Genomic DNA, 114,184 nt, shown 5'->3' with positions numbered 1-114,184 from the left:
AGGGATGGAAATTAGGACTTTGTGCTTTCGAGGCCACGGCGCCAGTGAACTAAATCCCCGGCCCTATCTCATTTTGTTCTTTTTTTTTGGGGTTTGGGGGTTGAACTCAGGACCTTGCGCTTTTGAGGCAGGCGGCAGCACCGCTGAGCTAAATCCCCAGCTCTAATTTTATTCTTAAATAACTATTTAGATTGAGAGGTGATGCGAGTACCACAAAGCAGTAACCATCAGAATTAGGATTTGAACCCAACATATTTTGAGAATGCAGTAAGGAACCAGGCACCAGGCACTTGCTGATGGTGAGCACAAGGGGATGCATTTTTTAAATTAAATATTTAGACTGTTACAGCTCTGTCAGGATCGTCTGTTGTCACTTAGTAGTTAACATCTTTAGTCAGCTGTCCAGAAGCAGCTGCTTTGTCACGCCAACCTGGATCCCATCAAAGGCAGATGACAGCACATGTTTATTTTTCCTCTATCATCTCTAGCTTGTTTTCACACTTCCAAGAAAGTATCATTTCTTAGGTGACTTTGCATAGTGCAAGCCTCCCAAAAGGCCAAGGAAGTTTACATCTTGATTCTTCCAATTTTTTTGCAGCAGTGTCTTGCCATGTGGGTCAGGCTTGATTGAACTATGTAGTCTAGGTTGGCCTCAAACTCGACATGATCCTCCTGCCTCAGCCTCCCCAGTGCTGGGATTACAGGTGTGCACTACCATACCTGGTTAGATTCTTCCAATTCTTAGGCACCCACCAAGACAAAATAATATTGGGTCTTCATACTTCGTCTAATTAATTTTAAGTGCTTTCGTGTTAGGGTGCCAGAAGATAAAAGCGGGGAAAGCGATGCTGTCAAGTTCAGGGGTCGCTCAAGGAAGGATGCACACGAATTCCTTATTTGTTTATAATCTCATTCCTGGTGTTGAGAAGAGAGTAGGCAAAAACTAGGAAGGGTGTGTATGTGTGTATTTCGCACTCAAATTACTGGAAGTAAACAAAGGGGGCATCTTTTGGGGTCCCCATACCCTGAGGCTCCCGATCTCGGGACTGCCGCCGTCTCTTCTCCATGCACCAGAGGATGGGAGCAGGGGCTGGATCGCACCTCTTTCCCAAACCTCCTTGCGGCCAGTTCTCCGGGATTTAGTCGCGATCAAGAGTCGGAGGGCTGGGAGAGCGGGGGCCGGGTCTCCGGGTGGGTCGGGGCGCGGGATCCCGGTGCCCCGGGTCGTATTGTCCGGATCCCGTGGGAGGTGCCGAAGCCAGGTGCACAGCCCTCCAGCGAAGTGCGTCCTGGGCTCCTTCTCTGCTGGCTTCGGGTTCGCCCTGCTCTCCTCGAGTGGCGCCGCCTGGTCCGGTCCGTCCGCGGGTTCCGCCTGGTGCCAGAACCCCGAAAGCAGCCAGCCTCTAATCCCTGCAAGCGAACCTAGGGCGACCCTGGCTCCCTCCGCCCTGCGCCGACGCGGTCGCAGCCAAAGACTGGCGCGCTGGATCTGGCGAGGACTGGACGGCGACGCGAGAGGCTGCGGGCCGGGCATGCGCAGTGCACGGCCGGTGGAGCGGCCCCAGCGGCGCGGAGAGCTGCGCGGTGGGGGCGACGACGACGACGACGACGTGAGCGCGCAGGGGGGCGGCGGCCTCACCTTGTCTGGCTCTCTCTGCCTGGGTCCGGGTGACGCCGAGCGCCACAGAGATGTCGGATTTTGACAGTAATCCGTTTGCGGACCCGGATCTCAACAACCCGTTCAAGGTGAGCCTGGGCCGCGGAGTCTCGGCGCCCACAGGCGAGTCCCAGGCCCGCCACAGTTGCCCCGGGCCGCGCTTCCGGTCTTGGGCTCGAGTCGGATCTTCGTCCGCCTCACCTGCCGAGGAGGTGGCCGGAGGTCGCGCCCACTCGAGGGGGCCGCGCCGTGCCGCGCCCAGGGTCCTGCCGGGGGAGGCGACCGGGCTCTAGCGACCGCGGCGGGCTGCTCGGGAGGCGGGGTTGTCATGGGGACCCGCGGCGGCTGCGGAGGAGGAAAGGTGAGGGCGCCAGGTGGGTTGTGAACGAGAAAAGGTAGTGTTTTTATTATTGAAAGTTGTGTTGCGCGCAGAGGCCACGGCGGCATTGCCGTTGCCCCTCCCCGTTCGGCTGAGGGGACTGATATCAAAGCTTAAGTTAAAAATAATAAACATACGTGGAAACCAATAGTGCACGTGGACGACATCTTCCCACCTGGCTGCTCCTTCGGAGGGAAAGGAGGGAGATTTTCCAAGCTCCTGGTGCGTCACTGGCGCTCTGGGCTGCTCAGGGATACCATTTCCCGCAGGAGCTGCTTGGCTTCCTGGATCTACCTTATCCTCAGTTTGGAAAGGGCTTGGCGCAGAAATCGGCGAAGGAAGGCGACTGAAAGGTTCCTTATCTGCCCTTAAATTAACGCACCAAGCTGTCTTTTCAAAGGTTCTCTGGGTTTATTAATGAGTGTAGCTGCTTAACAAGTGTAATTTGCTTCCAACTGTTGGTTAAGTTAGTCCTTTCTTAATCTCCTTTGGCCATCTGCAATAGTGGCTTTAATTTGTAGTACACAAAATGAAATGGTAGCTCTCATTTGTGGTCACACCAGTGTCACTTCTGGTGTGTTAGGTTTACATACTTTTTTTACTCCTGGTTTTCTTTCTTATCGAGAATCCTGGAAGAGATCTGATAATTTCGTAGTGGGTTGTCTTAATGCAATGAACCTGGTTATACTTGACAACTCACTTTGTAAAAATACAGAGTAGACTCAATCACCATTCCCTTGCCCCAATACACTTTGAAAAATGCAGTACAACTGGCCTGTAATATTCAGATAGATGTTTTACAGGTGATTTGGTTGCATTTTAAAGAATTTTTTCCCCCTAGAAGTTCTTAGTGTTGGAGTCACTTTCATAGTGTGAGAAATTGAGTTACTCCTAAATCATAGATGTCTCATAATTTGCCAAATAAATGTTATTTGAAATATTATTAAGATATAACAGTAAGAAACCATTAGCTTTTTCTAACTCAGATAGTTGATTGATGCTGTTATTTCAGCATCTGACAATACTGTGGTTTATTTTTCTATTTGATCATGCATTTTTCTGGCCCACTTTATACTAGGTTCTCTTGGTAGGGCAAGTAGGTTATTGTCCTGTTAGCCTAGACTGCTATTTTGTGACATCTGGTGTTGCCATGAATTTTCCTCTCCTAACACTTGTACTAAGGTTGCTGTACTAATTCTGAGCCCAAAAGTTTTAAGTATTCATTCATTGTGGTATAAAAATACAAATCTTTTTTATATTTCGTAAGTGGTTGCACTCAAGGAACAATGATTGTTTAAGTCCATAAAAATGCTTTGAGGGTCTAAAGAGTCAGTTGTACACATATCCTTTATGATTGTTCATTTTACATACAGCATGTCTATGTACCTAAGTCTTGCCATTTGTATCCAGCTTTCTTCTTCTCAAAGTAAAGTTTACATTGTAGTACCATCTTTTTTTCTTTTTTTTTTCCTTGTGTGTATGGTACTAGAGATGGAACCTAGACCCTGACACTGAGCCACATCTGCAGCCCTTTTTAAATTTAATTTTTTAAATTTTGAGACAAGGTCTTGGTAAGTTGCTAAATTGATGAGGCTGGCCTCAAATTTGAGATCCTTTTGCCTCCGCTTCCTAGAGCGCTGGGATTACAGATGTCTTAGTTACTTTCCTTGTTGCTGAGACAAAATACCCAACACCCAAAGTTAAAGGAGGAAAGGTTTATTTAGCTCACAGTTTCTAGAGGTTTCATTCCATAGTTGGATGACTCCAAGGCAGGGAAGCGCAACAGAGGGGCATCACAGAAGAGACACACCTCATGGTGGGGAGAAGGCAACAAAACAGCAAAGTAGGGAAGAACCAGCAAGGGACAAACAACAACAACAGCCCTCTTTTCTGTCTCTTATATTCTATCCAGGCTACCCACCCTTAAGGCGGATAGCACTCACACCCAGGGTGGGGTACCCTTAATCCTAGCATTGAATCAATCCCAGCATCACATCCTTAATCCCAGCATCACACACACACATCTTCATTTGAACCATGTCATGAAAATAATTTCTGAATATAGTCTCCTTAGGTGATATAACCACAGTGTTTACTTGATTCTGTTAGCTGTTATATAATTATTTGCTGGAATCAATTCATGTTTTTAGCACCTGCTTTATTATGGTGGTTGTGTTAGGCATAGTGAATGGCTTTAAGTAATTTGAATGGTTTTTATTATGCATCAGGAAACATCAGGAGTAACTGAAGATCTGCAGAAATCCAACAGAAAATAGATTACTGATATTGCAAAGGTTTGAGAAAATCCACTTTGAGTTGTTAAAATGTGGTTATTTTTCTACATAGAAAACATATATTTATTGAACAATTGCTGTATGCTCTTGATTCTTCTATTTAGTTGTTCATTCACTCAACAGATATTGAAATGTCTCTGATTTTCTGGATAATAGTCCAATTTGGAAACAACCATGCATGTTCAGTGAATAAAAGGAGAGTTCAATAAGCAGGAGAGGTCTGGCTCTTGTAAATCAGCATGAAAAGAGACAGATAAGTGAAGTTTGTTCATAGGGAGAAATTAATAAGTGGTCAGAATATCTTCATGCCTTCTCATATCCATCTGCATATTGACACAGTTGTTTGAATTAGAAAAATCATGGAATTAATGTTTAAATTAATGCAGTTTTTAAAATACGAGGAGAATCAGAATTTGAGAGTTGAAGATGTTTGTAAAAGTTTTATCAACATGACCAGTGAAGCAAATAAAACCTTAAAGAACGGGGAAAGCAATGAAAGTGACTTAAGAAGTTAGATGGAGAGTAAATGTGAAATAGCAAACAAGATGTGAAAAGAAAGATGATCATGAGGTAAACAAAAATGAATCCAAGAACTTTTTGAGTATCAAAACTGTTAATTTAAAAAAATCACTTTTACATAAAAGGAGTCAAAAATAGAAGAAAATAGGGCATTAGTGGTGCATGCCTGTTGTTATAGCTTGTGTCTAGATGTGCCCCCAAAGCCTTATGTGGTCATAGATGGAGGTTTTCAGAGGTGGCTGGACCCTCTCTAATATAATAAACTGCCTTCTATAGAATTGTTGATAGGATTTGGTCAACACACACTTATCATGCAGAAAGTGTTCAATGTGTGGTGGCTTTCATTAGATGCTAATATTTGGCATTAATATTAGTTTGGTGAAGTTCCTGTGTTCCTTTTAGATCTTTTGGAATGCCAGTAGTAGCTGTTGGACAGATCAGAATCAAGGAATTGAGGTTAAAAAATAAGTGCTTTCTGTAGGTCACTCTGCTAGACTAGGCCAAGGTTGTCTAATGCTTTGTCATTAAACATGAATCCCCCCATAGAAGAATTTAATATTAAGGATGAGTACAATGTCCCATTTTGTTTTGGCTTCAGAATTAATTTTACTTTTAAAATATTTTAATCCCCTTTTATCCATGGTTTTTCTTCCTGCTGTTTCACTTACCCACAGTCAATTGCTTATGGAAAATATTAAATGGAAAATTCCACAAGTGAATAGTAAGTTATAATTAAATTATATCACATTGTATCGTTATAATTATTCTATTTTTAGTTGCTAATCTCTTACAGTGTATAATTTATAAATTAAACTTTATCATAGGTAAGTATAGGAAAAAATTACAGTATACATAGAGCTTGATTTCAGGCGTTCATGGAGTGTCTTGGGACTTACACTCTGACGATGGGCGAGGTGACTATTATCTTTTAAAAATAGCCTACAGTTTAGCATTCTCTCTTATATTTTAAGTTGTAGGAATATCTGTGGCAACGTGAGTTTAATTGAAATTAAAAACCTTGTCATTGAAACGTGACCCATAAATCAAGATTACTAATGATTTGTCTTAATCTGTTTAGGCTGCTATAATAAAACACATTACATGGGGTAATTTATAACCAACAGAAATGAATGGTGGCTAGAAGTCCAAGATCACGGTGCCAGCAGGTTTGATGTTGGTAGGGGCCTGCCCCTCAGAGACAGTGCCTTCTGTGTGTCTTCCCAGAGCAAAGGAGAAGACAACTCTTTCAGACCCTTTTATAAGGGCATTCATGTCATTCTCAGAGGGCTTGATCGTTTCCCAAAGGGCTACCTTCTAATATCACCTTGGTGATTAGGGTTTAACTTGTGAATTTTGGGAGGACAGAAGCATGCAGACCATAGCACCACACTTGTTTTCCTTTTCTAATGTCAAAGATGTCAACCTTCTTATTTCACTTACATTTATAATTAGTTAATTGTGTTCCTTTATCTATTTAAATTTTTCAGTCTGGAGATTGGATAGCCATAGGAAAGTATTCTGAGGATTTCCTCTATAGTAATCACATTTTGAAAACTTTATTTTTCGACAGTAATTTAGGACATAGTGAATATAATAAATAGTCTGATTGTTTACATTCATGTCAACTACATAAATTCTTGCTGTCTTTTCTTCAGGTTAATACTTTTAAAAAGCATATATGAGTTTCTGATTATATTTAATCAAATTATAATGTTGTTCATTTTAAGATGCACTATTATTTATCCCTGTCTCACCTATTGGTATGGAACAATTTATAGTGTCTTGAGCTGGGGATTTAGCTCAGTGGTTCTGCTGCCTGCCTCACAAGCGCAGGGTCCTAAGTTTGATCCCCATTACCCCCCCCAAAAAAAGAAACTAAAAAAAAAAAATGTAGTGGCTTAAAACAGTTATTTGTGATTTTGTTACTTGAGCTAGACTTAGCTGGCAGGTCTCTCCCAACCCCCCCTTACAGTGCTCTTGCCCAGAGCCAGTCATTTGCCTTCTGTCATTTGACAGTTTAACTGCACTGTTTAATGACCTCACTCAAGTGCTGGTGCCTCCGATCCCTACTTATGACCCAGAGCAGTCAGTGGAGGCAGCAGTGGGTTCTTTTTCTTGAGGCATCTACCAAGAAGAGCCTGGGCTTTTTAGAGAATGGCATCAGTGTTCCAAGAGGGTGAAGCCGAAGCTACAAGGCTTCTTGAGTTACGTGTCACTTCGGCTGCATTCTGTTCGTCAAAACTAGTCACAGGGTCATCTCAGATTCAAAAAAAAGAGGGGTGGCATGGATTAGACTCTGTGTCTTACCAAGAGAGACTGTGCCCCTCTTGACAAAGACCTGTGAGCTGAGAAGAAACACCAGCATAAAATCGGGAGACAGGTACCGGAGAACCCCAGCAGATAGTCTCATTAAAATGGAGGAGGATGGGTGGCATTTCACAGTTGCTGGTCCTGAACAGTTCTGAAATCTAGCCAGGCACATAGTGTTAGGCTTCTCTACTTTGAGGGCAGTGAAGTTCTTTGATTAGAACCTGCTTCTGATACCTGGAAATGATTTCATCGGATATTTTTTTCTGCTTTTGTCTCCATTCTTTTGAGAGCCCCTTACCCCAAGAAATGACCTTTATTTGCAGCTGGGTAGCATCTTCATCTCCTGCCCATTGAAGTCTCTCTTCATTTTGAAATAACAGTTCCTTTCAGTCCAGGCTGATACGAGTCTATTTACAATTCTTGTTAATCTCATCAGGATCAAACCATGCCTTAAAACCTCTATCTGTGATTCTTTTTGAGGCAGTCTTCTTAGGGTACTAAATGCTTAGTGTCAGGTGCAGTGCATCAACACCTCTAAGAACCTTGTTTTTGGTCTAGGTTGGGCATTCCCTATGGTCATTGGAGACTCTGAGGGAGATACAAAGGGTGGCTGCTGTACCACTAACAAAATTAGTATATGAATACATCTTTAAGTTTCATAGCTTTAACAGTCATGCTTGACATGATGGCAATTGTAAAAAAAGTTAAATTTGCTCTCGTACTGATATTACCAAAAAAGTACAATTCATATTCAGTGGTACTGAATGCAAATCCAAGAAAATTTTGGGTTTTTTCTTTATGTGAACCACCAGTGTGATACTGTTGCTTAAAAACATCTATTGGATGGATTAATGAGATCAGTAGCCAGTTTCTACACTTTCAATTTCTCACGCGAGAGAAAACACGATATTTACACATGTGTCAAATTTATTTCACTTAAGAGTATGATCTCATGATCCATCCATTGACCTAGAAATGTCTCAAGTTTATCCTTTTTCTTCCCCACCCCCCGCCCCCGGTACCGGGAAGTTTATCCTTCTTTATGGCTGAGTAGTACTCCATTGTAGTTAAAAAAAAAAAAAACCACATCTTTTTTGTCCACTCATCGGTTGATAGGCATTTGGGTTGTTTCCAAGATTTAGCTATTAAAAACTATGCTGCTATAAACATGGGTGCATATATATTGCTGTGGTATGATGCTTTTAATTCTTTTGGGAAGATACCCAGCAGAGGAATAGCTGAGTTAAATGAGACCTCTAATCCTAGCTTTTTGAGGAATCTCCACACTGATTTCCACAGTGGTTGCACCAGTCTACACTTCCACCAACAGTGGAAAAGGGTTCTTTTTTCCCCACAACCCTGCCAGCATTTGTTGTTGGTTGATTTCTTGATAATAGCCATTCTCTCTGGAGTGACATGGAATCTTGTGTTGTTTTAATTTGCATCTCTTGAATGACCAGTGATATTGAACATTTTTTCATATATTTATTTGCCATTTTTACTTCTTCATCTGAGAAGTGTGTATTCATCTCAGATGCCCATTTTTTGGATTGGATCTTTAAATTTGGGAGGTCTGATTTTTTTTTTAATTGCTTATGTGTTCTAGATATTAGTCTTTTGACTGAGGAACAACTGGCTAAAATTTTTTCCCTCTCTGTGGGTTGTCTTTTCACTTTGTTGTTGATTTATTTTGCTATGTAAAAGTTTTTTAATAAGATGAGATTCCAGTTGTTGATTCTTTGTAGTATTTCCCTTCTGTTCGGGGTTTTGTTCATGAAGTCTTTGCCTACACCTATGTCTTCAAGTGTTCTGTTTTCTCTTCCAGCATATTTAGTGTTTCTGTCTTAATATTTAAAATTTTGATTTTAGTTTAGTACATGGTGAGAGAATGGGTCTAGTTTTAAGCTTTGGCGTATGAAAAGCCAGTTTTCCAGTACCATTTATTAAAAGGCTATCTTTTTTTTTTGGTACTGGGAATTGACCTCCGGTGCAAGACAGGTGGCAGAACCACTGAGCTAAGGAATGTTTTCTCTAGTTCTGTGAGGTATGCTAATGGTGTTTTGATATGGATTGTGTTTAATCTGTGTAACAATTTTGGGAGTATGGCCATTTTCACTATGGTGGTTCTTCTTACTTAAAAGCAAGAGATAGCTTTCCATTTTCTGATATCCTCTTCGATCTCCTTTTTCAGAGTACTGTAATTTTCAGTGTAAAGATCTTTTACTTCCTTTGTTAGATCAGTTCCTAGGTATTTCATCTTTTTGATGCTATTGTGAAAGGTGTTATTTCCCTAATTTCTCTCTCAATGAGTTTGTTATTTGTGTACAGGAATGCTATTGATTTTTGAATGTTGACTTTGTATCCAGCTATGCTACTAAATTTGGTTATTAAATTTAGACCTCTTGGTGGAGTTTTTGGGATCTTCTATATATAGAGTATCATGTCATCTGCACATAATGATAATTTAACTTACTCCTTTCCTATCTTCATTCCCTTTATTTCTGTCTCTTATCTAATTGCTCTGGTAGCCAGTTTCTAAAAAAAGTAGTAATTCTACATTATGATCTGATCGCTTGAGTATTCACAGTTGCAAATGAATATTTGAAGAGTGGTATGAACATAATAAAATGTGTCCAAAGGTGGCAGGAAGAATGGTCGTGGTTCTGGAAGCAGATCCTATGAAGAATAATTTAGTTTGAATTACTCTGTGGATCTAGTCTACTGAAGGCTAAAGAGAAATAGAGCAACCATCAGATACTTGAAGTGTTTCTAGTTGGTTAAATGAATAAACCTGTTATTTCTTGCTCCAGAAAAAGAATCTTAGACTAATTGACAAAGTTATGTGAAGATAGATTTTTGACCCAACAGATTTTTTAATCTGTTAGGGTAGTCTGCCTTATAGTGCCTTTTTGGTATTCTTTCTTTTTTTTTGGTATGGGGGATTGAACTCAGGACCTTGCGCTTGTGAGGCAGGTGGCGGCACCACTGAGCTCAATCCCCGGGCCCTTTTTGGTATTCTTTAGCACTTGAAGGAATTCAAGCAGAAGTTGGATGACCTATGGAGATCTAAGTTAGAGATTTTTGTGTCAAAGTTTTGTTTTTTCTGCTTTGTAACTCTGTAATTGTTACATTTCTGTACCTTTATGGGCTTCTTTGTGAGTGCTGTGTTCCTTGATGTTCTATTCTGTTGCTATTCGAGTTGAGTCTGGTCATCTCAGTAGAGACACTTTATGTTTTAGGGGCCTGCAGTGGTCTGAGCTTCTGCTTCTGCTGAAGAAGCAGCCCTTGGTAGCTTCCTCCACTCAGTTGCTCAAGTCCTCTATTGTGTGACTTTTACCACCCTGGCCTCAGAAAACTGAAATTATCAGAGGTCCCTGGTGCAAGGGAAACATTGGGGTGTGCATCATTTTTCCAGGATTTCTGATGGCCATTTTCTAGAATTTCTGTCCTTTATTGAAGTTGCTCTTGAACTACAAGGGACATTGCCATGTCTTAAAGAATTCCATTGTTTTTGGAACCTGGCAGCCTTCTTTCTGTATATATCTTTAAATACCCTCCCGTCACCAGCATCTATTTGTTTTAATCAGAATTGCCAAATAGTAAATTCAAAGTAACATTTTCTTGCCAAAATGATGATAGAATTAAACCTACATTTATTTATCTTTCATTATGTATTTTTATTAGTACATGTTGCAGTACATAATGATTATATTTATTGTGGGGAGTTTGTACATGTACATAACACATCTTTATTCTTTTTTGTCCCTATTCCCTTTTATTTTTGTCCCCTGCTCCCTCCAACTCTGGATCCCCTTCCCATTTGAAAAGCTGTTTCCATTTTTTCCTTCAATTCTGTTTTAAAAGATCTTTTTTCTCTTCCTACCCCCATCTCTTTCTTTTGTTTTTTTTTTAAATTTAATTTTTCTTTTTGCGGTACCAGGGATTGAACTCAGGGCCTTGCACTTGCGAGGCAAGCGCTGTGCCACAGAGGTAAATCCTCGGCCCTACCCCCATCTCTTGTTTCTCTTCCCATTTGAAAAAGATCTCTCTACTTCCTATTGCCTATCCTTTATTTTACTTTTTATTTATATTTTGGGTTTCTCATATAGGAAAAACCATGTGATGTTTAAACTTATGTGTCTGATTTATTTTACTTAACATTATGGTCTTGAGCTGCATCCATTTACCTACAAATGACTCAAGTTTATCCTTCTTTATGGCAGAGTAGTATTCTGTTATGTCTGAATACCTAATTTTCTTTATTCATCTGTTGATGGACATGAAGGCTGTTTCCAAGATTTAGGTATTATTATAGGTTGTGCTGTTATAAACATGGGTATTCATGGATCATTGTAATATGATGTCTTTAACTCTTGGGAAGATACATAGGAGAGGAATAGCTGAGTCAAATGGAATTTCTAGTTTTAATCTTTTGAGGATTTCCGGTACTGATTTCCAGAGTGGCTGTACTAGTTTACATTCCGACTAACAATATAGGCCCCCCCCCACCCCCGCCGCCCAACTCCCTCCCCAAGCCCTGTGCACAGCTTCTCCAGCATTTATTAGTGGTTGAATTCTTGAAGATAGCCATTCTTTCTGGAATAAGATGGGATCTCAGTGTTGTTTTATTTGCATTTCTCTAATGGCCAGCTTTATTGAGCGTTTTTTCATGTATTTACAACATTTGTACTTCTTCTGAGAAGTGTCTATTCATTTCAGATGCCCATTTTTGATTGGATCTTTATTTTGAGGGGTCTAATTTTTTTGATTCTTTGTATATTCTAGATATTAGTAGTCCTCTCTCTGAGGAGTAGCTGGAAAATTTTTTTTCCTATTCTGTAGGTTGTCCCTTCACTCTCTTGGTTGTTTCCTTTGATGTGTAGAAGATTTTTCATTTGATGTGATCCTGTTTGTTGTTTCACAGTATTATTTCTTGTGCCATTGGGATTCTTAAACCTATATTTAGACCTACAGTTTTTGGTGGAATCTTGCAAATTGAAACATTCTTTTTAAATCAAAAGGGGAAATTCCCCAACTTTCAGTAGGTGTGGAATAAAAAAAGTAAATTGGACGTTGGTTGATTTGACTTTGTAACAATTCACCACTTTGATTTCCTTGGTCTCTGCAAGCAGGCTGTACTGTCCTAGCTCTTCTGACTTCACACATGTGGACCAAAATTGGAGTCCCTGTTTCCCTTTCCAGTGGAGAACTGCTACAAGGATCCCCTGAGCTATACCCAGGGAGCAACCCCATAATCTCCTCTTCCTTGGCATTTAGCTTTGGGTCCTTTTAAGAATTCATAGTATTGGCTGGGCATTTAGCTCAGTGGTTCTGCCACCTGCCTTGCAAGCGCAAGGACCAGAGTTTGATCCCTGGTACGAAAAAGAAAAAGAATTTGTAGTATTGGCTGAGGATGTAGCTCAGTTATGGAGCTCATGATTACCATACATGAGGCCCTGGGTTAAGTTTATAACACTAAGGAAAAAAAGTTAGTTTATCACTTTCTGGACACTTGGGTGGTTTTTGTTTTTGACTATTGTAAATAATGCCGCTATAAATATTTTTATACAAGCTTTGTTTGTATGCCTGTTTTAAAGTCTCTTTGACATATGCCTAGTCATAGAATTGCAGGATCACATGGTAAATGTTTGTGTAATTGTTTGAGGAACTGTCAGACCCTTTTCCCAGGTGACTGCATCATTATATATTCCTACTAGCAGTGAAACAGGGCGCTGATTTCTCTACATCCTTGCTGGCCCTTGTTATTATCTGCTTTTCATTCTAGCCATCCTAATCAGTGTGAAGTGGAATCGTGAGGTTTTTGATTTGCATTCTACTGATGGCTAAAGATGTGGAGAACCTTTTCATGTACTTATTGGCCATTTGTATATCTTTGGAGAAGTGTCTGTTGAGATCCTTTGCCTGTTTTTAGATTATACTATTTGACTTTTTTATACATATTTTTATTAGTATATGTCTGTGTTGATAATGATTACAGTCATCTTGGGAATTGGTACATATACTATCACATGTTAATCATTGTTAGTTCTCCTCCCCCTTCTCATCTTCCCTTTCATGTTCTCCCACCCCAGACCACTTCCAGTCTTCATTGAGTCGAACTCCTTGTTTTCTATCATCTCTATTTTATTTTGCTTTTAAAATTATTTATATTTTAGGCTTTTAAAAATTTAGTTCTAAGAGATTTTGTATATAGTTTAGATACAAATCTTATCAGGTGTTATGACTTACATTTTCTTCCATTTTTATGGATTGTCTTTTGACTTTCTGTCTTTTGAAAGCATAAAAGTTTTAAATTTTGTCCAAACTGTCTATTTTTTTGTTATTTGTGTTTTAATTTCTTATCTCACACTTTGCAAATCCAAGGTAATGAGGGTTTATCTGTTTTCTTCTGAGAGTTTCATAGTTTTAGCTCTTACATTTAGGTTTAAGATTAATTTTTAGGTAATTTTTGTATGTAGTCTCAGATAAGGTCCAATTTCATTCTTTTGTGAATGGATATACAGTTGTTCCAGCACTATTTGTTGAAAAGACCATTCTTTACCTGTTGATGTTTACTCTGTTGTAAAAAATCTCAGTATTAGTGCTCGCTTCGGCAGCACATATACTAAAAATCTCAGTATTCTTTGTACATCTATGTTCTTGCAATGGACATGATGTGTCTTACTGAGCAAAAGCTTCTGTATTTTATGCAAAAAAAAAAAAAAGCCTCCCAAATGTCCAGAGGGTATATTAACTTGCTTAGCTTCTGAAATTGCCGGACTGATCTAGTGTTACAACTATGAAATCCTTCCATGCATTAACTCCTTTAAAAAATGTAATAGGTTTTACACCTTTTTAGAATATAATTATGAACACTTTATCAATGTTTCCAACTTGATAGTGAACCTGTTCTTTAAACACTACCTTAAAAGAAACACCGAAATTTATTTTACAGAACACAACTGAATTACAGAATACATGTTTACATATAAGCAAAAACCATTGGAACCTCTTAAATTCATAGAGGGAGAAACAAGTGTATATATAAAGTGTTGTGCATTTTTGTGTTAGTGAGATCAAGCATTGCACATTGGTGAGATCAAATTAGAAAGAAGGGATTTAGAATAGTTAATGCACTGATAATTTTAACTTGATTGATAACAGAAGAAAACACAGATTGTCTTGAATGCCACAGATTAGATACCTGACTGCAAGTGCTTTAGTAAATATATAAAGATTCGTTTTGTAGTGTTGCAGTATTGAACCCTGTGCCACATATGTGTTGGGCAAGTGTTCTACCACTCAGTTATACCCTAGCCCAGTACATGTGGCTAGTAAAGATTTTTGCTTGGTAGACACAGTGAATAAGCAGTGATGGAGTTGTATATGTTGCCTGTAGCAACCTTTTTACCTCTGGAATCCTTTATTGGTGGATAGGATCCTCATATAGTAATTTGGAATGTATGGAAATGGTGACAAATGGAAGTGATAAGTGATGGAGGAAAAGCATCAAGAGTATGTCAGGGAATAGTATATATAGTAAGTGTAATTTTACCATTGGCAGTTTTTTTCCCTAGATCTTGATGGTTTTAGGTTGGTTTAGCCCTGGATTTTATATGCTGTTTGTCAATTTTTGGCATTTTAAGTCATAAATTTTAGTGTTGCTTACAAGTAAGTAGCATATTATAAAAATGGAAATGAACATATTCCTTAAGTTTAAAGAAGGGTAACAGATCCTTTTTCTATTTGATTTTTAAACTTTTAATGGAAACATTTAGGTTTGAATCTTGGGAAGTTTGTTACCATTTAGAGTTGAGTTCATAAGAAGTGAACTCTTTATTATAGGCAGACATTTCCCTTCTCTTATCCTGGCATTGGGGAATTCAGAGGAAAGAGTAAAGGAAATTTGCAGAGGTTTGTTTTCTGGTAGAGGGGAGTATATAAGGTGGGTTCTTGAACCAGGCTGCTTAGGTGACCTTAGGCAAATTACTTAATTTTTCTATCTTCAGTGCTCTCGGTACTTAGTACTTGACATTTGTCTTGATTTAGAAGGAACTATCAGCAGTGTCAAAAAAAGATAGGAATTTCTTAAAATAACCAATAAAGAAAATAAAGAATAGTGCAGAATTATCTTTGGTTGCAACATGTGATTATTTATTCTTTATTTCCTCCTTAAATTGCCAGTATTTTCTCTGGAAGATTATAATTTTTATTAACTTTTAAACATTTTGGTATTATCAGAAATAGTAACAAACAAGGCACACAAATTACTGGTTTCCTTAAAAAGCTTAGGAATTTTAGAAGCTATTATATATCACAACTTGAACTGAGGATAACTAAGGAGAACTCAGTGTATTTTTATGATAAATCACATTGTGACGTAGGTTTCCTTGAAATGTTGGAGAGTTACACACTTGGTTACTTAAGGTTGGAGATTTTTGTAAAGGACATTGGTGTTCTTTTTATTTGAATTAATAGTTTTTAAAGTTACAGTTTCTTTTTGAAGTCATGAGACTAGCAGAAGATACATGGCTCAAGTTGTAGTAAGGTGTTGTGCCCCTCTCCCCACTCATGGGTACATTGCAGAGAATGCTTGGGTTAGCTGGTACTGTGACTCCTAGGTACTGGCCTTGGTAGCTCAACCACCATGAAGTATTAGTTTAGGAGAAAATGTTCTATGAACTACATACATACTTTCAGGTGGAAAAAGTACACACATTGACTACCTATAATATGAGCAAACTATTGAAATTGTTTTAAATTTGTTTCCATGACTTTGCTTGCCACGTTTAGTAGTCCCTACTTTGACTAGATTATACTGAGTGAAAGAAGCGGTCATAAAAGGCTAGGTGTTGCATGATTCCACTGATAGGAAATGTTCAGAAAGTACGCCAGTAGTCTCTAGGCTTGGATGGGTTGGGGGAAATGTGGTAATTCATTATTTGATATATTAAAAGATAATGTCAGGAAAATCATTAATCTTGGTGGAGAACACTGTATGATAAAACAAACTGTGTACAAAACATCTCTTGACAGTTAACATAAAGGATATTTATGTGAGATGGCTCCGGTGTTCTCCCACCCCTAGGATATCAATTCAGTTTCTCTTTCTTTAATGCTCAAAGGTGATTTAACTCATGGATTAGTTGAAAAGACATATGACTCACTATTTTCCTATTCTGCATGGCCAACATTTTTCTTTTTTATGTAGGTAGACTTGAGTGCATTAGTAGCTCTATTAGCTGCCCAGTTTCTCAAATTTCCAAGAAATTTTGGCGATTTTGTATACGATGATAAAGTAAAATCTCTAATATGTAAGTGTTCACATTGGTTCTTATTATAAGCCCTGATTGCTGATCTCCCAGTCCTCTCTTATCTTAATTCTTTCCTAATGAGCATATTTATTTATTTAATGAGGGCAATGAGTAATCTAGTACTTAGATTTTGAAGATTTATGGACTTATGTTGGCTGGCAACATTTCTATAAGAAATATTACATTTGATTATTTTTCTTTGAAACAGTTCTTGAGATAGAATTCACAAGCCATAAAATTCGCCTATCTAAACAGTACCCTTCAGTGATTTTTAATATATTCATAGTATGTAGTTCTACTAAACATTTAAGAACATTTCCATTACCCCACAAAGAAACCCCGTATCCATTAGCAGTCATTCCACATTTTTCCCGACTTCTCCAGATCTACATGACCAGTGATATACTTGCTGGACATTTTGTATCAGTGGACTCATGGAGTATGTAACCTATTGTCACTTTCACTTCACATTTGTTCGAGGTTACTGCATTTCTTTTTATTGGTGAATAATAGTCTAATATTCCAGGCCAGATATGGTGGTTCATTCCTGTAATCCCCCAGTCAGGGAGGCTGAGGCAGGAGAGTCATGAATGTGAGCTCAGCCTGGGCAGCTTAGTAACTTAGTGAGACTGTCTCAAAATACAAAGAAAGGATGGAAGGAAGGGAGAAAAAAAGAAAGGAAAAGTGGCAAGGAGAAAGAAAAAAAAGATAAAAGGAGAGAAGGAGGAAAAAAAAGGAAGAGAAGAAAGAAAAGAAAAGAGCATGCTTGGAATGTAGCTTGGTGTACAGGCCCTGGGTTCAGTCATAAATACTGAAAAAAATTCCATTGTATGGATGCACAATGCTACCTTTTCTTTGTCCATTCACTAGGTAATGTACACTTGTGTTCACTCCCCTTTTTTGGCTAAGAATAATGCTGCTCTGAATATTTTTTTTTACAAGTTTTTGTGTGCACATGGGCCGTGATTCTCTTTAACATATGGTAACTGTCAAACTTTTCCAGAATGGATGAACCACTTTATGTTACCTCGAATAAAGTATGAGAAGATTCTTGATTTTTCCACATCCGACATTTGTCTTTTTATTCTGGGCATCCTATCAGTGTGAAGTTGTATCTCATAACAGTTTTGAATTGTACTTCCCTGGTGGCTGACAATGTTGATCATATTTCATGTGTTTATTGGCCATTTGTATAACTTTTTGTTAAAATATTTGTTCATATCCCTTGCCCATTTTTAAACTGTGTTATTTGTCTTATTACGGAGCTGTAAGAGTCGTTTATATATTCTTGACACAAGTCACTCAGATACATGATTTGCAAAAATTTTTCCAGTTCTATGGATTGTATTTTTACTTTCTTGATGGTATTATTTGCAGCATGAAAATTTTTAATTTTGATGAAGTCCAGTGATCTTTTTTTTCCTTTGTAGCTTATGCTTCTGATGTCATATGTAAGAAACTATTGCCTAACCTTGAGTGACAAAGATTTACGTCTACATTTTCTTCTAAGTGCTTTATAGTTTTAGTGTGTGCATTAGAGCTTACATTAATTTTGAGTTAATTTTTGCACATAGTGAGAGATGCTAGTTATTTAAAGTTTAGTTTTAAAATATTTCTTCAGGATTTACGACAGATAGACATTTTGATATTAACTAAATCTCCAGTTCTTTGCCCTGCTGATTTCTATAAGAACTATTTTATTTGGTTGCTTGCAAGCACTCTTTAGACTTTTTCTTCTTTTCTTTTTGAGTCATGGTCTTGATATGTTGCTCAGGCTGGCCTCAAATTCCTGGCTCAAGTGATCCTTTTGCCTCAGTTTCTTGTGTAGCTGGGACTGTCAATGTACATCACTGTGCCTGGGTTTAGACATTATCTTTTTTGTTGTTGTTGTTACCGGGGATCGAACTCGGGTCCTTGTGCTTGTGCAGCAGGCGGTGAAACCACTGACCTAAATCCCCGGCCCTAGACATTATCTTTTTTGACAGATCCTCATGTAATTCATATAGTTCAGATGCTGTTGGTGCTGTAACATAGAATATGAAATTTGGGGTAATAGGACCCCTTTACTTCAGTAGTGTCTCCTATCACTTGCCAGTGGATCATCTAATTCTTCTGCAAATAGACCATCATATTTCTGTTGTTTTAATTACATAATTATTGTGCATTGAGTGGACTCAGTGGCTTATTTGAGCAATAGCAAGCAAAGTATGTTCCTCATATCAGCCATTATACTTAAAGCAGAGAGTGCCAGTTTAACAAGTCTTTATAGTTATTTAACATTTTGTTTAATTATTATGGCTGCAGTAGAGATTAAGAAGGGCTAAATTCAGTTGTTTCCCAGAGATTGCATTGTTTCAATGGAACAGGGTTGGGTTAGCCTTTTTATTTAGCAAACATAGGTGGAGCTCCTGAAGTCATCCAGACACTGTAATAGTCATGGAGATGCAAAGCTGAAGAGAAATCCCTGGTGTCAAAGTAACCACCCTTCAGTTGGGAAACTTTATGTGTGATAAATGCTTTTATGGTCAAGAACCAGAAATAGCACATTTCTCATGTTGCAGGAACAAAACATCTCGAAGAGGTGCTGACCACACTGTCTGGAAAGACAAAGAGGAATTTCTCACATTGCAGCCTGTGTTCCCTGAAATGTGTCATCTGAGGCAAAAGGCATGTGTGTTGTTACAGTTTACTCCTCATTTCTAGACAGGGAAGTTCAGACATAGGTTACCTTTTCTAAGTTTATTCAAGAATGCCAGTACTTGGATTCAAGATTGCCAGAACTGTTCCATTCAGTTGCTTTAATATATCCTAAATCTTTGAAATGGAAAATCTACTGTTTTATACTTTCAGTACATCTCAATTGGATCAGTTGCATTTCAAGAGCTACATGTGGCTAATGACCATCATGTTGTACAGCACAGGTCTAGATGAACAAAATATGTTAAATTAAAACTCTTAGGACTGAGAGACCTTCCCCCTCCCCTCCAGTGTCTTGCTTTGTAGCTCAAGCTGGCCTTGAACTTGTAGCAGTCCTCCTGCATCAGCCTCCGAGTGAGTGCTGGGATTACACCACGCCCAGCTTAGATTTAGGGATCCCTGAAGTAGGATGTTGCCGGAAAAGGTCCGGTCCTGGGACAAATTTCTGCAGCTGCCAGCAGCAAGGGATAAGGCTGTATCAGTGATGGTGAACCTTTTAGAGACTGAGTTCCCAGAATCCACTTATTTATTGCCAAGTGTCAGTGCAGCCCCTGTGTGCGCTGTTATCTGATGCTTGCCTTTTGGGGAGATGCTGGGGCAACTTGGCTTGCATGCTGACGGAGAGGGCTCTGTATGCTTGCTGCAGCACATGTGCCGTAGGTTTGCCACCACTGGGTTATATATATAGTAGTTGAAAGTGTGTCCACTAGACCTACAAACCAATAGTGTTTTTATAGTGAATATTGGAGAAGGAAAGTATAAATTATTTATGGTGAGCCTATATTGGCTGTGGAGAAGAGGGGCAAGATAATGTGAAGCAGGGAAAGTTTTGGGTTAGGACAGCCCGTGAGAAATACTTGTTGCTTCTGGATTGGTTGGGTTGTAAGCAGGATGGCAAGGTGCCTGGTAGATTGGCTGCCTGGGGTTTGAGCCATTTGCAGTATACTCTCAGGAATGTGGAATAGTATTTATTACTAATAATTACTATTAATAGTATTTGGCCCAGGTGCTGTTAACTGATTAACTTTGCCTGTTTTTCCTCCCCTCCATCCTCAAGTCCTTATAATTAAATTTGAGACATTTTAGAATTTTTCTCTTATCAGTCATTAAAACAGTAGATTTTTTTGAAGGTAAGGCATGTGTAATAAATGAATGTTTAATAGTTATTGCCAATCTAAAGTTTGTCTTCATTCTCTAGCAGTCGTTTATGTCAACTGTGAGAATTTACCCACCTTTACACTATCTCATGAATGATTTTACTAGTTGCTAATTGTCCATTCCTATTTAGTTTTAAATTTTCAAAGGCCTCAAATATGTCCACTTCAAATCTGCAGGTATGACATAAATAGACTTGCATTTTGAAGAGCTCATTTGGACTCATTATAAAGAATAGATTGGTCCAGGGTGAGAGAGAGATCACTAGGGAGGCTATTGCAGTTTGCAAGTAGTGAATACTGGTGGCTCAGTCTGGGACAGAGGATGGGGAGGTAGTGAAGTATGTTGAAGGGGAGAAAAGGTGCTGATAATAGCTTGAGAATGATGCGTGGTAGAAACAATATTTTTGTTTTTCTTTGTGTGCATTTTAAAGGTGATGGAGACTTGATAGATGTGAGGTATCCTGTTAAGAGGAAGCAGTCGAATGTATGAAATAAAAGGATAATTGATACAGTGATCCTGAGGAAAGATGGGGCGAGATGAAGCTTAGCTCTGAAGAAGGTGTTTTTGTTCGTTTTGGGTTTTTTTCCAGATGACAGGTTGGCACAAAATTTTGAACCACAGGGATGTCTAGGCGAGTGCACTGCCATTTCAGCTACACTGACCTACAGTCCTGAACTGCAGGGAATATCTAACACTTAAAAAGAAAAAAGGGATAAAGATGAGAATTCCATTTGTATTCTCTTCTTACTTTTTAAATTGGAAGGAGAAGGAAAAAAGAAAAGGTGAAAATAGAGTTAAAATCAGCAGTAATTAACAGCAGTTGTGGACCAGGAGGTATGTTGGGGATCAGTATGTATACCAGGGATCAATAAATGTTTGTACTTATTAAAATCTCTCTCTCTCTCTTTTTTTTCTTTTCTGGTACCAGGGATCGAATTTAGGATTTTTTTTTTTTCTGGTACCAGGGATTGAACTCAGAACCTTGAGCTTGTGAGGCAGGTGCGGTGCCACTGCGCTAAATCCCCGGCCCTGTACTTATTAAAATCTCTCAAAGCAGATTTTACTTAAATATATTTATGGCACTAAACTTACATAGCTTTAGTGGAATACAAAATGGCAAAGAGAATTGCTTCTACTTGTTCTGGTGTTAAGGCATGGCAACATACCTCAGGTGATGAAAGTGTGAGGATTCTTAGGGGAGGGAAGGTACTCCAACACAGTTTCTAGCTGTAAAGAAACAATTTGGGAGTTTACAGGCTATTTCCTTAGCCCACTCCTTCTCCCAAGCAGGTGGAAGTCATTTTCAAATGCATTTGTATGTATGTATGCATTTATTTATTTTTTGCATCAGTCTTTATAAAACATAAACATTGAGCTGAGTTAATTGAAGTAAAGACTGATCTCTGCCACCCTTATTTTCCTCCTGCCCCTCTTGTACTTCCTCCGAAGGCCCTTCTGAGGAACTGACTTGGTGAGAACAGCTTCCATGCTGTCACTCCTCAGAACCTAAAATAGTGCAGTGGCAGTGTTCACTGGCCCTGCCAGTCTGTTCTGCTAACTCATTGGCAACTCTGCTAATTACTTTTCCTTTCACATGCCTACTTGCTGCTCCCTTTTCTGGTTACCTTATCATGACTTAGCTTCTTCCTTATTATGACTTAGTCTTCTACCGTGACTGGCATCTGCACTGGTGCCACTGTTGACCAGTTTTCGTGTCTCCTACTCAGTTTCCTCAAGCAGTAGGATCTAATTGGATTGGTTAGTACTGTTCAATCTAGAGTCACTTCTGTTGGAGCCTGCCAGGCAGCCTCACATTCAGATCCAAAAATGGTTTCCTTTGGCACAGAGGCTCACACCTCAGCCTTTCACTTGCTAATAGGGATATAGGGTCACAAGACACAAACGTTGGATGAACTGCGTCTTGGTTGTTTTCTGTAGAAGGTAGCTGTGGTGTTGGTTTTGGCCTATTTACTTAAGCTCTATTATACTTTCTTAAATTCTCAGTTAATCATTAAGTAGAGAGCTTTTTTGCTTGATCCTTCACATCTTGGTGGTAATTATGAAAACAGCTTTATTATCATTTACTGAGCATTTTCTGTGGGCAGGAACTGTGCCAAGCAGTTCACATATAGTAACTCAGGAACCACATGCACGCTTTACTGATAAAAAACTAAAGTATGACGTGTCTTGTCCAAAGTTTACATTTTTTGGTATTAGAACTAAGATTTTGATACTGGCAGTCAGTTTTCCAAACTATCAAGACATACAAGTAGCATAACATGTCAGAGCTGCAGCTGACCAGGGTGATTATCAAATTTCCTTTCTTTTAAAGAGGAGACAGAGTTTAAGTGATTTGCTCAAGATTTTCTGCCTGGAGTTTCTGGTTCCTCCATGAGTGCTTTTTCTACTGCAAAGTACCCAAGACACACAAAGTTTTGCATGCTAACCTTGAGACTTAAACATGTGACATGTTAACTGATATGCTAGTAAGTGGATACATAATATATGACTATATATAATTATTAGTGTAATAATCAATGTAAGCTTTTATGTGACTAAGATTACTATTGTTTAGCTGAAGGATGGTCTAAAGAAATAAGCAGAGGCTTAAGCTTGATTAGTGCCATGGATTGTTTATTGAGTCAATTTCCCCACTTCTAACTGATGTTGACAGTACTCTGCTAGGTTAGAATCTTTGAGGTGATGTGCAACACTGATTGAGAAATGTCAAATTTGGTGCACTGTTCAGGGCAGTGATAGCGAACCTTTTAGAGAGCAAGTGCTCAAACTGGAACCCAAAACCCACTTATTTATCACAAAGTGCCAACATTGCAATTAAACCTGAACACTGAGGTTTTAGCTTAGAAAAAAAAAAAGTTCATAAATTAGTGTCTTTTGTTTTAAAAGAAAAACACAGTAACAACTTTCAGTGAAACAAACAGCTTTTTATTGAAAGATAAAAGTTTGCATTTTGTGTGCTGTTATCCAGTGCTCATCTGCTGGGGCAATGCTGGGGCAGCTTTGCTCCCATGCTGACAGAGCTCTGTGTGTCTGCTGCAGCATGTGTGCCATAGGTTCACCACCACTAGTATAGGAGATCGTTTAAAATACAGTGAGGGGGGCTGAGGATTTAGCTCAATGATGCTGCACCTACCTGTCAAGTGCAGAGTCCTGAGTTTAATCTCCAGTACCGGATAAAAAAAGATACAATGAGGGTATTTTACCCTGGAGGGTTTGGTAAAGAAAGAGAGAAAGACAAAAAATATTTAAAAAAAGCTAATTATGCTGGCTGTGAAATTTTTACTTATTTTCTTATTTAAAAAAATAGTTTTTTCATCATGGATCTTGTGTTTATCAAATATGGCTGTGAAGTTAAGCGTTGCCAAACAATACTAAAGTGTTGGCAAAATATCCATGGTTTAACTAGTGAAGTAAAGTTATAGCATTAATGTGTATGGATAGTTAGGTCTGCAACTATTTAAACTCTAAAGAATGTCTTTACTTGTTATTTGAAAGTTAATAAATACAGGAGACTAATACATTGCTTTAAGTTGATAAAATAAGACTCTCAGAAGCATTGTTAGAAATGGAGATTCTCAGTCAGCCTCCTCAATCCTACTGAATTAAAAACAAGGTACACTCAGAGTGGGGCTCACCATCTGGAGTTTAGCAAGCCCTCCAGGTACCTCCAGTGCACACTGACATTTGAGAGCCACTATCCTAGAGTAAACCTAATTAACAGATGAAACAGTTTCATTTATGGCTATGTTGAAGAGCAAGAAAAACATTTTCTTGCTGGAGTATTGGAATCATTCATAAATAACCAGTGTCTTTTCTTGTTAAACTTGTTATTGTGGTAAACTTTTTATTTTTGTCTTCTTTGAGGTATTGGTGATGGAACCCTGAGCTATATCCTCAACCCTTTTAAATTTTTTGAGAGAGTCTTGCTAAATCACTGAATTGTTCAGACAGTGTTAAACTTGGGATTGTCCTGCCTCAGCATGTGTCACCATGCCCAGCTACCTGTATTTTTAGTGCATCTGGTAGAAAGAATGTATATAGACATTGGTCTTATCACCAGTTCAGACTGGGGATGTTCACTTGAGATTCAGGCAGCCAGAAGAAGAAATGCAGACCGGTGGAGTGGGTTAAACATCTTTTATTCAGCTGATTAGTCAAGAGTCTTATCTGTTTAGCCACTCTTGGGGGCCCCAGGCACTGTGCACTCATAGCAGTCCTTAGCCCTATAGTCAGCCCATTCTTCTAGCAGTCCTTGGCTGCTTAGTCTCCCTTCTCGCAGAAGTTCTTGGCTGCTTAGTCTCCATTTATGCCATAATACACCGAAGTGGCCGTGTGCTAGTAATGACCTTGGTTATATGAATTATATAATCCTGGCCAGCATCGACCGTGGCTACAGAAGTTATTTACTTTTGGGAATCTGGAGATGTGCCTGTGCTGGAGCTCTCTTGACACAGAACCTGCTGCCTCCCAGATCCCCTTCTCTTCATAGCCTGAACCAAAGAACCACCATATTGCATTTTACATTTCCCTACCGTGTTGGAAGGCCTTGATTTCATATTTTGTTTCAGATATATTGATTGATCTTGAGAAAGCTTCCTAACTTTAAGACTACAACTTCTTTCTCTGAAAAATGGAACTACGAAATCTACTTGGAAGGATCATAGCAAAGATTGGAAATAATATAAGCAAATGCCAGATATTTACTAGGATATTAAAAGTGCATTCCTTATTACTTAAACTTTCAACTTTATTGGCTTCTCCCAGTTTATAGGGCTTAGGGCTTCTTAAATGTTATTTACAGTCATTAAACTAATTTATGACATTAATTAGATAACAATTTGGAGAGATTAGTTCTTTATCTTCCTAGATGTAGTCTCATTCTTGGGATATTTTGTACATAGTCTACTGCTCTGTCATGTAATATGTAATACACTAGGAGGGATTTCAGACTCAAAGTAAGTTTGGATCACTTGAGACAATGATTTTGTCAAATTGCCAGTTAACTTCAGTCTGAATTATATAGGAGACAAGTATGTTTTGATTATAGTAGTTGAAAATAGAATATTGGAAGGATGATTTCATTCTAAGGTCTCTTTCATACTAAGTCATGCCTTATTATTTGTTTCTTAAGAATTTGAGGTGAATTTTAGGACACTTGAGATAGTACTAATAGAGTGTGTGTATTTGAAAAATGAGAGTTGTGACCCATTGTATTTTGGTAACACTGAGCCATGAAGACATGAGTGTTGGCTAAGCAGTATGCATCTTGCTGACCCTATATTCTGCCTTCTTTTTTTCTTTTTGAGTGAATTTTATTCTGTATTACTGAAAAACATTTTGTAGTTCCAGAGTAAAAGCTATAATACAGGCACATTGGGAGAAGTCTGGCCTTCGAGCCTAACCTCTCTCTTCACTGTTTTCTTCCTCCCCACAGGTAACATTGTTAGTTTTTGGCTTATTCTTGCTTTCTAAAAATATAAGTACATACACATTTATTATCTTCCTTCTTACTCAAAAGGTAACATCTTACTTACATTGTTCTCCAACCCTTTTCACTCAATAGCAATGTATGAAATGATAGAAATATAGTACAGTGAATTTTAAATTAAAGAATTTGTTACAGTAAGACAGATGGCCATTAATCCCCTTCACAGTACTCCCCCTTCCTTCAAACACATTTATCCCACTGTTCTTGCCACTTTCTGAAGCAGTTCTGGGAGTCCCCTTTCGAGTTTTTACAAGATGTGATCAAAAATACTGAGTACTACTACAGAGTGACATCCAACAGAATGACAGGTATCTTAGTTAATTTTTATGTTGCTAAGACAAAATACTGAACACTCGCAGTTAAATTAGTTTATTTCAGCTCACAGTTTAGAGGTTTCAGTCCGTAGTAAGTTGGTTCCAAGGCAGGGTGGCATGGCAGAGGAGCATCACAGCGGATAAACAGTCCATAGCAGGCAGGGTAGGCAGTAAGCAGTGAAGTAGTGAAGCAGCAGCAATGAAATAGCAGAATCTGCCTTCGTGTTCCTATCCAGGCTGTAAGCCTATTGATTGGTGCCACCCACACCCAGGGTGAGGCACCCTTAATCCCAGCATCACACATCCTAGATCCAGCCACCCCTGAAAAGCCCCACCTATGACTCCATGAGGCTTTGAGGGGACATCTAGATATAAGCCATTGCAGCAGGCTCAAAAACGTATGGTGTGTCCTCATCCACTGGATCTGGCATCTTGTGACTTCTGGCTCTTTCCTGAAGTCAAAATGACTTCGAAAGGTAAACATTTTGAGTCAGTCCACAGTGTGGGAGGCATGCCACAACAGCACAACTAAAGACATGAAAGAGGACTTCCAGAACTGTTTCAGAAAGTGGCAAGAACAATGGGATAAGTGTGTTCAAAATGGGAGGGAGAAGTTTGAGGGGGATTAGTGGCATTGTGTCTATTACTGTGATAAACTTTTGAAACATTCACTGCTTTTGATTACACCTTGTATACATCTGTTTATACCATTTTACAGCTGCATAATAGCTGTGCAATACTTTGTCAGGTAGATGTTCTATCCTGTACTGATATTTAGGCTGCTTCTAGTTGTTTGCTATTACAGAGAGTATTTTCCCAGTGTATCTGTGGAGTAGAGTCCTAAAAGTGAGATTGTAATTCAGAAGATAAATCCAAATGTCATAAATGGAAATTATAACAGTATTCATTCGTCTTAACAGTGCATTAAGCCTCGAAAGTGTAAAGACCCAAGTTCAATCCCTGGTACCAAAACAAACAATGCATTAGAATTTGTTTCCTTACAGCTTTCCTATGAGTATTCAAGACTTGGACTTTTTGCTAATCTGATAGGTAAGAAATGTGATTATATCAGTATAGTTTTAATTACTATTTCTCTTATGAATGAAGTTAAATATTTTTTCATTTACATGTTCTAAACTGTCTTCAGATTTATGCTTATTTTTTCAGAAAATATTTCTTGGTTATTATTGCTGGTACTATCTTGAATTACTCTGAGTATTTCTCTCTGGTGGTGGTAATATCCATTGATGAAACAGTATCACCAGGCATGTATGATTTAAAGAACAGAGAAACAGAAGACCTGTTTCTTGATTCAAAGAAGTCAGGACCTAGTTTAGGTAAAGAAGACTTCCATGAAAATCATGGTTCAGTGAAATAAACTCTAATGGAGATAAAAACTAAGGGTTGTGGGAGCACTGAGTTTGCAGTGGAGTGACTGGGTTAGAGGGATGTTACCGGAAAATCATTGCTTACTGGTTATTTGGATGGAGTGTTTAAGAAAGGAGAGATTGCTAGGCTCACCGTATGGCTAAGAGTATTAGAATCAGCTAGAGGAAGCGACCAAAGAAGAGCGGTGTCTGAGGATTCTTGGGTTTCTGGTTCTGTGGGGGGTGGTGAGGGCAGGTATTGAAGCTGCAGCTAGACTGTCCGATGATCAGGATTTGATATAGGTCTCTGGTTCTTGCCCCTGAGCCCTCTTTTGTTTACATTAACTTTAGCAATGCCAAGTTGAAAAATTTGATTAAAAGAGTATTTCTGTGTTTTTAATTTTCTTGCTGAGGCATGATCCCCTCTTAATAATCTTCCTGCTCCTTACATATTTAGGGAAAGTTGAGAGGGGAACTCTGGTGACTGAATAGAATTTCTTTCCTTCCTTCTCATTTTCTTGTGGAGTAAGCAGTCTTCATTTATTACTTTTACATTCATCCTTACCACTTGCTTTTAGCCAAGTTCAAGGCTCCTTCTTTAGTAATTTGTTTCATTTGGCCAAGGGAGAAGGATATGCCAAAGTGGAGGTGATTGAGAGGGAGTTGATGAGGCTGGCAAAGTAGGCAAGAGTTAGGTTAGCTTTGTGTTTCATTTTGAGAAATATGTATTTTATTTTAGGGTTAGTGGAGAGCCTCTAAAAATGTGACATGGATGGACAGAGGAAAGGGATTGAAGGAAGAAAATGACAAGATTAACTTTGCATTTTTGAAAGGTAACTCTGATGGCATGTTGAGGAAAGTGGATTGGAGAAAGTACGGCATAGGTAAAGAGCAGTGATTTCCAAATTAGCAGGAGCAGGATTACCTGGGAGCTTGTTAGAAATACAGGATTTTTTAGGCCCCCACTCTAGGCTTACTGAATCAGGAACTGGGGTGTGATGCAGCAATCTGTGTTTTGATTCTTAGGCATACTAGAGTTTTAAACTAGAAATATGAAGGCCAGTAAGGGCACATCACATTTGGCAAAATGCTTTTCACATGAATCACATAGTTGATTTTGCTGAGATAGTCATTATATTTGTGTTGTACATTCATAATCAAAAGAAATAAAGGTCTAGGATTTTGTTACTTATTTTATGAAAGCCCAGTATTAAAAGATTTGAAAAGCTGAGATAATGTGCTAATGTATTATACTTGGAAAAAGGGAGATACTCTAGGATCACGTGGGGAAATAGGCAGAGAAACTGGAGTAGAATAAAAGAAGTGAGAGGCACTTAATCTTGAATGCTATAGATGTTGGCTGTATATGAGATTGACTTGTAATCAGAAAACTGATTGAAGATATTATAGAAAGGGGGAACACAAACTCCTTGTGGAGCCCACAGGAAAGGATGGTGGGTTCATCCAAGATTTGTTCAGATGCTCTTGTGCAATTGGTCCACGCAGCTATTAGAAGACTGCCTCCTTTGAGTCTCTGTAGAGTAACTAGCAGCTGATTTGCATCTAACCTAGTTTTGTTTTGTTTTGTTTTGTAAGGGTGTGAAAGTTGTGGGTTTTAATTTCACCTTTGTTGAAACAAGATTGAGTACAACTGATAATGTCCCATTGTTTTCCTCTATTAGCTTTGCTGGGTGACCAGAAGAACAGATAAAGCAAATGTTATGTAAATGTAAAATGTGTGTTTTAAACTATAAGTAATCTTTTTTTCTCCTTCAAATTTTATTTCAGGATCCATCAGTTACACAGGTGACAAGAAATGTTCCACCAGGACTTGATGAGTATAATCCATTCTCGGATTCTAGAACAGTAAGATTATTCTTAATTGGACTACTTTAAAATGTATAAGTGGAAGTTAAGTAGAAATTATAGTTTAATTAAGCTTTCTTTTTTATTTGATTGGTCACATTTATGTAAAACAAGCTGTTAATGTTTTAGAATTAAAGTTTTATGTTGTTGTTGGTAGTTTTTTTTAACATGAAGGACTCAATAGTAATTGAAAATTCCCAATTGGTCTTAGGGAGACACTACCTACAGTGGTGTGCTGGGAAGTAGGGTGTATTCCTCACATACATGTTGTCTTTATGGTAAGGTGGGCAGTTCATTCTCACAGTGGGACACTGTGGAACTGTGTCCTGTTGTTTGTGTATGGCCATTTAAATCAGCCTGTTCTTTTAGGACCTATCTTACATGGTGGGGCAGAACCTCTGGAGCTTTATCTGGTCTAGGGAAACATATTCTTCCCCTCAAAATTTTAGTCTTTCTAAACACATTTTTTGGTATATGTTTGCAATGCATAATTACATTCATCATGGGAAATTGTACATGTACATATCCTAATCATTTAAAAAATTTTTAAAAATTAGTACATATTTGTCATACATAATGATCACATTCATCATAGGAAATTTTTCCCTATATATGATATACAGTGGACCCTCGAGTTACGACTGGGCTTGACATATGAACAACTTGGGTTACAACCAGAATTTTCGTTTTAACTAATGAACAAAATCTTGAGTTACGATCCGAATGCTGGGCTCTTGTGCTTCCAGATGGTCTCAGATATAGATTTAACCCTTAAATAGCTTTTTGTTTTGTTTTGGGTTTTTTTTTGGTACCAGAGATCGAACTCAGGACCTTGCACTTACAAGGCAGGCATGGCACCACTGAGCTAAATCCCTGGACCTCTTAAAGAAGTTTTAGAAGGAATATGACGACATCCTTTCCTGTATGGGGTTAATTGAGAAATCCTGGGCCGGTGTCTCTCTAAGGACACTGAGATCTGCTTGTATATAGGAGAGAGTCTTTGAAGGCTGTGTAGAGGAGCCCAAGCCTTCAGTTGACCAACTTGAACTACAACCAGCCCTCAGGAACGAATTGAGTTCATAAGTCAAGGGTCCACTGATTCTTTTTCTTTTAAAATACATCTTAAATATCCTAATCATTTTTACTTTTCCTTCCTCTCCCCACCCTCCCTTCCTATCTCCCTTTCCATCTCCACAAAGTCTCCCTCTTTGTTTCCTATTATCTCTCTTTTATTTTGCTTTTTATTTATATTTTGGGTTGCTTATATAAGAGAAGCCGTGTAATATTTAACCTTCTGTGTCTGATTTATTTAATAACATTATGGTCTCAAGATGCATCCATTTTCCTATAAATGATTCAAATTTATTCTTTATGGCTGAGTAATATGTGTGTGTGTGTGTGTGTGTGTGTGTGTATACAAACACACACACACACAGATTGTCTTTATGCATTCATCTGTTGATGAGTATATGGACCATTTCCAACATTTTTCTAGTATCATTTGTGCTGCTATAAATGTGAATATGCATGGATCACTGCAATATGATGTCTTTAACTCTTCAGGAAGATTCCTCGAAAAGGTATAACTGGGTCAAATGGAATTTCTAAAGTTTTTTGAAGAATCTTTAAAATGTAGTCTTGACTTGTAAAATGTACAGGTATGAAAAAAATCTAGACAGCAGCTTGCTGCTCTGGATGCATGTTAAGAGCACATAACAGACTTGCTTATGCTCTCAGTAGGGTCATAGTCTTAAGTAAGAGCCTACTTTTAAACGTTTTTTTTTTTCTTTTTGGTACCAGGGATCGAACTCGGGACCTTGCGCTTGCGAGGCAGGCGCCGGAACCACTGAGCTAAATCCCCGGCCCTCTTTTAAAGGTTTTTTTGATGGTTCTGTCATGAACCAGATTTGAGAACTATTTAGGTAGAGTCTGTTTAGAATTATTTCCAAAATTTGGCTGGAAAATAATTTTGTTTTTATTATTTGTGTCTTTACTTTAGACATCACCCTCATGAGGTCCCTATCTTTAAACATTCTTGCCTCTTAAAATGTTAGTCATCCTCTACTGAAGTTCTTCAATTGTGTGCTTGGATTTATATATCATTATAATGATCCTTAATTGTTAATTACCTCTTCCTGGTACTTTTTTTTTGTAGTTTAGAAAATAATTCCAAAGGGTTATGCAGAGTTTTTCTTGGAAATCTCCTTAAGATATATGATATTAACCCCCTTAGTTTTAGGAAGAGCTTTGTACAAAATTGTAGTAATGGTCTTCCTTCTTAGTTCCTGTCACACAGCTTTTAAAACTCTTGGAATCTCCAGATATATGATAATGAGATGACTTGGTGGCTTGGGGGGGTACTAGATAGCTTCTGCATGGGCACTGGTCACTGGAAAATACAAGCTTAACAAGAGACTAGGAACTTTAAACCTGCCAAGAGAGGGGAAGAGAAGGAGTAGAGATTGAGTTAATCATTAGTGGCCAATGATTTAATAAATCATGCCTATGTAATAAATCTCCATAAAATATCAAAGAAGGAGGGTGTGGACCAGAAAAAGAATAGTAGCTCTGGGGCTCCTCCTCCTTCATCTCCTCCTGTCTCTTCCATTTGGCTGATCCTGTATTGTGTCCTTTATATTAAATTTCTTATTTATAATAGTATAGTAAGTTAACTGTTTTCCTGAGTTCTGTGAATTGTCCTAGAAAATTATCAAACCTGAGGAAGGGGTCATGGAAAATGGCAGTTTATAGCCAGTTGATTATAAGTATAGGTGGCAACCTGAAGTTTGTGGCTAATGTCTAAGGTGGGGCAGCCTTGCACTGAGTCCTTGACTTGTAGGATCTGTGGTAGTCCCAGGAGATAGTGTTAAAATTGAACTGAATTGTAGGCCATTCAGTTGGTGTCTGTAGAGTTGGGGTATTGGGTGTGTCTGTGTAAAGCTCCACACCTTTGGGTAAAAGGTGTTGTGGGTAAAAAAGTCCAAAAGTAAGCACATTGAAATCAAAATAAACTTTTAAATTTTACTTTATTTAAAAGGTCTTGTTTAAATCAACAGCTGTTGCTTATATGTAGCAACTATATTTGAGGTTGGGATCACTGAGATGCTTGAGCTGGTTGAACCATGTGAAATTGTTACCAGGTTCTGGGGTGCTAGAGTCTTCTGGAGGTGGTTTCTAGGTTCTTGTCTGTCTTGAGCACAGAGTTGGTCAAGTTAAAGCATACATAAAGTTTACCTTTTTTTTTGTACCAGGGGTCGAACTCAGGACCTCTGTGCTTGCCAAGCAGGGGCTTTGCCACTCAGCTACATCCCTGGCCCAGTTTACCTATTTTTAATACTGTAGAAACTGTCTCTACACTTTTAATTCCTGGTTTTATTTTCTCTTGCTATGTATTTTCTTTCCCCTCTGCTTTTTACTCTTGTAATTCTTAAGCCCTTCTAACCTAGCCTTTCTGGAACCAATTTTTGTTTCCAGGCTTATTTAATGATACTGTTGCCTTCTATCCTCCTAGTGTTATTGACTAGAAATACCTGATTCTTCTGGGCTCAAATAGTTTCTTTTCCTGTAGCTAATTAATTGCCACATCCTGTCACTTATATCCCCAAGAGGTACTACCTGCCTGTTCTTTTCATTCCTAGTTGTCCTAATTTAGACACCTGTGAAATAATAAAATAGCTTTTCCATTTAGCTTCCTCCAGTCTCTCTCTCCTTCAAACCACTTTATTGTACTGTGACTAGAATTATTTGCTTTCTTCTGTAAATTAAAAAAATTTTTTTTTCCAGTATTGGGGATCAAATCCAGGGCCTTCTTACTGAGCTACGTCCACAGCCCTTTTAAAAAAATTTTTAAAATTCTAAGACAGGGTCTTGCTAAAAAGACTTGACTTTGCAATCCTCCTCCTGCTTTACCCTTTCACAATGCTGAGATTACAGGCATGCAACATCATGCTTAGTTTAGAATTATTTTCTGAAGACAGGTCAGATTAGGTCATTTTAGAAATTATTATCCATTGCCTGCTTAGTAGTTTGCCATATGGGGCTGTGTAGGGCTTAACCTTGGCCTGCTTTTTTTTTTTTTTAATTTTAAAAGATTATTATGGATTTTTTTTTTCAAAATCAAATTATTTTGTATTTTGCTGCCAGTAGAAATAAGGGCTTGTAAAAACTTGGATTTGGTCAAGGAATGATAAGAAAATTAAAATTTGGCCCATCAGCCATAGAAATCAAAGAATGAGGGCCATGTGAGGCTATTGTGGACCAATGAAAAAGTTGAACACATTGATACAGGTGCCCTCCAAAATCATAATAATGCATGGGAGAACTTTGGCACCTTCACAGGGTATGCTGTGTAAGTACAAAGCAAGTTCACCCAAATTTTAAAGAACAGGATGGCCTGAAGAGATTCTGAGTCACTGTAAAAAGAGTGCATAACACCTGGCAGGAACATTCCCTGTGCTGTGTCTCCTCAGGATCTGAAGGCCTAGCAGGTAATTAACATCGTCATCACTGTTCTACCAGATGCTCCAGTCTGTCTTCAAAGTTATCCTTTACTCCCTCCTTCCAAGTCACACCCTGACTTGGAAATTCATTAAATTGATCTTCTATTACCCTTGAGGATACCCTTATTCTGTTCAGCTATAAAAAATGAGAAATTAAAGACATTTGTAGCTAAATGGATGCACATTGAGGTGATCCTCTTAAGTGAAATAAATAGGACACACGTGTAAATACCGAATAGTTTCTCTAGTGTGAGAAACTGAAAGTGTAAATAAGGACTAAAAGGTATAGTAGGTCATGTGAAATAGGAAGAAAAGGGGCAGAGGGGAAGGGGAAATGGAAGGGGTAGGGGAAAGGAAAGAAGGGAATGGAATTAATATGAGAAAATGAAAAAATGGAAACAAAGTCTTTGTAGATAGGGAGGGCAGGGGAAGGGGGAAAAAATAAGAACCAAGAGAGATTATGTAAAGGTGCAAATTTCCAATGATGAATGTCATTGTATTGTATACCTAAAATGTACCAATAAAATAACATTTTTAAAAAATTGTGGATTATTTTTTAGAGCAATTTTTGGATTACAGAAAAGTTGAGCAGAAAATACAGAGGGCTTCATTTGCTTCCCCCAGACTATCTTGTTACTCTCCTCTAATATGGTACTTGCTCTACCCAAAGTCATATACTTAGAAACTCACAGCCTTATTGAGACCACCTCCCCTAAGCCTCCTATTGCTCACTGAATGGAGTCAGGAGAGACTATGTGGGATCATAATGCTTGGCTTCCCTAGGTTATGCTTGCCTCATTTAGTGGGTCAAGATAAACCATGCATAATGTGTATATTCATCTTCTGTTGCTGTGTAACAAAGCAATGGCAGTAACTTGAAATAGCACAAGTCTATTTCACAGTTTCTGTGGGTTAGGAGTTTGGGCATAGCATAACTAGGTCCCTTACTCAGGGTCTCAAAGGCTACAATCAAGGTGCATTCTCATCTAGAGATTTGAATGAGGAAGAATCTGCTTTGAAGCTCCTTGAGCTGTTGTGGCTGTGTGACTGAAAGCCCCAGGTTTTTGCTGGCTCTCTGCTAGAAGCTGCTCTCAGGAGATAGATGCTGTCTACAGTTCCTAGAAGCCGCATAGTTCTTGTCACATAGGCGTTTCCAATACGACCACTCTTTCCTTAAGCCTGGGGAATTTCTTACTCTAATTTGCTAATACAGAGACTAGTACAATGGGATTTAATTAAGGATGTGCCATTCCTATCACTCATTGTATTCTGTTGGGCAGAAGCATGCTTCAAGTCCTGTGTGCACATGCGGAGGGTATTCTTACAAAGATGTGAACACTAAGAAGGGAGAATCATTAGGATTCACTTTAGGATCTGCATGCTGGAAATAAGATGGTGCATTAGGACCAAGACTGTGCTTCTCCATTCTATTTATAAAAGGGTCAAAGTGGCTAACACTGAGATGCTAAGGTAGGAGGATTCCAAATTTAAGTTCAGCCTGAGCAACTTGAGAATCAGCTCGACCCTGTCTCAAAATACAGTTCAATATAAAAAAGGGATAGGGATGTAGCTCAGTGCAAAGGCCCTTGTTCAAGCCCCAGTAACACATGCACATGTACACACACATGCATACAGAGCGGTCCAAATGGAACCCCAGGAATAACTAATCCTCCCTACCTTCAACACTCATCTGTCCTCAGTTTATCAGGACAGATCTCATTATGTCAATCTCAATAAGATGCTCAGACTCCCAGGGTACTTCTTTTCATTCCCTGATTTTTAATCCTTATAATGGTTCGCACATTTCTTATTCTGTCCCTGTCTGTTTTTCCTTAATTTCTGAAAGTTTCCATTGTGTGCTCTGGTAGTCACAGTCTGTCTTAATCAAATCCCTAATAGACTAATGCACCTTTCTATTTAGACTTTTTTTTTTTTTGGTACTGGGGATTGAACTCAGGACCTTGTGCTTGCAAGGCAGGCTCAGCGCCAGTGAGCTAAATTCCCGGCTAATATACCTTTCTAAATGCTTTATATGTGTTCTGTGGAAAGTGGTCTTACAATGAGAGGATACTGCATCTTGGTCTGTTTGAACTACTATTAAAAAAAAGACCTTACACTGCGTAATTTATAAAAAACAGAAATTTATTGCTCACAGTTCTAGAGTCTGGGAACTCTTTTTTTGTTTGTTTGTTTTTGTTTTTGGTACCAGGAATCAAACTCAGGAACTTGCTCTTGCGAGGTAGGCAGTAGAACCACTGAGCCAAATCCCTGGCCCCTAGGAACTCCTTAAGATTAAGGTACTGGCAGATTTGATGTCTGTCAGGTAAGGGTGCATTTCCTGCTTCGTACGTGGCACCTTCTCCCTGTGTCCTTAAAGTACAAGGGACATATAAGCACCTTTGAGACTCTTTTGGTAGGGTACTAATCTTATTCATGAGGACTTTTCCTTATTATCATCTCGTAAAGGTGTTATGTCTTAAAACCATTGTATTCAAGATTAAGTTTCAATATGTGAGTATTGGGGTGACACATTCAGACCATAACATGCTGTTTTTCCTGTAGCCTTCAAAAGCATGGGATACAAATGCTGGTACAAATGTGGTGGTGAGGTCTGTAGCTGATTTTTATCTCACAGTTCTCACAACTGAGCATAAAAGTAAGGTAGATATTCTATGTTTCTCATTACTGTTTCCAGGTATCATTCCTTTTTCCTATCTGAAAAATCCCAACCTTTAAATCTCATTATCATCAGTGTATTAGCTGTCATGTTGCTGGGACATAGTAACCAACACCCACAGTTTAAAGGAGAGAGGTTTAATTTACTTGAGTCTAGTTTCAGGACATTTAGTCCCTGATTGGCTGGCTCCAAGGCAGGAACATCATGGCAGAAGAGCGTGGTGGGGAGCAAGGGTGCTTAGTTCATGGTGCCTGGGAAGCAGAGTAGAGGTGCAGCACCACAGAGGTTTGGAGCAGAGACAATATATAGTACCCAAGGCCACGCCTCTGTGACCCACCCAGACCTGTACCAATCCGCTGGGGCAGATCCCAAAGCCTGTGGAGTTGACACTCCATCCTAACTACCACGGTAAGATTTTAATTTGGGTACCATTGGCCATTGTGGCTGTCATATAGTGATCCCTGAATTTACTAGCCCTTACTTTTACTTTTTTATTTCTTGATTTGTTTAGTTCTTGGTTCACCATAACTCTAACACTGTTCCTATTTTGAGTTCTTGGTGATGATCTTTCCAACATCTTTCTCATTTCCTTGATTGTTTCTTTGATTTTTGCCTTCAACATTATCTCAAGCCACTCACTCTCATGGTTGTATCCTGGCCTTTGTTACTATAGTTACTGCTCCTCCATAATCTTAATTTCATGTATCTATGACTACTGTCTCCTATCTTTATAGTCACTCCTATTACAGGTCCTCCAGGACCTCTGGTGTGTTGATCCTACTGTTTGTTCACTGCCTTTCGTCTTCCATTTGTTCTGTCCTCTCCACCTAAATCTACATTAAGTCAATCCGATTGCTGCCTTGCATGCTTCCTCAACTTTTTGCCTTTCCTCTAATTTTGATTTAATCTCTTGGCTGAAGCCCACGGCCTTGTTAATACAACTGTCCACTCCATGCCGGCACCATTAGCATTAGCAGCATCAGCACACACAGCCATGCTGAGTGGTCTCACTTTCAGTCCATGAGCAGCTTTGAGTTGTACTAAGTATCTTAATCCATCTAATTGTTCACTCTTTTCTTCTTTGTCTTCAAGCTCTCTTCCCCATTCTCACTTCCAGCTGATTACCTTGGTTCTTATTTCACTGAGAAAATGAGGGCAGTCAGTAGATACTATCCGCATATCTCACCACCACATTTTTACCAGCATTTGCATCCCATGCTCTGCTTTGCTGTTACATATAGATCTATCTCACTTCTTCAGGTTGCACTAGGTCCTGCCCACTCTCAAGAACTTTACTAAATTCTCTTTTCTGTATCCACCATGGGAAAAGCCTATACAGTCTTGCTCTTTCAGACTTTTTTTTGATCCTGTATCTAGAATCAGCTCTCCTACTCTCTTTTTGGTCTGTCTTGGCTTTGTTGTTCATTTATGTCTCTATCCCATCTGGTTTTCTCAGTACGTACTTAAGAGCTTCCCAGGTATTGAACAGAGTAGTAGGGTTCTGGGGTGCTGGAGTCTCCTTCTGGAGGTGGTTTCTAGGTTCTTTCTGTCCTGAGCAAAGAATTGCTCAAGACAAGTGCAAACAGTAGCAAAGTTTTATTAAAGGTAGGAAAAAGAAACAGGTTCCGCAGAGTGAGCTTGGGCCAGGTAAAAGTAGGAAATGAAACAAATCCTACAGAATAAGGTCGGGCTACCATGTAGACTGTCCTTTTTGTGTATGTCACTCACTCCAGCTAGGCCATCCTATCAGAAACCTGGAGTTCTCGTGAGAAGCCTGAGTGCAGGGCTTTGGGAACTGTTTTGTGATCTTGTCACACCTCCTTTCTCAGCTACTTTGAGGTCACCCCACCTTCCTGTCATCAGCACAGTTCCAGGTTTGTCAGAGAGCTTATTTTATACAAGTATATCCAGTTCTGCTGGAATGTCCTCTTTTTCCCCTGTGAGTAGGTTAGCTTTCCTTTGATATCTAGAATTTTAATGAAATCAAAATGAACATGTTATACTGTAACGCAACCAGGGAGATGGAGAAGTCTTCCTTATTGTATCTCAGATTTTCCCTATGGTGTCATCCCCCCCCCCCATTTCTAAAGTAGAAATTCCTTTAGCAAGGGTTTATTGGTAGTAATTCTTTTAGTATTTGTTGTTATTCTTTCACCTTGCTTCTGTAGGGGTGAAAAGATGTGATTATTGTGGCCATGACTGACGCTGTTGTTTTTTTTTGTTTGTTTGTTTGTCTTTTTTGGTACCGGGGATCGAACTCGGATCCTTCCGCTTGCAAGGCAGGCGGCGGAACCACTGAACTAAATCCCCGGCCCCACTGACACTCTTGTAACAAAAGTAAGTTAACAAGAGAAAAATATAACAGATTATTTTAATCAAGTTTTTATGTGACATAGGAGGTTATAGAAATGAAGACCCAAGGCCCAGGGAAAAATGCGTTTGGGCTTAGGGTTCGTAAAGCACAGCCGGCCATGTAGCTGTGCTTGCACCCAGGGGTGTGATCTAGTGGTAGTAGACATGGGGAGATCTAGGAAGGCTATTCACATTCTCTTTGGCATCTCTATAGCTTTCTTTCCTCCTGGATCTGGGACAGGACCCCTCTGAAAGAATGTGGAGAAAAAGTAACTTTTCTGGGTTTTGTGGCCTGATTTGGGGGAGAAAGAGGAGTTAGAGACAGGAGGGTAGGAGAAGGTCAAAAAGGCCTCACTTCTGAGGCCCATCCAGTTTCCTTTAGTTCTAAACACTCAGTAGGCCAAGGTGCTATACTTTGAAGTATCTTGTTCTGAGCCCTAACAATTCTCAAAAGCTAATTGACTGAATTTAAGGCGCTCTCTTAATAGTTATTTTGTCTTAGCAGTTTAGCACATTCTGCTTAGGCACAGCTGGACAGAGATTTAGATGTACATCTGAAAATCCAAAGAAATTATACAGACAATAGCTTTTAGCTTAGTATCAGTGCTATTGGAGATTTGTATTTCTGCAGCATTTCTTAGCATTGCTATCCTACAAGCACCAAGTGGTTAGGACTGTAAAATATTTTCATTGGAAAATAGTTAAGATTGATTAGCTAATAATAGTTAAGATTAAGGTTTTCTGCCTATTAGTATGATATATTGGGGTTGAGAATAGGCAATTGGAGCAGAGACTTTATGATTCTTTTGGTGCCAAAAGGTTTGATTCTTTTGATAACAAATATACAATAAAATACTATTAATTTCACTATCCAGAAATAATCTTTTGATAATATTTTAATTTATTTTCATATCTTAAAATAGTAGTTGAGATTATACTATATATTCAGCTTTATTTCATGACTTGCTTTTGTCACTTACTGTTCGTCTAAGGTTGTCCATTTTCTTTTAGAACTAACCTCCCTCCCTCCCTGCCTGCCTGCCTGCCTTCTCACCTTCTGGCCTTCTCTTCCCTCCCCTCCCCAGCCCCACCCAGGATTGAATCCAGGGCCTTGCTCTTTCAGGACCAACATTCTAACTGAGCTGGATACCCACCCCCAACTTTCAAATAGCTATATAATTACTCTCCTATGGTTGCATCATAGTTTAACAATTTCCATGTTGTTGGACTTTGGATTATTTTTAACTCTGCTCTTATAAATAAAACTTTAGTTAGCATTCTTGGTGCACACATAGTTGTGGATGACTTAGATTATTTCCTTGTGATATTTTTATTATTGTGATATTTATTGTGATATTATTGTGATATTATTTCCTTGTGAGATTTTCCTTGTGATATTTCCTATTCATGGGATATAAATGTTCTGTGACTCTTGCTACATAAGTCAAATTGTGCTTTAGGATTGTCATAGGTGCTAGTTTATATACCTATCAGTGTGTGAGAATATCCATTTTATTCAAATTTTTAAAAAATATGGTGGTAATACTATGGAAATAATAATTTTAAAGGAATTAGGTTAAATTTGCATTTCTTTGATTACTAGTGAGATTGAATTTTTATATGCTTATTTTCCTTTTGTGTTTAATCTGTCTGTTCAGGCATTTAAAACAGATTTTTTTCAGTTACATGTTTATCTGTTTCTTATTTTTATACATTGTGTACATTATTATTTAGGTTTTGACTTCTAATCTCGCTTAATACTTTATATTGTCATAGTTCTAAATTTTTACCTTTTCATTATGATTTCTCTCTTTAGTTGTTTAGTATAGCTTTACCCAAGATCAGATAGTCTTTGTAGTTTGTATGTTTTTACTATCTTATGGAGCCTTTGTAGATTTTTTCTTTTTACATTTGGCTTTTCGCCACTTTATTCTGTTTAGATTTAGGAATTTTTTTCTTTCTCAAATTTAAATAATTGCTCCAGAACCATTTATTAATAGTCCCTTCTGTTCCCACCAAGTTGAACTACTGTCTTGATCAGTGGTTTAATTTTCGTATATACCATCACTGTAGATATATCTAAATTCCAAATTGTGGTATTATCAGAGTTTAGTTTTCTGACTCATAGTTTAAAAATTGTATGTTATGTTTTTGCACTTTTTGATTACCAGTGAAGTGTGAGATTGGATGTATTTTCATGTGTTTTGTTTTGGTTTTTTTGGGTACCGGGGATCGAACCCGGGACCTTGCACTTTCGAGGCAAGTGGCGGAACCACTGAGCTAAATCCCCAGCCCTCGTATGTTTATTGGTTATTCTTGCTTTCACTTCTCTGTATTGCCAGTTCAGATTTTCTGTCCATTTTTCTAGTAGGTTTTTATTTTATGGATTTGTAATGTTTATATATTCTGGGTAGCAATTTTATGTTATAGGCACTGATTTTCCCCAATTTATGATTTGACTTTTTAACAAATTTCAAATTAAGTTTCAAAATAGTTAGTTTTATCAATCTTTACTTTTATGATTTGTGTGTTTCCTTATCTACTTAATATAATAAAGAATTATTGAGCATGTACTATGTTCCAGGCACTGTTTTAGGCACTTGGGATACATCATAAACAAAACACATAAAATATCTAGAGATCACATTCAAGAAGTTTTTACCCTAAGTTTATATAAATACTCACCTTTTTCCCCCCTAAAAATATTTAAGCTTTACTGTTAGGTCATTAGTCTGCCTTGAATTTATTTTTGCATATGATATGAAGTAAGAAATTTAGGTTTTTTTTTTAGGTGATTATATAGTTACCCCAGCATCATTTATTGACTAATAACAGTATTTCTTTACTCTTTTGTAGTGCCGCCTTTGTTTGGTGTTTAGTTTCTCCATTTGTGTGGGCTTGTTTATGACTGTTTTGTTTATTGGTATATTTCTCTATTCTTATCTATACCACACTCTTAAATGTATAGCCTTATACTAAGCCTTGATATCATAGGTCCCCTGTCTTATGTTTCTTCAGAAGTATTTGACCTATTTATTAGTCTTTGTTTTTCCTCATGAATTTTAGAATCAGCTATCTTCCGGTTATATCTTTGGTTGTGCTTGGCTTCCTTTTCAAAGCTGCTATCAGCTGTGTTAGGGTAAAATCCTGCTATTTTTGTGGGTTTTTTTTAATAGTTCTGACTATTCAATTTAGTGTTGGAGGTAGCTTCTGCCTCCTTGGCTTCCTGTCTTCCTCCCTTCTTAGTTCTCTCCCTTTCCCTGCCTTCCCCCTTTCCTCCTTCCCTTTCATTGTTTTCCCTTTTTATCTTGCCATCCTTCTTTTTCTTATAACCTTTCTAAAGAGCACTTTAAAAATACGAGGGGTTGGGCCGAGGTTTTAGCTCAGTGGTTCCGCTGCCTGCCTGGCAAGTGCAAGGTCCGGAGTTTGATCCCTGATACCAAAAAAAAAAAAAAAAAAAAAAAATTAACTTTGAAAAGTGGTATATAATAAGTATGTTGAGGGAGACAGATGACAGATAATAGAGTAATGTAGCACTAGGTGAAAGTCTTCTGATAATTGTTTGCTGTGAACTTCTATATATTTTTCTGAGTATGTATAAATGTTTATTTAAAGAGATCATCTGCATGTTCTTCCTGTAGTTTGCTTTAGTATTTAGAAAGCATTTTTGATAGTTGTAACTCATCTTCGTGATGTCTGTGCTGCATTATATATGCTGATTTAACCAGTTCTGTGTTGCTGGGCTTGTAGACGTCTGCCTCTTGACCTTGTAGCTCCTTTCCAATAGTGCTGATCTTCCTTGGCAAAGTGGAGGTTTTGTAGTTTCATTTACTTTATTTTCCATTTTCTTGTGGTTTCTTTCTTACTTTTTTCAAGAGCTCTTAGTGAAATTCTACCAAGAGTGCTCCTGTATACTTTTCAGGGCACTGACACAGAGATAGGGTCTTGGTGTGTGGCGCAGGCTGTCTTTGAACTCTGGGCTCAAGCAGTTTTCCTTAGCCTCCTGAGTAGCTGGGACTACAGGTATATGCCACTGTGCCTTGCTGCTTGTTATGATTATTTGGTTTGGTACTCTTTGTATTTTACTGTAGTACATATGTAAAAGATGTTTTAAAAATACAGTGTCCTGGAGAAGAGTGTGGTTTAGTGTGAAAGAGCAGAGAGAGTGTAGAGTTGAGAAATGAATTAGAGAAAATGGAGATGGAAACTTCAACAGGTCTTTACCACATGCATGACTAGGAGAAGGCAGGGAAGGAAGAGAGGCTGATCTTGGGATTTTGCTTTTTATTAGTACTGTAACTTTTGAAAGAAGTTAAAATTGGACGCTATGTTGCATAATTTGTCCTTTTCTTAATCTTCCTAGCCTCCACCAGGCAGTGTGAAAATGCCTAATGTACCTAATACACAGCCAGCAATAATGAAACCAACAGAGGAACATCCAGCTTATACACAGATTGCGAAGGTTAGTTCATGTTCACTGTATAAATGTATATCCGCAATTATAGTATTAAGATTAATATTGCTTTCAGAGACTACTGTAATTCTTTGTACCATTAAATTCCTTAATCATTAAATTCCTTATTTTTAAATTTTAACTTAACTTTTGAGTCTGGATTAGAAATCTTGTCATTTTGTAAGTACTCAAATCTCTTTGTCAGTTTCTAACATTTGCCTTACTCCATTATTAGGAATCACGGAATTCGTATATCATTTTGTTGTGCAGTTTGTATAGTGAAATTTTTTTCTTGCCTTTGGTCTTAATTTTTAATGTACAATACTACTCAGTAACCGAATGGTAGCTATTCTAGGGAATGAGTTAAAATGGCTAGGTAGTGATGGTAAGAGGAAGTAGATGACAAAAATCAAAGAATGACAGAGGTGAGTAAGTTGTCTGGTGTCACATATGGGCAGATGAAGTTATAGACCAGAATTTCTTAACCATATCCTTCTTCCACCTCAGTATCTTATGATTTTTAAGACATTATAAAATAGTCTTGCATTGCTTGGAAGGTTATGTGTTATTTAACCAGTTTATCAAAGCTAACTCAGTTGCCCTTTTTTCTGTCTTATTTTCCTCACCTGTTCCCTTTGTTTCTGTCCTTAATCTCACTTAGGCACAAAGGTCATGTTAATTTCATTTTCCAGATGACCTCTGACTCTGACTTCTCATACTGAGAGGAGTTTTTCTTATGCTATAGACTATTCCTACAGTGCCAAAAATCCATGCAACATTTTCTGAAACTATAATCTTCATTTCTGTATTTTGGAAGCACATTTGAATTAGGTTTCTATCATAGAGAAAGAAGTAGGAGATAGCATATAAATGTTAGAGTGTTTTATACTTCTGGCAAGCAATTCATGTATTGATAACTTTTGTTTAAGGAACATGCCCTGGCTCAAGCTGAACTTCTTAAGCGCCAAGAAGAACTAGAAAGAAAAGCTGCAGAATTAGATCGTCGAGAACGAGAAATGCAAAACCTCAGTCAACATGGTAGTATCCAAAAAAGTTTGAAATAGAAGTATCTATTCTAGCTGCAGGTCATTTTGTTTATGGATAAAACCCTGTCCTGTTTTCCTTTTCTGCCAAGGAGATCAGACAAGGCAAATTGCCTACTTGATACTCTCTAGCTTTTTGATCTTGACCAACTTGTGTAGTGTTTTGGTGGATTAGAACAGCCTTGGCCCCATCACAGAGAGGGGAAATGCAGATCTGATAATTGTGGTTCATTCTAAACCCAGGAAGCTTTGATTCTGTATTTGAGCTCTCTCTGGATCTGTTGAATCTTTCAGAACATTTGAATGTGTGTGCCCCTGTTTGACCCTTAACCTTATTTACTCAGATCAGTTTCAAATTATCTACCCCCGTCCTCAAAAACATGTTAAAAAATGTTTGTGGTGACCCTTGGAAGATCAATCGCATTTATGTTGTCAAAGATAAATCAGTCCTGAATTATTTGCTATGGAATCTATTCAGGCTATGACTACCGAGATTACTTCAAGAGAGTATTTTAGGAAAAGTTAGCAGTGTCTGGATAAGAAGGGACAAAAGGTGAAGGTAAGTCATTGTTAGGTTGCCTGGGATAGTTATGGACTAACAAAGTGATGCAGTACAGAGAATGGTTTCTTCCTTATCTTAGAATGTTCAGGTTTAGGCCCTTACCTGGACCATTTATTCTGGGTCATTTTCTTGTTTGCAGTACCAGAGACAGCATCTACAAAGGAAAAACTAAACATTTAAGATCAATGTTTCTGAAATATCTGTAGCTAAAATTTGCCTTATTTTCTTAGCATTGACTAATTCAAATTATTTCTATGAGAGATATTTTAATAAACGTAGTAATGAAGAGTGGGAAATTAAGAGTCACACAGGGGGGAAAAAAAGTAAAAAAGAAGGGTAAGGATTTAGCTTAGTGGTGCTGCGCCTGCCTCCAAAACACGAGGTCCTGAGTTCAATCCCTGGTACTGGGAAAAAAAAAGAAATTAAGAGTTAGACATTTTAGTACTTTTCACTTACTAACTCATATTTAATCCTCAGTACTGTCCTGTGAAAAGGTGGTTTACTTGTCATTCTCATGTTAACATATGAAGAACTTAGATTCTGAGAGGTTGTCTCTGACCACTCGCCACTTAGTGGCTCAGTCCTCTGGTTCCAGAGCTTGTGTTCTTCATTGCTGTTCTCTGCTGCTGCTCAAATACTCTTGAGACTGGTATGAAAATGTCTGAACTACATGAAATTTAGATAGTATAATAAATGTAACAAACAAGCTAGGTTGGGGAGAATCAGAACTAGGTCTTGCTTTTTTCCACTATGAAAAATTTCCTCAACTGGTTGTAGTTGCACACACCTGCCATCACAAAACTCAGGAGGCAGAGGCAAGGGGGTTCAAAAATTTGAGGTCACCCAGGGCTACATAGTGAGACCCTGTCTCCAAAACAAAATACAATAAACAAAAAAACACATATACACAAAAAAATTTCTGGTATAGAAAAACTATGTAAAACTGGGTTTCTGTAACTAAAACTGTTAGTTGTGATGTACAGAATTTAAAGTTAGAAAATGATCTTTAGTTTATATTATTACCCTCTATACTTACATTTTGATTTTTTTTTTTTGTACTGAGGATTGAACTCAGGACCTTGCACTTGCGAGGCAGGCGGTGGCACCACTGAGCTAAATCCTCGGCCCTACATTGTGATTTTTGCTTTATTTTTAATTTTCCACCTTATTTTCAATCTATTTCTTCATATAGACACATTTTCTTTCCTCACAGTCTGAATTTGTTTTTCTCTAGATTTTTGAAGGTGCTATAATTCCTTTACTTCTTTTTCATGAATATTTCACGTTCTTTGAATTTTATGGATTTCTTATATGTGTCTTTTGGGTATTATGTTTTTTCCCAGACTTTGAGATTTCCAAATTTGAGTCTTTGATGCCAGTTTAATCTTGTGTTCTTTGTGGAGTTAACAGAAGAAAAGTTGAGATTCAGATGCTGGTCATCCCTTTCTATACAGCAGAATTTTACTGAAAAATGTAAGATGCTGAGGATGATATTGAAGTTTAAAAACTGGATTGCCTTCTCATGACAGCCAGACACTTGTGACTTTGATACTCTTTTTTTTTGTTTGTTTCTGATTTCTCCCTTTTTTGGGTGATACCTAAATATGATGTAATATGACACTGAAAAATTACTATACCATCTGTTGTTTTCTAAAGTTATATTCCAAGAAAAAATTTAAAAATATGAAGCTTGATTTTCAAAGTTGTAGAGGTGTAGAGATAGTATTACATTTTAAAATAACATTTACTAAAACAATAGAATCATTATCACACAATGAAAGTAAGGATAGAATATATTTATGAGTAATTCTTCTTTTAATTTACAGGTAGAAAAAATAATTGGCCACCACTTCCTGAGAATTTTCCTGTGGGACCTTGTTTCTATCAGGACTTTTCTGTAGACATTCCTGTAGAATTCCAAAAGACAGTAAAGCTTATGTACTACTTGTGGATGTGTGAGTATAGAACAAATTATATTATTTATAGTTTATACTTTTGCTACTAAAATTTTCTTTGTTTTGAACTAATCTCTTAAGGCTAACATAGTAGTAAACTCATCTTCTTTTCCATAGATAGATATTAATGACCAAAGTTTTCAGAGTGAAGCATCATATTCAAAACCATACAACCATACTGTATGTGATGATGTAAATCTTTTCCTGAAGAAAACCTACATCTTGAGAACTGGCACTTTCTTGAGGAAAGGGCGGTATCTCTGGCATGTGGGAGATTTTGTAATGATACTTTTTCCTTGAAGAATGCTATACAGATATGAATAATCTGCTTTGAAAAACTTAGACATACTATTTTTGTGCAGAAGAAGACAATTTAAGTAAATTTAGACATTATGGTTATTTTTAAAATGAGACAGAAACTACTGTAATATTATAAAGTTAATTTTAAAAATAGCTCTGAGCACAGTTTACTTTTCATTTTCAAGTGATTGTGAATATTTTTATTTTTGAAAGTACTTGAGTAATGTAGGACATTTTATTGAATACAACATTAGAGCATACGTTTTTAGGCTGTGATGCTTACATTGCTTTGAGTATAATTATAGCACATAGAAGACTAAATTAAAATGTCAGGCTCTTAACAGTTTTGCTGAATGTACACAGACTTCCCACTTTATTTTTCATTTTATTCTATTTTGATGCCATTGTGTCAGTAGGGATAACAGCAGTTGTGCCTTCTTAACTGCACAATATTTGGGAAATGGAGAATTTGTAGGGTACATTCTGAATGAAGGAAATTTATATTTTTACTTTATGATTAGTGAGGCTTTCTTCTTCCCTCGAAAGAGATAATTTTCTTAAATTTTTTAGGAGCACTCCTCATATTCAGGGGAAGTTGTTTTGGAATTTGAGTAGTTCTTTCTGGATAGTATTTTTGTAACTTAGTTTCTTGTTGACAATTTATTCTTGATTTAATATCTTTTGCTGAATTTCCAGTGTGTCATATACACATATGTATCTCTGTGCATGTATGTGTGTGTGTGTATATATGTGTATTCAATAGTACATACTAACAACTTCATATCTTATTTAATATTTCTATGTATTTATACTTTCTGTTTATTTTTTAAACGGGCAGAAACTGGCCTAGTATTTTAGGCATGTTATTTGACTTAAAAATTGCTTTTCTTTGTGAAAGGACATAGGGGCTGGAAGAAAATTGTATGAGGAATTTAGTGAATATTGATTGAATAGGGGTTTATAGTTAATTTTAACCAAATGGTTAACCATTTTACTAATGCTGATGGTTTCAAAATAGAGCTCTTTTGTCTTAGAAATGTGCAGCTTTCTCAGTCTCTCAGAATAACATAGTTGAAAATAGTTTTCTATTCAAAATCCTATTGAGTTGGCAGATCTGTTAATTGGTATTAAAGAGGACTTAAGATTCTAGTTACATTTTGTTTTGAAGAAACATTAATTGGAACAAAGTATGATTTACTACCAGCTCAGTAATGTGCCTAAATTTTATAGAATATAGGCTGCTTTCATAAGTTGTTTTAGTATGCTATTTTTAAGGAGTTTCAACTTGTGCTTTCGTAGTGTAATAATGAGTTTAATGAAAGCTCACCATTTGTTGAAGGTTTACTTTGTGCCAGACGCAGTGCTAATCACTTTATATACGTTATCTTATTAAATGTTAACCACACTAAGAAGAAGTACTTTATTATCTGGTTTTATAGATATGTAAACTAAAGCTTAGAGAATTTGAGCCACTTGTTGGAGTTTACTCTAGAGCCCAGAGTCTAGACTTCCATGTTGTACCACCTACAAAGTGGAGAAGAAAGGAAGTAATTTATATTTTATAACAAATACCAGCTACATTCCCACAAGGATGAAGTCCCTTTTGTGGTAACCCGTGTATGCACCTCCCTTCCTGAACCAAGTTGTGGGGACTTAACTGTTCTTTCTGCCATCCTGAGCCATGCCACTGTCAGCATGTCCCTCAATGTATTTTACTCTGTGCAGTCTAAAAGAACCAATCAATGAAGACATGCTCTCATAGGTATCTAATCTAATCTAATCTTAAGCAATAATTTACCTTGAAATGAACTGAAGCAATTAGAAAATCCCTGTGAAATGAATCTCAACCTTTTTGTCGTGTACTTTTGGATTCAAAAAGGAAAAACAATTTGCTACATTAAAGACCATGTGGTGAAGAAAATAATATATTTGTTAAGTGTCTTTAACCCATAACAATAAAGATATTGTAGTAATGATTTCAAATGTAGGTCCATTAATACCAGATTGACTGTCTAGTAAAGTAAATTGAAATTTTATATCCAAGAGAGTTGTTTCAGTTGCAAATCATGGAAACAAACTGCTCTACAATTTCTTTAGTGTTTTATCTATTCTTTTTTTTTTTTGGTACTGGGGATCGAACTTAGGACCTTGCACTTGCAAGGCAGGCGTGGTGCCACTGAGCTAAATCCCTGGCCCTTCCTTTTTTTTTTAAAGAAAATAGTTTTTATTTTTTAAATATGATAAAATGTTTAAGTTCATATTTTAAAATTGGTGAAATCTCAGATTTATTTAATATTTTATATCTAGTGTTTTTAGGCAACAAAAACATCAGTATGGTCAAATGTTAACTCATTTCACTTTTGTATTAATAACAAACTTATTTATATAGTAGTCCTGAATAAGGACTTCTTGACATTATTTTGTTTTTAAAAGAAAATATTATTTAATTAAACTATCAAAGCCCTAATAGAATGCTGGAAAAGTATAAAAGGTTAAAGGGAAAAAGAGTTTCAGTTTAGTCTCAGTTTTTGGTTTGTCCTGAGTCACCTTCTTTCCTGTTTCTAAGATTATGATTTTTTAATTCTAATTGGTTTTGTTTTAAGATGGCAACATATTAACAAATTATTATTGTTATAGGCTTTTCAATTTGCCAAAAATTATGCATTGTAAGTGGAATGAAGGAGCATTTCCAGTTGACAAGTAGACCTATGCGTAATGAGGTATCTCGTAAATAAAGCTTGTGACAATTAAACCAACAAATGGTGGCAATGAGAAAACTATTGACAAAGTACAACCAGGGAGGGAATGTTCATCTCAATATATGCAGGAATCTGTACTTTAAGTAAAAGAATGAATACCTGAAGCAGTACAGATGGTAACCAGGTTCCAAGAAAACAGACAGTGAGCTTGGGCAAGAATATTCTTGACTAGAGAGGGATGAAGAAGGAAAATATAAGATAGTCTCAGATGAAGAGTAGGCATATATGCCCTTGTCCCCCACTTTAGGGAGAAAGCATTGTATCGTCTCTCCATTCATAGAAGGAGTTTTTGTTGGAAGTATGGAGTACATGTCTTTGATCTGTTGAGAAGTTTCTTTTCTACCTCTAGTCTCCTGATAGTTTTTACCATGAACAACTGTAGAATTTAGTCCAATACTCTTTCTCCAACTAGTGACAGGATCATATGGCTTTCTCCTTTCCTCTGTTAAAATGATGACTTTTGGGGGTGGATCCTCCAATGTTGAACCAACACTGCCATCCCTATAACAAAACCACTTTCTACATACTGCCAGATCTGACTTCCAATAGTTTGTTTTGTTAAACAAATTTCTATCTATGTTCATACATTTTTCTTCTATTATCTTTATCCAGTTTTAGGATTAGCACAATGTTGAGTTCCTAAAATGAGGGGAGAAGTGTTCCTTCTTTTTTCTGCTTTAAATGTTTGATATAATTTATCAGTTAAAATGTTTATGAGCCTGCTGTTGTCATATAAGTAGGTTTTCAAGCTAGGAATATACTTTCTTTAATAGGTGCTATTCATATTTTATATTTCCTCCAGAGTTAGTTTCATTAATTTGTCTTCCAAGTTACTTCTTAGAAGTTGTCAAATTTATTTCAAAACAGATTTTTGAAGTATGCTTTCTGTATCCTTTTAAATTCTGTAAAATCTGTGGTAATGTCTCCTAGATCTTAATATTGTAATTTTAAAAATGTATAACTGATATTGTGTAACAGGAAGAAAAGGTCTAAAAGAGCAGGGGAATTGGGAGGGGTAGGGGAAGGGAAAAAAGGGAAAGGAAAAAATATGAGAAGAGGAAAAAAATGGAAACAAGGTCTTTGCAAATATGGAAGGGTGGAGGGGGTGAAGGGAGGGCAAGGGAAGGGGAAAAATAATAAGAACCAAGAGACTCATGTAATGGTACAAGATCCCAATGATGAATGTAACTGTATTTTATACCTAAAATGTACCAATAAAGTTAATGGGGAAAAAAAATATAAGATAGTCTCATTCATATAGGAAGTTATTTGAATAGCCTGTACCAAGGTAATAACTTCTGACCAAGAGGTTATAAAAGCCATAAATAAAATCATCATCATGGAAAGGGACAGGCAGTAACTCTGAATGCTGACATAGGACATTGGTAAGAATAAATATTCTGTGCCTTCAGGCTTTGGTAGGTAGCTGATTCTCCCAAAACATAAGCAAGGACTGAAATCCAAATCAAAACATTGCAAGGAAATAAAATGACTTCTGACATTTAGATGAAAGCTTGGTGAGTTTAGAGAAATTCAGGCAATAATCTATACAAGATATTAAGAAGACTGGATAATCCAAAAAGCCATAAGTAAAGGAAATAATTTGAGCAAAGAGGCAGATATGGTATTTAGTAAACCTAATACCTAAAAGTACAAAATCCCTGAATAGGATATAATGGAAATGTTTACCAAAAATAAAAAATCAACAAATGCTAATGAAACACAGAAACATTACATAAAATTTTGATAGCTTGGGCCAGGGATTTAGCTCAGTGGTTTCGCCGCCTGCTGTGCAAGCACAAGAACCTGAGTTCGATCCCCGGTACCAAAAAAAATTTTGATAGCTGTTTTTTCTTCTCATTCCTAGTGTGAGAATATTTAATAATGTTTTTCCAAGTACGATCAAGAACAACAGACAAGTAGCATCTAGAGACTGATTTGTTTTTTTTTTTTTTTTTTTGGTACTGGGGACCGAACTCGGGTCCTTGCACTTGGCACAGCAGGAGGGGAAACCACTGAGCTAAATCCCTGGCCCTAGAGACTGATTTGTTTGATGTAACTGGTACCGAAAAGAGCAGTTGTCTAAAGAAAAAGGTTTCATATTTTTAGTTAAATTTCAGGAAGACCTGCTGAAAAATACATGATAAAACACTGCTTCACTTTATTTTGCAGTCTCTCCAGAGAGTCTTCCTAACCCACGATCCCCTAATTTATTTTGATTTTGCTGCCTTCAATTATGTCACTGTTGGTTCCTTGCATTTCATTTTGCTATACCAAAGTTATCCTTTGCTGGTGTGGGTTATCTCTGGGAGTTGAGTCACTGGTGCTCCGGGCTGCACCTTCCTCCAGAGTCTGCCAGCACAAACCACCTGGCCAGAGCTTGCGCCTTGCATCCCTTGCAGGGCCCCCACTCCGCCCAAGGCAAGGTCACCGTAAATGTTGTATCTATTCTTGGAGTCCACCAGCGTAGATTCATTGCTCCCTTGCATTGGACTGAAATTATCAACATAGATCATGGATTTTCACATTACCTGGCCTTTATGTTTTCTGAACTCTAAAAAGTGGACGCATTGTTCAGTAAGTAGTCCTAGACACATAAGTGCTCATTAGAATATAAGTAAATGGCTTATTGATGAAGGATATTGGTTAGTATGAAAACATTTAGAAAAAAATTAATAACATAACATTAAATTGATAGTTTTAACTGTATTTGGAAGAACTCGTTTAAACTTCAAAACATACATCTACGTATATGTTGTCTTTTTTTTTCTTTAAATGGATTAGGTTTATCTAACCTTTAAAATTATTCCTAGGAGGGTCGAAATTTAAAATGGAATTTTCTTAACATTAAAAACTATTCCTAAATTACTAAATTCATTTAATTATACAGAATTTAAATTTTGAATTTAAGGGTTGTTAAACCCTTACCACAACTACTTTTATTTTGAGGAAAAGGATTTTGAATAAATTTATTAGCAAGCTAACTTTCGTGAGAATTAAAAATTCTTAACAGGAACAGAGTTTTTGATATGTGATAAAAGGGAATGAAATTTTAAAACTGGAAGAGCTTCTTCATTTTTGTAAATGAAAAACTGAAGCTCACATAGCTTAAGTGATTGGCTTAACATGTTCATGATGGGGCCATAATTCCTGTGTCTTGCTGCCAGGTAGCTTGAACCGCCAGTGGTACATGCCTGACTGTCCCATAGGGCAGCTTTCTATTAATTTTGTTAGTAAAAGGACCAATAAAAGTGATTAGATTCAGTGGTACAAGCTGCCTGGTGGGACAGTCATACATTTTCATGAGTATTTCCTATAATAAATTTAGCTGGGGACTAAGGTTTTAAAGAATCATTTAAAAAGTTATTAATTATAATGGGTACCTGTGAATCATACTGTAGTTAGATGTTACTCTCAGAATTTTTGTTTTTGATCTATTAGGGAAAATCTTTATTAACAGCATAGGAAGAGTTTACCAAGACCCATTTGTGTTAATCAAAGGAACAGCTGCTGAAATGCATCGCATTGTATTATGTGCATGGGAAAGGAGTGTATTAATGATTTTAATTCTCTACCAAACTACAGGTTTTTTTTTTTCAGGACTTTAAAATTGGACAACTCCTGTGAGATGAATCACTGATCCTTTTAGATCGACTCTGTAATCCCTGGAAATTGCTACTCTTTGTATTTTGACTCTAGTTTTTTAGTTTGTGGCCCTGTTCTCTAAAAATACGCTTTTAAGTACAGTGTCTTTCTCCTCCCAGGTCCTAGTTATTAAGGCACTGCTTTTCATTTTGGGCAAATCACATTATTTCCTACTCAGAGAAGAAGCCCTAAAGGCAGTTCTCTTTTGATTAAGCTGTGTGATTGCCTTTTAGGAAGAGAGGACTAGTGAGGTTTTGGGCAGCTCTGCAAGACTTTCCTGTGTGTACTTGGTTTACAAATTAAATGTGTAAGAAACAGCAGTGTTTTTAATAATGCTAAATGGAAAGAAACATGGGGTAGAATATGTTTTTTCCTAGGAAATAGTTTTAATAAAGTGAATGTAAATGTTTCCTTTCTGTTTTTGTTTTCTGATTCCACAGTCCATGCTGTAACACTGTTTCTAAATATCTTCGGCTGCCTGGCTTGGTTTTTTGTTGATTCTTCAAGAGGGGTTGATTTTGGATTGAGCATCCTGTGGTTCGTGCTTTTCACACCTTGCTCATTTGTCTGTTGGTACAGACCACTTTACGGAGCCTTCAGGTACAATGTGTGTACTATAAAATTTCTCTTTAAAACCGGTTAATAAAGTTAATCTAGTTTCTTTACTTCAGAATTTCTTAGACTCTTTAAATGCTTGTTGTGCTCTTTGACTCTACCATGAAATCATTAGTTTCCTGTGGAGCCCCTTTTGGGATTATTGTTTTGAGAAATACATTTGCTTTAAGAAAAACATTTGAACTGGGCATGGTAGCATGTACCTAAATCCAAACTACTGAGCAGGAGACTAAGGCAGGAAGATCGCTTGAGCCCCACAGGTGTTCATGACCAACCTGGGCAACATAGTAAGACCCTCTCTAACCACAGCAACAACAATTAACAACAACAAAGGAAAACCTACCTAGATGTGCAAATGGATGAGGGGAAAATAGAAGAGAGAAGGGAACTTGGAGAAAAAAGTGCCAAACAACTGAAAAATAAATTACCGGTTAGAAATGAAGGGGCCTTTGGACAATATTCTTAGAATATATTGGAAAATGGGAGGTTGGTTGTCAAGGAATTGGGGAGAAGTTTCCCTGCGGATCTAAGTTGGAGAGGAATGATAAGGACCTATTTATTCCTTGTATGACCTAGGAAGAAAGTTACCGGTGCCCTTTCTTTTGTTATTTAAGGGTGCTTACAATGCTTTATTTTAATATGTAGGTTCTGCCTGCTTACTTCTATCATGTTGCCAATGTGTTATCTGTAATAATGCTAGAGAGTAGAAATATCTTTATGAAGCTTTTCTTTTAAAATGATCTTAAACGAGAGACTTTGGATTTTAAAACTTTTGTAACTTGTTTAGCTAAAATATACTATTAAAAGCCAGCTGTTTGCCTTTTATTACTTAAGTCACTTGTTTTTTTTTACCTTTCTTCAACAGTTGAAATAAAAATGTTTTGTGGAACACTTATCACATGTGGCATTGTCAGTCCCTAACTTATGTTCTTAGCTGCAGCTCAACCTCTTAGAGCCTACCACAGATGTATTACCTGGGTTTCACTGTGCAGAGCAGAACTGAAAATAATAATTTTTTTAATGGAGGAAGTTGAATTAAAGTACTTCCCATCATTAATGTTCTTCATTAGTGTGTAACTTTGGTCTTTCCTTTTACCGATATATTCACAGGACTTTGTATTTCCTACGATAATCCCATTATATAAATTTGAATGAGAACTATGTAAAGAAGTGTCATGTGCATTTGCTTTTAGAAACTTAAGTTTATTAGGTATCATAATTATACATGGGGCTTTTATTTTTGTCATTTCTGTATTTTTAAAAGAATGTAACTGTTCTTCATTTTGGCCTCCACAAATCACTGAACAGTGTATAAGTATGTCCACATAGTTGGTAATTATTAATGAGGGAGCACGGTTGTTGAAAAAGCATAAGTATTGGAAACTGACTGACAGGTGGCTTCTCCCACCTCAAAAGCCATGTGGTTCTGGTCAAATGTAATAAAACTTCTGAGAACCTCAATTTGTTAAATAAACTGGGGATAACATTTGCAGAGTTGCTACGAGGTTTAGGTATAATGGATGTGGAAGGTTTGCCATTCTAGATGATCCAGAATAGTAGCTGGAATTCATTTTTTATTTTTTGCTCTTAATTTTTATCATTTGCTTGTGGTAAGTAGATTGTGATTTGCCATACCTTATATTTTGCTTCTTTAGGTCCATTGTCTTCTTTTGCCCCTGTCTGAGCTAAGAGGAAATTATAGACTGAAGTGTTTATTGAATCTTAGGTGAAAATGAATCTTAGGTGAAATTGAACTTTAAAAAGTATAGTCTAGGGCTGGGGATTTAGCTCAGTGGTTCTGCCGTCTGCCTCACAAGCGCAAGGTCCTGAGTTCAATCCTCGGTACCTGCCCCCCTTAAGTCTAGTCTAATAATCTAGTTGTTTAATTGGAGTTTTTTGGTCTCTGTTTAGCAATGTAGCTACTGGTATATATAGATTTAAATTTGCCATCTTACTGTTTATACCTATTCACTATATAAAACTTATGTTTTGTATTTGTTTTCTTGCATCCTTTAGTTTAGTGAAGTATTAATCTATTTTTATGTATTTTATCATTTTCTCTTTCGCTTTAGTACAGATTTGTTGAGAATGAATTCTTTAGGTTTTGTTTGGCTGGAAACATTGTTGTTTGTGTTCATTTTTGAAGTTGATTTCAAAGGTTCAAGCTCTCTGTTACCAGTTAATTTCTTACAGCACTTTAAAAAAGCTGTTCCATTGTCTTCCATCTTTCATCATTATCATTTCAGTTGAGAAGTCATCCATAAGCCTTCATAATGTGCTTTGAAAACATCTTTTACCTAGGGCTATTTAAAGATTTTTTTTTGGGAACTGGGGATCGAACTCAGGTCCTTGCGCTTGTGCAGCAGGCGGTGAAACCACTGACTTAAATCCCTGGCCATATTTAAAGATTTGTTTGTTTGTTTGTTTGTTTTTGTTTTGTTTGTTTTTGATGTCAGAGATCGAACTCAGGTCCTTGTGCTTGTGCAGCAGGCAGTGAAACCACTGAGCTAAATCCCTGGCCCTATTTAAAGATTTTTAATGACTTTCTTTGTATTTATTCTACCTGGAGTTTGTAGAGCTTTAATTTATAGATTGATGGTTTTTGAACAGTTTGGAAAATACTTAGCATTATTTTTTCCATATTGCTTTGGTACCATAATATTCTCTTTTCATGTGAGCTTCAGTTCATGTAAGTTAGACATTTTCACTCTTCTACATGCCTTTTATACATTTTCCATTTTTTTTCTTCCAAGTTTCAGTTTGAATATTTTCTGTCAAACTGTCTTCCATTTCACTAATTGTCTTCTGTATTGTGTGGTCTGCAGTTAAATTCATGCATTGAATTCTTTTTTTTTCTTTTGCTTAAATTCTTTTATTGGTACATTTTAGGTATACAATACATTTATATTTATCATTGGGTGCTTGTACCTTTACATGATGTATCTTGGTTCTTATTTTTTCCCCATTCCCTGTGCTTCCTTCACCCCCTGCACCCTTCCCTATTTACAAAGTCTTTGTTTCCATTTTTTCCTTTTCTCGTAATTTTTCCTTTCCCCTTCCCCTCCCACTTTCCCTCCCCCTTTGGACCTTTTCTTCCTATTTCAAATGATCAGTTATTCATTTTAATCATTTTAATCCTTATTTACACTTTCAATTTCTCACACTAGAGATACTATTCAGTATTTACACGTGTGTCCTATTTATTCATGCATTGAATTCTTAATTTCAGTAGTTTCTTTCAATTGTACAATATGTGCTTGATTTTTTTAGTCTATTCTCTAGCAAAATTCTCTTATTAATGTCTTTGAATACACCCTTCAGGATCTAAATCATTCTGTGGGGCTGTTTATACTGTCTTTTTTTTTTGGACTTGGTTTTTAATTATATGTTGCTGTTTTTTAGCATATTTAACACATCTTAATTAGATTTGAAAACTTATGAGTAAAAAATATAGAGGCTTCTGATGATGTTCTGTTGTTGGGAGGGGGCATGATTGTTCACCTGTTTCTTTGTTGTCTGCTAGCAGGCAAAAATCAAGACTAAACTGAGTCAAGACCAAGTGACAGTTTTAATTTCTATCTCTATAACAATTTCCACCAGCAGTATCTATGGGTTCCAGTTTCTCTGCATCCTTACTAACCCTTTTTAGTTTTGTCTTTTTGCTATGGCCATTTTAGTAGGTGTGCAGTAGAGTCTTACTTCAGTTTCAGTTTGCATTTCTCTATTACTGGTGATGTTGAGCACCTTTTGCTTATTAGCCGTATGTATCATCTGGTGAAATGTCTGTTCAGGCTTTTCAATTTTTAGATTAGGTTATTGATTTCTTACTATTAAGTTCATATTCTATTATATTGCCTGAAATTGTTATATATTTGTGATGCAGATCTTTTTTATGTTTTGCAGATATTGTCTCTTAGTTTGTGACTTCTTAGTGGTGCCCTAGAAAATACAAAAGCTTTGAATTTAATGTAGTCTAATTTATTTTTTTTAATGTTTTGTCCTGTTAATGTCATGTCAAGAACAGTTTGCATAAGCTAAGATCAGTAGATTTTCTATTTTGAGATAGGGTCTTGCTGCATTGCCCCGGGCTTAAGTAAGCCTGCTTCCAGAGTGGCTGGGACTATAACCATGCACCACAGAACCCTGCTAAGATTTTCTTCTAGAAGTTAAAACTTAGTTGTATCTCCTATATTTAGGCTGGCAGTCCATTTTGAGTTAATTTTTATTTGTTGTTTGTAAGAGTTAATTTGGGGTTTTTTTTGTTTGTTTAGTTTTGTTTTTTTGAGACAGAGTCTTGCTATGTAGTTCAGACTGTCCTGGAACTCATTATATAGCCTTGGTCTGCCTGCCTTGAACTCACTGAGATCCTCCTGCCTCAGCCTCCCAAGTGCTCAGATTATAGGCATGCACCATCATGCCCAGCTATAAGAGTTAATTTGTATATAATATGTGTAAGAGTTTAAATTCATCTTTTTGCTGTGGATATCTGAATATCCCAACACTATTAAAAAGACAATCTTAAAAAGTTACCTTTGCACTTTCATTGAGAATCACTTGCTCATATATGTATGGGCCTATTTCTGGACTTCTTTATTGGATCAGTGAGACACATTTGTTGAAAAATCCATTAGTCATAAATGTAGGGAGTTAATTTCATATTCACTTCTCATCCATTGAACTATATGGCTATCCTTAGAGTAAAATCCTCTTCTTGATTAATGTTGCTTGGTAAGTTAGTTTCCAACTTTTTTTGCTTTCATTACTTGTTTTGGCAACTCAAGGACCTTTTCATTTTATTTAAATTTTAGAATCAACCCTGTTTGTTCCTTTAAAACAATTAAAGAATCCTGCTGTGATTTTGATTAGGTTTGAATAAAATTTGTAGTTCAGTTTGGGAAGAGTAGATATCAATTTCTCTCAGCAGGGTTCTTCAGTTTCACTTGTGTAAATCATACTTATTTTGCTAAGTTTATTCCTAAGTATTTTATCTTTCTGATGTTACTTCTTTTTATTTTTTTTGATGACGATGTTATTTCAAGTGGAATTATTTTCTTGATTTCCTCTGGATTGTTTGTTGCTAGTAGTAAGGAATACAGTTGTCTTTGGTACACTGATCTTTGTAATCCTAGTAGTTTATTTTTGTGTGTTTGGGAATGCATGCTCAGGTTCACTGTGGTTATATAGATGGCATCTGGAAATAAAGTTTTGCTTATTCATTCCAAAATGGTTATTTTAAATCTTCTTTTTGTTGTATAAAGCTACAATTTCTAGAATAATGAGAATAGAAGCGGAGGGCCAGAGATTTAGCTCAGTGGTTCTGCTGCCTGCCTTCCAAGTGCAAGATCCCAAGTTCGATCCCCAGTACCAAAAAAAAAAAAAAGAAAAAGAAATGGAATGACATTCATACCTTATTCCTGATATTAGGGGGCGGAATTCATCATTAACTGTTAGCTGTAGATGCCTTTTATTGGTTTTAGGAACATCCCTTCCATTTCCAATTTGAGAAAAAATTTCTTTGTCATGAGTGATGTTGGATTTTTCCAGACACTTTCTGTGTCTGTTGAGATGATCATATGATTTTTGTTCCTTTTAATATTAATATGGTCAGATACATTAATTGACTTCTGTATTAAACTGACTTTTCATTTTTCCGTACATTCCACTTGGTCATGTGAGTCCCTTCTAGCCACTGCAGCAAAAGTAGTGATTTCACTGACATGCCTGATCTTGCTTGAAACACCATGCCAGGAGAGTTGTGGGATTGGATCCAGTCTGTAGATTTAGGTCCTTAAATTCTGGGAGAGTTAATTGTATCATTTCTTTGATTATTCATTTATTCCTTTCTGTTTTCTTTCTACTCATTTAAAAAAATAAAACTCCTGTAAATAAGATATTGAAACTTTTGTCTAAAATCTGGTGTTGTTATTTTTTTCTTGTATTTCCAATCCTTTTGGGTTTTTTTCTCTATTTTGTAGGACATTTCCTGAATTTAAATTTTTCTAAACTTTAGAATGACATCAGTCTTTTTAATAGCTGTCTTGAAAACTGGAAGACAATAGAACAGTGCTTTCAAATTGAAGAAAATGTAACTTCTAACCTAAATTCAATACTCCAACTGTCAAATTAAGTGTAAGGGTAGGAACTGAAAATCAAGATTTCAAAAAGTGTATCTTTTTCTTAGGAAATTACTAGAGTAGATGATGATGTCTGCCAGAATGAGAGACTATACCAAGAGGAAGGAGCACATAGGATCCAGAAAATAGGAGCAGTAATCTAGCAAAGAAGTCCGCTTTGTTTCCGGGAAAATGTTGATGGGTGGTCTCAAGATGGCAGTGGGTGACTAGTCCAGGGCCTCAGGAGTTCAGATGTGAGCAGGTCAGAAAGTTTTAAGAGAAGCAGCTTCAAGAAGATAACATTGGTATAATTCTTAATTAATTTGAATGTGTTAAGAGAAGTCTATACAAATTAAGGAGAGATTAGCAGTAACTTACTGATAGGTATATGTAAACAATAACAACCAAAGACAATTTAGTTGCTAACTATAGGGAAGTTTAAATGGTTATGCAGGATAGGGGAAACCTAGTTTTATACCCTTCAAGTCTAAGCTGTGAATAAGTCATAGTAATAATTTGCATAGTTATAATAAAATGAGCAGTACTACTATCTAAAATCATATTGCTTAGACTGTTGGGAAGATGGGGGAAATGGAAGTGGGGGAGAATGTAAAGGGAAGAAGCCAAAGCCTTATTTTCTAGAATAGCAAGTCACTAATTAATGTTCAAAAATCAAGAAGAAGCGTTAAAAGCATTCCACACAAAGAGGTGGAGGTGAGTTCCAACACAACCAGCTAAGAGTTGAAAAATGGTTGTATCTGGAGAATGGCAGTTGTAGTGGAAGAGTTGTGAGGAGACTTGGAAAGCTTTTGTTTTTCAAAATCACAGTGTGGAATTGACTTTTTCAACTCTTGCACACACAAGTTTAAATTACAAAGAATAAAACTTTTTAAAATATGGACTGAAAAACTGGGTGTTCTTTGGGTGTGGGCAGGACCTTTGGCCTTCCATAAGTAGGGTAGTATGGTGAGACCACCTCATTGTGTGTTCCCTGAGTGGTTCCATCTTGTATCTTGGAATTCCTTATTTGCCTCAAAAACAAAATTTTCAGATTGATGTTTTCTGTTCTCCCACATGAAATTCATTTAGCTGTTGGTATTCTCAGGGTTGAATACCAAGGCAGGAGACCAGGCCTCACCTTTCATTTGTTAAACCTTTCACAGCCTGAATGCTCACTTAATTTTCCTGTCTGTAGTATAATACTCTTCAGCTGGTTCTTGTGCCCTGGTTTCAGAATCCCTTTTGATTCTATTTCCTAGAAAGTCTTGGTTGTAGAGTTGCTTTGCCTGTCCAAAGGGTGAGGGAAGGATACAGAGGTCAAATTGCTTTCCAGGGTTTTTAGACTTATTGTTCTTAACCCTGCCGGTCATGGTGATACAGAGGTTGTGTGTGTTTCTGTCTAGGTTTTGAGTTTTTTTAAGGTTCAGGGACTTTAAAAAACTGCTTGTTTCTTCATTTTCTTCATTGCTTTCTTGGGTTTCAGTTTTTTCTTTGTTGTTGAATCTGTTACTGATGTGCTTATTCAGTTCCTTTGCAGTTTACAAAATTTTGTTACCATCATCTTCCTTTTTCTTCTTTTTCCCTGTGGTTGGTTGGTCTTGTTTGTTTGTTTGTTTTTTTAGTAGTTCTGGGGCTGGAACCCAGGGCCTTGTGTCCCCTGTGCTTTTATACTTAAAGGACAGAAACAAAAGTATTTACTGTCATTTTTGTCATACTTGGAGAGGAAGTAGAAGTAAATTTGTATGTTAAATCTGTGATGTTGAATTCTTCAGCGCTCTCTTTTAAAATAGATACCCTAGATGCATATTTGTAGAAAAGTATTTGAAATTTTCTCTTTTATAAGAACAATACCCTATGTATTATCCAGAAAACAGCGTAATTTTGACCTAGGCTCTAACCATTGTTGACTTCTGTTTTTCCTTAGTTTTGTTGTTCAGAGGTAATTTGAGAATGGTTGGGTACTCACTGTTTGTATTTATTTATGCTTCTGACACTGAATTCATTTGTGAGATTTTAGTTGTCACTTGAGAAAATCTCGAACTAATCAAGTGGTAGTTTTAGGAGATTTCAGTCCTTATTGTCATATTAGTTGCAAAATGTTTTGTGTATTGTAGCTTCCCTGACTCTTTCTGAAAGAATATTTTAAATAACCTAAATTATCACAAATGAAAATTTATCATCACTCCTTATATGAGAAACCACATTCAGAATTTGGGGTTATAGTGATCTTTTTTTTTTAGTGGTGTTCTATTTATTCATAATTTGATTTCTCGAAGAAGATGAGATTGAAGTAGTATCTTAGATTTATCACATAGAACAATCTTAGCATTTCTTTTACCAGCTATGTGTTTAGATTATTAGCCTCTCTAACTCTGTTCACCAGTAAGATGGAGTCAGTACTAGTATATACCTCATGGGGTTGTGATCAGGATTAAAAGGGTAATGTTTACGTGTAGCATGATTCCTGGTACTTAATGCTCCACAAATGATAGCTGTTTTTTTTATAAAATAATCAAATATAGAGGATCCAGAGGTTAAACCCAGGTTGTAGTCTAGGTTTAATATTGTTCATGTTTAAAGTTTTATTTCATGTGGACTTTTTATTACACATCTCTTCTTTGGGCAGAAAATAGGTGGGAAGAAAGCAGAGCTCTTCCATCCTCTTAAGCTTTTTCATCTGGACTAGCTATAGTGAGTGGTTCTTAATAGTTTCTCAGCCACACAATTCCATTTTAAATCTTTTTTTTTTTTTTTTTTTTGGTACCAGGGGTTGAACTCAGGTCCTTGCGCTTGCGAGGCAGGTGGTGGAACCACTGAGCTAAATCCCCAGCCCTCCATTATAAATCTTAAAATCCTCTTAAAAGAAGTGCACATGTGCATGTTTTGCACAGTTTGGGGGAGAGGTCCTGGTACTACTTTTCAAGTCTATTTGTGGAATCTTTATTGTGGAGAAAAAAGTGATTTCCACACAAAATGATTAGAGAGATAGTGGTCCTCGTTTTGACAGTTTTGGATCCCCAAGGAACTAAGGTAAGTAAAGCACCTTTATTTCTTAGGTTTCTTTTTCTTCTCATGCCTTTTCATCATTTTACCTGATTCTAATAGTGGTGATTAAGTTATCAGCCATTCCAGAAAATTTTAAGGTCTTCTTCTCAGTGTCCTGATGTCACTTTTAGGACAGTGTGGTCCACTGTCAGTTTATTTTGATGCATTTTTATGTTAGTGTAATAGAGGCACCAGCAGATAATGAGTATTATGCATTTACTGCCTGCTTGTGGATCTTTAACGTGGATTAGTTTACCCATACAAAACATAGGTTCTACTCTCATCCCATTTTGCAAATGGAAAATCTTAGCCTTAGTATTTTGCCCAAAGACACAGTTTTAAGTGGGAAACTTTGGATTCAAATTCAACTTTATCATTAAAGCTGCATACTCTTAGTCATTATGCTGAGTTGCCAAAGGTAAAAGCTTTAGTGCTTTAGTTAATTTGTTCTCCCTTATAATGGTTAAATGTAAAATTTTTGTTGGTTCTTTTAGAATAATACCTTGTTTCTCTCTGCTCCCCAAACTGTAGTTATAATTAATATTTTCTGTTATTGATATGCCATGTGAAATAAATTCCATAAAATCATATGAACCTGTTTTCTGAGATTTATTATGACAATTTAGGGAAGAACTTTTCTATTAAAGCCATGTGGCTGCACTGGGCATAGTGGTGCAGGTCTATGTTCCCTGCTACTCAAGAGGGAGGTGTAAGAGGATAGCAAATTTTAAGCCAACCTGGACAACTTAGCGAGACCCTGTCTAAAAAATAAAAAGGATTGGAGATGTAGCTCAGTGGTAGAGCACTCCTTGGGTCAGTCCCCGGTGCCAGGCACACACACAGAACAAAACAAAACAAAAAGCAAAACAGTTGTGCTGAAACTTGGTAGGACACATTAAACCAAAAACCACTGGCTTACTTTGAAGCTGAGTTTTCTAACAGGCTTTTATCTAAAAGAGCCAGAATGGCAAGTAATAGAAAGCATTTATTTATTTATTCTGACCAGGAAATAAGTTATGTAGGTGAATTTATTGTGAATATTTACTATCAATACTTAATTATAAAGTGAGGCAGATTACAACTGACACTTAAATCAGTGTAAATTGTTTTTCTAACTACATTTTTATATTTGGCCTCTTTTTTAATTTTGTTTAAAATGGCTAAGTTAGCCTAGGGGTGTAGCTCATTTGCTGAGAATTACAAGGCCTTGAGTTGGAACCTCAGCACCAAAAAAAAGAGTTATTTATCCTCGTTAAACAATAAAAGACAAAATGGATTTCAGAGACTTTGAAGTTTTTATTTTATCAGTTTCCTTATACTAACTATACACTTTCCTGTACTAAGTATAGGTAAGAAAGAGGAAGTTGAACCAATTTTAATATAATTCCATTTGTTTGGAAACTTTCAGATACAGTTTTTTTGAGTAGGACTACATAACTTCTTAAGCATGTTTGGTACCCTTCTAAAAGATTTTTTAACTAAAAGTTGCAATTAGGCAATTTCAGCTTCTAGAGAATATCTGAATTTGGAAGTTAGTAAAAAAAAAAAAACCCCTTTTAGGCGACTGAAATAGCTGTTGTAAAGCCTTGAGATGTATTATCATATGTATCTATATCTATATATATATTTAAAATTTGATATTCTGGTTTCTTGGTGTAGAAACAAGTTTAATAAGAGCTAAGAAATATATTAAGATATTAAAGGGACAGGGAAATAAGAATATATGTCAGAAGTATCTGTTTCAAAGCAGTAAAAAGAAATTGATAATTAAATGAAATGATGTTTTGTTTACCTAGTGAGACTGAAGAGATGAGGCATACAAGGGTTTTCTCTTTTGTACTAATTAAATAGCACTTTATAGTTATGAATTTTTTTATTGATTGATTGATTTTCATTGGTAATTTTCCTAGGCCGTATGTATAGTCATGATACCAACTCATAGAATTACAATAAATGTGGAACCCTTTGATTGACTAATGTAGAAAACCTTTATGATCCATTAAAAAATATTTTATTGTACTCTAGAATCCTAGCTGATTCTAGAGCAGGGACAGGAAGAATAATATAGATAATCAAGTGCTAAACAAACAAACAATGTCTTCTAAATGACTTAAGGTGGAACAAGTTAAGCAACAAAATAAATGATAGTATTTAGTTTCAGCTTAAAGAATAAAATAGATGCCTGTGAGTCCTTACCATGTAATTAAATGATTACTAGTAAGTGGGGGAGAAGGGACAACACAGAAGAATTCCATATCCTACACGTAGATTTTTACTAAAATACTTCAGGAGGTGGAGCTTAATTGTCCTCTGAGTGTTAGTTGGACTTAGTGACTAATCTTAAGGGGGCTATGTGTTTGCCAGGAGGAAAGTAGTGTCAGGCTTTCTAGGCAGAGCATAAGTAAAGGCATTCAGAAAGTGAGACGTACTGCTGTAGTGTAGAGCTGGAACCAAGGTGGAACTTTTCTGCAGAGATGTGTGTGTGCTGTCATATTATTTGTACTCTCTCCATGGTGCATGGTTTTCAAACATTGGAAGACACAAGAATTGTGTTATCACATTGGGTGCTTTCCTATAAAACAGTTTTACAATTTGACACAGAAATTGTGGGTCTGTAAATAAGAAATTGATAAGCACTCTAGATCAGAGAAGTAACAGAAATAGATGTGATTAAAATTGCTTAAGCCAGGGGCAGAGTATTTGAAAAAGGATCTTCAGTATTGAAAGCCATAAAAAAGAAACTTGAGGAATAAGGTTTGGAAATGCATAGATTTCCCATGACTTTGAGTACTTCTGGAAGAATATGTGTAGAAAAGCCAGATTACAGAGGACAGAGAAGAAGGAGGTGGAAGAAATCACTAGTAGACTGTTTCTTCAAGACATGGGTCAGTGAAGGAAAGGAGAGAGAGAAAGAGCAAGTTTTAGGGGAAGCAAGGGATGAAAGATAAGAAAACTGTGTGTACATATTGAAGGGCAGAACCCAGGGAAGAGACAGTGACTAGTAAGGGCAGAGAGTAAGTAACCACTCTTGGGAGATCCAGAGGAGTTAAGAGGGCAGGCTAAAAGTTTCTTAGGCAAGTATCAGCTTTAGAGGATAGACTCTGCCTCTCAGGAAGGAAGGTTGATGATATGTGTGAAGCAGGAAAGGCATCATAGGAAGTGGCAGGTGCAGGAATGTGTTCCTCTGGTCTGTATGTTCCTCTCTGATGAACAAAGATCTGTGCAAAGATTAAGTGAGGTGTTAAGGGCCTCAGGAATAATTACTGTGTTGAACCGAAAATGGGGTGAACTTAGGACAATAAAAATGTTGCCAAACTTAAATCCAGCAGTATATTACATGGATATTAGGTCATAATTAGCTGGGTGGAGCTTCTTCGAGGAATTCAAGGTTGATTGGACATTAAAAATTAGTGATAACTCACCATATTACTGCCTAAAGTTAAAAAAAAATCATCTTAATTGATGCGTTTAATACAGTCCAACTGAATAAAGTTGAACTAGAAAGGGACTTCTCAGTCTGGTAAAGAACATTTATATGTATAATGTAGCTTACAGCTAAAATCCTGCTTAATAGTGGAAAAGCTTTCTGCTTCAAATCAGAAATAAAATAAGGGCATTCATTCTCAACACTTCTATTTGATATTGCATTGGAAGTTCTGGCCAGTATAATTGGCAAGAAAAGGAAATAGAAGGCATCTGAATTAGAAAGGAAGAAGTGAAAATGTTTTTATTCATACATCCATGATCATCTATGTACAAATTTTAAGTGGGGAGATGCTTTTTTGTTTTGGTTTGGTTTTTGGTGTTACTAGGGATAGAACCTAGGGCCTTCTCAATCAGCTACATCCTCAGTGCCCCCCCCCCTTTGGTACCAGGGATCGAAAGCTTTTTTAATTTTAAATTTTGAGACAGGGTCTCTCTTAAGTCAGTAAATTGCCCAGGTTGGACTTGAATTTGCAGTTCTCCTCCTGCAGCCTGTCAGTTGCTGGAATTATAGGCATGCAGCCACCATACCCATCTGAGGTACATGTTTTTTAATGGGTCAAAAGACTATTATTATGATTCTTAAAATGAATCTATAGATTTACAGTATAGTTCCAATCTAAATTCCAGCAGGCTGTTTTCTAGAAATATGATGAAGTGATTCTAAATGGCATGGGAATGGAAAAGCCTCAGAATACGCAAACAACTTTGAAAAACAGTAATAAATTGATATACTGATGTTACCTAATTTAAAGACTTACTAGAAAGCTTCAGTAACGTAAATACTCTGATACTGACAGAGGTAGACAAATGTAACAGTGGGGCAGAATGGAGAGTTCAGATATAGATAAAAAGGTCTTGATGAATTTATTTTAATAAGGTAGTGCAGAAAAGTCTTTTTAAGAAATGATGTTGGAACAATTGGAACATATACCAGAAGGAAGAATCTCAAAAAGAGCATAGTCTTAGACATACGTCTGAAAAATATAAAACCTCTGGAAGAAAGCAAGGGAAGCCAGGTGTGGTAGCAGATGCTTGTAATCTGGGAGGCTGAGGCAGGAGAAGTGGATGCTTAGGCCTAGCCTGGGCAATGTATAGAGATTTTGTGAGACCCTGTCTAAAGAAATAAAAAGTAAAAATGGGCTAGGGATGGTACTCAGTATGAAGGTCTTGAGTTAATCCCCAGGGCAGAAAAACAAAAGCAGACCAAACCCAGAAAACAAATGTGTTTTCTTGCCTTTGGCAAAAGATTTCCTTGATACAACAGTAAAGTCAAGATTGTAAAAGAATGAATGGATGTGAACTATAGTTCATAAAAAGGCAAAACTCTGCCAGATGCCCTTAAAACATACATATGTTATCATGTATACATATACACAGAAAAGAACACTTGGCTAGGAGAAACATTTTTGCCCAGGATGTACTTAATTAAGAGTTATATTTTCAGAATATTTGTATATATTTTTTCAAACCTCAAAAGTTAAGAGTAAGAAAAATAATCTCATTAAAACACCAGAAAAAGACTAGTAATTCACCAAAGAAATGGAAGTGGAAAGATGCTTAACAACACTACTTATTAGGAAAATGAAAATGAAAACCAAATCTTAGAATGGCTAGAATTAAAAAAGACTGACTGTTAAAATGGTGAGTTTGGGGGAGCTGGAATACTCACTGCTGGTAGGAATGTAACATGGAAAGACCCTTTTATATAGTTTGGCAGTTTCTTAAAAAGTTTAATATACACTTAACATGTGTTCCAGCCATTGCACTTATAGGTGTTTACCCAAGAGAAAAGGAAATATATGTTTATATGGAGACTTACGTAATAGTAAAACACTAGAAAAGGACCTAATTGTCCATCAACAGTGAATGGAGATAAAGTGTGGTATAGCTATACAACGGAATGCTACTCAACAATGGAAAGGGATATATGTCACAACATGGGTGAATCTCAAGTAATTGTGCTGAATGAAGGAAGCCAGATCCCCCCAAAATGAGTACATAATGTACAATCACATTTATGTAAAAATCTAAAACAGGCAAACTGTAAGACAGAAAGCTGTGGGTTAGGCAGGGAGGGGAGAGAGAGATTGTCCAGGGCCTGAGGAAAAAACTCTGGGAACATGCTCACAATAATGACTGGGGGAAGTCTGGGTACATATGTAGGTCAGTGCTTGTGAAATTATATATTTTAAGTATTTGTCCTTTTATGTTATAATTCTGTGAAATTGTTTAATAGGAAAACTTTTAAGATGGATAATAGTACAGTTGGAAATTGAAAGACAAAGTGAGACTTGAATATTTACATGTCACCAGTTATTATGAAATTTCTCTTAATTTTAGGCCTATTTAGTTGCCTCTCTTGTTTTTAAAGTTGAAATGTCATCTTCCTTTTCTTCCCTTCCCCTTCTTAAGGAGCGACAGTTCCTTCAGATTCTTTGTGTTCTTCTTCATCTATATCTGTCAGTTCGCTGTCCATGTGCTCCAGGCTGCGGGATTTCATAACTGGGGCAATTGGTAAGTCTGTTTACTTAACCAGCTTGAAGTTATTCTAATATTTGCTATAATTTTTGTTGTCCTAGTACGTATAGTTAACAGAAAAACCAGGTTAGCAGAAGCAAGTATATAAAAGCAAAAAATGGTAAAAAAACCACCACCAACAACAAATAAACTTTTAAAGAACAATTTTTCTAAGATATAACTTTTGGAGAAACTATCCTCTTTAAAGATTTTGTTCCTGTTTTTTTAGAACAGCATATTATATTTAATTTAAATAAAATGCATAAATATATGTATGTTTTAAGGAGATTTAGTTTAAATAAAGTGCATGTCGTGGACATTAAGAGGAAGAGAGTGATCACAGAGATAGGAGGACCAAAAAATTCCGGGAGAGAAAATATTATCAAAAATTTGAAAGAAAAGGACACCTGTTGTGTCTAAAGCAGTATTTTAGGTATACAAACACAGTTTTGTTTTTTGGTGGTACTGAAGATTAAACCCAGGGCCTTCACACTGAGCTTCATTCTTAGCCCTTTTTAAAATTCTGAGACAAGGCCTTGCTAAGTTTCTAAGTTGCCCAGGTTTGGGCTTGAACTTTTGGTCCTCCTGCATCACCCTCTTAGATTGCTGGGATTACAGGTGTGCACCCCACGCCTGGCTCACCCACTCCTGCTCATAAGCGTATTTACATGGATATTGGGGTTGAGTCATTGTGTACACTCACACACATCTTGAAACAGTAGGATCACTTGGAGGGCCCTCAGGAGCCCAGGTTAGAAGTAATGGCAGAGGTCTTTCTTCCTAACCCCCGGAGCGAACACCTCTTCCATGAGGTGTGCTGTGGTTTGTGCTGTGGTTTGTTCTGTCTTTGCAAGCTGAAATGGAAATGGGAACATGACCGTGTGTAGGACTTCTGTTTAGTGTTTTATCTTTGAATTCAAGTGGTGTCGGCTGTCAGACACCTCTTGGAGTTTTGCAGGCTTCTAGTAGGCATAAATACGGAGGGCTTACAGAGATTGTAAATCACTTGTGGAAAAAGTAGTTTTCATTATTATGTTAAGTAGTGATTAGTCTTTGGTATTTGAGGGAAAGGAAGTGCATTAAATGTTTAAAAAACTGCTGGCTTTAAAAGCATAGTTTTTTAAATTGTGAAATTGAAGTAATTTCTCTTGCTTTTTTAGTTTAAACTTAGGTGGAAAATATCAAAATTGAGCAGAACAGCATGTGACTAGTACTGAAGAGTCTTCTAATGAGGGGAATGTAGCTTGGCCTGTTTAAGATAGACCTTGTGTAATTTGAGTTTTATAATTTATTTTGAGGTAATTGCAGATTGACATACAGTTGTAAGAAATACATGTTGAGCATTTCCAGATACTCTTTACCATTCCCCCAATGTGAAATTTTGTAAAATATAAAAAGAAAGACCTTGACATTGATGGTAAGGCTACCCGACATTGCTGTTGCCAGAGGATTCCCTGTGTAGCTTTTTTATAGTCACTCTCACAGCTCACCTGTCCCTCCTCCTTCCTTACCCCAACAACCCTAATTTGCTGGTTATTTGGCCACCCTGGTACTGTGAGAGGATTGTGTAGATGCAGTCATACACTGTGCAGCCCTTAGGTTTTTTTCACTCAGTGTCATTCTCTGGAAAGTCATCCAGGTTGGTATATGTGTTGAAAGTTTATTCCTTTTCATTCTTGAGGGATAATTTGTGACTTGAATATACCACAGTCTTTTACTCATTCATCAGCTGAACATCTGGATTGTTTGCAGTTTGGAGCTATTATGAAGAAAGCTGCTATGAGTGTTTATGGGCAGCTTTTCTTGTGAATGTAGTTTTTATTTCTTTGGGATCAGAGTGTAATTAGTTGGGTCATGTGGAAGTTGTATGTTTAGCTTATTTTTTTTTTAAATATTTTTTAAAAGCAACAAACTTTTCCGGAATGGCTTACTGTTTTATATTCTCACTGACAGTTATGAGTAATTCAGCCTTCTCATCATTGCCAGCAGTGGTATTATCAATTTTTAAAAAAATTTTAGCTATTCTGAAAGGTATGCAGTGATAGCTCATTGTGTTTGAATTTGCATTTACCTAATGACTCGTGATGTTGAACATCTTTTCATGTGCTTATTTGCGATCTTTGTCCTTTTTTTTTTCCTTTTGGTACCGGGGATCAAACTCGTGACCTTCCGCTTGCCAGGCAGGCAGCGGAACCATTGAGCTAAGTCCCTGGCCCACCTTTGTGCTTTCAATGAAATGTCTCATGTCTTTTGCCTGTTTTCTAAATGCATTTTTGTAAGGTTGAGTTTAACAGTTTTTATATTCTAGAAAGTAATCCTTTATTGCATATGTGGTTTGCAAATATTTCCTTCCATAATTCAGCAAAATTTAAAATGAATGTTTAAAAATGTAATTATGAACTCACAAGCTTAAATAATACAATAATATGATGAAAACACTTGAGGTTCAGGAGTTTTGTTTGCTTTTGAATTCAGACTCTGCCATTTATCAGCTCTATATCTTTGGAGCTGAATGTCTCTGTGACCCAGTTCCTCATCTGTAAAATAGGGATTAAAAATAGCATCTGTCTCACAGGGTAGTTGTGTGAGAAGTAAATGAGTCAGTGCCTAGAAAGACCTTGGTTGTTGCTTGGTTCAGAAGTGCTGAGGATGGGTTAGGCGTTATGTTACTCTTTTAAAGTTGTGTGCATTGATTGACTTGTTTGCTTAGTTACACTTTACTTTTTTTTTTATTTTGTAGTGGTTGGATTTCATCCCTTACTGGTCTTAACCAAAATATTCCTGTTGGAATCATGATGATAATCATAGCAGCACTTTTCACAGCATCAGCAGTCATCTCACTAGTTATGTTTAAAAAAGTAAGTGAAATTTTATGGCTATAAGTAAACCTGATAAAATTCTCATTTTCCCATTTTGGTATTAACTCAGAATAACTTCAAGCCATTTTTTTGTTCTCATGCAAGCTTGCTCTTTGCGATTACTTTTTACAATTAAAAGTTATGTGTAGTGGTATTTTAGGAAATGATACCACATTTGGGAAGTACTTTTCAAAAAAGGGAATACAGGTTGAACATCCCTAATCTGAAAATCTTGAAATAAAATGCTCCAAAACCTGAAACTTTTGAGCCCTGACATGATCCCACAAGTAGAAAGGGCTGCATCTGACCTCACATGACAAGTTGTAAATGCAGACACGTTAGAAATATTGTATACAATTTATTACTCTTGGGTTATGTGCATAGGATGTGAAAAATAAATGAATTTCATGTTTAGACTTGGCCCCATCCTCTAGATACGTCATTATGTATACACAAGTATTATGAAATCTGAAACATGTTTGGTCCCAAGCATTTAGGATAAGGGTACTCAACCTGTATTTTTAAATCTTGAAGGCTTCTTTTACAAATTAAAGATTCAGTCATTTAAAAAATTTGGATCTTTTATATACTGTAATTTATTTTTGAATATAAAGCATATTGACCTGATTAGTAAACAAAAGTAAAGTTGCTGTATAAGATGTGTATTTCACTCATATTTAAAATATGAAGACCTAAATTGTCTAAGTCTAAAATGAGCTGGTGGGAAGTACAAAGCTGGGTTATGACATAAATTTTGTTTTTAGTAACTATTAGCTACGCTTTTTCTTGTAGAATTCCCACGTCTGTTTTTTAGTCTTAAATGAAAATCATTACATAGTGTACAGGATATGTCAATCCTTTGTTATAGATGTTTTTCTTGTGTCTTGGACATATATTTGATATTCTACATGTGTTCAAACATGATATAGAGAGAGACTCTGGGAATAACACCTATGTTATAGAATGATAGAGCCTTTTTGGTGGGTCCTACTTAAAAAAACCAAGTTCTTCAATTTCTTTGAATTATTACTGTCTGGTAATTTATACAGACAATGCATATAGAAATAATTGTATTTAAGATCACTTTACATTCTTGAAATGCTTGACTCATATATTTGCCTTTTATCCTTCTCAAAACCCTGTGAAGGCTAGGCTGTGTTTTTCCTGTTCATATTTTGCTACTTATTTTCTTTTAGAAGGTTTTACTTTTCTGCATTGAATTATTTGCCATCGAAACCAAGCTTTGTGAAGTTACTAAGTCCTGTAGCAGTGATGGCAAACCTTTTAGAGGTTCTAGTAGTACAAACAGTCCACTGCAGCACATGTGCCCAGAGGTTTAGCACTATTGTCCTGTAGCTTTTTTTGTTCACCTTTCCCCTCCTTGAGAACTGCAGCCTTCTGTACCATAGATGGCCCCTCTTCCTGGGCATTTATAATTGTGTTTCTCCTCCATTATTATTATTATTATTTGTTTTTGGTACCGGGGTTTGAACTCGGGTCCTTGGGCTTGCACAGCAGGCGGTGAAACCAGTGAGCTAAATCCCTGGCCCTCTCCTCCATTATTTTACCCACCTTGTAACTGTTCTAAATGTAGTCAACTCTCTCTTTATGCTATGTCCTCTTTTCTTTGGGAATTTCATCCTCTCTCATTGTTTTAGTGTCTGTCTGGACTTAAATCTTGGAAGAGATAATCGGAAGAGATGAGAGAGTTGGAAGTTTCAGAGTTTAGATTTTTGGATTAGTAGTGTTTAACCTGTGTTCCCTTTTCTCGGGAAATTGGAGATGTGGTGCAGTTTCCTGCACTTTTGTTGTGTCTTCTGCTAGGCTTTTCCATCTCCATTGGTGGTGTCACTGTCTCACAGTGAGGCATCATGAAGGCCTCACTTTCTCGTCAGCATCGGCTCTCCGTCCAGATGTCCTGACTCAGAGTCAGAAAATAATTAAGACCACATATCATGTGGTTCCATAAAAGTCCAAAATAGCCAAATCAGTAGGGCTAGGAAGTACAGTAGTGGTTGCCAAGAGGTGGGATACAATTGCTAATTTTATGGAATTTATTTTGCAGGTGAAGGAAATGTTCTGAAATTAGGATGTGTAGATGTTATTTTCACAACTCTAGGAATAAACCCATTTAATTTCATATTTTCAAAGGGTAAATTGTACAGTATAAAACATCTCAAAACAGGGAAGCTATTAAGAAGAAAACATTTATTTAATAAGTATCTCCCATGAATGAGATGCTGTGAAGCACTTTTTGTGATTCCATTTCACATTTATGTCAGTGCTGTGACTGCTCCTGTCAGTACTTCCATTACTTTCAGTTTAAAACTTTTTTTCATTATTTTTCTTAACTGCTTAGTATCTTTTCCATCTTTCTTTTTCTTCCTATTCCCAATCTTAGCTAATCTAGAAGTTTTTTTATAGGTCACCATCTTAGATACTTTCTTATCAATGTGACACAGTACCCAACACCCACAACTCTGAGGAGAAAAAGTTTATTTAGCTCTCAGTTTGTGGAGGTTTCAGTCCACAGTCGGCTGGCTCCAAGGCAGGGAGGCATTGAAGGGGAGAGACAGTCCATGATAGGCCAGGCAGGAGGCGGAGAGATATCAAGGGAGAAGGGAAGGAGACAGACCCTTCCAGGCCATGCCTCCAGTGACCCAGCTCCTCCAACCAGGCTTCACCTCCCAACGTCACATTTAGCTATAAACTCATCAGTGACTAATTTACTGATGACTGTCACGCACCCATGATCCAATAACCTCCCCAAAGCCCCACCTATGAATGGGTGAGGCTTTGGGGAAACATCTAGATAAAAAGTTTAACAGTCACTCATACCTCCCCCACTTCTTTCAGTCCATTTTATATGTAGCTACTGTATTCATCTAAAAACAACAATAACAGCAAACCAGTGCTGCGGATTTGTTATGTGGCTTTGGGTGGCGTTGGGGAATGGGATTATGGTTGTAGGGGAAAGGGATGTTGGGATCCCCACTAGGACTAGTGGCATTGTACTGTTCACTCCCCGCACATGCATCCTGTCCATTGCTGTGTCCTTGTCCCTGTCGGTGCTGTGCTTCTGAGCCATGGGCACACCATCTCCTCTGCTACAGGAAGACCAAAGAGTATGTCTCCAGACCCAGCCCAGGTGTTGCTGTTTCTTCCACACACTTTCTAATCACCTTGTGTCTTTAGGGTCATGTAATCCTCTGTTTTGTTTTTGTTTCTTTGGTACTGGGGATTGAACTTAGGGCCTTTCCACTGAACTACATCTCTAGCTCCCTTTTCACTTTTTCTTTTTTGGTTTTGAGACAGGGTCTTACTAAGTTGTTCATTTGCTTGTGCTGGGCTTAACACGTTCACACTGGGGACATAATTCATATGTCATGATGCTGGGCAACTAGAATCATTAGTGGTACATGCATGACTATCCCTTCGGGTGGCTTTTTATTAATTTTATTAGTAAGAAGACTGATAAAAGTGATTAGATCCATTTGTACCCCCAGTGGTACAAGCTCCCCGTTGGGAGAGTTGAGTCTGTGGGAAATGTGTTAAACTTGTGATCTTTCTGCCTCTGCTTCCCTGAGTGCTGAGATTACAGCTGTAGGCCACCTGGAGAATCATTTTTGGGGGAATTTACTGCTCTGTTGCTCACTTTGGGCCCTGAACATAAGCCTCTTTATTTGTACTCTATGTAGTACACATATTCTGGGTACCCAGCTTGGTAGGTTCCTCCAGGTAGACCTGTCTTTTAGCATCAGAATTAAATGAGAAAAGCAAGTACTTTGCTTTGGAAATGTGCAACTTGGGTTGAAATTCTGATGTCTTCACTTACAGCTCTGTCCCCTGAGACAAGTGTCTGTACCCACTTGGGCTTAGTGTCCTCTTTCCTCCCAAGTTGCCTGAGAGCAGGGACCTGGCTGGGTGCTTTCGGGCTGTGTTCTTGGCATCTGCAGCAGGACAAGGAAGCAATAGGAATGACTCCTTTCTTAGGACTAGCCCAAGGATGAAGTGAAACTGGCATAGCATAAGACCTCCACAATTTAAATTTTCTTTTTGATCTTCTTGACTCCTTTACCCTTATTATATTCCAGGTCTGGTTTAGGATTTATTTTTGTTCTGTTAGTAGGTTTTAGAGATCTTTTAAAGTAGTGAAGTCTTCTTTCTTTGTTTTTTGAAACAAGGTCTTGCTAAATTTTCTGGGCTGGCCTCAATTTTCAGTCCTGTCTCAGCCTCCCGAGTACCTAGGGTTACAAGTGTATATTGCCATTCCCAGCTATAAAGTTTTTTTAACACGTTCATAATGGGGCTGGAATTCGCTGCCTGGTGGTTTGAACCACAGGTGCTGCATGCATAACTGTCCTCTGCATGACTGTACTACCTCTACCACCAGTGGTACAAGCTTCCAGGTAGGACAGTCATGCACATACCACCGGTGATTCAAGCTGGTGGAAACCTGTTAAAGTATTTCTTTTGCTGAGATTAACAGTGACTACCAATCATTATAATTTAGTACAATAAGTTCCTGATTTACAAACATTTGAGTTACGGACTTTCACAGATACGAACAGGACTACTACACATTGCTTTTGTGGATATGAGCAAATCACAGAAGTAGCTCATGTGTCTGCCAGACATTGTCACAGTTGTGCTGCTCTGTGCTTACTGTACAGTGTGATAGTGTATAGTAGTACACTGCTCAATTAGAGCCCAGAATGTCTAGAAGAGGAAAAGCGGTAGTGATGTGGAGGGGATTGCTGTGAAGCAGTAACCATGGAAACAACAGTGAAAATAGTTGAGAGACTGGACAGAGGTGAAAAGATGGTAGATGTCACTCAATCTTATAAATCGTTCAGCCACTGGCACAATTCTAAAGAACAGGGACAAGATCATAGAACATGTGAAGTCTGCGTGCCAGCAAAGTCAACAATAATATCAAAAAAGCATGGTCCAGTGACAGAGGAGATGGAGAAACTTCTTCATGTATGGACCAGCATTAGCATTGAGTCCCACTCAGCTTAATGCTTATTCAAGAAAAAACTAAAAGCCTGTTTAAAGACTTGAAGAAAAAAACGAGGTGAACAGGGTGCATCTTCACCTAAGACTCATTTTGTCAGACTTATGATTGAATCCAACTTATGAACGTTCTCCCAGAACAGAACTTGTTCACAAGTTGGGGACTTACTATAAAGGAGTAAGGGAGAGAGGAAGGGTAAGAGGATAAGTAGCTACCAAGTAGTGGGGATAGTAGTTCATATCTAGTTGTGGGATATAACACGGCAAGTTCAAGGAATTAAAAATAGCTCAGAATGGATGGCAAAGAAAATTGGTGCATGGGCTTGGGCAAGGAAAAATGTGGGGTGTTGGTGGTGCAGGGTAGGGGGATGCGATGAGATTGAATGTGTATATAGTTATGTCTTGCAGTGTCTTATAAACTAGGAGACCTTTTGTTAAGAGGTTTGAATCTTCACCCAAAAGTGGTGGTGACCTGTAGAAGAGGTTTAAGGAGGAGAGTAATTGATGATCTGATTTGAATTTTAGAAGCATCGTTCTGAAGTATATGTGGGATGTAGGCAGGGTTGTAGTACCTGGAAAAGCTGCAGCTGGGAGACAGCTAGGAAGCTAGTCAGTAATTACAGTGTCCTGAATGATGCATAGTCAAGAGAAAATGAGCAGGTAATGATTAATTTGACTTGGGCTTTTAAGTGGGGAAAAAAAGAAGTCTGAAGGATGGCACCCAGATTTTTAGATGATAGGCCATTCAGGAATGGAGAGTGCAAAAAGATCAGCTTTGGAGATCAAAGTGGTTTCAGCCTTCTTATGTAGGGGGTTTAAAATACTAGCGGGATGTTATTGTAGTTTTTGGCAGCCTTTTGGATTACATAGGAGCAAGGAAAGAACTGTAGGCTGGCTTTTCAGACTGGGAAGTGTGGACTCCCTGAAGCCTAGAAAGTGCACAAGTGTGAAGATGGGGCGGGCAGAACACTCCAACATAGGCATCTTCTTCGGGGAAGAGTTGAGGAGGGGAATCTGTAGCCCAGGTGATGCCCTGAGATGCTTTCCTGCAGCCCCCAGGGACTGCTGTGAACAGCGCTCTGAACCTCTTCCATGTTCCAGGGATGCAGTTTTTTAGGCTCTGTCCCATGAAAGGAAAAGTTGTAGAGCTGTATTCATGTTCATGTGTCAAGCAATTGGAAGAAATACAACCATTTTCCAAATAAGATAAAAGTTTTGGTATTGAATTATAGAGCATACTCTGATATCTCACCTCGTAGTTAAAGGAGTCATCAGTTACCTCTTTGCATGTGTTTACTTGGTGCTGTGCAAGTCACTAAACTTCCCTGATCTCACATTCTTTCCCTGTGAAATGAGGAGTGTATGTGATTTTCTGCATGATTCTGTGAAGTCCCGTAAATGAGGTTGTCTCTGGTTGCTGAGACAAATTCCCAACACCCACAAATTGAGGGATGAGAGGTTTATTTGGCTCATAGTTTGCAGAGGTTTCAGTCCATAGTTGGCTGGCTACAAGGCAGGATGGCATGGCAGAGGGGCATCACAGAGGAGAAACAGTACATGGAAGGCAGAAGATAGCAAAAGCAAGCAAGGGCCAAGACAAGCCTCCTTCTGTCCCTTAATCCCAGGCTACTGTGATTGGGGCAGTGCCAAACCCATCAGGGGACTGATTTAGTAATCACCCACCCTTAATCCTGGCACCCTTAATCCTAGCATTGCACCATGAATCATTCACACACTCTAGGTCCAGCCACCTCTGAAAAAGCCCCACCTATGACCTCTTGAGGCTTTGCGGGGATATCTAGACACAGGCCATAACCAGGGTGATAGAAGCTAAATGGACTGTTAGGTTGAGAGTGTTCTCCCTCAGCCTCCTCCCACCTCAGGCAGACACGTGCTTTCCAGGCTTCTTTGACTCTGCTTTTGTATTATAACGAGAGGCACTTCTCTTACTGTGACAGAAATTGCGATCCAAGAAAACAAAGGATTTTTCTTTTTCTTTTACATACTTGCTCAAAACTGGCTCTTTAATACAACAAAAATCTTTTGGAGTCTGTAGCCATAGTTTACAACCGCTAGGGGTCAGGCTCTTCACGAACAGTTAATGCCCTTTATTTGCACATTATTTGCCCATAGAATTCTTCGGTTTTATTAGGCGATTCCTCTCTCTAGCCCCAGGGGAACCTACTTTGTAGAATATATTTATTTTAACGGAAATGAATAAAATATTGAGAATTTTGTTGTCATTCTGAAGACTTGCCATTGCTGTAGAGTACCCAATATGTCTTAAGTTCTTCCTTAGCATTGTTTTGTAATCCAAATTTTAGTATTGAAAGAATGCTCATAGACCTCTTAAACATCTTCGTAGACAAGGAACAGTTGAATCCTTATTTTTCAAAAATAGCTTTTTTCCCCTTCAGATTATTTCTAATTGTATTTTTCAAAGCCCTTATTTGTGTAGTGTAAACTATTAGAAAAACTGGGTAACTATTAGGAAGAATTGGATAACTGTGTGGGGCCATGGAGAAAGATGCCATAAATGGGTCAACTGATGAATGAATTGTGAGAGTCTGTCAGAGGGATCAAAAAATGTTCCCTTCTTTTAATCTGTAAAAAATATAAGTTAATATGAAAATACTGAACGTATACACCATAATTTGCATTCATTTGGTGACCTGGTTTTGATTGTCTTCTTCATGAAATTTGAAGACTTGTTTATAAACTTTTATATACCTATTAATAAAATAGTTATTAATTTTTTTTGCATTTCAAAAGCATTTTAAACAAAAGTTGTTTAACAACCAAGTTTGTCTAAGTGCTTTACATTTTTTCATTTACTGAAATGTCTGTTCTAAAGATAGTCTTTTAATTTGTGTGAGACTGCAGAGTTGGGCATATGATTCAGAATAATGACAGTGAAGTCTCACTAATGAATTGGTGTTTTACAGCAAATCTTTGTGAAGATATTCTATTCCATATAAAATTGTAGTCTTCCTAGGTTAAAAGTGAATGTTGCTTTCTTTAAAAGCATTATGCTGTTGCTCAGACTTTTTTTTTCCACTTTATTTTGAACCTAGGATAGAAAGCTGATAATTTTACTGTTTTTGTGTAGACATAAATAGGCACTCTCCCTTCCCCCTCATCAGAATCATCTAGTGCTACTCTTTCCTGATTAGGAACCAGCTCAGAGGATTCACATTGCCTATTAAAATACAGATCCAGATAGTGCATTTCTTCCAGAAAACAAAGAGTGGGTAGAGTAGCACTTTTGATTCCTAGAAAAAACTGGCACTTCTGAGCCAGTTGTTAAAATACTGTTCTCTGTTGGTATCCTTAGTAGGTTTGGTTTAAAGAAAATTTCCCCCTTATTTGTGTGCACTTGCGTTTGTTGCTGGGGATTGGACTGAGACCCTCACACATGCTAGGCAAGGACTCTCCACTGAGCTGTACTCCTAGCTCCTAATTTTTGTTTTATTTTCTTTTAAAGTAAGTACTATGGAAAAAAATGGAAACAAGGTCTTTGTAAATAGGGAAGGGTGGAGCGGGTGAAGGAAGGGCAGGGGAATGGGGAAAAAATAAGAACCAAGATAGATCATGTAAAGGTACAAGATCCCAATGATGAATGTAAATGTATTGTATACCTAAAATGTACCAATAAACTTAATAGAAAAAAAAATAAAGTAAGTACTATGCTGTTTACTTAATAAACACCAAATCTAAGTTAATATAACTAAGTTATTGTGAATTATTTCTTAGACATCTTCAAAGGTAGTGGATCACCAAATATTTAAATGCTATACATGTGGTACTTTTGTCTAACTTATCTTTATATGCATAAACAGCTTTTCTGAAATTCATATGTGCACTTCACTCATTTAAAGTGTACAACTCAGTGGTTTTGGTACATTACATTATTTTTAAATTTAAAAATTATTTTTAAAATGGGAAAATATAAGTCAGGCATGGTGGTGCATGGTTGTAATCCCAGCACTTGGGAGGCTGAGGCAGGAGGACTGCTTTGAGTTCAAAGCCAACCTGAGCTACACAGTGAGTTCAAGGCTAGGCTGTACCACAAAGTGAGACCCTGACTCAAAAAACTTAAATAAATAAATAAGGCAAAAGATATATAATGTAAAATTTTCCATTTTAATAATTTTAAGAATATAATTCAGTGGCATTAATTGTGCAACCACCACCACTATCCATTTCAGAAACTTTTCCATCACAACAAACTCTGTAATTGTTAAGCAGTCCCTCTATTCTTCCCTACTCCCAGCCCCTGAAACCTTTAAAGTACTTGCTGGCTCTCTGAATTGCCTATTAGATATTTCGTTTAAGAGGAATCATACACTGTGCTCCTTTCATACTTGGCTTATGTCACTTAGCATGCTATCTTTAAGGTTCATCCCCATTGTAGCATGCATCAGAATGTCATTCCTTCTTCAGACTGAACAGCATTCACTCTGTGTATTATGTATAGACTACAGTGTGTTTATTCATGGGTTGATGGGCACTCGTCTTTGTTGATTCTGTGATTCTGGGGGTTGAGCCCAGGGCCTTGACCCAGGGTGTTGAACCAAGTGCTCAATCTGCCACCAAGCCACATGCCCAGACAGGACACTTGGTTTTCCCACCTTTTAGCTATAGTGATCAGTGCTGCTAGGAACACTAGTGTAGTCCTTGCTTTTGCTTCTTTTAAGTATACCTGGAAGTGGAATTGCCACATGGTCACGCGGTTATTCTTTCCTTAGGGTTTTGAGAAACTGGCAAACTTTCCTGCAGGGGGTGTGCCTTGTTACTTTCCTATCAGCAGTTTTCCTGCATCCTTACCAACACTTGTTGTTTTCATTTTTCTCAGTAGTGCCATCCTAGTAGGTATGAAGTAGTTTGTTCACTTTTAGAACACTTAATCTCAGAGGTAACAGCAAAGGAAGCATTTTAATTATAATACAGGCACAATGTGCTAGACTTGGATTGCTCTTGTATGGTAACTTTTTAATTTATTTTATTTATTTTTTGAGACAGGGTCTCACTATGTAGCTCAGGCTGCCCTGGAACTCATGGTGATCCTCCTGCCTCAGCTTCCCGAGTGCTGGTGGTAACTTTGTTTTGAAGAACAGGAGAATTTTTTACCATTTAGCCCTAGCAGACAGACAAATAATAATTCAGTGGCTTCTACTGTCAGTTACTCTACTGTGTCTTTTAGGGGGTGAAACAGTGAGTGAAAAGCAGCTCTTGACCTCAGGTGATGGATCACACATGGGTGGGAGCAGACATCAAGGGGCTCGCAGTCCTGGGGCGCTCACAAAGGCAGCGCCACAGCCAGCAGTCACTCTAGAGGACAGAGCAGTTTAGCCTTAAGGAGACCTCCAGGGTAATGGGTTTCTGCAGGGTGGGACTCAGTGGTAATTTAGAGTTTACAAAAAAGGGTATCTGAGCCAGATCCCTGAGCAGGAGAGTTCATAGAGGGTTTTTAGAAAATGTTAAATTGAAAAAGTTTGGCCTAGAGATCCAAATGTTTCTTAAAAACTAAAAGAAAAAACATTTAAAAACCACATTCATTTTTCTTTTCCCAGCTTTTATAAAAGCTAAAATAATTTTGAAATGTCAGGGATCTTATATTAATAAAAGTACTTTCTTGAAGTTTTAATAGAAACACGTTTCTATTTTAAATATACTTTTCATAATGTACAGTTTTGGGTTGTCATATACCACCAAAGTGTATTACTTCTGAAGATGCAGTAAGGAATTGGATTTTCTTCTGAAAGTGTATCTACGTTTTGGCTGTGACATTTGTGCAGATAGTAAAAGATTAATTTTAGTCAGGTGTGGTGGCACATGCCTATAATCTCAACACTTGGGAGGCTGAGGCAAGAGGGTCGCTGCATGTTTAAGGCCATTCTGGGCTACATAGTGAGTTCAAGTCTAGCCTGAATCACATAATGAAACCTTGTCTCAAACCAGAAAACCCCCAAATTAATTTTAATTTATACTAGTTAACCCATCAGTCCTTAGGATCTTGATTTGATCTTTAGGACTCTCTTTGAAGCAGATGGAACAACAAATATTCTTGTTTTATGGGAGTTAAACTTGAGATTTTGAGTGGTGTTCAAGCAGCTAAGAAAGCAGTTGAATTAATAGACACTAAATCAAGTGCCCTTTCTGTGATATTCCTAGAACTAAATATTTAAGTTAATACATTTTTCTCACAACTACAAAAGATACCAAGTACAAATAGCAAGTATTTAACGATAGCAGATATTTTTTTAAAAAATTAAAATCAGGGCCGGGGATTTAGCTCAGTGGTTCCGTCGCTTGCCTTGCAAGCGCAAGGACCTGAGTTCGATCCCTGGTACCAAAAAACAAAAACAAACAAACAAAAAATTAAAATCATTATGTTAAGACTTTGACTTTGATTCTCTGAGGAATACAAATTATCCTTAAGAATTATTCTTAAAGATAGCCAAATAAGCTTTCTGAGATGTTGATCTCATGATTAGCCTATCATCTTTCATAAGACCCTGAAGTAAAGAATTTTCCCTTTATACAGGGGTAAACTGCAGCATTTGAACATTCATTGTATGTTAAATACATACATGGTCTTTTCCCTCTAGGTGGCTCTCTGGGTCTGTGTAGATACAGACAGATGAAAAATGTGGGCTCTTCTACCTTTCTTTAGCTCTATGGGACTATGGTGACATTTTAAGTAGTTAAACTCTGAACCCTATGAACAGGTAACATCAGCTACTCAAAATGAAAAATAAAATAACCAAGCAAATTAGAACTAACATTTATTTGTTACATGCATGCCCATATACTTGGGGGGGGAAAGGGGAAGACAGACAAGTAAACTTGTAATTGCTTTGTATTCGGAGTGCATCTACTAAGTTAAGAAGTATTAGAGTTCTGTAATATACCTTATTTTCTGGGCTCCAGTCATTTGTATTCAGTGTAAGACGAGTTTCTTGAACATAGGAGTGGTAATTTATCTGTATCTTTAATTTCCATAGAAAACTTGTTTTGGAAAGGGAATAAAAATAATTCTGTACTCAGTGATAGTGCGGAACACTAGGGAAAGAATTGTAGTTTCTCAGCCTAGGTGTGTGCAGTACCCCTCTCTTCTCCCTGCCCATTGTACACTCTGATCCACAGCAGTACAACACTGACTTTCACCACTGCATCAGAAGCACTTGGCTATCTGGAGATTTCTTTTACCCAGATAACAAATTGCATCTTATTTCTTGACATAGTTTCTCCTCTTGATATCAGTGAAAAATCCCTGGTTATTCACATTCTTCTTATAACAACTACTTCTTGTTTTGGATGCCCTAAAAAAATATTGCTCTCTTAAGAGGTTTCTGTATTTGACTTTCTTCTCTTTCTGCTGTGTGGTTTTCTGAAGATGGTTTCATGTATGTCAAGATTTCAGCTACCATTTATATGATGTCTTAGTCCCTGTGGGCTATGATAACAAATACATCATAGATTGAGTGGCTCAAAGAACAAATATTTTATTTCTTACAATTCTGGAGGCTGGGGAGTCCAGGATCAAGGTACTGGCAGGTTGGGTGTTTAGTAGGGTCATTAGGTGTTTGGTGGGGACATAGCCATTTTCTGTGTCCTTATGTAGTAGAAGAGGCAGGAGAACTCTCTGGGGTATTTTATAATTCCAAACATAAGGGCTTTACTTTTATGACCTAATAGCCTCCCAGAGACCCCCACATCCTAGTACCATTGTATTGGGGACTATTAATATTTTGACACAAGAATTTGGGGAGAAGGGACACAGACATTTAGCTCCCTCTGTGGCTTCCCTGTTAATGTCTTTTGTCTGTTTTTATTCTGTGCTCCAAACCAAATCTTTTTTTACCTGCTGTAGCAGGCCAGCAGTAGGTGTTCAGGTGTTCAGACACTGGTAGAATGAATGAATATTTACCCTAAATTAACCTCTCCTATTCTCTGCTTTCCTAAAACTACTCTCCAGTATTCCAGCTTGAGTTGAGAGTCTTCGGCCTTCTGTCTTTTCTTGCTCCACATTCACTGCACAATTACCATTTTCTATCCAGGTTTGAGAATAAAGAGTCAGAAAAAGCACTGACTTGAATGCACTTGGCCCTTCTCCAAAACCCACTTTGATTAAATTTCAGTGTGGCTTCTAATTTAGGTCCAATCACAGTGCAATTACTGGCTCACTTGTTCCCCCTCTATGTACCCCAAGGTTTGTGGGCATGTAATTAATTCATGTTGTAATTTACCTCATTTTTTACTCTTTTAAGTTTGTGTTAAATTGAGTGGTTCATATGTATCAGTAAGCTTCATAGTTTGATTATATAGCTTATGAAGATAGAAAATTTTTGAACTTTACTATGAAAATAAACTGCAAGATTTGAGTAATAAATCAGTATAGACAGACAATTCTCCATAGTCTTTCTTTATCAATGCTTTAGAACTTGATCAGAGAAAAAGAAAAATAATACACAGAGTGGATACCAGAAGTAAGTTTTAAGAATATAAATAGTGTGTGGTTAAGGAAATGATAAATGATACCATCACATTATGATAGGGTTAGTGCTGCGTATGTAGCCAGCATAGAAATAGTTAAGGTGTCAAATTGTCTGGGGTAGTAAATTAAAATCAGACCATCCTATGTTATGTTTAAATCATTCTGTGGCAAAGGTGTAATACCTTAATGGAGGCCAGAGGGAAACAGCTTTTTGCAGTTGGTTAAGGATTGTTCTTTAGTTTTGGCTTGAATTGCCATAATTGTCTCTTCAGCTTGGGAAAGAAAATGAAAAAGCCATATTAAGAGAATATTTAAATATAAATGTGTACCCATGTGCTGCCTAATGTTTTTAATTCTAGAAATCATGACTAGAATTGTCTTTTATCTCTGAGTAATGTTGAGATCAAGGATACTGGAAATGATGCGCAGGTGCCACTCACTGCTCCACCATTTTGTGCCTCTCTAGGTACATGGACTGTATCGCACAACGGGTGCTAGTTTTGAGAAGGCCCAACAGGAGTTTGCAACAGGTGTGATGTCCAACAAGACTGTCCAGACTGCAGCCGCAAATGCAGCTTCAACTGCGGCCACGAGTGCGGCTCAGAGTGCTTTCAAGGGTAACCAGATCTAGAGGCCTCCGCAGTACACTGTTACCTTCTGACGGTACCATTCTCTCCAGTTACTGTATTCTGCAGGTGTTTTTATGTTGGAAACACAGTACACACAGCATGAGTATTTCCTGTTCACATGTGCATGGGGTAAAAGCAGAAAAATTTCCACATCTTATTTTACTGAATAGTTTCTTCATATTTCAGTGCCCCAGCAGAAGAATATTACATGCTAAATAAACATTCTCCATATTTTGGGGGGATGGTGTTCAGCAAATTATTTCAGTGGTGACCAGCTGAAATTAACATGGTACAAAAAAACATGGTACAAATTAACATGATCTAAAAAACTCTTAGTACTAACTGTAATTGTTCTTTTAAGACTCTTTAATGGTAAGTATGACACAAGAAAGCATTCTTCTTTTCCTTATTTATTTTGAAAGAAATAAGCCAGCAGAGACACACATTTTTAAATTGACTTACTTTTTTATCAGTTTCAGTCACCAGTGACAGCCTGTGTGACTGAATTGTGGTAGATGATGTATATTTTGTCTTTTATTTTCTTTTTTAAGAGTAGTTGATATTTTGATAAGTCTCTCATCTTGCATGGACAACATGTTGCTTAAATTAAAAGAATTAGTATTTTGGGTTCTGTACTGCGTATACTTAATAGGAATCAGGGTTGTTTATGGATCATAGAAGTGATTTTCTGTAATAGTTTCTTTTAAATAAAAATTATTGGGGTACAATATGAGACTTTAATATAATATGCAGTGCATTATCCAAAAGAGAAGGTAGTCAGTGCAATAGAATGTAGAAATAATAATTCCTTTTATTTTATTTCTAATTTTCAGTATTCATATAGTAAAATTTTACTGTATGGAAACTTTAGTATATTCTCTTGGGCACTCTTTTTAATTGAACTGAGATTGTGTTCGGCAGCTTATTTTGGGTGTGTGTGTGCGGGTGCGTGTGTATTTTTTGACAGAGGTATTAAAGGCTAACCTAATCCTTGTCTAAAAAGAATATACAGTATTTAAGGAATTTTTCCTTTAGCCTCTCATTTCTAGTGGCATTAAAAATAAAAAGACCTTAGCATTTCTAATATACTTGAATCCCTAATGGGCCTACGTCTTTCACTTTTTGAGATAGACTGAATACATTTAAATTGTTCACAATAAAAAAATCAAAACATTGCACCAAGCAAGACAGTACATACAAACTGTTAAAAGCATTAATTATGAACATAATCACATTGAAATCATTACCGTGTAGCACAGAACTTTATTCTTAGGTTATACTTGGGTTTAAACTTTGAATCATTTGTAATATTGATTAAATGACTTAAAAGCATTTCTAAATCATGCTGTATTTTGAAAACCTTTAGGTAACTTTTGGTTTCAGAATGATGGGTAGTGGTTTATGCAGCTTGATTTTAAGTAAAGATGATGTATTGGATTATATTATTTAAGAATGAATCTTTTAAAAAAAATCAAGTGGGCATAAATGGAATAAATCATATTTATTCTCCTTCCCAAATCTGGGGTTTAAAGTAAGTTTCATGCTGAAGGTGGGAGGCCAAGTTCTTACTGTTTATGAGGAGGCTCTGTGTGCTCCTCGGAAACAGAGCTCATGCAGCTGTTTACATTTGATTTATTTGGGACTTTATTAATTACATAGTTGCAAAACATTTCTTTTATTCTGAAGAAAATAGGATTCAGAGTGTGAATTAAAGCTGTTTTTATAAATATTTCTAATCAGTGATAATCTTCACCTACATTCTCACCCAGCCCAGCAGCTCTAGTTCTTCAGATCCCATAGTCTTAGTGAAAACTTGTTTTATTGGGTGTGGATTTTTCAAAACATTAACCACAAAATGCAACAAGAGCATTGTATCTGCCACTAATTTATATCCCAAGTCCATTTTTTTGTTTTTCTCTAAAAGAAAAACAATAATAACAAAAGTATTGTCAGATTTTTGAAAAATAACTATTTTTTCCTTCAGAATTGCAATGTTTTTGTTATGTAGAAATCTCCAAAGGTAACATTATTAAAAGCAAAGATTATTACAACCCACAGTGTCTTTTTCTGTGTGAACAGAGAAACAAACCTTTAAATTTCAATTTAATACAAGTTAATACAAGTTAAGAGGGAGAATTGTTTTTTAGAAACATAAATGTGCATTGCCTACACACTGACAATGCCTGCAGTTCAATCAGGTATGAAAGCAGCTTTAAATTCTCATATTCACTTGTCTCAACAATAATCAGTAAACAGTTAATTTTTACTCAACAAAAGATTGGCATTTGTTAGTTTTTCATACTTAATACTAAAATTATGAGGTACCACCATCACAAAATGGTCTTCATATGGTAGGCATCCACATCATCTTTCAGTTTGCATTATTAAATTATGACTATTCTATTTGAAGCTAAAGTTTGAACACTGGAAAAAAAATTCTTGCTCAGTGATTTGTAATCTGGGTCTTGGTTCTTGATCTGGGGATGTTTGTATATTTTGTAGGTGAGTATACTGCGCTGCCATCATGGTGACTGTCATGGTTCTGTACCAATGCCTTCCATCTGTCCTCTAATGTTGCATGTTTTCAGTGGTTTGGAAGTTTTGTATATTTATTGTATTAATGCAGAGTGTCATAAAATAAAATACTGTTTATTGGATGGATGTTTGCATAATTTAAACACTATTAGTTATAGGTTTAATGTATCTAGAAGTTTCTTTTCACATTAAAAAAAAATCTAATTTTGTCATTGCTAAACAGAATATAAAAGACTTAGTTAAAAACCCTCAGCAACATAAAATGACAATTTTTTTCTGTTGCGATGAGACCTTTATAGGTAGTAGAACACGAGCTTCCGCCACACTAAATATTTTGACCACTTTTAAGGTCTAGAAGTTAGATGTAGAATGAAAAACTTTTCCCGAAAAACTTGAAATGGGTGTCTCTAAGCCGGTGTGATCCTCATTTGATGGAACTTGGGTTCTGTTCCTAACCTTACTTACCTGTGACTGTCCTGTGTACTGATGAAAGCGCCTATTTGTGTATTGGGTTTTTTACTTGACCAGCTAAAGAAGATGTAAAAGTGTAATCTAAAATTATGTTCATGATGTATCTTGAGAAATATATGTTGGAATAAAGTAGGAAGTTTTTTTTTTTTTCCTGAGTGTTAACTAAAAAAAGTGAGTTTGAGTTTTATTACTCTTCACTCACTAGGAAAATATCCTATAATTCATGTTGAGGTAAAGTATGGCTTGTGCTTCATGGGGATATATGTGGTTAGGTTTATTGGCTGTTTCTGTAAATGATTTGCAATGACGTAATGTTATGGTACTCATAGTGGAAAATGCTGACATCAGCATCCTCTGTACTGGTCAGATTTGTGTTTAGCATGACTGTTTATAGAATGCATTACATTTTGAACATGTTCTCCTGCTGTGTGTAGCTTACAATCAGTATAGTTGTTACACACCATTTCCCTACATATCTTGCCATTTTTTACCATAAGGAGAATGTTTAGAGGAATTTGTTGATTCCATGTGATTAAACCTTTGAAGGTAAAATAAGAATGGTTAACTTAAAAGTAATTGAGAATGGTTAAAAATAGCAAAGGTCTCACATTGATAAGTTTTCAAATACCATAGTAAAAATTTATTTAGATTGTAGTAGTATAATGTTTTACAACATTAGGACTTATTTAAAATACATTTTTCTTTAACAAAGTTGTATCTCAGTGGTCAAGTATTACGGAAAATGAAGGCTTTCCACTAGAATTTTAGAGCCCATTTTATAAAGCATGTGTGCTGTATTCACACTGTCAGTAATGGAGAGCTCTAATTTAAAGATCCTAAGGCAGTGATAGTGAACCTTTTAGAGACCAAGTGCCCACACTGCAACCCAAAACCCAAGCTCACACTTACTTATCGCAGAGTGCCAACACTGCAGTTAAACCTGTATACTGAGGTTTTAGTTTAGGAAAAACAGCTCACACATTAACATCCATTGTTTTAGAAGAAAAACAAATAATATGTGTTCTGTAGGTTTGCCATTACTGTCCGAAAGAAATAGGAAAAGACTTGCTGTTTTCTCATCCTTCCCATGTATTTTACATTTTATTTTTACTTTATGGTTTGGGGTAGACAAAGCCTTCAACCTGTAGAATTTTTATTAGCACTGTTCATGTTTTCAACTGGCAGGGGTACATGGGAGCTGCCATGTGGCAGTGCAGTGAGTGTTCTGTTTTGTGTGTAAAAGAAGATAACTAACATTGCCCATACTTTTATACCCATGAAGAACTTTTGTTAAAGTCTGGTTTATATTTACCTATTAGATTTTGTAGGAAGACAACTTGCATTCTAAAACTAAGAAACGACACTTCCCTTTACCTCTTTTAGAACTTTTAGGGATGCTTTCCCAGCTCTCTCAGGCCCTGTTTCCTTGTGCCCCTGATGACCACGCACACTGGTTTAGATGTCACAGTGCACTCGGGCCTGCCTCGTGAGGTTTTCATTCTGATGCAGAGGAACCCAGAACTACACTCTTTCAGACTTGAAACCTATGGGATGGCCATATTCTGCCACGAAAGAGGAACCACCAAGAAAGCTCATCTGCACTGAGAAGGAAGAAGGAAGCAGACGTGCAAAGGGACACAAAAGATCTTCACAGCTTTCCATCTATGGAGGGCCAGCTGCTCTTTTTATCCCAGCCCATTATCCTCATAATATTCTTACTGTCTTTTTCCCTGACCTATCCTGAACTGTTTTCTTATTACTTTCACTGGGGCATTTTAACTAACACAGTGGTTTATCTTTTTCCACTTACTATGTTTCTGAGTATATTTTTATAATACTTGGTAGCTGTATAGCTATCATAAAGTGCTCTAATTCTCTTACATTCAGATTTTCAGGTTTCTTTGTTATATATGATTATTGTGGAATACACTGTCACTAAATTTGGGGGCCTTAGCTTTTTGTCCTTTCCTCAGGACAAATTGCTGGGTCACTGGTATGCGTATTTTTAATAAGACCTTTGATGTGGATTGCCAAGTTGCTCTCCGATATTTGGCCCCCATCTGCTATGTACAAGTTTCATGTCCATGCCCTAGCCAATACTGGATGTTCCTTTTCCATGAAAGTCTTTTTATACCAGTGGTTCTGACAGATAACCAGGAGGTCTGTTTTCTAAGCATTCTGGTTTCCCATACTTGAGAGTTCACTCAGTGCTGGTATGTATGTATGTATGTATGTATGTATGTATGTATGTATGTATAGTTTTGCTAAATAGGAGTATATCCTGTATCCATAGAGAAATCTACTTCCTGAAAGCTCTAAGGTAAAGTGATTAGCTGAAAAGTTTATGTGGAAAGAGAAATGGTGGCCTCAGGTAGCCAATCTGCTGAGTTATTCCAGGTAAAATTAGATTGGTTTTGATGACACATTGTTACCCTTCACAAAATGTAATTTCTCAAAATAGCTGTCAATGATACTAATCTGGGAAGACAAGATTCTCTTAATTTTCTTCCAGTATTAAGGAATTACAATATACTTGTATATACACTGAATGAATTTATGAAGTAATTTCTGTGATTAGCCCTGCTTTTACAGAGGACTAGGAAATCACCCCCAGAAGTCTGTGTAAGTGGTCTTGGGCATTTGGATGTTTGACGAAACTTTCGTGTAGGACAAATCCTTAATTACTAGGTTAAATATGCTTCTTATGTGACATAATAGCTGCTTATACTAAGAAAATAAAACTATCAGAGCCCATCATCTCTTTTACTTCTGTCACATACCTGTTGAGTTTTTAGTGTGTTGTCAGGATGATGAATTGAAAATAATGGTATCTTCAAAAATATGAAAAATTAGCCAGGGGTGGTGGCACATCATGTAATCCCAGCACTCTGGGAGGCTGAGCCAGGAGGATCACAAGTTCAAGGCCAGCGTGGGCACCTTAGCAACTTAGTGAAACCCTGTCTCAAAAGAGGGCAGCGGGGGGCGGATTTAGCTCAGTGGTTTTGCCGCCTGTTATGCAAGCACAAGGACCTGCGTTCTATCCCTGGTACCAAAAAAAAAAAGAGGGCTGGGGATGTAGGTCAGTGTGAAGGCCCTGGGTTCAGTCTCCCATGTGACAGAAACAAAAATATAAAAAGTAGTGCTAGGTTTTTCTATGCAAAGGAGGAGCAGTATTTTCATCAGTTGTGCTCCTCCGATGTGTCTTTCTGGAGTCATAGTGGAAGACACTGTTTGGCACCCCAGGTGTTGGTGTGTATTGGCTGTTCCATCCCTTGCTCATCATTCTAGGGAGCAGAGAACAGCGTATTTGATGTCTGTATTTGCACCCTGCTGTGTCACTGACTAGCTTTCCAGTCTAGGGCAAATGACTTAACTTCAGCTGTGACTTACGTGGCAGTTACTTGTCTGTAAAGAAGGATAATAGCTCCTACTTCATAGGGTTTTGGTGAATAAACAAGGTACGTGAAGTGTTTACCATAGTATCTGCACAATAACCAGACGCTGCAGCATCTCTTCATGTACTCACACCTGTGTCTAGACAGACCCACACCCAAGTTTCTGCCTCTGTCTGGTCTTCTCCATTGTGTCTCTAGCTGCACATAGGACATCTCCAGCAGCAGCACCCCACACTGCACCTTCCAACTCTCCACTGTCCCTGCTCCTTTTGGACTCATCTGGGTGCCTGTGTCACTCTACACTGACACTGGCAGTCACCCTAGACTCTCCTTCCCCACTGCTGTGTTCATCCATTCTCCCAACATCTCTAATTCAGCCCAGCATTACCTTCACTACCACACCTGAACTTGGGCTTGCTTCTCCCGTGAATAAATTAGTGGTTTCCCCCAGCCTAGGACTTTTTGGGACTGCTTACGTGGGGATGTTAGCTTCTTCAGGATACTTGGCTATAAAAAGCCAGAGCTGCTAATAGCTACATGTTATTTGATTTGACTTTTTCTTTGCCATGTGGGTTTCTGCTTTTATCTGTATGCCATCTACCTAAGCAAAATTAGTAGTACACATGTTGAAGGGTTATTTCACAGAACTCTCCAGGGTAAGCAGAGGAAGCTGCAAGAAGGTGGTGGGGCAACAGTGGGATCACCACCAAATGACTAAGCCACTTGCAGGGCTGTGCCATGGAGACAGTTAGTGGTCTTGCTGCTTTGAAGAGTGTTTTGTGTTGATGCCCTTCTCCTTAGTGTGGAAGGGTCAGAAAGGTATTGATTGAAACTCCTGAAGTAACAGCCATGTAAGAGGAATGCCGAGGGCAATAAAGACTGTCCCTTTCCATGGGTTTTGCTGACCATGGGGATCCAGGAGTGAGTGGTGTGTTCCAGGAAGACCGGGCCTGGAAAGCTGCTCCAGAGCACAATTGTCAGGTCAAAGCTAAGGTTGGGGAGGCTCGAATTCAGCTCCAAGTCAGGTCCTTTCTCTTGGGTATACCTTTGAAAAACATGAAGTAATACCTGAAAAAGCTATGGAAAATTTCCAATTCTGCTTGGGCTATTCAGATTACAATTTGTTTGGAAAACTTTCTTTAGTGATTTAGGTGTTTTGCCAGCTTTTAAAACCTTGATTTCAATTAGAAACGTGCCAGAAGTCAGGTATATTTAGAAACCAAAGCATAACTATACTTTGAGCTGCTGTAAGCCCTGGACCAGGGAACAAACAGCCACTTTTGTTTATTCTACCAAACAGTAAGTGCTCATGAGATGTAGAGAGTTGGTTGAGTTTATGAAGAGAGGATTTACTGTCATCTTTGAGTTTACAGATGAGGAATCTTACTACTCTGGTTGAGGCTTCTTTTAGGCAGGATTACCTTGCAGAAGTGTAGATGTGGAACAGCTCCATGCAGTTGGCTTTTTTTCTTTTTCTTTCTTGAGACAGGGTCTTGCTGTGTAATTCAGGCTGGCCTTTAACTTGCAATAGTCCTCCTACCTTAGCCTCCCAAGTGTTGGGATAAAGGCTACCACACCTGGCTACTTTGTTAAAGAGAATGTGTCAGGTAACTTTTTCCATCACAAATGTAAAGAGACTTTGAAGCTTTTTCATTTCTTGTGTAGCTTTACTTTAAGATGTTTGTGTAATAAGTTTTTCTCCTATTTATAATTATGTTAATACTTTTCCAAGGAAGAAATACTACTTATTTAGAAGTTAGAAGATAACCTGTAGTAAGGATGTGATATATATGTTATTAGTAATAGAATATTTGGAAAAGCTTGAGTTAATCTTTATCCTCATTGACTTAATAAGTGTTTCGATTTTGACTGGTAGCTGTTTTCTCCATCACACTGTACACATCATAGTGAAGCCAGTAGTCTCAGACTCGTAGGAATGGGTTTGTAAGATCTGATTTAATTCAAATCTGAGGGGGAGGGAGCACAATGTGAAAATACATAGGCACAGGAACCTCATCAATGCTAGACAATGTATTAGTTTACAGTATAACGGTAACCACACATTTGAGGGCTCAAATTGAGTCTATCGCTGTAGTACAGTTTTTGTTTGGCTCAAGTGGCTGTTTAATGTCAAGTGGTGCCGCGTTCCTCCAGAGCACCTGACGACTCCCTCGTCCTTAGAAAGTTCCACCACAGTCTCAGAAGAAACCCAACCATCTCTGACTCTGGCCCCACAGGGCGTCACTGCTACTTTAAACAGACGCAGGTGGTGATTCCTGGGGCCAGGCGTTATTGCAGAGGTCTGTCCAAAGCCGGACTTAGGCTAAGAAGGCGTGCGGTCAGCCCTTCCACAGTGGCCTAGCATTGACAGGGTCCAGGAAAGCACGCTAAGAAACAGTGCCTGCGATTATGTTCCAGCAACTAGTCGTCACACTAACAGAAAAGGCAACACGCAGCTTCACATTTCACACAAAAGACTAGCATTAACTGGGCCTGGCTTGCTGGCTTAACTTTCACATAAATAGAGTGATTATTATAATTTAGACCCAGGAAAAACCTATTTCATACCAGTCTTTTCTTCACATAAGATTCATGTAGCATTAAAATTGTCATAGGCTAATAACTAGGCCATGAAGGCAAAAATGTGTAACTCTCCTTTGCCAAAACAGAAAACATCCCTGTTTTGATTCCTGTCCAGTTTCCAAAAGAAAACATACATACACCTTTGTTATTGCACATCTTTCACAAAAACTTGTGTATGTATATACATATTTAAATATGCTACACATTAAACAAAAGACTGGCACTTTATGGGATACATGTTTAACAAGAATCATTACACCACAGCTGTTTGAGAACTGCACAGAAACCCTCACACAATTAAATGTTACACTTTGAATTAGCACACAGGTTTAAAGAATCCACAGACTCCGAGGCAAACATTTCTGCCTCAAAGTGCTTTGAGATGCCCAGCCCGTCACAAAACTTTAAGCACAAATGCAGGCAAAATAAATAGGCTTTTCTTGGAGTAGTAATGGTCCTATTTATTAGAAAATGTGGATTGAGTGGTTTTTAAAGAGCCATGCAGGAGGGTTTTGGTCCAGGGTAGCATTACAGTCTTATCCCAAAGAAAGGCTGGCTGATGAGCTGAAGGTTTCACAGACCCAACACTGCCTTTCCCTGTGGCAGAAGACTCATTCTTCCTGTTATGCTAAGTCAGTTTTCAGTGGCTTGGGGTTTTGTGTATGTGCCTTTTTCTTCTTAGTGTTCTATATCATTCAGATTAATGAACACTGTCAAGTGACTTTGTCCTGCCTGAGAGGTCCCATTTTCTTTTGTGACTGCTATTGATGGGTTTACTGTGACAGGGTGACCTAGGGGAGCCCTCCCACTTTTGCCAAGGAGCAGGCAGTGAACACACTCACAGGGTCTTCTGGGCCTATGCCTTGTCCTAGGAGGCGGCTGAGATTGTAAAGTGGATTCTCTATCTTGTAAAGGTTAATCTTCCAATAAGAAATTTAAGAAAAAGTTGTATCAGCATTTGCCTGATGAAGGAAACTGCTTTAAATGAAAAATACTGCTCAGGTTTGAAAGTAGTTACCTGGCAGGAGGAGGGTCTTGGTTAGACATTATAAAGCACTGTCAGGCACAGGAGCCTCACCCAGTGGCTCCCATGGCCCATTTATTTCATGTGGTTAGAGAGATGGTTAGTGTTTCCTGAGCCTTTGCCTAAGTTTCTAGGAGGATACCTGTTAACCCTTCTCTCTCTGAAAAAAGCTGGCTTTGGTTCAGAAGATTTGCTCATATTTTGCCCTTGGCCTTTCACCTGTGAGATAAGATGGTGTCTATTATAGGCCAAAGGTCAAACAGGATATAATAAAAATGTTAGTCTCCCCGTTCCATTTCTGTAAAACAGCTATTTATTCTGCCTGCCATGGTTCTAACTCACACAGCTTTGACATCATTCACTGGTGCAAAGTTGTAACTTCTGAGTCAAGTTTGAATATCTGGTGGTACTTAGCACAAAATACCTTGCCAGTAGAAGGTGCTTATTAGCTGTTACATTTTCAGAATAAAGCCCGCTGTGAGCAGATTCATAAACCCGAAGAGACTCACACTCTTAATCTTTCCAGACAGTGGACAGGCCCATGCCCCCTGACTTCTGTGGGTGAGGAATGTTTCTCCCTCTCAGTCCCTGATGCGCATGTCAGACTTTTGCTCATTCTGATTACCACCTTCCCAGATCAATTGTATTGGAAACTTAAAGAAACTACATTAAAAGCCCTGAATCTTTTTTTCTTTCTTCCTCAATCCTTTCTAACAGTGGTGTTTGAGTATTTCTGTAAACAGGTATAGGCAGGTGCTGTGAGCTTGGTCTAGCTCGGGTTTTTGCATAAACTTTCTACTCTCTGCTTTCCAAGTCTCTGGTGCAACTCTTCAGTTGCAGAAGTTTAATGTTATTTCAGTCTTCTTTCAGGCTCTAACACCAGTGACTAGAGAAGCTTAACTCCCATCACTAGCTCCCTTTTCCTGCAAACTTTCCTATTCTGCTGCTAAAGGAGTTGGGAATCCAGCTGACTAAGGTTGGATCACCAAACAGGAAAGGTCCCCCCAGGGCCGAGATTTGGCAGTTCCTCCTTGTGAGCACCTGACTGTGTCACAGCTGGTGTGGAGCCCACTGTCCCTGATAGAAGGAAACATGTTTCCTTTGGCAGTCAAAGCACAATCTTGGATCTAGAAGAAAGAGGAGGCAGGGCCTGCATGGGCACTAGCCTGGCTGCTGGAAGAGGAAACTGCTCATCTGGCCAGGGTGTGAGCTTTTATCCTCATGTGATTGTACAGGCCCTTGGTGTCTCTTACTCAAACATTTCTAACACCTTGGAGTGACAGTCTGGGTGATCTACTTTCCCCCAGAATTCAGCTTAGAGTAAGTCCCACACTGTCTTTGAGGACTTTGGTCCATTGGCACACATCCTATCCCCAGTAAGTTTGTGAGTATCCTTTTAGTCTCCAACTGAAACAATATGAAAGAACTAGGAAGAAAACCAAACGCCAACTTGAGATCTCATCCTAAGGCAGAGATGCTCACAGACATGCAGCTGTGAGGCAGAAACTTCCTCTTTGGCCTTAAAATGGCCTGCCAGGCTAGTGGCCAACTAAATCTTCTCTGTTGTCAGAGAGATGGTGCCTTCATAATCCCGGTCATTATCCTTCATTGAGACCTGGGGAGATGGGGTCTGATCGAACCCCACAACTGCAGTCAGGGTTGCTAAACGATGTTACAGGTTGTTACTCTTATAATTTGTCCTTGTCCAGTAGCTGTGCTTAGTCAGGTGTTGCCCCTCACAGGTCCTGTAAAGGCCCAGACTGTGGAATGTGGCTTTGATAGGTGAAGGCTATTTCTCCACTTGATTCATATGATGAGGACTGTTTCACAAGATTACAAAGGAAAAAAATGACATTAATGTCTCTTCCACACTAAAGGAGGCAAATAAGGTTTTTCCCTTCTTCAATTTCTTCCTGTACTTTGTCACTGGAGGTTGCGATTTCTGCTTGTGCGGAGAAGACAGCACAGATGAAGGTGAGGACTGTGCCGCCGATGGCAGTGTAAAAGGCCCAGCCCAAAGAGCAGTCTCCGGGTTTGTAGGCGGATGCATAATGTCCACAGTAGTCTATGGCTTTCTGGCAGCCCCAGCCAGCAGGGTAGAGGATGAGACCAAGGATAAGGAACAGGCCTGCGGGACAGAAGAGAAAACTGATGAAGCCTCGTAGCTCTGTAGCACACTGCACCCACTGCAGTCTGCTGTTAACTGCTTCTTGCTCTGGGCAACAGCATCTGTTCCATAATAGAAAATGTTCAGGATCATTTTATGCAACTAATCTTACCTGAGCAAGAAATGCCACTTAGAAATATTTTCAGCCACTTACCTGCATGTTGAAATGTGACTCCGTTAATGATTTCTCTTATGGGAAAGTAGATGAACTATCTGCTCAGGGCTGTACTGCTGTGAGCATTGCCCTTTGGGTCTAAGGCAGACGCTGGCAAACCAAGGCCATCAGGCCAAATGTGGCTTAACATATCGGAACACAGTGCCCATTCATTTACAGACTGTTTTTGTGCTAGAACAGCAGAGCTGGATAGCTGCTACAGACCACATGTCTGCAAAACTCAGGGTGTTTACTATCTGGGTTTTGGGCCCTGGCACAAGGGAACTCCTCACAGAAGCATTGGAATGCAAGCTGGTTAAATGTGAGACAGGTGCTTTGCAGAGGGCCAGATTTAACCTGATTGTCAGTGCTCCAAATACACCCACAAGAAGTGTCTTCTAGTATTTGCCAACAATGAATTTCACACAGATCTCTGTGATTTACAGACAAATCACAAACTTTCTAACAGTTTTTTTGTGTGGATGCTTTCAAGTCAACTTTGCCTTGAGTAGATATTAATAAGCCCTGCTTCCATTCTTCCATGCTGTTATAGCAGCATCCTTCCTTAATACTCCTCACAGCTTGACTTCTCCTGAATAACTGGAAATGGCAAATCTAAGGTCTTTCTCCTGCCTGGACTCATATCTCAGGGAGAGGCAACTGATGTGCAGGATTTCACATATAGGTGTTTGATGCATGCTTGTGCAGCCTGGCAGCAAACCCTGGTCTGCCTCAGCCTAGGCCTGGCCCTGGCTCCACACACCAGCAGACCTGAAATGCAAAAGTAAAAAGGCAACCCCCAACCCCAAGTCTTACCCTGTGAAACTCCAGTAGGAAGGCTGTAGTAAAGGCCTTTAGTTCATCTGCATGATATTAGTAGAGAAAGGTACTATTTTCCTGTGTAGCAGGAAAAATTTATCTTTGAAAAATGACAAGATTACTAAATTATAACTGAAAAGTCCTATTTTTTGTGATACCTTGGATTAGAACTTCATCCTTAAAAATAAATTTTGGCTTGGAGCTCTTTATCTTTTCCTAGACAGAAATCCTCTAGGTTTGCCACCCTACAGTTTCCAAGTGACTTAGCAACTTCCCTGCCCAGCAAACATGACTGGAGTTGTGACACTGAGGTCTGAGGGAAGACTAGGGACAGTGTTGTAGGCCACAGATCACAACTTTCACAGTCACCTTCATCTAGGATGGTCCTCTCACCTGGCTGAGCAGTTCTCCCCAAGCAGTCTTTGGGACTAAGTGTTGCCCCTTCACCTGCTGTCCCACTTAGGAAGCCTCCAGGGACTCTGTGCTTGCTGTTTGCAGATGGTCGATCACAAAGCTGAGCCAACCCAGAGCCCCAGACTGCTTTCTGCACAGGTGGGACAGACCAGCAGTGCATGTGAAGTTATGGGGTGGGGAAGGGAGCCAGTCCCCCTCTAGAATGGGAGGGTCCAGAACCAGCAGTCTGGGGTGTGGATTCAAGTCAAAAGCTAGAACCGTGCAGCCGGAGAGCTCACATGAGGCAAGGACATGAACTAGCAGTAGAGACCTTCTAAGTTATGAAGTGGTTCAGTCATTTAGGACCTCTGACCTTGAAGTAAAGTCAGGTTGGAATCAAACATTTTTCTCCTGTGAGCTGAACCTCAGAAAAGCTTCCTGTCTGATTTCCTCACCTGTAAAAATGAACTAATCTAAGTCCCAAGGTGGCTGAGAATTTTAAAGTCTAGAGTACTTTTTCTGTATTCATAACAAAATTGGAAAAGAGACCAGTAGCCTAATCACATTAAAGCATTTCACAGCCTGCTCCAGTGTGTAAGCACAAGCCATGAGTCTTCCCGATAATAAGCAATGAACCAAGCAAGGTAGGAAGAGTCCTGCCACTAAGCCCCAGCCCAACCCTTCTATTTCAAAACCTTGCAATGCTACTGCCTCAGCCTGAGTAGCTAAGATCACAGGAGTTACCACCATGTCCAGCAGATCTGCTCATTGCAGAGGGGTGGGGAGGAATAATGTTTTAAAAGGTATAATAATTTTGGGAAAGGGAAGGGTAACAGGCTCCAATTTAGCACCATTGAAAAGAATCGCTGCTCTTCATCTGACCAGGTTTACGCAGCAGAGAGATCCAAAATGACTTAATTCTAAGGCCTGTGACAAGCCCGTTAATCCTGCTGCCACCCCACCTTGTTCTCCACACAGCCTCACCTGAGGCACAGTGAGCTCTGTCCTCCCTCAGGTCTAAGTGCCTGCCCTATGGACCCCAGGCACCCCACCGGGGCTCCAGGACATGTCCCTGTGCAGGACTTGGCCCCTCTGTGGGAGCAGGCAGATGTTCTCCGTGCAAGCCTAGGGCAAGGGCAATGTGCTTCCCTTTAAGAGACCCAAGATATTCACATGTAGTTTCAATTAAATATTGATTACATGTTTCATTTGTATTATGTGCGGCTTCACTCTAAAATGAATGCAGTTTAATATACCAGGAACATAAGACAAGGCAGGAGTGATGTAGGCTGGGTGTGGATTATAATTACTTTGGGTTTTTTTGGTAATATGCTCCAGCCACCATACAGGAAATTGGTGCGATTTCAGTTGTATTTTCTAAGAGAAAAGTTGGAAATTAAGTGCAAAACAATGATGCATAATTTGCTGAACTCTCTCTTGTCACATGGTAGCATAGATACTGGCAAAGAGGGCTGTAGTGTAACCAAGAGGATAAAAGAGATCTTTAAAAAACTGGGATCTTTCTTTTTTAGTGTAGGCCACCATCTCCTCAGCTCAGATGAATGGATGGAGGAAGGTGGGTTAGGGTTTGTATCCACAGGGAGGGGAGGAGCCCAGAATAGTCTGGAGATGAAACACAGAATGTGACACCCACCCCCACCCCCACCGGTCTACTGCCTCAGTATTCCTCCCATCACCCCTGCATACCTAAATAAAGTGGGTGGAGATATGAGGCGAATGAGAGTGCCTCCCCCCATCTCCTTTGGAGCTAGCTTTGAATAAATCTTTCCACCAAAATAAATGGCCCCCCCATATTTCTTGGAGAGCAAGTAGTGCAGACCTGCACTCCAGTAACAGGAGGATCCCCATGTCCAGCCCGCAGTGCTAGAAACTAGAGCAAGAAGCCAAGTACTGTACTGGGTTTCACAGTGAACCTCGTTCACCTTAATCACTGTCAGAAACACCCATCACTCTGGTTCTGCCTGTGCCTTTTCCTACCACTGAATTCCTGAAAGCCTGGAGGGGAGAGCTGTGTCCCTGTGGAAAGGTAGCATTTTCATGACCTTATAGGACATCTCCCCTCTGTCTCACTAACAGCCTCCTGGCACATTGCACCCAGAGGATCAGAAGATGCCACTGTCACTGACCACTGGGTCAGCCTAGACCATGACTCAACCTTACTGGTCAAAGAAAAAGGAAACTGCTGGTTAGCCACGAGAACTACCCTTCAGAGGCCATGTCAGGCTGCAGACAGCCCCACTGTCGCTGGCTCTCACCAGCCACTGCCTCTCCATGCCACCTCTGCACTCTGCCACCCGAGTCATGTTAATCTCCCTGCTGCTTCCTCAGCCAGCAGGGAGCCTGCGCATGTGGTTTGGGTGTAACTCAAAACAGGCTGGGAGCTGTGACTTATCGCTGCAGTCCCAGTGCCCATGACACAGAAGGCATGAAAACCAAAACCCACTGGGAAAAGGAGTCACGGTCCTTCCTGCTTCTTCACAACATTCAGCACTGACTGGGAAAGATCAGCCACGAAATCATGTCTGACCTACTTCCTACCTACTGCCCTCAAACCAGATAGCAGGCTATCACAGAACTTTAGGTGGAAAGAAAAATGCCTTCATGGGCCGGGGATTTAGCTCAGTGGTTTTGCTGCCTGCTGTGCAAGCGCAAGGACCTGAGTTCAATCCCCGGTACCAAACAAAACAAAACAAAACATTCTTGTCCAAAAATGCCTTCATGGTCTTGGCTGGTACTGAAGCCTGACAGACTAAGCAGTGTGCTCCTGGGGTAAAGTCGATGGACTCAGGCTCCAGGGGTGTGGGTGCCGGGAACATGGGCTGAGTCTGAGCCACAGCTCTGTAGTCTTGAGGAAGGGAGAATGCCTCAGCTGCCTCACAGCCTGTCCTTGGCCTTCTGTACCCGCCTACCCTCCAGGGCAGACATACAACTGCTACACTATCACTACTTGTCTCTGCTGGTCACCTCAACACACAGACAAGGCCATGTGCCCCGCCTGCAAGTGAGGTCACCAGGCCACTCCCACTGTGTGCAGTAACAGTGGGTGAGTCCTGGGCATCACATCCCTGCTTCCTTTTCAGGCAGGTCCAGATCAAAGTCACACACTGATGAGACTTCCATTTGCAAAGGAAATCTTTAAAGGACAAGAACAAAAGACAGCCATCTGTTACTGCTCCCAGCAACCCAGGGAGAAGCCACAGTAAGACCCAACACTGATCGCACCCGTCACTGTTAGCGTACTATGTAATTCACTGTCTGTCCCCACCAGCTCATTGTGGACTCCGTGATGACAGAGGACTTTCCGCAGCCTTTTGTGTCCCAGCTGCCTAGAACAATGTCCAATGTAAGTATATAGTAAGTATTTGTTGACTGAATAGATGAATGAAAAACTAGAGTGATATGATTACATTGCATGTTTAAGCAAAGCCATTATGGGAAGTTCTTGCCAAGTTTTTGAAATAGTTGGAGGAAAAGCTTCAGTCAATAAAATGAATCCCAGGGGTTGACCGTTTTTGCCAACAAAACAGCAGCTACAGTGTTACCAACCTGAAATTCATGCCAGAGCCAAACCATGACCTGGCTTTTTACTTCACTGCCTGCACCAAAAACTACCTTCCTGGCCAGAAATGGTTCTTTGTTGGGAGGCATGCATAGAAGGTGGTGAGTCGATCAGTTATAATACATTTTCAGGTATCTGGAGACCCACCTTCCCTTAGAGGCAGAGCTCTGAAATAGTTTCCAAACATGCCTCCCTGCAGAACAATGAAGAGCCAGGCTGGGTGGGGAGAAAACTGGTGGAGTGCAGAAAAGGACAGGTACAAAGGGAAATGGGGAAGTGGATGTGGGCAGACTGTGGCCTTGGCCATTTACGGAGAGGCCGGGTGGGCTCCAGAGATAGCCTGAGGCTGTGGAATGGCAATACTGCCAGCACCAGGTGCAGAGGAAAAGGCTGCAGCCTCCAGCACAACTCACAGACCCGCCGGAGCAGAGGGCATTGGGCTTTCTGGTTCCATTAGAGGCATGGCATGTTTTAGGACATTTCTCTAGGTCTGGGGGGGCCGGGCAGAGAAGTAGGCACCACACTTGCCTGCTAGTTAACACTGACCTGTGTGCTGACCCCTCTTTTCCTAATTTTTATCATTGTCTATGCTGACGGCTGACATTCTTTGAGGATTTCTAATAGCTATCTGCAGGGCATCAACCTTTTCTCTTTCACAGTTTCCCAAAGCAGACAGCCAGATACTATGAAGACTATGATGAAGACATATCGCACCAACATTAGCTCCGTGTCCACTGAGTGGTCAATGAGGTGTTCTCATCCCAAAGCACATGGCGAGGACTGAGTGCTCATGTGTGGGGACTCCACAGACACTGTTGGGGAATGACCCTCCATCATCAAGATGGGGCTCAAGTAGGGTCCCTGCTCTGTCTTAGAAGAGACATATTCGACAATTTACAAGGATTTTTGTGGCTGAAAACTTTAGATAAAAATTATGATTAAGTGATCAGCCAAGTATTGGGAGGTCAGTCTTTTTATATTGCTAACATTAAGGACATTGAAAATAACCATTATCTCTTTGTCATAATTTCATAAACGATGTTTTTTTTATAATGCTAGGAATTGAATCCAGGGCCTGCACAGGAGCTTCATTCCCAGCCATTTTTCTTTTGAGACAGTCCTGCTAAGCTGCCCAGGTGGAGTTCAAATCTGTGATCCTCCTGCCTCAGCCTCCAGAGTGCATATGCCACCATACCCAGTTAAGAAAGAATATTTTAACACACACAAAAGTGAAGAATGTAATAGGATAGTTCTTTAAATTGCACACATTTAGCTCTATAAAATCTTAAAATCTTTTTTTTTTTTTTTTTTACTGTGGACTGGTAAAAGTGTTACTAGCAGTAGTGACTGATAATATGAACTAAGCTGGCAAAAGAAGTAAAATGCAGTATAGACACTTGTTCAAATGCAGCAATTTCTGGTGGCTGAGATGGGCGGGGAACCCTTCTGAGAAGCCAGTGATTTACTGTACAAGCACTAAAGTCAAGGACAAGGGGTTCCTTCTGAGTTTTGTCTCCTTGGAATCTAGTTGCAGTCTTCTTTTAAAGTTTTAAGAGTTTAAAGAGACATTTCTCAGACAACTAAAAGCAGCAAGTAAATATATGAAAAAATGTTCAACATCACTGGTTATTCGAGAGATGCAAATGAAAACAACACTGAGATTCCACCTCACCCCAGAAAGAATGGCTGCTATCAAGAAATCAACCAATAACAAATGCTGGCGGAGGTGTGGGGAGAAAGGAACCCTTCTCCATTGTTAGTGGGAGTGCAGGCTGATGCAACCACTGTGGAAATCAGTATGGAGATACCTCAAGGTATCAAGATACCTCAAGATCTAGGACTAGAGGTCCCATTTGACCCAGCTATTCCCCTGCTGGGTATCTTCCCAAAAGAATTAAAAGAATCTTACTACAGTGATATATGGTCACCCATGTTTATAGCGGCACAGTCTGTAATAGCTAAAGCTTGGACACAGCCCAAGTGCCCATCAACTGGAAACTGGATAAAGAAGATGTGAGGTTTTTTTTATAAAAGGGAGTACTACTCAGCCATAAAAAACAAGAAACTAGAGACATTTATAGCTAAATGGATGCATATTGAGGCCATACTCTTAAGTGAAATAAATAGGACACAAATGTGTAAATACCGAATAGTTTCTCTAGTGTGAGAAACTGAAAGTGTAAATAAGGATTAAAATGATTAAAATGAATAACTGATCATTTGAAATAGGAAAAGGTCCAAAGGTGTAGGGGTGGTGGGAGGGGAAGGGGAAAGGAAAGAAGGTAAAGGAAAAATTATGAGAAAAGAAAAAAAATGGAAATGAAATCTATGTAAATAGGGAAGGGTGGAGGGGTGAAGGGCGCACAGGTAATGGGGAAAAAAATAAGAACCAAGATACATCATGTACAGGTACAAGCACCCAATGATAAATGTAATGAATTGTATACCTAAAATGTACCAATAAAAGAATTTTTTAAAAAATAAAGTTTTAAGAGTTTATAGACAAGCTGGACCAGTGCCCAACTTGACATGTGGCAACTTCTAGGACCAGATCAGGAAGCAGAGGTCAGAGGGTTCGCCCAAGTCAATGCTGATGGCAATGTCCCTACAAGGCAGATTACATCACATACCGGCACAGTATGTGTTTAACAGTAAGAGCTTTTTAACCAGCAAGATTTCTGAGGGGAAAGAAAGGAAAAGGAGCTCGTTGATATGTGCAGGTATTAATTTTTTTAAAGCTTGTATCAGTGCTGCTGCCATCTTCCCAGAGGACCTGGTAGGATATACATTTTCTAATAAAAGCACTCCTGTAGCACTGTAACTGATGAGAAAAATACTGTCCAGGGTGGGGATGGAGACAGGAGAACAGGGCAGCATAAACAACGCTCTGGATGGCAGTCAGAGCAAAGTTATCATAAAAGGCCCTTAGAACAGAGGCCTCCAGAGGAAGTTTTTTATAATTACTCCACATTAATGGCTATCAGTTAAAAATGATCTGATGCTCTTAGGGTATGTGGAGACACAGTGTAAGACAGGGCACTTTGTCATCACTGCTCCTCCACAGGTCCTTCCCAGCCGTCATTCACTGGCACTTTGCACTTCTCTCAAAAACTGCTCAAATATAGCCTCTCGAAATGTTAGTCCACATTCAGAGAAGCTGTTTGTTATACTGCTTCTAAGCAGCTAGGAGAACTCTATGAGATGTTTTCTCAATGAATTATTCCCCTGACATGCAGGATTATGAAAGACAGCTCTTGTTTGGTAATTCAGAATAAACTGTCAAAGTGCAGTATGCAGTATACTAAAAGACACTCTTTAACTGGTTCCTGTGCTATGAAACTCTGCAGACAATAAGTAAACATCTTGCCCTCTAAGGTCTCTGGGTGTGTAATGATTTAGCATTACTATGTTAAATGCTACAACAAACCAGGTACCACCTTTTTAACCTGAGTCCCTGAGGTTGGCCTCTATCACTCTGAATACACTGTCACTCTGCATTTTGGTTTGAAATTAGAGTTGTGGTCACATATTTGTACTGATTCTAAAAGTATTTTAATATTGACCTCATTGTCTTAATATGTGTATTTATAGATTTAGTCTGTATGGGAGGGGGTTGAACTGAGAGTTATTGCTGTTCTTATCATAAAGCTCCTGGGGATTCATATATAATAAATGAACTTAAGAGGTGACTGTGCTACCGCACAGTTCTTCATAGGAGGCACAGTTCTTTCCACAGTGGCTTCACAAGTTAGAAGAGTATCATCCATGCCTTAAGCTATTCAGAGTCCTGAAATGCTCATGTAAATATTCAGAGCTGTACTTATGTGATTATTTGTTAATATAATTTGAACTTGGATCATCCATGGCTCCTGGATCCTTTATGTCAGCAATTAAGTGGTAGCCACAGCAAGCTACTTTACACATTTTATTTTGCATATCATTTGCTGTTATCTGACTTTTAAAAGGATTTGATTTTCTTCTAGACTTTATAACTGGTTCTTCAAAAACTGATCTACACTTTAGATTTAATCAAATTAATGCCTGCTTGATTTACTTCCCTTTACATAGTAGTTTTTAATCTAATGATAAGGTTGAGTTCTTTATTTCTCTGACATGATTTTTTTTTAACCTCTCTAGGGCATCATTTATGAAATGATGACTCTAACACAGCTAGGGAGCAGAAACTCAAGAAATTTAGGTCAAAGTCTACAAATATTTGTACTAGGTAGGCATCCCATAATAGTTCACTGACTTGGCATTTAAATTTGGTCTGCCTTACTGTGACATTTATATATTCTTTACTTTTTTCCAAGGATTACTAAAAGTTGATGAATTAGTAAATGTGTCACATCCATGGAATTCTTAAGTTGATTCAGACAGAACTGCTGACCTGACTTGAGGCTGAGGGTCAGTCTGTAGAATCCAGAGCCCCCTTTGGAAGCAGGCTGCCTCCAACCCCTGGCTCTTCCTGAGGGAAAAACAGGCACCCTCCCTCTACTCTGAGGCCATTTTGAAGTTGGGTAACCAGGGTCACACACTACCTTCTCAGAGAAAGCTGGGAGAATTTTTTAGGTATAAAACTATGTGGTGGGTTCTCCTTCCTCCCCAAGCTCCTGTCTTCATTTTTCTCCTCTTCAATGGCTGATCTATTCTCTCTAGCCTGGGAGTAAATGGATTGGGAGGAGATTAGTGTAAATGGAACTGGCACTAGGTTGGGCTGTGGTCATCACCTTGATGCTCACAAATATCTTTCACCCTGTGAATAAAAGCAATGAAAATACTAATCCTGGAGGGTGATCTTCGTGTATTTGGGAGGCCCACTCATATTTCAGCACACAGATTTATAATAAAAACAATTCTAAAAGCAGCAAAGGCAAAACCTGCCACTTAGCTTCTAAGATTCATCTCCTCTTTTGCCTTTTTTTTCATACTGTCTTCCTTCACCCTCAGCCATTTTGCTCATACACCAGGCCCTTGAGCACCACCAGAAAAGCAGTTCCCATGACCATAGTGTCCACTCCAACCCTGCAGAGGCTGAATTCAGCCCACAGAAATCTATCTGCTCAGTCTGCTGGGGCAGCTTGCCGAGGTGATCCTCTTGAACTGAGACCCATGCAGACAGAGGAGCAGCCAGCGTGAGAGCCAACAAGATGGAAAGCAACACATGAAGGAAGACTGGAGGACAGCAGGCAGCCAGCCTGGCCTTATGGCAAGCCCAGTGGGACAGTTCCAGCAAGCCAGAGTGAGCAAATCTGAGCTCATTCTAGTGGCTCTGTCCCAAGCCCGAGTCACTGGGGAGTCCATGGACGAAGAGCCCTACTTGCATTTCCAGAAACAAACTGCTTGATGCTGTCATGGAAAACCTGGATCTTTGCATTCTACAGTTTCACTGTGGATAACATCCAGGTCACAACCTAAGGAAGACAGCTGGCAAAAACCAGCCCTGCTGGCTGATTACCCAACTTTTGTAATGAATCCCAGAGGGATACGAACCCATGTGCGGTTCTGGCTCTGCCAAGTCCTGAACCAGCTCTCATGGAATGAAGGCCAGTCAGCTGGTGATTTATGTTTCCAGGGGAGTCTGAGAAGCCACCTGCAATCAAGACTCCACTGAAAAGCTGCTCCAGAAAGAAAAGGGATAGAGTAATGTGTGCCAGAGCAAAGGGAGGGAAGGAAGAAGTTTGTATTCCTGGTGATGCGGCTGCTATCTTCTGCTTTGAAAAAAAAAATGATCCAAGGACACACTTAGTCACCCCAAAGCCCAGGACTGCTCTGCACCCTCAGCCCTGTCCCTGTACAATGAGTTCATGGTGTGAACAGGACAAGGACAAGTCTAAAGGCTACAAACAATACTCCTGCTCCTTAGAATGAACCAGTTCTAGGGAACATAAGAAATATACTAAAACTTGCCAAGAAAGCAGAAATACTTTAATACCTATCCTATAGCTGTTATTGGTTACTATATGCAAAGTACTATGCTTAAGCCTTTCTCATATATTATCTGTTATGGTTTAGGTCTAATATGTCCCCAAAAGTCTCACATTCAGAGGTGGAGCTAGTTGGAGGGGCAGTCACTGGGTATGACTGCCTGGAAGGGTGTATTCTCCACCCCAGCTCCTGCCTTCTCTCTCTGCTTCCTGCCTGCCATGCAGTGAACAGCTTTCCCTGCCATGCCATTCTTCCCTGGAGCCAGCAGGAGACCATGGGCTGAACCCACTAAACTGTGAGCCAACATAAATCTTTCCTCCTTTAAGTTGTGGGTGTTGGATATTTTGTTCCTGCGACAGGAAAGCTATCTAATCTTCAAAATAACTTTAAAGTATGTATTTTTATTATACCCATTTTACAAGTGAGAAAAGTGAGCCCAATGCTTTGAAGCTATAAGATGAGGGCTGAACTCTGCATTCCTGTTGAGAGTAAGTGCTGGAAGCTCAGGCCCTTGTGCAAGAGCACTTAGGAAGCACATCTGGGTGCCCACTACCAGGAGAGGCCTTAACGACAGGCATACCCTGCTGTCTAGGTTAACTCGATCTTCAGTAATTATTTGTTTAAAGTAACATAGGTGCCACTGAGATGGCAGATTCTTTCACACCCAGCTTCTAAAATGATAACATCAAGATCTTAGTGATTTATATTTTTATAGACAACTTTGTAAGTTGTGGCCTATTCATTAAAATTAGATGTAGCAAAGGAATATGCTTACAATATCATTTTGCAGTTACATTTTACAAAACATCCCTTGATGCAAGCTGTAAGAACAAAGACATCCCATAGTGTACTTGTGAAGAATCCTGAGCTGTTCTGGCAGCAGCCTTCTCACCATTTGTCTCAACACTGGATAAATGGGGGTGGAGTGGCTGTGCTCAGCTGCCAAGCCCTTGGCTGAGGCCCCAGAGAAAGAAAGCAGGTCAGCTGTGTGCCACTGGCCTGGTCCCTTCCTCAGCTCCCCACCTAAGATGAGGGCTGCTGTTCACATCGCTTCAACTGCCTGGTATGGACCTCTGCAGGGGAGAAGAAGCCCATGGCAGATGTGTCCCCAGAGCATGTGACAGATGCCAAGTCCATCTTTCTTATGGTTTCCTCTCTACCTGTGTTGCTGGCTGGCCTGGAAGGGTGAAGGAACTGCTTCTTTCCTGGGTTTCAATGCTCAGCATTAGGCCCCTAGAGAGCAGAATGACTAGACAGGAACCTCTGCCTCCTGCCAATTTACAATTGTGAGTAATTTCAGAAGTTTTGAGAGGCTGCCTAAGTCACAGGTTGGGGAGAAAGTCAATAGTTTCCTTAGATAACTCAGACTTTTGGAAGAGACAGAGGACAGGCAGACTAGGCCCTGGGGGGTGCTTTTACTTCCTTCCCCTCAACTCTTTTTCCCAGAGGCATTATGCAGAAAGAAAAGCCAGGAAAACTCACTGGAGTGTGTGAATAGCTAAGATACACACATGATCTCTGCACAGAAATGAATGAGCTTGCCACTTAAGTGAACAGGAACCAGCAAAAAAGGATCTGACAGACTGACCTGCATTCTTGGAGATGGGATTCACCAGTCCAACCCCTTATTAAAAACTGTGTGAACAGTCTTTGGAACTAAAGGATGCCTGTGCCTCTGAATGACTGTAAGACAGATTGGGTGTTGGGGCCCAACCTGTCCCATGCCCTGCTGTAAATGGCCACAGGCTTGCTAGAAGGGAGATCCCTACTGGAGGCCTTACAGCAGGGCAAGTCAGACTGAACCCACAGAACCCAGGAATGGAAACACAGGATGTGTGAGTTCAACCCAGCTAGGGAAAGCTAAGTCCTCCTGGCTGGTCAACCAGGGCTCTTCAATGTGTGCTGGCTTCACTTATCAACATTTTTTTCTTGACTTTTCAAAAGCCTTTGGTAATACACCATAGAAGTTTTAAAATAAGACAGTTGAGAGACACAGTATGTCCAAGGAAAATAAAGTAGGGGCATTTCTTTGAAAAGAAAAAGATGGGGCTGGGGAATTAGCTCAGTGGCACTGTGCCTGCCTCACAAGTGCAAGATCCTAAATTCAATCCCGAAAGAAAGTGGGGGGGTGGGGGGAGGAGACAAGAAAAATATGAATCAGTACTGAAATCCTTATTTAATATTTCTGGAAGATGAAATGTTAAACTCAAGGGCATATACCTCAGATTTCAGAAGCAAATCAAAGGGGACAATAAGCTTCACAGAATGGGAAATCTAAGCAAAATAATAATAATAATAATAATAATAATAATGTAAGTTTAATAATAATAATAAGGTAATTAGTTTCCAATCTCCCTATTGTTCAGACGACAGAACACCAAGGTCCAGAGAGGAGGTAACATTTATCTCAAGTGGAACTGCTAGTTGGTGACAAAACTGAAAAGGGAATCCTGGCCTCCCAGAATCCGTGAGTGCTTATGACTGACTGCCTGGGCATTCATGGTATGACAGATAAAGAAATGAGGGTCCAAGATTTGGGATGGAGAACTTAAGAGGAGCCCTGGTGGCAGGATGGAGTACATGGCCTATGAAACCAGACAAGGACGTAGAACAGGTCCTTTATCATCAGTATCTCTCTTGGCCCACTTCCTCCACCCCACTCCAATCTTTCCTGCAAATGCATACCAGCCACACCACACAGGGGCCCCTAAGATTTGAGGAACAGAAAACTATCTTATCAGCTATTTGGGGGAAAGAAAAAAAACAGTCATTTGATCTGTTTATTTAGAAGGCAACCCAGCTGAGCTCCAGCTTTGCTGCAGGCTGAGGAGAGTTCATTCATCTGGGGTCTGTTTCCTTGCAGCCCAGATCAGTGCTTATCTTCACTACAGGAGGTGTGTGCTCCCATTCCCTGAGGAGGAGCCACCTGTATCCTTCATTTAGGGCTGTGGGTGGATTCCTGTTCCTCGTGTTAGGCTTGAAATTGCTAAATACCTAGGTTTAAAAATGAATACCTCGGGCCAGGGATTTAGCTCAGTGTTTCCGCCGCCTGCCTCGCAAGCCCAAGGTCCCAAGTTCGATCCCCGGTACCAAAAAAAACCCCACCTTTTTCCCCCTGAAAAATGAAAGCAATAGTCTATTCTACTTTCAGTGCATGTCTTCTAACTCAGCATAAGGACGGACTGTTATCCTCTGGGTTCACATCCACCTTGCAACCCTCAGGGGAATCCTAGGAAGGTGGGGAGTGGGGGCTGGAATCTCTTCCTGCAGGTCACAGCCTGCCCTCGGGGATCACTATAATGAGCTCGCACTTTCTTTCTACACCTGTCTAACAAGCTCAGGAGTGAAGTTCCCAGAAAAGTGGAAGAGTAGTTTGCATTTTCTATGCATGCACAGAACATTCTCAGGCTCCAGAAGACACAATTTAAACAGAGCAGCTGATACGAATTCCTTCCCAGCCTCTTCCTGGGCCAAAGCTGAACTCACTGGGGGGAAGCATGGAGCCCGCTGCTCCCACTGAGCCCCACTCATTCCTTCTCAGCAGCTTGCTGGCTGCTGACAGGACTGGCTCTCAAGGAGATGTGCCCACTTGGGAGTGTGCCTTAATCTAGGGGGAAGCAAAAGCCACGGGCAGGTACTCAAAACCCAATAGGTAGACAGGAGAAAGCAAGCAGTGAGTGGAAGAGAGCAAGACTGGATCTTCGTGCTGAGCAGGAGTGCGCGACACAGGGAAAAGGGACCCACGTGGCGCACCAAAGGCACATGCTGCTGGGAGCAGAAAGTTGGAAGAAAAGCTCTTCGGGAGATGTCTTCAGAGTGACTGCGCCCTCCCCGCCCCACTTACCCGCGATTCCCTGCAGGAGCCCGCACACGTTGAAGATGCTCTTCTTCATGATGCTCTGCACACACATAGTGAAGACGGATACCAAGGCCACCAAGCAGAGAATGAGGATTCCCACGGCCAGGAAGATCGCAGTGGCCTGCCAGAAGCCGCTGGCGATCTCTCCGAAGCTCTCCGCATAGGGCCCGCAGAGCGTGTCTCGCGGTACGTGCTGCAGGCCAGGGTTGCGGATGCAGCGAGCATAGATGCCCAGCGTGGGGTGAGGGGGCTCGGGGGCGCCCCCTGCCGTCGACTCGGCCCCGCCGCCGCGGCTCTTGGCCTTCCCGATCAGCCAGTCTGCACTCATAAAGGCGATGAGCTCCGCGAAGGCTACCACAATACTCAGGAGGGTCCAGAGCATGGAGCGGCAGGTGACAATGACATGACACATATTGAAGTTCACAGAAGCAGTCCAGGGGGTTAATCAAAACAGCCGGCCGGTGGGGCGGGAGGAGGCGCCGGCGGCCCAGGAAGGAAGTCGTGGCAGGGTCATTCACTCCTGCGGCCCGCGGCGGCAGCAACGCGGTCCCGGGCGGGCGGCATTGGTGCTGTGACACCAGTCCTGGTCCAGCAGTCGGGCCGAAGAGGCCTCACCTAGGGCAGAGCAGAGAGCGAGGCTTGAGCGCGCGCTGGCCCCACCCACAGCCCGGCCCCGCCCACAGCCCGCCAGTCTGCGCTCCACCCGCCTGGCCCCTAGTCTTTTGGCTGCCATCTATGGAGTCCCCGGTCAGGGCCAGCAAGCCCGGCCGTCGGCGGGTGGTGGCTGGAGTAACTTTTTTCCCTTCTCCCAGACCACGCACTGGGAACTCCAGCGTCGCCGGCCCGGGAGGCAGCGTGGCTCGGGTCC

General features: G+C 38.7%; 2 protein-coding genes and 1 pseudogene across 4 annotated transcripts; 1 reads left to right on the top strand and 2 right to left on the bottom strand.

Moving 5' to 3' along the window:
* Positions 1–1,543: 1,543 nt before the first annotated feature.
* Positions 1,544–89,065, top strand: Scamp1 (secretory carrier membrane protein 1). Of its 3 annotated transcripts, none has more exons than XM_004870191.4 (9): positions 1,544–1,746; positions 29,307–29,384; positions 43,276–43,374; positions 44,295–44,403; positions 46,797–46,925; positions 54,070–54,229; positions 69,301–69,402; positions 72,146–72,263; positions 86,246–89,065. In XM_004870191.4, exons 1-9 carry the CDS (start codon positions 1,690–1,692, stop codon positions 86,408–86,410), a joined length of 1,017 nt encoding a protein of 338 aa, XP_004870248.1. In that variant the 5' UTR covers positions 1,544–1,689; the 3' UTR covers positions 86,411–89,065. The 3 variants fall into 3 exon arrangements, with proteins under 3 accessions (XP_004870248.1, XP_021104203.1, XP_021104204.1); XM_021248544.2 differs by lacking the exon at positions 1,544–1,746 and adding an exon at positions 27,161–27,201; XM_021248545.1 differs by lacking the exons at positions 1,544–1,746; positions 29,307–29,384 and adding an exon at positions 38,728–38,897.
* LOC147821233 (putative G protein-coupled receptor 160) lies at positions 48,728–51,706 on the bottom strand (annotated as a pseudogene).
* Positions 89,066–94,746: 5,681 nt separating the features above from the next.
* On the bottom strand, positions 94,747–113,728 carry Lhfpl2 (LHFPL tetraspan subfamily member 2). Its single transcript, XM_004870195.3, has 2 exons — positions 113,302–113,728; positions 94,747–98,544 (listed from the first exon to the last, which is right to left on the bottom strand). The coding sequence occupies exons 1-2, from the start codon at positions 113,726–113,728 to the stop codon at positions 98,288–98,290; spliced, it is 684 nt and encodes a 227-aa protein (XP_004870252.1). The 3' UTR covers positions 94,747–98,287.
* Between the last annotated feature and the right edge of the window lie 456 nt (positions 113,729–114,184).

The sequence above is a fragment of the Heterocephalus glaber genome, unplaced genomic scaffold (genome assembly GCF_053883595.1).
Source record: "Heterocephalus glaber isolate CG9 unplaced genomic scaffold, H.glaber_assembly_v1.0 deba00001757, whole genome shotgun sequence".
In the NCBI taxonomy this organism is placed as follows: domain Eukaryota; kingdom Metazoa; phylum Chordata; class Mammalia; order Rodentia; family Bathyergidae; genus Heterocephalus; species Heterocephalus glaber.
Note: the sequence above shows the minus strand (reverse complement) of the source record. Positions and strands in the feature narration are given on the sequence as shown.

Excerpts from the sequence above, each read along its gene's own strand:
- Scamp1 (XM_004870191.4), top strand. The coding sequence starts at position 1,690 with ATGTCGGATTTTGACAGTAATCCGTTTGCGGACCCGGATCTCAACAAC. Across the intron at positions 1,747-29,306 it reads ATCTCAACAACCCGTTCAAG|GATCCATCAGTTACACAGGT; the intron begins GTGAGCCTGGGC and ends ATTTTATTTCAG. Across the intron at positions 72,264-86,245 it reads CACTAGTTATGTTTAAAAAA|GTACATGGACTGTATCGCAC; the intron begins GTAAGTGAAATT and ends GTGCCTCTCTAG.
- Lhfpl2 (XM_004870195.3), bottom strand. The coding sequence starts at position 113,728 with ATGTGTCATGTCATTGTCACCTGCCGCTCCATGCTCTGGACCCTCCTG. Across the intron at positions 98,545-113,301 it reads GCTCCTGCAGGGAATCGCGG|GCCTGTTCCTTATCCTTGGT; the intron begins GTAAGTGGGGCG and ends TCTGTCCCGCAG.